Source organism: Salmo trutta, chromosome 29 (genome assembly GCF_901001165.1).
Source record: "Salmo trutta chromosome 29, fSalTru1.1, whole genome shotgun sequence".
NCBI lineage: Eukaryota > Metazoa > Chordata > Actinopteri > Salmoniformes > Salmonidae > Salmo > Salmo trutta.
The window spans coordinates 6,060,413-6,176,693 of NC_042985.1; the positions used below are offsets into that span (position 1 = coordinate 6,060,413).

At 44.5% G+C, this 116,281-nt stretch overlaps 2 protein-coding genes across 3 annotated transcripts; one reads left to right on the forward strand and one right to left on the reverse strand.

Moving 5' to 3' along the window:
- Window positions 1-2,476: 2,476 nt before the first annotated feature.
- Window positions 2,477-4,723, reverse strand: LOC115166813 (sentrin-specific protease 8-like). 2 transcript variants are annotated; one of them, XM_029720657.1, is made up of 2 exons: window positions 4,622-4,723; window positions 2,477-4,116 (listed from the first exon to the last, which is right to left on the reverse strand). In XM_029720657.1, the coding sequence occupies exon 2, from the start codon at window positions 4,070-4,072 to the stop codon at window positions 3,434-3,436; it is 639 nt and encodes a 212-aa protein (XP_029576517.1). In that variant the 5' UTR covers window positions 4,073-4,116; window positions 4,622-4,723; the 3' UTR covers window positions 2,477-3,433. The 2 variants fall into 2 exon arrangements, with proteins under 2 accessions (XP_029576517.1, XP_029576516.1); XM_029720656.1 differs by having other exon boundaries at window positions 4,617-4,720.
- Window positions 4,724-4,788: 65 nt separating this feature from the next.
- LOC115167443 (unconventional myosin-IXAa) lies at window positions 4,789-108,283 on the forward strand. The gene is made up of 10 exons (XM_029721857.1): window positions 4,789-5,205; window positions 21,691-21,932; window positions 36,679-37,658; window positions 95,108-95,202; window positions 95,651-95,713; window positions 97,481-97,580; window positions 99,563-99,616; window positions 105,374-105,471; window positions 105,834-105,960; window positions 108,056-108,283. Exons 3-10 carry the CDS (start codon window positions 36,765-36,767, stop codon window positions 108,281-108,283), a joined length of 1,659 nt encoding a protein of 552 aa, XP_029577717.1. The 5' UTR covers window positions 4,789-5,205; window positions 21,691-21,932; window positions 36,679-36,764.
- Window positions 108,284-116,281: the final 7,998 nt, after the last annotated feature.

A 116,281-nucleotide genomic window follows, 5' to 3' on the forward strand; every position in this document is an offset into this window, starting at 1 on the left:
GCTGTTTTTTACCCTACCAATAGGTGCTCTTCTTTGTGAGTCATTGGAAAACCTCCCTTGTCTTTGTGGTTGAATCTGTGTTTGAAATTCACTGCTCGAATGAGGGACCTTACAGATAATTGTATGTGTGGGATCCAGAGATGAGGTAGTCATTAAAAAAATAATGTTAAGCACTATTATTGCACACAGAGTGAGTCCATGCAACTTATGTGACTTGTTAAGCAAATGTTTATTTCTGAATTGATTTAGGCTTGCCATAACAAAGGGGGTTGAATACTTATTGACATTTCAGCTTTTCATGTTGTATTCATTTGTAACAATTGTGTTAAACATCATTCCACTTTGACATTATGGGGTATTGTGTGTAGGCCAATACCCCATAACACATCTCAAGGAGTGTGAATAATTTCTGAAAGCACTGTATATGGTACTGCATAACGGCATAGCTGTGACGACCGTGATCTATGTGACGACCGTGATCTAGAGCCTTCATAGGTTGACTGGAGTATTACGACGTATTATGACGTGTGAGGTGTCTGTGGAATGTCATGTGCACTCCACCACAATCCTGCAGTGGATCATCTCTGGGCTATCTGCATCATGGCCATCCCCGCTGACAAGCTAAGCCTGTCTAAAAGTCTAAAACTGATACCACCTATAAATATGGATGGTTCAGATTCTACCGCCGAATGATACATTTGTGGAAAAGAATAGCCCGTTCTTATCCTGACTGTTTCCCATAGCCATGGGCTTTAAAATACAATCTGTGTTGACTGACTGAAGGCTTTCAGATGAGATGGAGGTCAGGAATGATCACTATAGGCACCCATTCTCAACGCTGTAGACTAATTCTGTTATTCTGTTTATGTATTGTATCCCCAGATGGATATAGTCTGAGGAGTTGTGTAATAATACTGTTTATGTATTGTATCCCCAGATGGATATAGTCTGAGGAGTTGTGTAATAATACTGTTTATGTATTGTATCCCCAGATGGATATAGTCTGAGGAGTTGTGTAATAATACTGTTTATGTATTGTATCCCCAGATGGATATAGTCTGAGGAGTTGTGTAATAATACTGTTTATATATTGTATCCCCAGATGGATATAGTCTGAGGAGTTGTGTAATAATACGGTTTGTGATGACTGGCTGCAAGCCTCTGCTGGCCCTTTGGAAGGGAAATCTAGATCTTCCCAGAAACAACCCCCTACTTCAACCTAAGCACCTGTGTAGATCAGAGGGCAAGTTGAAGCATGCGTGTTTATGTTTCTATCTATCCAATTCATTCAGACCTACATGAAGTGTGGAGAGGGTAAGGGGACAGGCTATTTCCAGTCAAAACGTCAAATGTCATGTAACAGTCCTTTAATTACACTACACTACAAACAGTCCTTTAAATTACACTACAATTACACTATACTACAGTAATTTTAACTACACTACTATTACACTACACTACAAACAGTCCTTTAAATTACACTACACTACAGTCATTTTAACTACACTACTATTACACTACACTACAAACAGTCCTTTAAATTACACTACAATTACACTATACTACAGTCATTTTAACTACACTACTATTACACTACACTACAAACAGTCATTTTAATTACACTACTATTAAACTACACTAGAAACAGTCATTTTAATTACACTACTATTACACTACACTAGATACAGTCATTTTAATTACACTACTATTACACTACACTAGAAACAGTCCTTTAAATTACACTACTATTACACTACACTAGAAACAGTCCTTTAAATTACACTACAATTACACTATACTACAGTCATTTTAACTACACTACTATTACACTACACTACAAACAGTCATTTTAATTACACTACTATTACACTACACTAGAAACAGTCCTTTAAATTACACTACAATTACACTACACTAGAAACAGTCATTTTAATTACACTACTATTAAACTACACTACAAACAGTCCTTTTAATTACACTACTATTACACTACACTAGAAACAGTCCTTTTAATTACACTATTACACTACACTAGAAACAGTCATTTTAATTACACTACTATTACACTACACTAGAAACAGTCATTTTAATTACACTATTACACTACACTAGAAACAGTCATTTTAATTACACTACTATTGCCTGACATTTGGCGTTCTGACTGGAAATCGTCTCAAATCGGAAATGACCTTTAAATTTCTGGCTCACAATCTGTAACGCTTCAGCGATACAGACTGAGTAGAGAAGTAAACGGGACTAATAAAGGAATGTAATTACCGGGACCTTGTGATTCATTCCAAGACTAAATGGTTTTCTATTCTTCAGGTGTTCATCATTGCCTCAGCCAGTAATGAATAAATAAATAATTGATATGTCATTAATACATTAGTACTATATTCATTATTCATACACTCTTGTTGATTTTGAATCATGTATTTGACTGCATGTTACTGACACAAAGTGGAACCAAATTGGGTTGCTTATTGATTTCAGATTCATTCCTTTATTATCATCCAAAATACTGTAACAATTTCAACATGAAATTCATTTATCTCATTATATGCATATAATCTCATATATAAGATATGGCACTTTCATGTTCCTTGCTTGGTTTATTGGAAGTGTATCATGGAGATACTGTGTGAATGTTACTGGTTTACTAAGATAAGGACTAGGTTTTATTTGCAGGTTTAGTAAACGGAGAGGATCATAGAACTGGTGCTGCCATACAACCAGCATTTGACCATGATCAACAGGTATAATTGCATCCAAACATTTCTTAATTGTGATGTTATTGTATATTTAACATTCTAAGATACATTCTTCATATCAATTCTAATTCATTTACAGCATACCTGAGCAATAATAAATTGTAAACAATTTCCACATTTTCTTACAAGATCAAATGAAATACAGTGAATAGAAAACGTGTCGTTCTTTTCAAGATGTCCATTTCTCCTGTGTTTTTATTTTTTTATCTGACCTAGTGTTGTTTACCTGCCGTTTGTAAGATCCTATTCTGGACTTTCTATTTCCTACCTCTGATATTGAACTCTGTTGAGGAAACATTTAGCTGGATGGTTTACGCCTGTTGTATTCTGTCATGCGACAAATAAACTTTGAATTGTAACCCGCTCCTTGTGATGAATATGATAAATAGATAATAAATGATATGTATTGTATAGGCATGCAGGTGCAGTGTTTACATGTGTTGTTCTGGCTTTATAAGGTGTAAATATGACAGCAATTGTTGTATGAAGCCTGAAATATTGGAACACGGCTTCAATCTTTTACTATCAAAGGCAATACCTTTGTGATTGTGAATGTAGATCCAGTGCATTCCTTCATTGACCTTAAAACTCCTGGAGGCTCTCCTGTTCTGAGTACATTGAGGACATGCTTAGTGCTGAGGAGGAGAACATAGCTCCCCAGGTCAATCTCTGTCCAGTCTCTGGATCAGTCGGCACCACTCTAGCCTCTTCTGAGTGATGTAGGCCGGGGTGATGGTCTGGACAGGGAGGCGAGGCGAGCCCTCCACTCTGGCCCTCTCACACAAGGCCTCTGCGTTACAGATCACATACATGCCGCAGTCATAGCTGTTCTGCTGCAAAGGACAGGGCTCCTCCACAAAGGGCACTTTCCTCCCCGACCCCAGGAAGGGCTCCAGCTTTGTGGCGATGCGCCGGGCGTGAAGTGAGTTGCCACCACTCTGCGAGTCGTAGTGGGCAAAATGGCCGCCGTCGCGCAAGAACAGCAGCAGGCTCCAGTGAGAGCCGCCGGCAGTCTGGATGGAGTTGTCGTTGACAGCCAGGAAGACCCAGCGCCGGGAAGCTAGCCCCAGCGGCTCCAGAAACAGTGCTAGTTCCTCCGGGCAGGCAGCACACTTGATGAACTGGGTGACCTCGGGGCTGATGAAGATGGCCGCTTCGCCAAGGCCTTTGAAGAGCTCAGTGGCAAAGTACTCGAAGGCAAAGCCGATGACCTGGTCGTTGAGCCAGTTAGGGCCCTCCAGTAAGGCCACATCAGAGCGCCGCAGGAGGCTGTCCTGGTAGCTCAACACAACAGGATCCATTCTCTCCAAGGCTGGGTGGGGGTGGACAGGTAGACAGGGTCAGTCTGGAAAACATGGAGGAACCGGTTTTGGGAAGATTAAGTTAAAGATGAAGCAACACTACTATACACAATCACAAACTGTCATCTTGTCAGATTTTTCAGGAATGAGCGCTAGCTAATTCATTAGTTGAGTGTATGAGCCACAAAAACAATTTTTCTACTAGTTAGCTATAGCCTAGGTGCTGAAAGTACTTTCCAGATACCTAACCTTAGCTATGTTGGCAGGCTGATTAGCTATGAATAAATAAATACAACTTCTACTGGATATAATCTTCAATCTCACAATTAGCACTATAGCTATAAAGACTATATAACAACACACTAAGTTAGCTAGTCATAGCTAAAACCTTTTTTATTTTGGTCAAAGTTGGCATGTTTGCTGGCGCTACATTGCGTTTTGCTATGCTAGCTAGTGTTGACTCCCAATCCAATGGGTTTGGCATGCGCAGTGGGTTTTACGATGTACGAAATTAATAAACAAACAAACATTTTATTTCACATACCTTACCAGACACATTCAGTAAAAATGTCCATCAAAAATGCAACCTTCCTTCCTCGTTGCAGTAAGAAACGTAAACGAGTACGAACTGCTCCACTCCTGTAAACATTTTGCGACAGTACTGCGGGGCAAGTGGGCTTTCCCGAGACATTTGGGACCCGCTGTGTCCATGCGGGTGATTCGCTGAATGAGTCGGTACATCCAATCCCCTCGAACCTCTCTGGGAAACACACCCTCCCTGATTATTTCACCCCGCCTATCAAGTAGCGTGAGCGCGCACTGTTTAGCAAGGGGGAAAAGGCAGCAGAGGTTTCATCGAACGTCACCGGGGATAGGAAGGGCTGCTTTTAATACATTTTAAGAAGAGAAGAAAATAGGACAAATATGCGGCACTGTTCGGGACTGATCTGAATTTTGAGAATTCTTTTCGGGGGAAGTTATTTGGAGAGAAGAACGAAGACGCAGTTGTTTAAGGAAACCCCGGGAATTAAAAATCAGATCTGAGAGTTGCATATGTGTGCTAATTTCCCTGTCCCAAATGAGAAGGCTTCAGCGCACAACAGATTTGGATTAACGTTTATTGAAGCAGTAAGGTAAGAAGTGTTGTTACTGTCCCAAACGGGGCTTTTCATGTGCGTGTAAAAATATATATATGTACCAATCACTGGGGTATGGTACCAATAGGCAACGTTTTGCTATTGACAATATGATTTTTGGAATTCCATTCATAGCGCAATGAACTAACATTACCCTTCCCACTGAACCACAGGGAGTTTATTGCGTGTAGTTACCATTACTTGAAACGCGGTGCTAATTTATTGACTGGATTTATAGCTTGACCACTTTGTGATTGTGCGTGTATTAAAGAAACCGCATCTTTGCATACAACATTTGTTATTTTTACTTTGTCAGTAGTGAGACACCCACTATTACAAAAGTGTATTGCTTTCGAGTAGTAAGTTATTGTCATGAGCTGTTAGATAACTGATGATGTAGTTTGTCAAGGGAACCGAAAGTTTATAACCTACGCACTATAGTTTTTAAACAAAATTATTTCAAGTCAAATCAAGACAGTATCTGTCAACGTCCATGCAGATGCATTGTATCCCATCAAATGTATCAACATTTGAAGATTACAATGTCCCGCCAACTTCAAGTGATCTCAGACCACCCTCTTTTGACACAAAGTAATCGAACAATAATTGAGAGCACTAGCAATAGCAGAGGTGTGTTGTCTATCTCTGTCTGGGGCGGGGAAATATCTGCAGGTATTATTTAGTGGAGGTTAGCCAGAATAATTTATAATGCAGTGGATGCAGTACAGACTGCAAGGCAAGGGAATTGTAGAGGAGGTATAATGGGGTGAAGAAGCTGCTGAATCATGGGGCCTGCCCAGAGCAGCACTCCTTAGCCCATAACATTTGTTCCATAGCTTTATCCACTACTTATCCCTCAAGCTGACCAATCCTCGTACTGAGTTGATTGAGAATGTTTATATGATCTTTGGAGAATGTTATTGTTTAATGCCAGTGTAGAGGCTATAGCCTGTATTCTATACATGTCTTCTGTAGTTTGGATATTGTTTAGCCTGTAGATAATTGTTTATCAATAAGCTTCTCTGGAGTCTGATATGGGTAGAATGGGAAACAATTACCCCATGGTGAGCAACAACAAGACATTTTGAAATTACAAAAATATAACGAATGTTTAGTAACTAACTTTTATTTCTTATTGTTGTTGCATTGTCGAGCCTGCAAGTAACCATTTCGTTGGACTGTGTATACCATGTGTATCCCGTACATACGTCTAATAAAACTCCCAGGTACTACAACTATATTCTCCATAAAGTTTGTTACTTGGACCCATCCTCTGTACAGGTGATCAGAGTGGGTCTGGAGGAATTCATTGGGACTGAGAAGACACAGCTGCCTACTGGGGTAGCACCAGAGAGGCCTGCCATGGGCATGATATTAGAGTCCAGAAACTTGTCCCACTGACATGACTCCCGGCAGGCATCTCCTCTCTCTGACATTTCTGAATGGCAGACCTCTTGGCTGTATCACATCATGGGGTAATAGAACACTTCAGCTCTAGTTAACTCTATGGTTAACATCCAATGAATAGTCATGATATGATGTTCTGGTGATGTCCATGGTTGGCGCTTGTATACCTGAAACGTGTAATAGCCTGGGTCAGGACTAGGCTACAGGATATTTCTGATCTCAACTGGATACATTGTGACGTTTGGGTTCATCTTGTTGAACTAAAGGCCTACAGGATAATATGGAAAGCAAGCCATCAAACAGAGATGAAGGCTTGAGAAAAACCGCGTTGTGCTGATATGAACCTAGAGAGGATCAAAAGTGGGAGTGATTGTCAGCGCAGCAGAGTAGCTACAGCAGCTGTTGTAGCCAGAGATCTAACACCTGATGCAGTAGAAGCAGTGCAGATGCAGTAGAAGCAGTGCAGTGCAGATGCAGTAGAAGCAGTGCAGATGCAGTAGAAGCAGTGCAGATGCAGTAGAAGCAGTGCAGATGCAGTAGAAGCAGTGCAGATGCAGCGTCTGAAGGGAACTATGTCACTCTATCTGCAGTTTGGAAATGCTCAATCGTGAAGTATTCATCTGGGAATAAAAATGTTATGTAGCTTTATTAGGCTATATCACTATCTATGACAGTGGAATATTACTGACTGGGGCTATGGAAATTGTTCATGAATGTTCTTAGGTGGGGTATGCTGTGGTATACTTTAGAAACCAATTATCTTTGAGGTGGATCAGTGAAATCAATGTGAATGGCCATTTGGCTGCACATTATTTAGTCATTGTAGGCTCCTCTGTAGACACTCCAAAGTCTGAGCTGTGGGGTGCTGCTTTGACAAATGGAAACAAGCTTTACAGCAGTAGCAGAGTTCTTCCAAAGTTTTGATGGCTAGCCTCCATGATGGAAAAGACCATTGCAGAAATACAACTATTGCATCACCCTAAAGCTATCGCTCCCTAACCACAGAGACTGTAGCCAACATGTTGACTGTGTCAGTTCTATCCTGATTGTTTTGTTCACTGGTGGACCGAGGCGACAAACCGCTCCTCTGTGACCATGCTGTGCTTTTCCCATATAGGACTACACAATGCCTTTTGAGGATTCTAAAACTCAACATAACCTCAAATGAGTGACCTCATTGCCACATGCTTCTGTGGGGTTAGGTGGGGTGGGGTGGTAGGTCACGTGCTGAGTCACTTGGTCAGCCGCACATGAAAAGTGTTGTGCGGCCGCATGGCCGGATTGTATGGCGTAAGTGATTGGCACGCACATGAAGTGAAGTCATTAAAGTGGAACATGCCTGTTGCCCATGAACAAAGCTCCCCATTCTCTGTGGCCATTACAGAAGGAGGCTACGGGACCTCAAAAGCTTGGCTTCCCCCATGGCTTTGTATTTCCCCTCGTTAACTCCTCATGGTGCTCAGACTGGTCAGAATGAGAGTTTCTAGTTTTAATGTCACATGCACAAGTACAGTGAAATGCCTTTCTTGCATACTCAAAACCTAACAATGCAATGATCAGTAACAATGTATTACTAGAAAAAAAACACAAGAATAAGAAATATAAAATACACAAGTAAGTAAGCATACTAAATATAGGACATTTTTAATAAGTCAGTTCCAATACCATATTTACATGTGCAGGGATACTGTAGTGATGGAGGTAGATATGTACAGGGGTAAGGAGACTAGGCAACAGGATATAAGATAAACAGAGTAGCAGCAGCTTGTATATGAGTGGGTGTGTAGAATCAGTATAAATGTGTGTGCATATTATGTGTGAGTGACCAAATGATGGAGTGACAGTGTGTGTGTGTAGGGCCCTGTGAGTGTGCATAGAGACAGTGCAAAGATTGAAATAAAAGGTAAATTAAAGGTTAACTCAGTCTGTGTAGCTATTTTGTTATTTATCAGTCGTATTGCTTGGGGATAGAAGCTGTTCAAGAGCCTGTTGGTGTCAGACTTGATGCACCGGTACCTCTTGCCGTGCGGCAGCAGAGAAAATAGTCTATGGCTTGAGTGGTAGGGTCAGCGTGGCTGAGGTGATGTTGCCTACCCTCGCCACCCGGGGTCGTACCATCAGGAAGTCCAGGATCCAGTTGCAGAGGGAGGTGTTCATACCCAAAGTCCTAAGCTTGGTGACGAGCTTGGAGGAGACAATGGTGTTGAACGCTGAGCTATAGTCAATGAACATCCTTCTCACATAGGTATTCCTCTTATCACATAGGTATTCCTCTTATGGAAAACAAGGAATAGTTTTTTATTTTCCTAACATTACCAACGGTGTTTTCTGTTTTCACCAAATTGAGTCGGCCTAAATGCAGGTCAGGCCTATTATTTGGCTACTTGTTACTTGGTCACTAGCCTACTTGTTACTTGGTCACCAGCTACTTGTTACTTGGTCACCAGCTACTTGTTACTCGGTCACTAGCTACTTGTTACTCGGTCACCAGCCTACTTGTTACTTGGTCACCAGCTACTTGTTACTCGGTCACCAGCTACTTGTTACTCGGTCACTAGCTACTTGTTACTCGGTCACCAGCCTACTTGTTACTTGGTCACTAGCTACTTGTTACTCGGTCACCAGCCTACTTGTTACTTGGTCACCAGCTACTTGTTACTCGGTCACCAGCTACTTGTTACTCGGTCACTAGCTACTTGTTACTCGGTCACTAGCTACTTGTTACTTGGTCACTAGCTACTTGTTACTCGGTCACCAGCTACTTGTTACTCGGTCACCAGCTACTTGTTACTCGGTCACCAGCTACTTGTTACTCGGTCACCAGCTACTTGTTACTCGGTCACCAGCCTACTTGTTACTTGGTCACTAGCCTACTTGTTACTCGGTCACTAGCCTACTTGTTACTCGGTCACCAGCTACTTGTTACTCGGTCACTAGCTACTTGTTACTCGGTCACCAGACTACTTGTTACTCGGTCACCAGCTACTTGTTACTCGGTCACCAGCTACTTGTTACTCGGTCACTAGCCTACTTGTTACTTGGTCACCAGCTACTTGTTACTCGGTCACCACCCTACTCGGTACTTGGTTACTAGCCTACTTGTTACTAGCCTTGGTCACTAGCCTACTCATTACTTGGTTATTAGTGTCCCTTTAAAAGTACGGAGTTCGCTCCTACAGTAGTTCTCCCCTAAAAAGGAGTGTCTGTTGTGGAAAGAGGACGAGGCCAAATCTTTGTTTAATTCCTCTCTATTGAGAAACTCCTGTTGAGATGCTAGAACAATCACCGGAAACTCAAAGGGCATGTAGCGAAAGTTGCTTCTGGAAGAAAGCCCTTGAGTTAATTTAACCTACTGCTTCATCGCTCTTAGCAAATGAGGTCGAGGGTATTTCATAATTTAAGCACTAGATTTTATTTAGTTTAAATGGTTACGTCAATAAAATGATTAGGCCAAGATGGAATTACCGTTTACCCTCACTTCTTGGACATACCAGAGCCTTAGATATGCAGTTTTAGAAACTGTTCTTTGTCCTGTAAGCCTTACATGGCAATGCAGGAATTTTGATAGCGCACAGGGCTGCAGGCCAGAAGGTTGTGGGTTCACAGACCACCATGGACAAGAGTAGTGGAAATATCTCCTTTATAGTAAAAGCATTTCATGAATCTATCATCATATTTACAGACCCAAGAAAATATAGCCTTTTATGAACATTTCATTAAATTCTACATCATTTTAAACATTAGCAGAATATTTTTTTAATACCACACAAATTACCAAAATTATAGGATAAGAATGGACACCGACGGGCCTCCCGAGTGGCGTAGTGGTCTAAGCCACTGCATTGCACTAGAGATCCTGGTTCGAGTCCAGGCTCTGTCGCAGCCGGCCGCGGCTGGGAGACCGATGAGGCGGCGCACAATTGGCCTAGCGTCCTCCGGGTTAGGGGAGGGTTTGGCCGGCAGGGATGTTCTTGTCCCATCGTGCACTAGCGACTCCTGTGGCGGGCGCAATGCACGCTGACACGGTCGCCAGGTGTACGGTGTTTCCTCTGACACATTGGCGCGGCTGGCTTCCGGGTTAAGCGGGCATTGTGTCAAGAAGCAGTGCAGCTTGGCTGGGTTGGTGTTTCGGAGGACGCACGGCTCTCGACCTTCGCCTCTCCCGAGTCCGTACGGGAGTTGCAGCGATGAGACAAAACTGTAACTACCCAATTGGATACCACAAAATTGGGGAGAAAAAGGGGTAAAATAATATAAAATAAAATGGACACCGAGATATGTGTTCATCTTATCATATTTCTCCAAAAATGTTACATTTAACTTCTGGCTATTCTTCCGTGGCTTATCCCAATGAGAGAAGGTCAAGTGTTTTGCTAAAAGCTGTCTGAGGTTAAACATCTTCTATTGAACAGAAAGTGAATAGCTTAATCAAAGGATAGTGAAATAATTAGATTACTTCCCAAGCAAAGTGTATTTTTTGTCTCCTCTGCTATAGAAGGTTGTAGCTCAGCCTCTGAATGTGAAATAAATGAAACCATGATTTCCCCGTATGTGCCGGAGTCACGTCTTTCCCGGGCTTCTACACCTGCATTGCTTGCTGTTTGGGGTTTTAGGCTGGGTTTCTGTACAGCACTTTGTGACATCAGCTGATGTAAGAAGGGCTTTATAAATAAATAAGATATTTTACATCTTGTTTTTAGCATAAAGCATCGCGGACCATAGCGCTGTTATAGATCACTTTATATACGTTTACATTTTTACATTTGAGTCATTTAGCAGATGCTCTTATCCAGAGCGACTTACAGTAGTGAATGCATACATTTCATACATTTTTCCCCCGTACTGGTCCCCCGTAGGAATCGAACCCACAACCCTGGCGTTGCAAACACCATCCTCTACCAACTGAGCCACACGGGACCACATAATATAATCAGATCCGTTTTATTTTCTTTCAAATAAGCTTAACTGGCCACTTTCACTCCAATATGGAACTTCTATGGGTTTATGACATAGTCCCTCTAGTAATTGAATTCATTGGTTGCATGTTGCGTGACAATATTTTTTGTTTGTTTTAGGACTGATGCCCAACTGAGCATTCTGCTCAATACATCCTTATTGGGTGCTGATGAATATTTGTTCTAAAGTGCATTACTGTGGCATGAAAACACAATGACATTTCTTAAGAAGGCAAATCATTATTAGGAAAACCTTTTTATTATTTTGATGTCACCAGATTGACTTTAGATGCAGTATTACTTTAACTAGGTAGCTAAGATTGAGGGGAGACCTCCAGATTTTAGCTAGCTAACGTTAGCATTGCTAGCTATTTTTGACGAACTTTTCAAGCTAATGTCATTGCCATCTGTCTAAAGTAAATTTGACAACATGATGTTGATGATGGCAAAGTTATTTCCTACTATTTTATGAAATAAGCCCAAATCCTAAAAACATTATACCAACCTATTGAGTTTACAATTGCATTGAACATCCCCCCTCTGCACTCCCTTACTATATAATTTCTTTGTCTACCCATTGTTTTTAGAATGCATGGTGTTTGTTAGTTCCCCCATTGAACTCCCTGACCTCCCCTCTCAGTGTACGATAACGCTATGTTGTTTAATATACTTCATCAGACACGCGGTCTGCTAAAGCCATTAGCTCCGTTAGCGTCGTCAGTGTTCACCTCAGACAAAGCGCCTGTCTTGTCCTCCTTTGACTGACTGATCTGCCAAACTGTTATGGTTTCTTCCCATGTCCTGTCCGAGGTCCTGTGATTCACACCCTAGATCAAGGCTTCAAGTACTATTTGAGGAGTTCCGGTAACACACATTTCCTAGGTGGCAAAGGTCCCGAATGCATATTGTCATTTATCGGCGTAGTAACAAACCCCAACCTAGCAACCCAATGTGACCCCCAAACTGTTCACACCCCTCTTGTTGGCAAAGAGAGAATTTTGCAGTTTTCAAAGCTTATTTCCTGCAATTCTACACATTTTGCAATGTCTTATGTGTGTTCATATTATACACAGGGTTGAAGTCCGACTGAGCTAAAACATTTACATTTTAAAATATATTTGATTTGGTTTTATTTTTTATTAGTCGGGACCCTTGGTCTGTATTGACCCCGTTCTGGGTCCAGATTCACTCTGTGGTCTGCCTATTGAGTATGGGGGCCCGAGATATTAACCTTCATCTGCCAGCAATATGCTACTGGCTAATGTTACAGAAAAAATATGAACATTTCCCACAGCTGGATCTTGTTTTCTTGAATATAAGGATGACTTTTGGGGGGGTGGGGTGTAAACAACATGCACTCTTTGATATTCTATCACAATAGATATACATTTGATGGTTATTTAGAACTTTCTCAAAATTGTCTTATTGTCAGTTTATCCTGGCTGTAGGAGCAAAAGCTAGGCCTATTTTCTGCTAACTTTCCAGTCAGACCTTGTGTGGTGTTCCATGGTCTTTTTCACCTCTCATTCCTTTGTTCACTCACTGCGCACCCATTTAGCACGGAAAATGCTTCCCCTGGTCATGTCACACAACTTGAGGCGAGCTGTGAAAGTTACAGGCACTGAGGCTAACATTTGCTCCAAGTGTTTCCGGAGGGGGGCCAATGTAAATCTGGGAAAATGGACTCTCAATAGGAGCACTGGACCGCTGTGACCCTCTTATTCAAGGCAGCACGCTATTGTTCAGAGAAAAAAACCCACCTGAGCTGTCCCTATTTTGGACGATAAGTCCCTTTTTGAAGACGTATTAGATCCCTTCCTGACACAAGTTCCTGGCAAATTGGTCAAGTTGCTAGCTGAATTAATCAATGTGAAGTTGGCTGAGCTTCGATTCAGTATAATAGTGACTTATGGACCGATTTTTACACTAAATCTACACTTTGCTTTGGGGGGAAAAAAACGTATTTGGGTAACATTACAAAGGTAATGTTTGATGTGGACTCTGTAATACCTAGAACTGCCACAAGAGTTGTGAAGCTCAAAAGTTCTCAAGTTTCTTTGCATACGTTCATCTCAAACAAAGCATGGATCAATGTGGCCACTGTTTCAGATTTCTTCTGCCTCCCTCCATCCACTGCCGCTCCGACTGCACCATTCGTCTCATATTTCAAAGAGCATCGTCTGGCTGCAGACTGACTGCGATCAGTCAGCCCAGTCGTCATGTTGAAGAGTCTGAGAGAGCCCTCTGAACACTGACCTATAGTTAGAGGTCATGTTGTTTCTAATGCGCTAAGCAGATGTGCTTAACATTCAGCCCTGCAGTTAATGTCATAGCCTGCCCATTGTACTGTATATGATGAATATTGCATTAGTGCCATCATGGCTGCCAATGCATAAGCTATACCGTTTTGTTATACATGGGAAACCCAATGGTCATCCCAAAACATGCTTTTGGGTTGTGCTTTCAAATCTCTGATAACCTTTGCTGGAATTAGAGGCGTTGACGGTTGTAACAGTGCAGCAAACAAACCAAATGAATTGTTGGTTTGAATGATAAAAAGCATTTTCTGCTTTGCTCATGTTCAGTTCATAGAAAATGCATCATAAAGTCATTAGTGTGGATCCACTACCTAGCACATGTTACACTTGGCATTATTTCATCGCTAAAGTACCCAAGCTAGCTTGTCAAAGCCAGTCAGGCCAAGTGAATTTCCTTTGTCATCGGTTAGGCTGGTATAGAAATGCCTTTGAAAGGGAATAACAAGCCTGGAAGGATTGGTTTGGTGTCTGGAACCTCATACAGCAGTATGTACTGGTATGTTAGCTAGCTACCTAACGTCATGTTAGTTGGCTACGAATACATAGCATATAGTTAATATACTGGCATGTTCTATCTAACCACCCAACGTTTTTTGACATGATTATTCACGTCATTCTTAGCTTAGCTAAGTGGTATAGTCTTTGTGGGGCGGCAGGTAGCCTAGTGGTTAGAGCATTGGACTAGTAACCAAAAGGTTGCAAGTTCGAATCCCCGAGCTGACAAGGTATGTGTGTGTGTGTGTGTGTGTGTGTGTGTGTGTGTGTGTGTGTGTGTGTGTGAACCTCTGGGGGAAAAAAAAAAAAAATCATAATTCAATTGTTGCCAGCAGTACAATTACAGTTTGGGTGCTTGACTGCCGCTCTGATCAACCCTACTCTTCCGCCAGACTGTCCACTCTGTACGATCGAAGAGCAAAACACTCTGAATTTACCAACTGACAATACTCTGAATTGACAAATGCGCATGCTGACACTCCAGATTGAATTTACAAACACATTCTACTGTATTTTAGTTAATGCCACTCTGACATTGCGCTTCCTTATATTTATATTTCTTAATTCCATTATTTTATTTTAGATTTGTGTGTATTGTTGTGAATTGTTAGATACTATTGCACCTGTACATAGCCCACCTATAATTTAGCCCAAACTACTACCTCTTCCCCTACTGTATTTATTTATTTTATTTATTTTGCTCCTTTGCACCATATTATTTAGATTTGAACTTTGAACTTTCTTCAAACTACAAATCTACCATTCCAGTGTTTTTCTTGCTATACTTTATTTACTTTGCCACCATGGCATTTTTTTGCCTTTACCTCCCTTATCTCACATCATTTGCTCACATTGTATATAGTCTTATTTTTTTCTACTGTATTATTGACTGTATGTTGTTTACTCCATGTGTAACTCTGTGTTGTTGTATGTTGTCGAACTGCTTTGCTTTATCTTGGCCAGGTCGCAATTGTAAATGAGAACTTGTTCTCAACTTGCCTACCTGGTTAAATAAAGGTGAAATAAAATAAAAATAAATAAAAAATTGCACTGTTGGAGCTAGGAACACAAGCATTTTGCTACACCCGCAATAACATCTGCTAAATATGTGTATGTGACCCAATACAATTTGTTTGATGCCTAGCTAGTCATTTGTTATGCTAACAGGCTAGCAAGAGGTTGCATAGCAACAGCATCAACTTCCTGTAGACAGGCAAAGCGCTAGTATGCTCAACTGAAAGGATACCGTTAGTTTACAAACAGTATACTAAAAGGGAACGAATAGTATGTTGTGTATATATATTCATTAAGTATGTAGTATACAGTATGTTAGTATGGGTATTCGAACACAGCTATGGATTCTGTTATGGAGTGTGTGTTCTATAGGACTGCCAACGACTCCAGTTGATTGAATTGAACCGGATTCGTTTATGATGGAACTCAGGATTACCTTGCACAGCATGATATCATATGGCTGGGTTGTATCTTTGAGGTTTCAGTCTAAACGTATTTTTATTATACTAAAAGTTGTACGCCCTCCAGTGTGGATTAGGGGTGTGAACGTTAGAAAAGTCCCTGACGGGAAAAATTGTTATTTTGTTTTTTCTCCCCACTAAATTAAAATAACACTGCTGCTGGCTCCCTTGCTCTTCGCTAATGATATGTGTTCAGTCTTCGGTCTATTGCTTGTAGAATATCCTAACCTATTAATTGATGATAGGCCCTGCTTTACTGAAGTTGCAAGACATTGCAAGCCAAGAAATTGCGAAATACAGCATTCCATTGCAAGATACAGCTTTTGATTGCTGATAGATAGGCCTAGTGCCTTCTAACTCCTGTCTGCCTGGTGGCCAACGTGCCTGGTCATGTCTACATCGTTTGTCAAATTTGTTGTAAAAAGTATATATTTTTTGGCATTTCAGCTAACCCCCCTAACCTTTATCAAATGATCCTAACCTGCTACGTTAATTCTCCTAACCTGCTGCATAAGTTTTCCTAAACCTAACCTAAATTACATTTTGACCAAAGTGTATGCCTTCTAGACAAAACCAACCTGCCTGTAATGTGCTCCTCTACTCTCTCTGTCCCTCGCTAGCTCTATATGAAAGATGCGAGTGTTCATGGAAGTATTGGAAACTAAATCAGTCTACTTCGTTCCAAAATCTTAAGAGTCGCTTCCTAGCAAATGTCTTATTTCTACTAAATGTTTTGATTTAAATCACAGTATTTAAATAAACAGGCAGGCTGCGCGCAGGTAGTTTGAGATTATTTGATTGACAGTTCTGGTTGCCTAGTGATGGACGTTAGTCACACTTCAGAAGCTGCATTCCTTTACAGACAAGTAAAATACCCGTTCAGTGGCGTTTCGAAACTATCTCCAGAGAAGGTTTCGTGACCGCATTTAAAAAGCCTTAGTGTAACTTTACAGACAGACAAACAAACATGCCGTAGCTGGGTGCTTTCAAGGGGTATATGACAGTGGTACAGAACTTCATTGCCTGGCCCTAGCGGTCATATAATGCGACCATTATTCTGCATTGTGAATTGACGTCGAATTTGATGATTTTTCTTATTGTTTTTAATGGAAAACTGATTTTTTTTAAATGCTGTTTTTAAACGTTTTACTTTAGATGTGTGTAGCCTTTCTTTTTTAACATAAGAAAAATCATACAATTCCACGTCAATTCACAATGCAGAATGGTCGTATTATATGACCGCAAGAGCCAGGCAATGAAGTTCTGTACCCTTGAAATCACCCAGCTACGGCATGTTTGTTTGTCTGTAAGGTACACGAAGTATTTTTTAAACGTTAAGCAAAATTGTCCTTTTGTAATTTGTCCATAGTATGGGATACAGTTATGAATCAAGACATCAGAAGTGACAACTGCAGTGTGGTTATGTAATTAATGCCTCACAAAGGAATCATCCTGCAGCTAATTCGATCAACATCAACACAGTTAATTGACTGTGATGGTTAGTTTGATTCAGATCTTCATACCCTGCAGGTCTAAAGACTGTTTGTTCAGTTGGTTGCATGACCGCATCATTCCAAAGACTAACGGGGCATCTTGAGCAGGAAACAGACCATTTATCAGTTTAGATCTGTTGGCACTGAATATTCAAGGCAGGTTGTATCTCTGGCACTGTAATGGGAGCAGAAGTCCTCAGCAGACAGCTCTCAAACAGGACATGAGTCCTGGTGTTTGCTCCCTGTCTTCTGTCTGTGTCTCTCGAACTTGCATTGTTCATATCTTGCATTACTCATCTCATATGTGTGTATATAGTATTCTATACTATTCTACTGTTTCTTAGTCTGTTCTGCTCTGACATCACTCGTCCGTATGTATATAGTCTTAATTCATTCCTACTTAGATTTCTGTGTATTGGGTATATGTTGTGTAATTTGTTAGAAATTACTCCACTGTCGGCGCTAGAAACACAAGCATTTCACTACACCCGCAATAACATCTGCTAAACACGTGTATGTGACCAATAAAATTTGATTTCAATTTGTATGCGCTTGCATGTTATTAAGAACGGTTACATGCACACAATAATGCGATTTAATTGTAATTTTTTGTGGCTAATCCGATTAATATAATGATGATTATTGATTAAAACATTTACAGTGGCTTGCTAAAGTATTCACCCCCTTGGCATTTTTCCTATTTTGTTGCCTTACAACCTGGAATTAAAATATATTTTTTTTGGGGGGGGGGTTGTATCATTTGATTCATACAACATGCCTGCCACTTTGAAGATGCAAAATATTTTTTATTGTGAAACAAACAAGAAATAAGACAAAAAAACAGAAACTTGAGCATGCATAACTATTCACCCCCAAAAGTCAATACTTTGTAGAGCCACCTTTTGCAGAAATTACAGCTGCAAGTCTCGTGAGGTATATCTCTATAAGCTTGGCACATCTAGTCACTGGGATTTTTGCCCAATCAAGGAAAAACTGCTCTTGCTCCTTCAAGTTGGATGGGTTCCGCTGGTGTATAGCAATCTTTAAGTCATACCACAGATTCTCAATCGGATTGAGGTCTGGGCTTTGACGAGGCCATTCCAAGACATTTTAAATGTTTCCCCTTAAACCACTCGAGTGTTGCTTTAGCAGTATGCTTAGGGTCATTGTCCTGCTGGAAGGTGAACCTCTGTCCCAGTTTCAAATCTCTTGAATACTGAAACAGCTTTTCCTCAAGAATTTCCCTGCGTTTACCGCCATCCATCATTCCTTCAATTCTGACCAGTTTCCCAGTCCCTGCTGATGAAAAACATACCCACAGCATGATGCTGCCACCACCATGCTTCACTAAGGGGATGTTGTTCTCAGAGTTATGAGGTGTTGTGTTTGCACCAGACATAGCGTTTGCCTTGATGGCCAAAAAGCTCAGTTTTAGTCTCATCTAACCAGAGTACCTTCTTCCATATGTTTGGTGAGTCTACCATATGCCTTTTGGCAAACACCAAATGTGTTTGCTTATTTTTTTCTTTAATCAGTAGCTTTTTTTCTGGCCACTCTTCTGTAAAGCCCAGCTCTGTGGAGTGTACAGCTAAAAGTGGTCCTATGGACAGATACGCCAATCTCCGCTATGGAGCTTTGCAGCTCCTTCAGGGTTATCTTTGGTCTCTTTGTTGCCTCTGATTAATGCCCTCCTTGCCTGGTCCGTGAGTTTTGGTGGGCGGCCCTCTCTTGGCAGGTTTGTTGTGGTGCCATATTCTTTCCATTTTGTAATAATGGATTTAATGGTGCTCTGTGGGATGTTCAAAGTTTCTGAAAAATTTTTAATAACCCAACCCTGATCTGTACTTCTCCACAATTTTGTCACTGCCCTGTTTGGAGAGCTCCTTGGTCTTCATGGTGCCACTTGCTTGGTGGTGTTACAGATGCTGGGGCCTTTCAGAACAGGTGTGTGTATATATATTGAGATCATGTGACACTTAAATAAAGTCCACCTGTGTGCAATCTAACTAATTATGTGACTTCTGAAGGTAATTGGTTGTACCAGATCTTAATTAGGGGCTTCATAGCAAAGGGAGTGAATACATACAGTGAGGGGAAAAAATTATTTGATCCCCTGCTGATTTTGTACGTTTGCCCACTGACAAAGAAATGATCAGTCTATAATTTTAATGGTAGGTTTATTTCAACAGTGAGAGACAGAATAACAACAAAAAAATCCAGAAAAACGCATGTCAAAAATGTTATGAATTGATTTGCATTTTAATGAGGGAAATAAGTATTTGACCCCCTCTCAATCAGAAAGATTTCTGGCTCCCAGGTGTCATTTATCACTGTATGCACGCACCACTTTTCCAATTTTTATTTTATTTTTTTGAATAAAGTAATTTTTTTCACTTCACCAATTTGGACTATTTTGTGTATGTCCATTACATGAAATCCAAATAAAAATTTATTTTTAAATTACAGGTTGTAATGCAACAAAATAGGAAAAATCCCATGGGGGATGAATACTTTTGCAAGGCACTGTACATGCTTTGTAAGAAGAACGATTTCCCTCATAATAATCCTGTTTCCATGGAGCCATCTGGAATCAGGCTACCTGATGGCACTCTGAAAAATGCTGAAAATCACCAATCAAAATAAATGTTCTACCACAGCGACTGTTATTTTTGGGAAGCAGATTTGATTATGAGTTCAAACATATGTTTGTATGTGAACTATTTCTAAGAGGCATACATTCAGTTGTTCCAAACTCACTTCACTCACACTAAAGAGGGTGCTTCACTCGCACCTGGCTGGTGCTAGCACATGCACAGATCAAATACACATTTGGAATGCAGATTTTAGGTGTTTACATGTCCTAATAATTAGAAAGATTTCTCAGAAAACCAGGTGTTTTTTAATCGCAGAGTAAGGTGTTTACATGACTATTGCATAATCTGTCTACTGGCATAATCAGTTTAATATCAAATTATTACTGTGCGTATAAACGTACTCGGTGTGAGCGTGTTTATTTACCAGCCAGTGTGTCTGGAGGAGTCCACCCGCTGGTGCCCAGCTCCTCCTCCTCTTGTCCTTGAAGCTGCCTTGCCCCAGGCCAGGACCTGCTCAGCTGAACCAGGCCGTGGCCTAATGGCTACCATTCTTATGGGGAAATGAAGTGTGTGTAATCCAAGTCACTGATACCTCCTACAGTAGCCTCCCTGTGTCTTCTTCTTCACCCTCATCTCCACTCCCTCTCTGCTGCTTTTTTTCCCTCTGACCAACCCCAGCTGCTTGCTTTCAGCACCGGCAGAGTGGATGTTCTGACATCGCCCCACTCACTCATCTAGAGTCGAGTGGTTCCCAACGTTCCCAGTAGAGGCTGTTGGCATCAGGGTTGGGGTCAATTTCAATTCAAGAAGTACACTGAAGTTCTCTTTTAGAGTACATTTTCCTCATTGAAGAGAATTGGAATTGGGTTTACTTTCTGAATTGAAATGGAATTGACCCCAACCCTGCTTGGCATCATACAGTCATTTGCCATGCAGCTCACCACCAGACAGATTTGTGCTTGAGGTGATACCTTTCTAGTGGTTAGACTTTGGCAAACTTCTAAAGAGGTGTACAAGCCAGCTACACATGAGCTCCAGGGTGTTCTTTATTCAGTAGCTGTGGGCTTCCTGCCACACACACTGAACTTCTTTCCAGTATGAATTGATGAGCGGCTTTACCAGGAAATGTTTTTAAATAAATCTGTGTGATGACTATATATTCCATGCCAGCAAGTTCCCCCATGTCTTTATTTTTTATAAAACGAGTTGGCAAAGAAATCCACAACTATCTGGAGATTAGAGAATGGCCAATGTTGACAGATTTCTCTTTCCTGAGAAAGGAACATCCTACTCCTCCCCTATACTAATGTTTAAGTAAGTTAATACCCCACTGTAGCAGATTCATGCTGTTAATGATTAAGTTCCATTTGTAACACGGATGTTGTTTTTGCCAAGTCTTCATCCAGATGATACTGATATCTCTAATACCATGGCTGCGTTTACACAGGCAGCCCAATTCTGCAATTCACTAATTGGTCTTTTGACCAATCAGATCAGCTCTGAAAAATATCTGATGTGAAAAGATCTGATGTGATTGGTCAAAATATCAGAATTGGACTCCCCGTGTAAACGCAGCCCATTTGGATCAGGCTACCTCATACTTATTTGGTTGTATGGTATGATTGGCATCCTTTTAATGGTTTACTGTTGGAATGCCCTCTATCATCTCTTACTGTGTCTAGTTCTGAATGATTTCACATGGACACTATCATTATTGAACTAACTATAGAACTCTCACCTTTCAGCTGTGACAGAGACACAATCAGAGGGGGAGATGGAGATAGAAGGGGGAACGGAGTGAGAGACTGAGTGGGAGACGGATGGTGTGGGAGAGAGCGACTGGACGACAGTGAGAACCAGCCAGAGAGGTTTGGAAAGGGCCAGATCTCTGTGTGTTATTCTCCCAGGTTCCTGACAGGTGTCTGTAGCCCTATCTACATCCTACGCCGGTGCTCTGTCTGCAGCCAGTCAGAGGAGCGTGGGAATGGTGAGAGTCCTCCAGAAAAAGCTCACATGCTGTCTGACCCACGGACCTGTTTGGCAGTCTGTCCATCCGTACTGTTTTCTAGGTAGTGTCTGTTGACAGGAAGCTCTGGCAGTCTCCTCACAGTTGGCTGTCTGCTGTGAGAATCCCTCTCAGATTGGGATGTCCTGTTTGATCATGTTCCTGTCTGTTGTAGTTCAGAGGCAGACATCAATGTTTTATTTCCTCTTTTGTCATAGTATTTTGTGTAATCTTCTCTTTTCTGACTTAAAGGGCAGGGAATTTAAGAGCCCCTGTTGGCTACGATTTTGTAGCTAGATGTTAAAAGTTGACATACGGCATCAATTTCACCCCCAAAGAGTTAAAGTTCCTCAAACTGGAAACATTGTAGCATCAAACAGGAGACTTAAAAGTTCATAATGAGGTTCACGCTTTGCTATCAGTAGAAAGTGTAAAGGGAGCCGTCACAGTGTTGTTGTTGTGGAGAAGCCCCCTGAACCACGCTTCCTGCTTCGCCCATGCTGGGGTCATTGTCCTGGGAGTGGATGAAGGAAGTAGGCCTCACCATTGCGACCACTCAGGGGTGGTCCTGTTTACTCTCCCTGTCTCCAGCGCTCTTTTCCATGTAAACCCCTTCAGTGGTATTAATAGCAGTTCCTTTCAGGAACCTGCCTTTGAGTTCACTGGCATGACAAAGTCTGTTGGATTGTTGGGCCCAGAGTGACTAGTATTTTCTGAAAGGCCTATGAACCATCCCCTTACTGTATGTAGAGAGGGGACAGCATAGCCCATTGAAGGCTGGCCATGTTGATAGAAATGGAAGTCCTGCGACCTACCTCGAGTTACAAAGATTTGCTCAATAGAGAACGCTATTATGGCGGCCATCTTTGATTTAGGTTAAGTTGCCTTATTCTTCAAAGTTGGAATCTTTGTTGACCAGTGCACTACTAGGTTACATTGACATTTAACTGCTGAAATGAAATGGTGTCCTTTCATTATAAAGTCAACATTAAGAAATCAATGAACATGGCTATACACATGGCTACGGGTGTAGTAATTCTTGGCTAAGTAGTGACATGCTCTTCCCGCTACGGACTCAGTTTGTCCTGGCTTGTCACTGGCCAGGCCTGGATGTCTCTCTTGAAGAGTTGCAAGTTTTACAAGGCTATAAAAAGGCCATTTAGGCTTGACTCTGTGGTGGGATTGCTCTCCCATTTCTTTCCACCTTTACATTTAACGATAGGCCGTTTATTTATATACATATTTTATTGTAATCTCATAATTCTGTTTTCTTCTTTGAATGTGGCATTAGAGCAATTGTGAACAGGATCAGCACAGTCTAGCATCCGATCATTCCTAGTACATCTTCCCCCTTTGTCTAGCGAGCGAGCACTCCTTGTTCTGTGACCACACACTGTGCTAACTGGGCTCTGTACTAATAATAGCACCAGCATGGCCAATCTCGGCTCTTATTTTAGCAGTGGCACATGGCACTGTCACCCTGACCCACCAAACAAGATCCTCCGGGCCTCCTCAGCGAGACAACTTCATATTTGTGTACGAGTGCAAATCCACGGTTGTGCCACCACCACACACCTGTCAGCGTTTAGCGTAAGGCAAGCATGTTCCTATTATAGCAGACGTGGAGGGAGTTAGCATGGCAGTTGTATTTCATTTAGAATACCCATTATTATCTCTGTGCTGTGTTGTGCACACAGGCCCAGGGAGCCTTTGGTCGGCTGTAAATTACAGTGAGAACGGTGAAGTTTGGAAGGGATGTGTCAGTTGGGTTAGCCACATGCTAGCATGCTACCCTGCTAGGTTAACAGGTTAGCGTTATTGCACTTTGTGTAAGCCCAAACTCTGCTTGACTTTATTTCTCAATGCCTAGGCATGTCTCTTTTAGACATTGTGATTGAATTACTAAGGTATTTGTGATATCTTATCTATGAAGTTGTAAACAGAGCACCAACATTTAGTGAGGAAGGAACTTCAAGTAGGCATAGGTGAAGGTGTGACATACAGGCAACAATCTCATCTCATCCTGTTTCCCCTTCATCAAAGAGTTAACCTCTTGGCCAAGTCGGGGAGGCTGAAGGATCTCTGTTCCCACTCAGAGGAGAAGCCAGTGACGGCGCGGCCCTTTAAGTGACTTGGCACAGTGGCAGTGTTTCTGTTGGCTTTGAAGGCGTGGGTCAGCCATGTTTCCTCTCCTCTCGCTGACCCTGGCCTACTGACTCAGGTGTCTCCTTCCAGCTCACAGTTCATACGCTGTACACAAATAGTTTATGACAAACCCTGTGTTAAGGTCCTGGCAGTGAATCAGAGAGACTGCATCAAAGTAGAGCTACTGTAACTGTTTCATCTCTCTTTGGCTCTTCTCACTGGAAGAGGCAATATCTTTCTAGCCCACCAAATATGCTACATTTTCAACCTTTAACATTGTAAAATGGATTATGTGGCAGTAAACAATGACATACACATCTTAAAACAAGGTCAAGGACATGGAACAAAAAAACATTTAGCTACAAGCAATAATGACTCAAGGTCTTTGCGTGTTTCTCTTCCCGTATTTAATTGGTTAGCCGTGAGTTTCACCTCAGAGAGCTGTGTTTTTAGAGCACGCTATTGGATTTACTAAGGCTGTTTTAGAAGAGTTGCCAGTGCACCACATCAGAAGTGTACTACTAGCAGGACGTCTGTTCTCCCCTTGAGACCCTCTCTTTACTCAAATCTGCTTGGATTCACTAATGAGCTACTAGCAGTTGTCTGTTCACGTAGTTTACTTTGATCCTGTACATCTTGTAGGTCAAACACTTTACAGCTTAAACTTGACGATTTCAACTTCAATTGCAGTAATGGTTCTGGCAATGCGTTTAGACTATGTTACAAACATTGAAAGACTTGTGTTTGTGTGACATTGATTGAAGTATGGAGCACAAGGTTGAGTGAAAATGGCCACATATAAAGGGTTGGCCTACTTTTAGCTAGGGAGCAAGAGACGGAGCTAGGCAGAGACAGTGCTTGAATTAGACGTGGTGTGGAGATTCAGGAGCCTCATGTCTTGGTTGTGGGGATATTATCCCACAAAAGCACCCACTACTGGTCTCACTGTGCCTACCACCACAGAGGACTATTTGCTATGCAAACAGAACATCTACCTGATCTGCTAGCCAAAAGGAACACCTATGTGAGAATGCTATTCATTGACTACAGCACAGCGTTGAACACCATAGTACCCTCAAAGCTCATCACTAAGCTAAGGATCCTGGGACTAAACACCTCCCTCTGCAACTGGATCCTGGACTTCCTGACGGGCCATCCCCAGGTGGTGAGGGTAGGTAGCAACACATCTGCCACGCTGATCCTCGACACTGGAGCCCCTCAGGGGTGCGTGCTCAGTCCCCTCCTGTACTCCCTGTTCACCCACGACTGCGTGGCCAGGTACGACTCCAACACATCATTAAGTTTGCAGACACAACAGTGGTAGGCCTGATCACCGACAACGACGAGACAGCCTATAGGGAGGAGGTCAGAGACCTGGCCGGGTGGTGCCAGAATAACAACCTATCCCTCAACGTAACCAAGACTAAAGAGATAATTGTGGACTACAGGAAAAGGAGGACCGAGCACGCCCCCATTCTCATCGACTGGGCTGTAGTGGAGCAGGTTGAGAGCTTCAAGTTCCTTGGTGTCCACATCAACAACAAACTAGAATGGTCCAAACACACCAAGACAGTCGTGAAGAGGGCACGACAAAGCCTATTCCCCCTCAGGAAACTAAAAACATTTGGCAATGGTCCTCAGATCCTAAAAAGGTTCTACAGCTGCAACGTTGAGAGCACCCTGACTGGTTGCATCACTGCCTGGTATGGCAACTGCGCGGCCACTGACCGCAAGGCTCTATGGAGGGTAGTGCGTACGGCCCAGTACATCACTGGGGCTAACCTGCCTGCCATCCAGGACCTCTACACCAGGCGGTGTCAGAGGAAGGCCCTAGTCATAGATTGTCCTCTCTGCTATTGCATGGCAAGCGGTACCAGAGTACCAAGTCTAGGACCAAAAGGCTGAACAGGTAATCAAATCAAATGGCTACCCTGTGCGTGTGTGTGTGTGTGTGTGTGTGTGTGTGTGTGTGTGTGTGTGTGTGTGTGTGTGTGTGTGTGTGTGTGTGTGTGTGTGTGTGTGTGTGTGTGTGTGTGTGTGTGTGTCCCAACCCCTCTTATGCTGCTGCTACTCTGTTTATCATATATGCATAGTCACTTTACCTATACATTCATGTACATACTACCTCAAATAGCCCGACTAACCGGTGCCCCCGCACATTGGCTACCTGGACTATCTGCATTGTGTCCCACCACCCACCAACCCCTCTTTTACGCTACTCTGTTTATCATATATGCATAGACACTTTAACCATACCTACATGTGCAGTTGAAGTCGGTTTCCATACACTTAGGTTGGAGTCATTAAAACTCCACAAATTTCTTGTTAACAAACTATGGTTTTGGCAAGTTGGTTAGGACATCTACTTTGTGCATGACACAGGTCATTTTTCCAACAATTGTTTACAGACAGATTATTTCACTTATAATTCACGGTATCACAATTCCAGTGGGTCACAAGTTTACATACGCTAAGTTGACTTTGCCTTTAAACAGCTTGGAAAATTCCAGAAAATTATGTCATGGCTTTAGAAGCTTCTGATTGACTCAAATTATGTAAATTAGCCTATTGGAGGTGTACCTGTGGATGTATTTTAAGGCCTACCTTCAAACTCACTGCCTCTTTGCTTGACATCATGGGAAAATCAAAAGAAATCAGCCAAGACCTCAGAAAAACAATTGTAGACCTCCACAAGTCTGGTTCATCCTTGGGAGCAATTTCAAAACGCCTGAAGGTACCACGTTCATCTGTGCAAACGATAGTACGCAAGTATAAACACCATGGGACCACGCAGCCGTCATACCGCTCAGGAAGGAGACACATTCTGTCTCCTTGAGATGAACGTACTTAGGTGCCAAAAGTGCAAATCAATCCCAGAACAACAGCAAAGGACCTTCTGAAGTTGATGGAGGAAACGGGTACAAAAGTATCTATATCGACATAACCTGAAAGGTCGCTCAGCAAGGAAGAAGCCACTGCTCCAAAACCGCCATAAAGAAGCCAGACTACGGTTTGCAACTGCACATGGGGACGAAGATCGTACTTTTTGGAGAAAAGTACGCACCCTCCTTGCTGCTTTGCTGCAGGAGGGACTGGTGCACTTCATAAAGTAGATGGCATCGTAAGGGAGGAAAATGATGTGGATATATTGAAGCAACATCTCCAGACATCAGTCAGGAAGTTAAAGCTTGGTCGCAAATGGGTCTTCCAAATGGACAATGACCCCAAGCGTACTTCCAAAGTTGTGGCAAAATGTCTTAAGGACAACAAAGTCAAGGTATTGGAGTGGCCATCACAAAGCCCTGACCTCAATCCTATAGAAAATTTGTGGGCCGTACTGAAAAAGTGTTTGCGAGCCAATAGGCCTACAAACCTGACTCAGTTACACCAGCTCTGTCAGGAGGAATGGGCCAAAATTACCCCAACTTATTGTGGGAAGCTTGTGGAAGGCTACCTGAAACATTTGACCCAAATTAAACAATTTAAAGGCAATGCTACCAAATACTAATTGAGTGTATGTAAACTTCTGACCCACTGGGAATGTGATGAAAGAAATTCATCACATTATTAACTACTAATCTACTATTATTCTGACATTTCACATTCTTAAAATAAAGTGGTGATTCTAACTGACCTAAGACAGGGAATTTTTACTAGAATTAAATGTCAGGAATTGTGAAAAACGGAGTTTAAATGTATTTGGCTAAGGTGTATGTAAACTTCCGAATTCAACTGTACATACTACCTGAATTAGCCCAACTAACCGGTGCCTGTATATAGCCTCGCTACTGTTATTATTCACTGTCTTTTTGCTGTTGTTTTTTTATTTCCTTACTTCTATTGTTCACCTAATACCTATTTTTTACTTAAAAATTGCACTGTTGGTTAGGGCCTGTAAGTAAGCGTTTCACTGTAAGGTCTACACCTGTTGTATTCAGCGCACGTGACAAACTTTGATTTGATTTGAGCTCTCATTTCAGTGGAAGAAAGAGAAGAGGGCAAAGGGAAAAAAACTAGTAAAGGATTGGATTGAAGACGAGCTGAGAGGATATAGACCGGCAAGGACAAAGAATAGAGAGTAGACGAGAGGGCGAAGGAGAGCACATGCTTACTTTCCACTGTATAGGGCTGTTGTGCGTTTTGACAGGCCGCTGACAGACTATGGGCAGGTTCTGTAATCTCTCCCATCTCTCCGTCTCTCTTTCTCATACACACACTTCCTTGTCACGAGGCGAAAATAAGGGCTGTGTGAGAGAGAGGTGGGGGGAGACTGTCACAACGCATACACGCAACACACATATGGTCAGTGTGACTCAACGTTTGTGGCACACTCAGTCCTTCCCGGTATGGAATTTCTGGAGGTGTGAGTGCACTGCTGCACTTGTTGAGATCTGCTAGCCAGCTGAAGCACTACTCTACTCTTCACTACAGAGACACACTCAACGTACTGGAAGAATGGTTGTACCCCAACTCTCTGTTTAAAGACCTGAAAGAGCTACACTTAGTTAGCAACAACATAACTGCTTAGACTGATGTCTTAAAACCAGACTTTTCTTCTTTTACTTTGAGGGACTCAGTGGCTTAATGCCAGCTTCTCATAACATTGAAGATGTCTGGTATGTGTACTGCATATTGGTTGGGTTGAGAGACACCTCAGTTTGCTTCAGGAGTTGGGGCATACGTCCATGCTTGCTTTTCCTCTTCAAGTCAAAAGATGAGGGAATTTGAATGTTCGTTATGTCCTTGAAACTCTGGGGAGAAGGCGTTTAAGTGCAATGCTGTAGCCTATACTGGGATTTGTGCTGTGAACTTTAACTTCTAAGTCCCACCTCAGTGTTTTGTTCTGGATCTGGAATGAACAATGTATGAAAATAAATATTTGAAATGTCGACCTTTTGAGGGAACATTCTACATGTTGGCACACTGTTGCTTATGTTTTGTTTATAAATATTTGCATAATAAGTCTAACTACCGGTGAGATTAGACTGTAGGAGTTGGAGACTGAAGAGGAGGTTGCACGGCTGATTTGCAATTCAAATAGTTTTACCGCTCTGAGCTGACTTGTAACAGAATCATTGGCTGCGGTGCCAGCAGCTGCAGATCTTCTTTCCCGTCAGGTCAAGCAAGACAGAAGGGAAAACATCCCCCTGATGACTATGCAGTCAACCAATTGGTTAGAAACTAGTGGTTGAATTAAGTCACTATTGTATTTTGGCAAAGTTTTGCTTTGCAATGTCCCAGGCCTACAAGACGGGCCCTCCTGCAGAAGTGGCCTACAAGATGGGCCCTCCTGCAGAAGTGGCCTACAAGACAAGATGGGCCCTCCCTCTACAAGATGGGCCCTCCCTCTACAAGATGGGCCCTCCCTCTACAAGATGGGCCCTCCCTCTACAAGATGGGCCCTCCCTCTACAAGATGGGCCCTCCCTCTACAAGATGGGCCCTCCCTCTACAAGATGGGCCCTCCCTCTACAAGATGGGCCCTCCCTCTTGTAGAAGTGGCTTAAAAAAGATGCTCAAATCCAGTAGTCTTTGACTCAATGCTTGGCTCGATAACACTGCTTCACTAACACTCTCTTAACAGTGTAAATGTGAAGTCATTGACTTCATGCTGAATTGTAGCATCCCTGTTGACAAGGTCATAACTAGTGCCGCTGAGTCACAATGGTGCCGCTGAGTCACAAGAGAAAAGGTTTTGGGGCCCCTTGCGCGCACACACACACACACACACACAGCAGTCCTGTGTTATGTCACTCCTCTTCAACTGTCTTTTCCCACCAAACACCAGACTCATTATTGTGCTCTTGTGACCAGATCTTGCCCTGCTTACTGTACCCCCTCTCACTCAGCAAGATATCCCATGATCCTCTCTGCCTCCGCTGGTTGAATGCCCAGGGCTGCCAGTGATAGAACCCCCCCCCCCCTTAATTTTGGAATTTAATTGAGTCGTTTGGCTGATTTAAGACTTCTCCCCTCTGTATTCTATCAGAATCCATAATGCCAAACATAAGGAGCTTTAATTTAAGGCTTGCTATTGGCTGCTCAGAGTTTTTGCCAGTTATGACAAACCAAAGCACTTAGCACATTGAGCTTTGAGCTTAGTCGACTGTTCTGTTCTGTGTTTCATGCCTGTTTTTCACAAGCCATGTTCTCTGCATTTTTCTTTATGGCTGTATGAATGTACTGTTGTAATGTGTTTTGTGTCCAAAGTGCAATTTCCTTTCTCTGACTTGCTAAGTGTTTGGTGGCTTTTTCCCCACATCTCTGGAGCCCTTGTAGAGGAAGAGGGACATGACCAGTATAGATATTATGGAGGAGTCTGGCTCTCCACGGCCCATTAGGTTCTAATGCAGTACTATAGGTGATGCATGGTCCAGAACATATATGCTATGCCATGTAAATGCATACATACACACATTCTTCATAAAGTGGTACAGGAGATCTAACAATGCCGTTGTCTGACATGGTCAGCTGTCGGTGTGTTTGCGGTTGATGACACACAGCTTCTCAAAACCATGACGTAATAACTTCAACCGGCCCAACTCCATCCTCTACTTCTCTCACAACGACAGCCATTTAATCAGTCAGCACTAATACATTCTACCCTCGTCTGAGTGGGTGACCCTTTCCCATTGTTTCCCTGTTAGTGAGTCAGTTTCTTTACTGGCTGAAATGTAGAGGGAACTTGGAAAGTGACACACACACACTGCGGGACGTTTTTGTCCCTGTGTGTTCAGTGTGCTGTGTCACACTGAACCCACCAATAGAAAAGGTCCACCACGGGACCTCTATTAGTCCCCACAAACAGCAGCGCTCACTGTCCTCAGGCACCATTACATCATGGCTTAGACATTCTCTCTCTGTCTATGTCCCTCTGTCTCTCGGGTCTTTCTCTGTCTCTCTGTCTTTGCAGGGCCTTGTCTATCTTTATATCTCTTCTCTCCTCTCTCTCTTCTCTCTGTCTCAGGACATTTGCTTCAGGAAATGGCAAGATTGTTCAGTTTTTGTTTGCCAGTCAAATGGATAATACACTGCTCAAAAAAATAAAGGGAACACTTAAACAACACAATGTAACTCCAAGTCAATCACACTTCTGTGAAATCAAACTGTCCACTTAGGAAGCAACACTGATTGACAATAAATTTCACATGCTGTTGTGCAAATGGAATAGACAACAGGTGGATATTATAGGCAATTAGCAAGACACCCCCAATAAAGGAGTGGTTCTGCAGGTGGGGACCACAGACCACTTCTCAGTTCCTATGCTTCCTGGCTGATGTTTTGGTCACTTTTGAATTCTGGCGGTGCTTTCACTCTAGTGGTAGCATGAGACGGAGTCTACAACCCACACAAGTGGCTCAGGTAGTGCAGCTCATCCAGGATGGCACATCAATGCGAGCTGTGGCAAGAAGGTTTGCTGTGTCTGTCAGCGTAGTGTCCAGAGCATGGAGGCGCTACCAGGAGACAGGCCAGTACATCAGGAGACGTGGAGGAGGCCGTAGGAGGGCAACAACCCAGCAGCAGGACCGCTACCACCGCCTTTGTGCAAGGAGGAGCAGGAGAAGCACTGCCAGAGCCCTGCAAAATGACCTCCAGCAGGCCACAAATGTGCATGTGTCTGCTCAAACGGTCAGAAACAGATTCCATGAGGGTGGTATGAGGGCCCAACGTCCACAGGTGGAGGTTGTGCTTACAGCCCAACACCGTGCAGGACGTTTGGCATTTGCCAGAGAACACCAAGATTGGCAAATTCGCCACTGAGCACATGTGACAGACGTGACAGAGTCTGGAGACGCCGTGGAGAACGTTCTGCTGCCTGCAACATCCTCCAGCATGACCGGTTTGGCGGTGGGTCAGTCATGGTGTGGGGTGGCATTTCTTTGGGGGGCCGCACAGCCCTCCATGTGCTCGCCAGAGGTAGCCTGACTGCCATTAGGTACCGAGATGAGATCCTCAGACCCCTTGTGAGACCATATGCTGGTGCGGTTGGCCCTGGGTTCTTCCTAATGCAAGACAGTGCTAGACCTCATGTGCCTGGAGTGTGTCAGCAGTTCCTGCAAGAGGAAGGCATTGATGCTATGGACTGGCCCGCCCGTTCCCCAGACCTGAATCCAATTGTCTCGCTCCATCCACCAACGTCACGTTGCACCACAGACTGTCCAGGAGTTGGCGGATGCTTTAGTCCAGGTCTGGGAGGAGATCCCTCAGGAGACCATCCGCCACCTCATCAGGAGCATGCCCAGGCATTGTAGGGAGGTCATACAGGCACGTGGAGGCCACACACACTACTGAGTCTCATTTTGACTTGTTTTAAGGACATTACATCAAAGTTGGATCAGCCTGTAGTGTGGTTTTCCACTTTAATTTTGAGTGTGACTCCAAATCCAGACCTCCATGGGTTGATGATAAATTGGATTTCCATTGATTATTTTTGTGTGATTTTGTTGTCAGCACATTCAACTATGTAAACAAAAAAGTATTTAATAAGATTATTTCTTTCATTCAGATCTAGGATGTGTTGTTTAAGTGTTCCCTTTATTTTTTTGAGCAGTATAGTTTCAGAATGCGGCAACAGCAATGTGATATTCTGTCCCTGGCCGTACAGGGTGTGTTCACTGATTTCATATTGACACTGTATCAGTGTGTTGACGGTGTAACGTGTTATGGGGTTACGAGTGTCTAGGCCACTGTTCTTTAGAGTATACTACTATAGCCTAATGCTCCTGCTGGAAGGAATGTGTTGACTTGGGCCTATAGTTGTGTAGTTTTACTGGCAGTTTAAAAACAGATTGCTGGTTGTAATCATCAGTGAGTATGGTCTACTCTACACTGTTTATAACCTGGATACTATGTTTTATTTGATTGAATATACAGTTGTCATGTACGGTACTTCTACTAATCAATACACAGTACTTTAAGAAGTACCACCCACCCTGCAAACATACAATCCTCTAACGTTATGCACTCCACCCCGTAATCAGCTTCAGTCTTGGGCTGACACAAGCTCCCTCTACCTCAGCTGTGAATAAAAGGATTGTGCCTCCAATCCAAACTGGAGATGAGATTCTAGATCCCACCCAGACAGTTGTGGTGATTGCTAAGGGCTGGTGATTCCCTGGAGGAGAGCATTAGTTGATTGTCCTGATGTGGTGAACATGGTTCGGCATGGCCAGCTAGTCAGCCACGGAGGGAGAACAACCCTAAATCTATTAACCCCTATCCTTTAAGCAGTGCACTGTCCATCTGCTCCACCACCTGGCCGACACACACACACACACACACACACCACACACCACACACACACGCACACAGCGAAGTGCACCATTAATACCCCCAGTGTGTGTGTGCCCAGCCTTACACAATCTGGTTAGCAGGGGTGTGTGTGTGTTGGACGCATGCAGGCAAGGGGGGTGGGGGGTGGGGGGGTTGAATGTAGGCCGGCAGGAAATTGGAGAGAAGGGTGCAGCATTGTATTAGGACCCAGCTGGCGATGGCGTGCCACCTATATGCTTCCCTGTTCCATTTCCTGTTTTCATTTTTTTTCTCCCCAAATGCAGGTTTTTATGGGCAGGAACAGTTTTATCCTTAGCAACAGAAATAACACCATATATTGGACTGACAAAGCAGCATTTGTGTATGTTTCTAGCTGATACATTGTGAGAGGAATTGTGGTAAACACAATCATGTTCACATGGCAAATGGTTCTCATTGGCTCTGGTATTGGACATTCAATAATTCTTTGTCTACACCAATTCAGCATCGTTCACACCCTCTAAAGCCTTAGCCCCACCCAGCTCTTTAAGGATTCACATGTGAGGCCATGTACTAAACAACCAAAGGTTTCATGACTAAAGGCTGGTTTATACTACGGGTGTATTCATTTATTCCAGCTACGTCTATCGACAGTTGTCGCAGTGACGTCATGAACATTCTATTGAAATGGTTACTTGCATATGTAGACATGTAGATAGCTAGCTAAACAATGAACCTTAATCCCAACTCATAACATTACTACCCTGCATGAGTCTACAGGTAGCTAACCAACCAGGTTCAATGTTAGCTAGCTAACATTAGGCTATAACTAGCAATGCAAATGGCTCTGAGATATGAATAATATAACTACACAGAGCATACACATAAAATTAGCTAGCGAGACAGCCAGCAAACGCTAGCTAGCTAGCTAGCTAGCAGTACACTTGAAATGAAAATTACTTTCTGACAAAATTAGAAACGTGTAATATCTGAATGTAGCTAGCTACATCCAATCTTACCCATATACGTGGATGGACGCTTCTCCCTCACTGTGTCGGATGCCATGGTTGTCCTTAGTTTGAATATGTAATCCGGCGACGGGTGTTATATACAACAGCCTTCTGTGTGTTCTCTTTTTGACTCTGTCTGCATATTTGCAATCAAACGCCAGAATCTCCTGAGCTATCATACTCTAATTCCAATGATTTCAAAACTCGGCCCTGCAGAAAGTGGAGAGCAACACTTATACAGTCTACTAGATGATATCTTCTTAAAAAAACGGTGTTAGAAAAGATTTCCTACACATACTGACCAGCTCATGTTACAGATATAAGTGTACTTACTACATGGCAGACCAATCCAAACTCCTCTCTCTGCATGTCCAGCTCACTCAGGATCTCAGCCAATCATGACTAGTGGGAAGGTTGCTGGCTTTTTCTGCGGCTAAACCAACTAGGCTCGTAATTGAACAATTTTATTCGTATTTACAGATGGCATACACGTTTGTTATTAAGGCACATGAAAGTTCACATGTTCCAAACGGAATTTCTGCCCAAAAATGCATTTTGATTAACAACAAAAAAGTTTACATTCAAATGCCTCGACATACAGGATGGTGCGACTGTACAATTACATAAAATGTTTGTCACGTGCCGAATACAACAGGTTGTTATCCTGGCACCACCTTACAGTGAAATGCTTACTTACAAGCCCTTAACCAACAATGCATTTTTAAGAAAAGTACAACTTTTTAAATTATTTTTTATTACATGAAAAATGTAAAAATAACAAATAATTAAGAGCAACAAAAAAATAACAGTAGCGAGGCTACATACAGAGTCAATGTGCGGGGCAATGGTTAGTCGAGGTAATATGTAGGTAGAGGTAAAATAGATAATCAACAGAGAGTAGCAGCAGTGTAAAAATGAGTGTGGGGGCAATGCAAATAGTCTTGGTAGCCATTTGATTAGATGTTCAGGAGTCTTATGGCTGTTAAGAAGCCTTTTGGACCTAGACTTGGCACTCCGGTACCGCTTGTCGTGCGGTAGCAGAGAAAACAGTCTATGACTAGGGTTGCTGGAGTCTTTGACAATTTTTTTTTTTTTTAGGCCTTCCTCTGACACCGCCTGGTATAGAGGTCCTGGATGGCAGGAAGCTTGGCCCCAGTGATGTACTGGACCGTACGCACTACCCTCTGTAGTGCCTTGCGGTCGGAGGCTGAGTAGTTGCCATACCAGGCAGTGACACAACCAGTCAGGATGCTCTCGATGGTGCAGCTGTAGAAATTTTTGAGGATCTGAGGACCCATGCCAAATCTTTTCAGTCACTTGAGGGGAATAGGCGTTGTCGTGCCCTCTTCACGACTGTCTTGGTGTGTTTGGACCATGATAGTTTGTTGGTGATGTGGATACCAAGGAACTTGAAGCTCTCAACCTGCTCCACTACAGCCCCGTCGATGAGAATGGGGGCGTGCTTGGTCCTCCTTTTCCTGTAGTCCACAATCATCTCTTTAGTCTTGGTCACGTTGAGGGAGAGGTTGTTATCCTGGCACCACCCGGCCAGGTCTCTGACAACCTCCCTGTAGGCTGTCTCATTATTGGCCTATGCAAAACAAATTACACAACACTAGTGAATACCTGAATATCTATGCTACCTTTGTAGTTGTGTACACTCTGTGTGAGGTATTGTGGATGGTTTCTGTTTCAGTATAGTCTCCAGGGGAATGAGCTGTATACAGGAGAGAGGAGCCCAGACAATAGAGGGCTTAGTAGTTTGTACGTACGCACACACACACAGAGAGACTGACTAATGCTACGTTTATACAGATTTTTAGGCCATTTATATTGTCCATCTTTCAATCAAATGTATTTTATAAAGCCTTTTTACATAAGTAGTTGTCACAAAGTGTTGATGAGTTTAGGACAGTCCAGTTGGACAGATGTTTTGTCTCTGACTGTCTCATAATGCTCTTCTCTTCTCTTTGTGGACACCAGTCACCCCATCAGGACCTTTGGGTGTATATTAAGGTTTTGAATGGTGTTATTGTGTGTTCAGTGGAGAAGCTGGCAGCTGCTAGTCTTGGCATGGGGATGGACTGCTGCTGCTGCTGTGCAGTGTAATCTAGTCGGCCCAGATGCTGTTATCCCTGAATGTTCCAGTCTCTTTATGTTGGCCGTCCAGCTATAAACTCATTTGGACATTTTTCATAGATTACATAATAACATGAAATGCAATTTTTTGGGGGTGGATTCAGTGACGAATGATTTACGGTGTTAACCTCTGTGTGTTGTCTTGTCATCTCTAACCCTCCTCTATTTCTCTGTCTCCTCCAGCGGTGATGTCTTGAGGCAGTCTCCCATCCGGCCTAGTGAAGGACGTGCGAGGTCAAGTGACTGCTGATGGGAACCCCTGTGACACCATGAGCGCTCGTGATGGCGGCCACGGCGGCGGGATCGGCGGCGTGGGCACGCTGGGCAGGCGAGGACGCTACGAGGACTCGGAGTTCACCCTGCGCATCTATCCGGGCTCCCTGGCCGAGGGCACCATCTACTGCCCCGTCAGCGCCCGCAAAAGCACCACGGCCGCCGAGGCCATTGAGCGCTGCCTGGAGCGCCTGCGTCTGGACCGCGACCGCTGCTATGTGCTAGCCGAGGTCAAGGAATTTGGTGGGGAAGAATGGATCCTGAACCCCAGCGACTGCCCAGTCCAGCGGATGATGCTGTGGCCCCGCGGGGCTCTGGAGCAGCGCTCTGGCTCAGGCAGCGGGGAGGACTACCGCTTCCTGCTGCGGCAGAAGAATCTGGATGGCTCCATCCACTACGGCGGCAGCCTGCAGATGTGGCTGCGTGTGACTGAGGAGCGCCGGCGCATGACGGAGCGTGGCCTGTTGCCACAGGAGGAGGCCAGGGGTGACCACGCCGACTTGTGCTGCCTGCCGGAGCTCACCGAGCGCTCGCTGCTGGACAACCTACGCTCGCGCTTCCGCCAGGAGAGGATTTACACCTACGTAGGCAGCATCCTGATCGTCATTAACCCCTTCCAGTTCCTCCCCATCTATAACCCTAAGTACGTCAAGATGTACGACAATCACGCTCTGGGAGACCTGGAGCCGCACATCTACGCCGTGGCGGATGTGGCCTACCATGCCATGCTGCAGCGGCGGAGGAACCAGTGCATCGTCATCTCTGGGGAGAGCGGCTCGGGAAAGACCCAGAGCACCAACTTCCTGATTCACCACCTGACCGCCCTCAGCCAGAAGGGATTCGCCAGCGGGGTGGAGCAGATCATTCTGGGGGCAGGGCCAGTGTTGGAGGTAAGGACACGCGTGCAATAAAAATCCTTTGGAATTTGTAACATTGATGGTTATTTTGTCGCTGAGTTTTCTGGTGCTGTTTTCCACTCATGGATACAAAATGAGCCAAAATGCTTTTGTTCTGTTTCAGTCAGCCAGTCTACAATGCTGTTTCAGTCATCCAGTCTACAATGCTGTTTCAGTCAGCCAGTCTACAATGCTGTTTCAGTCAGCCAGTCTACAATGCTGTTTCAGTCAGCCAGTCTACAATGCTGTTTGTCAGCCAGTCTACAATGCTGTTTCAGTCAGCCAGTCTACAATGCTGTTTCAGTCAGCCAGTCTAGAATGCTGTTTCAGTCAGCCAGTCTAGAATGCTGTTTCAGTCAGCCAGTCTACAATGCTGTTTCAGTCAGCCAGTCTACAATGCTGTTTCTGTCAGCCAGTCTACAATGCTGTTTCTGTCAGCCAGTCTACAATGCTGTTTCTGTCAGCCAGTCTACAATGCTGTTTCTGTCAGCAATACTGTGTCGTGTTTTTGGCTATGCCGGATTAAGTGATATGACATGCTATTCAATAAAAAGAATTTCTCTGTAATTAATATTACCTGATTACGCTAATCAGGAAGATAATTAACTAGAAAGTCGGGGCACCACGAAATAATGTTTATAGCGCTGTTATCTTCCGAATAAACTCTGAAAGACCTAGTAATATTTTACATCAATAGCACTCAATATTTAATCCTCACCTTATTTCAGTCTCATCTGAAAGTTGTAAATTCTTGGTTATCCTCACGAACCCTGGCTAACAAGTTGAATCAGCAATAAAAACTTTGGTTTAATTATTTATTTACTAAATACCTAAATAATCACACAGAATTACATATACACAGATTGCAAATTATGTCATACAGAAAATGTCCCTGGTGGACGGAGCCGACATGACGGCTGTTTACACAAAGGAAGGGGGTTGGGTTTGAGTGAAAGAGCGGGAAGACTGAGGAACAAAGGGAGAAGCTATGCTATCGTAAATACAGTATCTTATGCATTCTAAATTACCGCCCATTTGGAAAAGGAAAATGCAATAAATATTTACTCTGCGCTGCGCTTCGGTAGGTTGGTCGTAGATGCTGGCCGGGTTGGCCAACAGATCTTCCTGTCCTCGGAAGAATGTCTCTGGTGGTAAACTGGATACGTTGTAGTATCATCGTTGTGTGTTAGACTATATCCGTCGTCCGTCCTTTCCTAGCCCATGTTTACAGTGGCCGCTGCTAACTCAACGGCTAGGAGGTATCACTTCTGTAGTGAATAAGAGTTCAAAGTTCATACCATTCGCAACCAAAGCTCACGCAGAGGTTGGCTTAGTTCTGTAGTTGACATGTTAGTCCTTTTAACGTGGGACCGTCGTCCTCGGAACAGCTTATTATCTGAATCCTTCTGACATCGGACCGTCGCCCTAATGTACCTGGAACAGAAAGTAATATTTTCGTAAGGGCTTATATAGTGGAGGGAGAGAAGGGTGTGTTGCATAGTTTACAACCCATGTCTGTTCACATGGGCGGGCCACTGAGTTGAGCATAGTTCACTCATGAAAACCCAATTCTCTCATTTGGAAGCTAAAATTACATTTCATCTTTTCACAAATAGTTTCATATTTAAACATTTAAATTGCACAACAATTTCATGTGAATCTGATAACTAGAATGTGTAGACTTTCCCAGATACAGTTTATGTCGTCCTATCATTAATAAGAATGTCTCAGATGACAACCGAACTGACATCATATTCATTAAGTACCAACGCATATTTTCAACTGGTTGGATTACCGAAATATGGTTCCTTCCCCCCACCTTTTGATGTTCCCAGACTCTATATGTTTAACAAAGGCTTTTCAAGATTCCTTCTGTAGAGTCAAGAGAGAGGGAAGGGAGAAAGGTATTTATGGGGGGGGGTCATAAACTACCCCCAGGCCAACATCATGACAGCTGTTTGTGTCAGCCAGTCTACAGTGCTGTTTGTGTCAGCCAGTCTACAGTGCTGTTTGTGTCAGCCAGTCTACAGTGCTGTTTGTGTCAGCCAGTCTACAGTGCCTCCTATCAGTCTATGCGTAGTGTAGTAGTACAGCAGCTGTGGTTGATGGTGCAATAAAAACAGTTTCCAGTAATGAAGAAACCGTTGCTCTATGATCAACCTGGTTTGTACCTGATAGACGGGATGAGCTGTGTGTTCAGACTCTGTTGGCTTGTACCTAATAGATGGGATGAGCTGTGTGTTCTTATGCAACAGTGTCTGGCTCCAGCTGTCCCTGTGGCCAGAGTTCTCCTGCTCTATAGAAAGCTTTATTGCAGTTTTCATCCAGCTGTGCAGGGATTATATTGTACACAGAGGAGCTTTTTCCTCTGCCCACAGCAGCTTCTGAATGGCTACAGTTGAGCCTTGTTTCACTGTTTCCCCTTTGTTTTTGGATACCAGACCGGAACCCAAAGCACCAGCCAAGGTTGTCAGTACATAATAGTTCAATCAAATAAATTCTGAATCTGTTGAAATGGGCGGCAACAGAGCTGGGAAGGAAGGACAAACTCAAAATGAGTTGTTTATTACTGAGTCAGAGGCGTAGGTTGTCTGAATAACAAGCCCTGTAGGTTATTTTGGGGCACACTCTATTTCTGAACATTCCAGAGGGATTTACAGGCTACCCCCCCCCCCCCCCACCCACCCCACATCCTCTGTCATTCATCTGTATGTCACACAACAACAACACCTGAACCTTATTTCACCAGAATACCCTGGCAACTACTACATCCACACAGCCTGGCAACTATCCTCTTTTTTCCATCTCGGTGGTTCGCCGTCTGACCACAGTCTGTTTACAGTAGCTTGGGTTTCATTGAACGTGGGAGTGTACACATTCCTTCTGACATTCCTTGAGGAGCACTTCAGAGTGGCACCACACTCGTACTGTGTGACTGAGGACTATATTGTTTTAGGTGGCTTTGGAAAGTGTACAGTTTTAGTGTTCTGAACTAATTGTAAGAACTGGACAAGCAGGTGTTTTGGTCAACCCTGACCCTGATTGGTGTACAGTACTTACTTGCCTCGTTCTATATGAGAACATGAACACCTATACTGTAGGCCTATTACAAGTCAAGTGTTTGAGGGAGAAATATTGCTCTAGATTCATCCAGCCGTACTGTTAAAGCAGTTTCTGATACCAGTCTGAAAGCCAAGTGTTTGAAATGACAAAACGTGACCAAGATCACGGGGTGCTATTTTTTACAGCCTCTGTGTTTTTACAGCTAATGTGTGTGTCTCCACTCTGGACAGCTAATGTGTGTGTCTCCCACTCTGGACAGCTAATGTGTGTGTCTCCCACTCTGGACAGCTAATGTGTGTGTCTCCCACTCTGGACAGCTAATGTGTGTGTCTCCCACTCTGGGACAGCTAATGTGTGTGTCTCCCACTCTGGACAGCTAATGTGTGTGTCTCCCACTCTGGACAAGCTAATGTGTTGTGTCTCCCACTCTGGACAGCTAATGTGTGGTTCTCCCACTCTGGACAGCTAATGTGTGTGTCTCCCACTCTGGACAGCTAATGTGTGTGTCTCCCACTCTGGACAGCTAATGTGTGTGTCTCCCACTCTGGACAGCTAATGTGTGTGTCTCCCACTCTGGACAGCTAATGTGTGTGTCTCCCACTCTGGACAGCTAATGTGTGTGTCTCCCACTCTGGACAGCTAATGTGTGTGTCTCCCACTCTGGACAGCTAATGTGTGTGTCTCCCACTCTGGACAGCTAATGTGTGTGTCTCCCACTCTGGACAGCTAATGTGTGTGTCTCCACTCTGGACAGCTAATGTGTGTGTCTCCCACTCTGGACAGCTAATGTGTGTGTCTCCCACTCTGGACAGCTAATGTGTGTGTCTCCCACTCTGGACAGCTAATGTGTGTGTCTCCCCACTCTGGACAGCTAATGTGTGTGTCTCCCACTCTGGACAGCTAATGTGTGTGTCTCCCACTCTGGACAGCTAATGTGTGTGTCTCCCACTCTGGACAGCTAATGTGTGTGTCTCCCACTCTGGACAGCTAATGTGGGTGTCTCCCACTCTGGACAGCTAATGTGTGTGTCTCCCACTCTGGACAGCTAATGTGTGTGTCTCCCACTCTGGACAGCTAATGTGTGTGTCTCCCACTCTGGACAGCTAATGTGTGTGTCTCCACTCTGGACAGCTAATGTGTAAGCCCTGTGGGTTAATCTCTAACACGCCGGCACAATTGAGTGGTTTTTGAGTGCAGAGGTGCAGCATTTAATTGTTTGCACAGTGAGATTGCGTATCTGCCCTTTACTGATTTAGTAATGCTAAGGCCCAGGAGAGGGGGACTAAGGGAACTAGGAGGGGGACTAAGGGAACTAGGAGGGGGACTAAGGGAACTAGGGCCTAGTCCAGTCCACTCTATAGCTGACTAGTACCAATATTGACATTTTCCTTTCCTCGTCTCCTTTGCTCATGATCACTGACCATGGAACTGGCCCCAACCTTGGAGATGGAACACACCTCACCCAGACAGTCTAACCTTGGAGATGGAACACATCTCACCCCGACAGTCTAACCTTGGAGATGGAACACACCTCACCCCGACAGTCTAACCTTGGAGATGGAACACACCTCACCCCGACAGTCTAACCTTGGAGATGGAACACACCTCACCCCGACAGTCTAACCTTGGAGATGGAACACACCTCACCCAGACAGTCTAACTTTGGAGATGGAACACACCTCACCCAGACAGTCTAACCTTGGAGATGGAACACACCTCACCCAGACAGTCTAACCTTGGAGATGGAACACACCTCACCCAGACAGTCTAACCTTGGAGATGGAACACACCTCACCCAGACAGTCTAACCTTGGAGATGGAACACACCTCACCCAGACAGTCTAACCTTGGAGATGGAACACATCTCACCCAGACAGTCTAACCTTGGATCACTCAAAAAGGGACAGTGGCTTTAAGAGGTATAGGGAAGTAACAGTGTGAACTCGGTTTAAATCAAGAATCTATTCATCCAAGGTGCATTTCTACGAGTTAGTTCTGTGGAACAGAATCCTGCTTCCCTCTAATATTCTTAACAGAGCTTTTAAGACTGCTGTTAAGGTTGAATTAAGACACTGGGAGTGTCTCCATTCCATACTCCTCTCTCCTTGCCTCTTTCTCAAAACCCATTGGAGCAGAAGGTCAGAGGGGAGGGACCTCTGGCTTTCTCATCCAATGGGTTTTAAGAAGGAGGCGAGGAGTATGCAATAGATATCTTCCTGTCTTTTCATTCCTCTCTCCCTCCCTTTGATGGTACATTACCTTGACTTGACTCCCACTCAAACATGGGGGGGGGGGCTGGGTCGGCCACCATTTCACTCCTGAGAGAACAATGTGCTACTGGTCTTTACGCTAATGTCAGAGCCCCCGGACTAGCTAGCTAGCTAACACACATCTAACCTTTGGTCCAGCTGTCAAGCACTATTCAGGCAGCCAGTATGTACATATATCCACTGACATAGCCATTCAGCTGGACCTACAACAGAGACTATAGAGTAGTGTTACCTGTCAAACCACTACCTCAGTTAACTCTAGGCTCAAGGTCAACATTTGCGAACATAGAAATCCATAATTAGAATATAGCAACATACCTGCTAGCATTGTTCTGACAGATGTGATTTATGATGCACATTATTCTCTTGGCTTTAGCCTTGAGATAGTATGAGACACTCCCTTCAAGCACGTAGCTCATGCTCTAAATAAATGCCTACCACAAACAGTAACATTATGAAGGCTGTTTAAGATAATGGCTCATCAGCTCACTGCATTTGCTAATGGCCATAAATGGTTGAAGCGATTCAATACTTTATCATTGAGCTTTGTTAAAGTGGTAGCACTGCTTATTAAACGCAGCGGATAAGGTCGGATAAGGTCGGATAAGGTCGGAGAAGCGTTATGAGTAGGATACCAGGCTGTATCACTAACAGCCGGGATTGGGAGTCCGATAGGGCGGCGCACAATTGGCCCAGCGTCGTTAGGGTTTGACCGGAGTAGGCCGTCATTGTAAATAAGAATTTGTTCTTAACTGACTTGCCTAGTTAAATAAATAAACATATTTCCTTCAGGGGATTTCTATATTATTGTTGCAAAACCAAAGCTGGGCACACAGTCATTTTCCAGTGGCTGTCAGTTGAGAAGCTCACCTCGGGGCTACGGGCACAGACAGCATGTTAACGCTTGACGGAAGATATCACTTACGAGAGGCTTTACTCTGTTAGGAGCTCTGCCAACACCAACAGTTAGCTGTTAGCTCCTGACATGCCCTGTCTCTCAAGTGCTCAAATTAATCAAGCTTTGGATTGATTGAGATGAATAGTGACACTCAAGCTGCCATCAGCCAGGTGCATGTCTCTGGAACTACTGAGTGGTAAGGTCATGTTTCTAGGTCACGTACTGCTGTGAGTAGTGTGTAGGGATCACTGAAGGATGACAATGAATGTGGGATGTAGATGGTTGTATCTTTCTCCTCCTGTCCTCCTCTATCCACTACTACTAATGGTTCCATCTTTCTCCTCCTGTCCTCCTCTATCCACTACTACTAATGGTTCCATCTTTCTCCTCCTGTCCTCCTCTATCCATAATACTAATGGTTTCCATCTTTCTCCTTCCTGTCCTCCTCTACCACTACTAATAATGGTTCCATCTTTCTCCTCCTGTCCTCCTCTATCCACTACTACTAATGGTTCCATCTTCTCCTCCTGTCCTCCTCTATCCACTACTACTAATGGTTCCATCTTTCCCTCCTCCTGTCCTCCTCTATCCACTACTACTAATGGTTCCATCTTTCTCCTCCTGTCCTCCTCTATCCACTACTACTAATGGTTCCATCTTTCTCCTCCTGTCCTCCTCTATCCACTACTACTAATGGTTCCATCTTTCTCCTCCTGTCCTCCTCTATCCACTACTACTAATGGTTCCATCTTTCTCCTCCTGTCCTCCTCTATCCACTACTACTAATGGTTCCATCTTTCTCCTCCTGTCCTCCTCTATCCACTACTACTAATGGTTCCATCTTCTCCTCCTCCTGTCCTCCTCTATCCACTACTACTAATGGTTCCATCTTTCTCCTCCTGTCCTCCTCTACCCACTACTACTAATGGTTCCATCTCTTTCTCCTCCTGTCCTCCTCTACCCACTACTACTAATGGTTCCATCTTTCTCCTCCTGTCCTCCTCTACCCACTACTACTAATGGTTCCATCTTTCTCCTCCTGTCCTCCTCTATCCACTACTACTAATGGTTCCATCTTTCTCCTCCTGTCCTCCTCTATCCACTACTAATGGTTCCATCTTTCTCCTCTGTCCTCCTCTATCCACTACTACTAATGGTTCCATCTTTCTCTCCTCCTCCTCTATCCACTACTACTAATGGTTCCATCTTTCTCCTCCTGTCCTCCTCTATCCACTACTACTAATGGTTCCATCTTTCTCCTCCTGTCCTCCTCTATCCACTACTACTAATGGTTCCATCTTTCTCCTCCTGTCCTCCTCTATCCACTACTACTAATGGTTCCATCTTTCTCCTCCTGTCCTCCTCTATCCACTACTACTAATGGTTCCATCTTTCTCCTCCTGTCCTCCTCTATCCACTACTACTAATGGTTCCATCTTTCTCCTCCTGTCCTCCCTCTATCCACTACTACTAATGGTTCCATCTTTCTCCTCCTGTCCTCCTCTATCCACTACTACTAATGGTTCCATCTTTCTCCTCCTGTCCTCCTCTATCCACTACTACTAATGGTTCCATCTTTCTCCTCCTGTCCTCCTCTATCCACTACTACTAATGGTTCCATCTTTCTCCTCCTGTCCTCCTCTATCCACTACTACTAATGGTTCCATCTTTCTCCTCCTGTCCTCCTCTATCCACTACTACTAATGGTTCCATCTTTCTCCTCCTGTCCTCCTCTATCCACTACTACTAATGGTTCCATCTTTCTCCTCCTGTCCTCCTCTATCCACTACTACTAATGGTTCCATCTTTCTCCTCCTGTCCTCCTCTATCCACTACTACTAATGGTTCCATCTTTCTCCTCCTGTCCTCCTCTATCCCACTACTACTAATGGTTCCATCTTTCTCCTCCTGTCCTCCTCTACCCACTACTACTAATGGTTCCATCTTTCTCCTCCTGTCCTCCTCTATCCACTACTACTAATGGTTCCATCTTTCTCCTCCTGTCCTCCTCTATCCACTACTACTAATGGTTCCATCTTTCTCCTCCTGTCCTCCTCTATCCACTACTACTAATGGTTCCATCTTTCTCCTCCTGTCCTCCTCTATCCACTACTACTAATGGTTCCATCTTTCTCCTCCTGTCCTCCTCTATCCACTACTACTAATGGTTCCATCTTTCTCCTCCTGTCCTCCTCTATCCCACTACTACTAATGGTTCCATCTTTCTCCTCCTGTCCTCCTCTATCCACTACTACTAATGGTTCCATCTTTCTCCTCCTGTCCTCCTCTATCCACTACTACTAATGGTTCCATCTTTCTCCTCCTGTCCTCCTCTATCCACTACTACTAATGGTTCCATCTTTCTCCTCCTGTCCTCCTCTATCCACTACTACTAATGGTTCCATCTTTCTCCTCCTGTCCTCCTCTATCCACTACTACTAATGGTTCCATCTTTCTCCTCCTGTCCTCCTCTACCCACTACTACTAATGGTTCCATCTTTCTCCTCCTGTCCTCCTCTATCCACTACTACTAATGGTTCCATCTTTCCTCCTGTCCTCTCTATCCACTACTACTAATGGTTCCATATTTCTCCTCCTGTCCTCCTCTATCCACTACTACTAATGGTTCCATCTTTCTCCTCCTGTCCTCCTCTATCCACTACTACTAATGGTTCCATCTTTCTCCTCCTGTCCTCCTCTATCCACTACTACTAATGGTTCCATCTTTCTCCTCCTGTCCTCCTCTATCCACTACTACTAATGGTTTCCATCTTTCTCCTCCTGTCCTCCTCTATCCACTACTACTAATGGTTCCATCTTTCTCCTCCTGTCCTCCTCTATCCACTACTACTAATGGTTCCATCTTTCTCCTCCTGTCCTCCTCTATCCACTACTACTAATGGTTCCATCTTTCTCCTCCTGTCCTCCTCTATCCACTACTACTAATGGTTCATCTTCTCCTCCTGTCCTCCTCTATCCACTACTACTAATGGTTCCATCTTTCTCCTCCTGTCCTCCTCTATCCACTACTACTAATGGTTCCATCTTTCTCCTCCTGTCCTCCTCTACTCCACTACTACTAATGGTTCCATCTTTCTCCTCCTGTCCTCCTCTATCCACTACTACTAATGGTTCCATCTTTCTCCTCCTGTCCTCCTCTATCCACTACTACTAATGGTTCCATCTTTCTCCTCCTGTCCTCCTCTATCCACTACTACTAATGGTTCCATCTTCTCCTCCTGTCCTCCTCTATCCACTACTACTAATGGTTCCATCTTTCTCCTCCTGTCCTCCTCTATCCACTACTACTAATGGTTCCATCTTTCTCCTCCTGTCCTCCTCTATCCACTACTACTAATGGTTCCATCTTTCTCCTCCTGTCCTCCTCTATCCACTACTACTAATGGTTCCATCTTTCTCCTCCTGTCCTCCTCTACCCACTACTACTAATGGTTCCATCGTTCTCCTCCTGTCCTCCTCTACCCACTACTACTAATGGTTCCATCGTTCTCCTCCTGTCCTCCTCTACCCACTACTACTAATGGTTCCATCTTTCTCCTCCTGTCCTCCTCTACCCACTACTACTAATGGTTCCATCTTTCTCCTCCTGTCCTCCTCTATCCACTACTACTAATGGTTCCATCTTTCTCCTCCTGTCCTCCTCTATCCACTACTACTAATGGTTCCATCTTTCTCCTCCTGTCCTCCTCTATCCACTACTACTAATGGTTCCATCTTTCTCCTCCTGTCCTCATCTATCCACTACTACTAATGGTTCCATCTTTCTCCTCCTGTCCTCCTCTATCCACTACTACTAATGGTTCCATCTTTCTCCTCCTGTCCTCCTCTATCCCACTACTACTAATGGTTCCATCTTTCTCCTCCTGTCCTCCTCTATCCACTACTACTAATGGTTCCATCTTTCTCCTCCTGTCCTCCTCTATCCACTACTACTAATGGTTCCATCTTTCTCCTCCTGTCCTCCTCTATCCACTACTACTAATGGTTCCATCTTTCTCCTCCTGTCCTCCTCTATCCACTACTACTAATGGTTCCATCTTTCTCCTCCTGTCCTCCTCTATCCACTACTACTAATGGTTCCATCTTTCTCCTCCTGTCCTCCTCTATCCACTACTACTAATGGTTCCATCTTTCTCCTCCTGTCCTCCTCTATCCACTACTACTAATGGTTCCATCTTTCTCCTCCTGTCCTCCTCTATCCACTACTACTAATGGTTCCATCTTTCTCCCTCCTGTCCTCCTCTACCACTACTACTAATGGTTCCATCTTTCTCCTCCTGTCCTCCTCTACCCACTACTACTAATGGTTCCATCTTTCTCCTCCTGTCCTCCTCTATCCACTACTACTAATGGTTCCATCTTTCTCCTCCTGTCCTCCTCTATCCACTACTACTAATGGTTCCATCTTTCTCCTCTGTCCTCCTCTACCCACTACTACTAATGGTTCCATCTTTCTCCTCCTGTCCTCCTCTATCCACTACTACTAATGGTTCCATCTTTCTCCTCCTGTCCTCCTCTATCCACTACTACTAATGGTTCCATCTTTCTCCTCCTGTCCTCCTCTATCCACTACTACTAATGGTTCCATCTCTATCCACTACTACTAATGGTTCCATCTTTCTCCTCCTGTCCTCCTCTATCCACTACTACTAATGGTTCCATCGTTCTCCTCCTGTCCTCCTCTATCCACTACTACTAATGGTTCCATCGTTCTCCTCCTGTCCTCCTCTATCCACTACTACTAATGGTTCCATCTTTCTCCTCCTGTCCTCCTCTGTCCACTACTACTAATGGTTCCATCTTTCTCCTCCTGTCCTCCTCTATCCACTACTCTAATGGTTCCATCTTTCCCCTCCTGTCCTCCTCTATCCACTACTACTGGTTCCATCTTTCTCCTCCTGTCCTCCTCTATCCACTACTACTAATGGTTCCACTCTTTCTCCTCCTGTCCTCCTCTATCCACACTACTACTAAGGTTCATCTTTCTCCTCATGTCCTCCTCACTATCCATACTACTAATGGTTCCATCTTTCTCCTCTGTCCTCCTCTATCCACTACTACTAATGGTCCATCTTTCTCCTCCTGTCCTCCTCTATCCACTACTACTAATGGTTCCATCTTTCTCCTCCTGTCCTCCTCTATCCACTACTACTAATGGTTCCATCTTTCTCCTCCTGTCCTCCTCTATCCACTACTACTATGGTTCCATCTTTCTCCTCCTGTCCTCCTCTATCCACTACTACTAATGGTTCCATCTTTCTCCTCCTGTCCTCCTCTATCCACTACTACTAATGGTTCCATCTTGTCCTCCTCTATCCACTACTACTAATGGTTCCATCTTTCTCCTCCTGTCCTCCTCTATCCACTACTACTAATGGTTCCATCTTTCTCCTCCTGTCCTCCTCTATCCACTACTACTAATGGTTCCATCTTTCTCCTCCTGTCCTCCTCTATCCACTACTACTAATGGTTCCATCTTTCTCCTCCTGTCCTCCTCTATCCACTACTACTAATGGTTCCATCTTTCCCCTCTAGCCATTTGGCACCTAGCCGATGTCCATAATTTCCTAACATTGTTTACATTTCTTTCCTAGATACAGCAGAACCCTATGTGGACAAGATGTTTAGCATTGGGAACTTGAGCTACGTTGGGATCCACCTCAGAAAAACCAAGCTGTTCCACTACCTCAATACAACCCAATTGAAAGCAATTGTTCAGTTTCAGAGTTGCTCTTGCCTCTAACTGTTCTGTTTGTTCCATACTGCTCATCAGTAATCATAGGCCAGCTCAGGAAACCAGTGTATCGTCTTGGAGATAACTGACATGTTTGTCAAATGCTCAACGTAGTGGTTTGCCTCACACACACTATTGTCAACGCGACATGTACAAGCAGAGTGCAAACAGTCTTGACAGATTGATGGGTCAGCTCATGCTCCCGGCCCTGTGCTCTGGGAGGAAAAGGGTGGGCAGATTGCAGAGATAAGGGCCAGATAGGATAGCCCGTTGACTTGTTCAGCTCTAGCCTGTAGCTACCACTCCAATCCAGATGGATTGTCTGTTAAAGACCCCCCCCCCCACTTTGAAGATATGTTAGACCCATGGATGTGGGTATGTTGGCTTAGAGATGGTTTACCTAATAGGTTTAATACCATGATTAGGTTCATTAATAGTTAGCCAGGTTTAGTATTAGTTAGCCAGGTTTAGTATTAATCAGATGTCATTATAAACTAAGCTGCAACAACAATGATACATTGTGATCATTTACAATTTGTTTTACAACATTTTCACCAACAGAATACTTTCTCTACCTGTCCAAGACAATTGGCCTGCGGTCAAGATTAGTTTTTATCCCGCAGTTAAAAAGCCATCATAATAAAAGACAGCTGTGGGAACATGTCAACAATTTGAGATAAACAAGAAAGCTAATATGTAATTTCAGTGAAGGGTAGGGAGTATAGATTCATTAAGGATGACACGTAACAAGACATCATTTTTCTAGCACTTCAAAACAACAATCTCTCTGAGGAGAAAGACTAGTTCTGTGCTACCTGTAGGTGTGGGTGGAGACAGCTGGCTTCCCTGGGAGCGAGTCTGGAGCAGGCAGTCCGTGGTGACTTACGCTGCTCTTTCTGTGCTTGCATCATCATTTTCTGCCTTTGAAGAATAAGGAGCCGTCACAGGGCCTTAGTGTGGGAGCAGCTGGGGGATGCACTGGAGCCCGATTCAAGGCTCCTGGCACTGCTGTTAGTGTGTGTGCATAGCTTCCTCTAATTTGCACACACACGTGCATGCACACACACACATATCAACTCTATGAGGGCTCCCGAGTGGCGCAGCGGTCTAAGGCACAGCATCTCAGTGCTAGAGGCGTCACTACGGACACTGGTTCGATTCCAGGCTGTATCACAACTGGCCGTGATTGGGAGTCCCATTGGCCCTGCGTCTTCCGAGATTGGCCCGGGTAGGCCGTCATTGTAAATAAGAACTTGTTCTTAACTGACTTGCCTAGTTAAATAAAGTAAAAAATAATAAAACTCCTTCCGCATGGCTTAGTGATGTAACAAAACCGTTAATTAGACTTAAAGATGTTTTATAGTCTGGTTGCCTTTTAGCTTCTTCTCTCTATCAGTGCTGAGCCTGCAGTGTGAGCTAGTGGTTGGAGAATAGGATGGTGACCAGGAGATATATGGTTTGAAGTCCAGGTCGGACACAGTTAGTAAGTAGACTCACCGCTGAGGAATCGGGATCATGCAACTTGCTTTGATTGAAATGTAGCCTACTTTGCAGACTGTTCCCCCTAAAACATGGATTCAAGAAAATAATCTCTGTAGAAGACCTCCGGCTAGTTACTGTCTGTGGATGGAGCTGCTGTAAGGAGTCTGGAGGGTCAGGCTAGTTACTGTCTGTGGATGGAGCTGCTGTAAGGAGTCTGGAGGGTCAGGCTAGTTACTGTCTGTGGATGGAGCTGCTGTAAGGAGTCTGGAGGGTCAGGCTAGTTACTGTCTGTGGATGGAGCTGCTGTAAGGAGTCTGGAGGGTCAGGCTAGTTACTGTCTGTGGATGGAGCTGCTGTAAGGAGTCTGGAGGGTCAGGCTAGTTACTGTCTGTGGATGGAGCTGCTGTAAGGAGTCTGGAGGGTCAGGCTAGTTACTGTCTGTGGATGGAGCTGCTGTAAGGAGTCTGGAGGGTCAGGCTAGTTACTGTCTGTGGATGGAGCTGCCGTAAGGAGTCTGGCGCGTCAGGCTCGTTACTGTCTGTGGATGGAGCTGCTGTAATGATTATTTGGCCCAAGGCAACATGCTACTATTGTACTCCCACTACGACATGTACGGCCAACAGAAACACTCCCTGAGTGAGTCAGCCCAGGTCAGCAGCTTCTCCTCTCTGCTCTATCCCTCATCACTACCCTGCTCTCTCTCTCTCTCTCTCTCTCTCTCTCTCTCTCTCTCTCTCTCTCTCTCTCTCTCTCTCTCTCTCTCTCTCTCTCTCTCTCACACTCACACACTCACACACTCACACACTCACACACACACAGCACATGTAATACCAACCCCCCCAACCAGCCCTGTAATGCTCAGCAGGATTAGGGCTGTACTGTATGTCTCCCTCCACACAGGGCGGGGTCAGCAGCAGACATGGAGGGGGGGGGGCTTTACTCCCTCCACACAGGGTGGGGTCAGCAGCAGACATGGAGGGGGGGGGGCTTTACTCCCTCCACACAGGGCGGGGTCAGCAGCAGACATGGAGGGGGGGGGGGGCTTTACTCCCTCCACACAGGGCGGGGTCAGCAGCAGACATGGAGTGGGGGGGGGGGCTTTACTCCCTCCACACAGGGCGGGGTCAGCAGCAGACATGGAGGGGGGGGCTTTACTCCCTCCACACAGGGCGGGGTCAGCAGCAGACATGGAGGGGGGGGCTTTACTCCCTCCACACAGGGCGGGGTCAGCAGCAGACTTGGAGTGGGGGGGGGCTTTACTCCCTCCACACAGGGCGGGGTCAGCAGCAGACATGGAGTGGGGGGGGGGGGCTTTACTCCCTCCACACAGGGCGGGGTCAGCAGCAGAGATGGAGGGGGGGGCTTTACTCCCTCCACACAGGGCGGGGTCAGCAGCAGACATGGAGTGGGGGGGGGGGCTTTACTCCCTCCACACAGGGCGGGGTCAGCAGCAGAGATGGAGGGGGGGGGGCTTTACTCCCTCCACACAGGGCGGGGTCAGCAGCAGAGATGGGGGGGGGGCTTTACTCCCTCCACACAGGGCGGGGTCAGCAGCAGAGATGGAGGGGGGGGGGCTTTACTCCCTCCACACAGGGTGGGGTCAGCAGCAGACATGGAGGGGGGGGGCTTTACTCCCTCCACACAGGGTGGGGTCAGCAGCAGACATGGAGTGGGGGGGCTTTACTGTCCACTGGAAGGGGTTGTTTTTCATTCCCCTTGGCAACAGAAAGACCAGACAGATTGGGATCCGTTGAGCTCTCGGCTTTCTGGTGTAGAATCTGGTGTGTCCATTTTGTTTGTGTGAAACCAAATCACCCTGTGTGTGTGTCTATTGAGAGGGTGTGTGTTGAGGCCCTGGGGTGAGGTGTGTGTGTGTGTGTGTGTGTGTGTGTGTGTGTGTGTGTGTGTGTGTGTGTGTGTGTGTGTGTGTGTGTGTGTGTGTGTGTGTGTGTGTGTGTGCGCTCGTGCGAGGTTACACAAGGTATTGTAACTGTAGTCCTACGGTATCGACTGGTTGACTAAACAGTCAGCAGATCCAGGCTCAGTTCCAGTTCCTCCTAACATCGTATAGATGACAGAAAAGGCTAAAGGTGGGATTATACTCCTTCTCACCTGTTATTCTCTCACCCCATTAGGCTGCTGGTGTGACTGCTTCTGGGTCAGACTTTCTAGTAGATCTAGTTGTCTGCCTCATTAAGATCATATACATGTCAGAGATGATCCACTTCAGGAAATAAACGAGCTAAATGGATTCAATCCCTGTGGTTGTAATTAGTGCTGTCTCAAAAAAAGAGAAAAAAAATGAAACTTCTGTTTTTTCAACCAATCGATTGGTAGAAATGTTAAAACGTGTATTTTTCCATATATAGACACATTATACAGTGCATTTGGAAAGTATTCAGACCCCTTGACTTTTTCCACATTTTGTTATGTTACAGCCTTATTCTAAAATGTATTCAATTACAGTTTTTCCTAATCAATCTACACACAATACCCCATAATGCCAAAGTGAAAAAAAAACAGGTTTTTAGAAAATTTTGCAAATGTATAAAAATAAATATATACCGATCTGCATGCCAGATATGGCTTTCATATGTACATTTTCATTACATTTATAACAACGTCTTCGTATCTCAAAATCATTGTCATGTGGTTAATCAAAAATCAATCTAAGTGACAATGATAAACCTTAAAAGCATATGAAGCCAACAAATAATAACATTGCAGCCTACAGGTAGAAAATATCCTGATTTTAAAATATATATACTTTTGACTAGTTTTGTGTGTCTTATATATATCTCATTGCTTAAATGTATGCATAAATAAGACCTTATAGATGCCCAGTCTTGGTCATCATATGATATATATATATATATATATATATATATATATATATATATATATATAAAAAAAAGCATAACTCACATTGGCTACATATGGCCGGTCTGCAACAAACTTTAAACATTTGTTCTAACTATTAACTTGAGTCTGGCTGGAGGCTCTTGCTAGCAAACTTGTGGCATTGTGTAAAATATTCTGGGCCCTCCGTTTCCAGCGGGACAGACACAGCTATAGGCTATTTGCATAAGGGATAATAAGTAATCATGTAGGCCTATTTTATGAAGTTTCCACTGGATTAGAGCATGACATTTTTGCACTTTCATGCTAAGTAGTTATCGAAACGAAGCGAGCTGGAATACATTGAGGAACTATTGTCATTCTCAGTTGATGTAAAAACATATTATGTTTGCTTGCTGTTTGAGGTGAAGAAAACATGACTTTGAGAAGCTCCTCAGCTCATTAGTGGTGGTGGTGGTGCATTAAGCCAATCAGAAATACTATCAGATCCCCCAATGGGTGCATTCATATGCAGTGGTGTAAAAATACTTGAAAGTACTACTTAAGTAGTTTTTTTGGGTATCTGTACTTTACTTTACTTACTTATATTTTTTACTACTTTTACTTCACTACATTCCTTAAGAAAATATTGTAATTTTTACTCCATACATTTTACAAGACACCCAAAAGTAAATTTTGAATGCTTAGCAGGACAGGAAAATAGTCAAATTCTCACACACTTATCAACCGAACATCCCTGGCCTCTGATCTGGCCACTCACTAAACACAAATGCTTTGTTTGTAAATGATGTCTGAGTGTGCCCCTGGCTTTCAGTAAATAAAAATAAACAAGAAAATGGTGCCGTCTGGTTTGCTTAATATAAGCAATTTGAAATGATTTATACTTTTACTTTTGCTACTTAAATATATTTTAAACCAAATACTTTTAGACTTTTACTCAATTAGTATTTTACTGGGTGACTTACTTTTACTTGAGCCATTTTCTCTTAAGATATCTTTACTTTTACTCAAGTATTGTATGACTGTTGGGTACTTTTTCCACCACTGTTTATATTCCTACTTTTGCGCCCAGGCCAGGTAGTCTATAGGCCTACTTCTATGAGTAATCAGGTGTGCGTCCTTACTCCACATTGATAGGAGTGCTCCAAACAAAAGACAATGACTAAACTCGTAAAATGGAATGAAATAAACCAAAACTTGTTTCTCACAAGGGTAGCATAGGTTGTGTGCTCGGCAAACAACGTGTCCACTGACAACGAAAACGGTAGAAGACTGAAATAATAATATATTAAATGCATGAACAGAAATTACCGTAACCAAACAAACATTGTAGATTAGAAAATATAGGAATTAATGGTAAATGTACAACTGGTGATATGTGTAATGGGGAAATGAAAGGAAATTATGAAACAATGAATGTGCAGAAATTGGCGGGAGAGAGCGCATTCTGGAGCGAGATGTGCATTTTAGCCCACTCCCCTTCTTCCTGGACTGAGCCATCCCCACGGCCTCCGCAATGGATTATATATATATATATATCTATCTATCATTGGCTAGTCGACTAATTGGGTCAGCCCTACTTGTAATGTAAAGATAATGACGAAATGAGATGATAAACTGCTAAATTATAGTGGGCTGCAAACCGCTGTGCTTACTGTGATGGTGTTCGTCATTAAAATAGGCTCCAATCCGAGAACACTGAGTTATGTGAAAACGTCATATGCTTCTGTACCGTGCATGTTTTAAACAGGGAACGTCCTGATTTGGCTCTCGTGAAAGGAAGACGTATACATACCAGGAAGTGTTTTCAACAGGAGGCTGTGTGTTGGGCCTCCCATTTTGAATAAGTGTAGTAGTAACTTTGTGTTTTCTGTCAATGGTTTTTACAGTTTCAATCCTTTTCCATCACCTTGATATGGGGTGGTTAGGGGCAGCCCCCTTGCCACAGTAACTACAGTTAATGTTATGATATATAAGGTTGGTAACTATAATCCTTGTTAACTGTGAAAGTTGACCAGAGTCCTGTGAGCTGTAGAATAGATGCAGTACAGGATATGGTAGTATCCTGTTAAGAACACATGTATCTCTTCCCCTGCTGGAATGCTGTTTACATGGACTAGCCTCATTAGAACGGCTGTGGTAAGCTGACCTCCTCTCCGTCTGAGCTCCACACACCTCCTCTGTCCTCCCTTTCACACACCTCCTCTGTCCTCCCTTTCACACAGGCTGCATTCTCCTCGTATACGTGTGCATTGTACCAGCCTCAACTCCTAAATAAGCTTCATTCCAACCATGCACACACACACACTCTCTATTTTTGGGGGACTCTGATATTACTAGTCATCTTCTAAAGTGTTCTCAAAAGTCTTATTACTATACATGTAGTGTATAAGTGGTGTTGGAGGGGCAATAGGAGGCACTCTTTCCTCTGGTCTAAAAAATATCCCAATGCCCCAGGGCAGTGATTGGGAACACTGCCCTGTGTAGGGTGCTGTCTTTCGGATGGGACGTTAAACGGGTGTCCTGACTCTCTGTGGTCAGTAAAGATCACATGGCACTTATCGTAAGAGTAGGGGTGTTAACCCTGGTGTCCTGGCTAAATTCCCAATCTGGCACTCATACCATCACGGCTGTCTAATCATCCCCAGCTTACAATTGGCTCATTCATCCCCCTCCTCTCCCCTGAAACTATTCCCCAGGTTGTTGCTGTAAATGAGAATGTGTTCTCAGTGAACTGACCTGGTAAAATAAGGGTAAATAAAATAATAAATAAACATGCCAGTGCACTAACCGCTATTCCCCCCCCCCCCCCAAATAGACTGAGCTGTCGTGAATTTTAACGATTTGCTTCAACCAATTGGCGTCTAGGTAGAGGAATGCTGACCAACTTCCCTCTGCTTCTTCTCAACACTCCTTATCTCCCCCAGGCAGAGCCAGAGCCAAGCACAGTTTCTCTCATAGACAGTGTAGGGTTGTAATGGAAGACTGGCCTGATGCAGCGCTAGCTAGCTGAGGAGGGACGGTTCGCTACAGTACATGTTGTAACATCCTGGTCCTACTTTGTCAACCTGACTCAACATTCATGTGTTTGAATGTATTGCAGTCCTGTGTGATTTTTATGTGCTTGTACTGTATTTGACACCACAAATAAAGTTCCCCCAGAAGTTCCCTCTGAAAAAATAAGCATTCATAGTGGATCGACGCTCACTGCTGCTTCTCCCATTGGATCAAAGGGCTGCAGCCAGGTCAAAGTGCAGTTAGACATTTTGTCTCTGCATCGGATCCAAGTATCGACAGGGCCAGAGTGAATACTTTGATGGTTGTGAGCGGTGAGTCCACTCCTCTTACTAAATCAAAGGAAGGGATGCTCCAACTGGACTTGAGCTCATCTGCTGCCAGACCCTTCCAAAACATCTCCATGTCAACATCCTGTCGGTGTGACTGGGGGCGTATTGTATTTGGTGTACACAGTGCAGGTGGTGGAGTTTCTTACGAGAAGACAGACTAATAACATCTGTATTAGTCTGGAGAGAAACAATGCATTGTCCTTGATCTGCTCTAGTTACTCACATCTTCCTGCAACTATTACTAATTGACATCAAGTCAAGATGATGCACAATCATTTGCTCAGGGGACCTTTTCTGGAGACAAAGACCACTCAAACAATACCATATCTGTTATAGCATTCACTGTGCAGAAACGTATTAGTGAACTGCAGTAGCCCAATCTCCGAACAGGCATGGCATTCACTTGCTCAGAAGTCTGTGCAGAAACGTGTTAGTGAACTGCAGAACAGTAGCCCAATCTCCGAACAGGCATGGCATTCACTTGCTCAGAAGTCTTTGCAGAAACGTATCCTAATCTCTGAACAGGCGTAGCATTAGCTGCCCAGGCTGATGCTAGTGTGCCGGGGTCTGGCTCCTGTCACAGTACTAAAGGCTACCAGTTGGCTCGGCAGTGGCAGATGCTGTGTTCAGTCAGTGGCAGCCCAACAATGTGCTTGTGTTTGTGCTGCCTCAAAAAACCTCTTTATTTAAGGCGAGGCTGGTGAGAGTCCTCAGATGCCACGTCAGCAACACAGTGTAGCCAGCACCTGCTGTCGGCATTCACTAGCTGCCCCGGCCCGCTGCCCCGGCCCGCTGCCCCAGCCCGCTGCCCCGGCCTGCTGCCTGTACTACACCTGGGCCTTTGTCAGTGTGGCTTGAGAGATAGATGTATGGAATAGTCTTGATAGATGTATGGAATAGTCTTGATAGATGAATGAAATAGTCTTGATAGATAAATGGAATAGTCTTGATAGATATATGGGAGAATAGATGTTTGGAATAGTCTTAATAGATGTATGGAATAGTCTTGATAGATGTATGGAATAGTCTTGATAGATATATGGAATAGTCTTGATAGATGTATGGAATAGTCTTGATAGATGTATGGGAGAATAGATGTATGGAATAGTCTTAATAGATGTATGGAATAGTCTTGATAGATGTATGGAATAGTCTTGATAGATATATGGAATAGTCTTAATAGATGTATGGAATAGTCTTGATAGATGTATGGAATAGTCTTGATAGATGTATGGGAGAATAGATGTATGGAATAGTCTTGATAGATGTATGGAATAGTCTTGATAGATGTATGGAATAGTCTTGATAGATGTATGGAATAGTCTTGATGGATGTATGGGAGAATAGATGTATGGAATAGTCTTGATAGATGTATAGAATAGTCTTGATAGATATATGGAATAGTCTTGATGGATGTATGGGAGAATAGATGTATGGAATAGTCTTGATAGATGTATGGAATAGTCTTGATAGATGTATGGAATAGTCTTGATAGATGTATGGAATAGTCTTGATAGATATATGGAATAGTCTTGATAGATGTATGGAATAGTCTTGATAGATATATAGAATAGTCTTGATAGATGTATGGGAGAATAGATGTATGGAATAGTCTTAATAGATGTATGGAATAGTCTTGATAGATATATGGAATAGTCTTGATAGATGTATGGAATAGTCTTGATAGATGTATGGTATAGTCTTGATAGATGTATGGGAGAATAGATGTATGGAATAGTCTTGATAGATGTATGGAATAGTCTTGATAGATGTATGGGAGAATAGATGTATGGAATAGTCTTGATAGATATATGGAATAGTCTTGATGGATGTATGGGAGAATAGATGTATGGAATAGTCTTGATAGATGTATGGAATAGTCTTGATAGATGTATGGGAGAATAGATGTATGGAATAGTCTTAATAGATGTATGGAATAGTCTTGATAGATATATAAAATAGTCTTGATAGATGTATGGAATAGTCTTGATAGATGTATAGTCTTGATAGATGTATGGAATAGTCTTGATGGATGTATGGAATAGTCTTGATAGATGTATGGGAGAATAGATGTTTGGAATAGTCTTGATAGATGTATAGAATAGTCTTGATAGATGTATGGGAGAATAGATGTTTGGAATAGTCTTGATAGATGTATAGAATAGTCTTGATAGATGTATGGGAGAATAGATGTTTGGAATAGACTTAATAGATATATGGAATAGTCTTGTTAGATATATGGAATAGACTTGATAGATATATGGAATAGTCTTGATAGATATATAGGAGAGTAGATGTTTGGAATAGACTTGATAGATATATAGGAGAATAGATGTTTGTAATAGATGTTTGCGTATAGAATTAATAGATATATAGGAGAATAGATGTTTGTGTATAGAATTAATAGATATATAGGAGAATAGATCTTTGTGTATAGACTTGATAGATATATGGGAGAATAGATGTTTGTAATAGATGTTTGCGTATAGAATTAATAGATATATAGGAGAATAGATGTTTGTGTATAGACTTGATAGATATATGGGAGAATAGATGTTTGCGTATAGACTTGATAGATATATGGGAGAATAGATGTTTGCGTATAGAATTAATAGATATATAGGAGAATAGATGTTTGTGTATAGACTTGATAGATATATGGGAGAATAGATGTTTGTGTATAGACTTGATAGATATATGGGAGAATAGATGTTTGTGTATAGTCTTGATAGATATATAGGAGAATAGATGTTTGTGTATAGACTTGATAGATATATGGGAGAATAGATGTTTGTGTATAGACTTGATAGATATATGGGAGAATAGATGTTTGCGTATAGACTTGATAGATATATAGGAGAATAGATGTTTGTGTATAGACTTGATAGATATATGGGAGAATAGATGTTTGTAATAGATGTTTACGTATAGACTTGATAGATATATGGGAGAATAGATGTTTGCGTATAGTCTTGATAGATATATAGGAGAATAGATGTTTGTGTATAGACTTGATAGATATATGGGAGAATAGATGTTTGCGTATAGACTTGATAGATATATAGGAGAATAGATGTTTACTTATAGAATTAATAGATATATAGGAGAATAGATGTTTGTGTATAGACTTGATAGGTAAATGGCAGAATAGATGTTTGCGTATAGACTTGATAGATAAATGGCAGAATAGATGTATGGAATAGTCTGGAACAGAAAAGTGTGTCAGATTTCTATCTGTAGAAATAGTCACTGTTCTCTAATTATCCTTAATCATAATAGTCGTCTACCAGGATTTCTGGAAAACCACGGTCATTTATTGAAAGTTCCAGGAATTTTGCAACCCTTCCCATCACCCATAAATGAGCTTAAAGTTGTCAGTGTTTTAGCAACATGAAATCTTATTAAAATCTGTTCCTATAAACCCCCAGGAAGAATATGACAGCTTTATATTTGTGTGTGTATATTTATTTATTTATATATATATATATATATATAATTTTTTTTTATTATTTATAAATTTTTTTCGAGTGCGCACCTAAATATGGCCATTTTCACGTTTTCATACTTTCAGACTGTTTGGGAATGACGTACATTAAGGCTATTGAACATTCTATAGCAATATAAAGTGGGAACGCACACTGCACTAAATAAAACCTAATAAAAACATCTGTCTTGTCCAGGACCATACAGACCGGTGTGCCTTAGCCAATCAGAAGTACAGCAGGCCTATATGCAAATAAGCAATTTTCCCCACGGGCCTGCCATCATTCACTTTGAACTGGACTGTGTGTTTACAGGCAGTAGGACCTGCCATCATTCACTTTGAACTGGACTGTGTGTTTACAGGCAGTAGGACCTGCCATCATTCACTATGAACTAGACTGTGTGTTTACAGGCAGTAGAACCTGCCATCATTCACTATGAACTGGACTGTGTGTTTACAGGCAGTAGGACCTGCCATCATTCACTTTGAACTGGACTGTGTGTTTACAGGCAGTAGGACCTGCCATCATTCACTTTGAACTAGACTGTGTGTTTACAGGCAGTAGGACCTGCCATCATTCACTTTGAACTAGACTGTGTGTTTACAGGCAGTAGGACCTGCCATCATTCACTTTGAACTGGATTGTGTGTTTACAGGCAGTAGGACCTGTCATCATTCACTATGAACTGGACTGTGTGTTTACAGGCAGTAGGACCTGCCATCATTCACTTTGAACTAGACTGTGTGTTTACAGGCAGTAGCAACAACGCAACATTAGATCATTATAAAGCATATGGCAAAATACACCTGAATGGATTTCTGCAAGTATGTAAATTCCACGGGAGTCCTCTAATATTTGAGAACTTTACAGTCATGTTGATCAAATAGCCTACTTGTTCATGGTTGTCTTTTGAATCAAATAGAACCTATTTTTAAAACCTCTTATAAAGTTGGTATTGTAGCATAAACAAGGAATTTGATATATTTTTCTGATATTATGATTATGTTTGTTTCATATCTGCAAAGTAGTTAAAATGTTGTCAGTTCCACTTTAATGTTTCATCCTAATGAATAGGCTGTTTATCTTCTCAACAGCTTTAACTAATGTACACAATGTGTCTCTCTGTTATTCATAGACACGCACTCACTGTCTGTACACGTTATGGGAGTGGAAAATAGACATTCTGGATTTCCATTTGTTATGGCTTGGTTTCATTCTTTCCAGTTGAAACTACATGGTTCAATAATTTCCGTTCAAATGCACTCAGTACCCCGAAGAGTTGTTCGCTTCCTTCGTTGTAGAGACACATCGTAGTGTACAAAAATACCAACATGAACAGGAACGATCATTCACACATCACTAATACACATCATCTCTCTCTTTGCTCTTGCTCTCTTTTTCCTACACTCCCCCATTCACACACCATCCATTCCTCCTTTCCTGTGTGGCCTTGACTGTGTCCATCTGCAGCTGGCTGTGTTATCCTGCTGCTCCCTCCTCTGCAGCTGGCTGTGTTATCCTGCTGCTCCCTCCTCTACAGCTGGCTGAGTTATCCTGCTGCACCCTCCTCTGCAGCTGGCTGAGTTATCCTGCTGCTCCCTCCTCTACAGCTGGCTGAGTTATCCTGCTGCTCCCTCCTCTGCAGCTGGCTGTGTTATCCTGCTGCTCCCTCCTCTGCAGCTGGCTGTGTTATCCTGCTGCTCCCTCCTCTGCAGCTGGCTGTGTTATCCTGCTGCTCCCTCCTCTGCAGCTGGCTGTGTTATCCTGCTGCTCCCTCCTCTGCAGCTGGCTGTGTTATCCTGCTGCTCCCTCCTCTGCAGCTGGCTGTGTTATCCTGCTGCTCCCTCCTCTGCAGCTGGCTGTGTTATCCTGCTGCTCCCTCCTCTGCAGCTGGCTGTGTTATCCTGCTGCTCCCTCCTCTGCAGCTGGCTGTGTTATCCTGCTGCTCCCTCCTCTGCAGCTGGCTGTGTTATCCTGCTGCTCCCTCCTCTGCAGCTGGCTGTGTTATCCTGCTGCTCCCTCCTCTGCAGCTGGCTGTGTTATCCTGCTGCTCCCTCCTCTACAGCTGGCTGTGTTATCCTGCTGCTCCCTCCTCTGCAGTTGGCTGTGTTATCCTGCTGCTCCCTCCTCTGCAGCTGGCTGTGTTATCCTGCTGCTCCCTCCTCTGCAGCTGGCTGTGTTATCCTGCTGCTCCCTCCTCTGCAGCCCTCTACACTCCTCTTCTGTCCTGTACATGTAAAGGAGTGGATGTCAGTTGGTTTTTAAGTTAAAAGTCTCATTTTCTGCCTCTGTAACCTCTTTCTCCTCCTCGTCTTTCCCTTTCCTTCCCCTTCCGTAAGAGGAGTGGGAGGACTCTTTGGGGGGGCTTAGTAATAATAATAGTAATAATGAATACCATGGGGGACCAGTATGAAAAAGTATGAAAATATATGCACTCACTACTGTAAGTAGTTCTGGATAACAGCGTCTGCTAAATTACTTAAATGTAAATGTCTAGTTAGTCTATCTGGGTGTATAAAGTCAGTGTCTCTAGTTAGTCTATCTGGGTGTATAAAGTCAGTGTCTTTATGTTAATGTCTGAAGTTAGTCTATCCATGTAGATCACAAAGTAGACTCCCATGTGCACCACTTCCCCACCTGTCTCTCTCCTGTACTGAACTGTAAAGGTGAGCATTAGAATGTGTAGTCCAACATTCCTTCACCCTAACTCTTATCATGTCCGCACAGCTAAACTACACTTATATCCCCTCCCACTAGCTCATTGGTCAGTTGGGTCCTTTCCCGGGATTTATTTGAACAGGGACCATTAACATTTTACCCATGGTCATAGATGTTGTTAAGGAGCCTTTTGGTCCTAGACTTGGCGCTCCGGTACCGCTTGCTCTGCGGTAGCAGAGAGAACAGTCTATGACTCGGGTGACAGGAGTCTTTGACCATTGGGCTTTCCTCTGACACCACCTAGTATATAGGTCTTGGATGGCAGGAAGCTTGGCCCCAGTGATGTACTGATAGCAGCTAAATTGCATCATGTTAAAGGGATATTTTGGATTTTTGGCCCTTTATTACTTCCCCAGAGTCAGATGAACAAGTGGATACCATTTTTATGTCTCTGTGGCCAGTATGAAGGAAGTTAAAGGTAGCATTGTATGATGCAACTAACTAGCGTTAGTGCAATGTAAATGGTATCCACAAGTTCATTTGACTCTGGGGAAGTACACTGAACAAAAATATAAACTCAACATGTAAAGTGTTGGTTCCGTGTTTCATGAGCTGAAACAAAAGGACCCAGGAATTTTCCATACGCACAAAAGGCTTATATCTCTCAAATGTTGTGCTAAAATGTATATCCCTATTAGTGAGCATTTCTCCTTTGCCAAGATAATCCATCCACCTGACAGGTGTGGCATATCAAGAGCTGATTAAACAACATGATCATTACACAGGTGCACCTTGTGCTGGGGACAATACAAGGCCACTCTAAAATGTGCAGTTTTGTCACACAACACAATGCCATAGATGTCTCATGGTTTGAGGGAGCGTGCAATTGGCATGCTGACTGCAGGAATGTCCACCAGAGCTGTTCCCAGTGATTAGGGCCTAATTCATTTATTTCAATTGAGTGATTTCCTTGAACTGTAACTCTTCTGTTCTCCGTTTATATTTTGTTCAGTGTACATCAATCTACAGAGGTGACTGTAGTGGTGCGGTTCACATCTGGCGATGGCCGTCGTAGTGGCCCGGTACTCTTAGTCCAGATGTGCTTCGTAGCGGCCCGGTACTCTTAGTCCAGATGGGCTTCGTAGCAGCCCGGTACTCTTAGTCCAGATGGGCTTCGTAGCGGCCCGGTACTCTTAGTCCAGATGGGCTTCGTAGCGGCCCGGTACTCTTAGTCCAGATGGGCTTCGTAGCGGCCCGGTACTCTTAGTCCAGATGGGCTTCGTAGCGGCCCGGTACTCTTAGTCCAAATGGGCTTCGTAGCGGCCCGGTACTCTTAGTCCAGATGGGCTTCGTAGCGGCCCGGTACTCTTAGTCCAGATGGGCTTCGTAGCGGCCCGGTACTCTTAGTCCAGATGTGCTTCGTAGCGGCCCGGTACTCTTAGTCCAGATGGGCTTCGTAGCGGCCCGGTACTCTTAGTCCAGATGTGCTTCGTAGCGGCCCGGTACTCTTAGTCCAGATGGGCTTCGTAGCGGCCCGGTACTCTTAGTCCAGATGGGCTTCGTAGCGGCCCGGTACTCTTAGTCCAGATGGGCTTCGTAGCGGCCCGGTACTCTTAGTCCAGATGTGCTTCGTAGCGGCCCGGTACTCTTAGTCCAAATGGGCTTCGTAGCGGCCCGGTACTCTTAGTCCAGATGGGCTTCGTAGCGGCCCGGTACTCTTAGTCCAGATGTGCTTCGTAGCGGCCCGGTACTCTTAGTCCAGATGTGCTTCGTAGCGGCCCGGTACTCTTAGTCCAGATGGGCTTCGTAGCGGCCCGGTACTCTTAGTCCAGATGTGCTTCGTAGCGGCCCGGTACTCTTAGTCCAGATGGGCTTCGTAGCGGCCCGGTACTCTTAGTCCAGATGGGCTTCGTAGCGGCCCGGTACTCTTAGTCCAGATGTGCTTCGTAGCGGCCCGGTACTCTTAGTCCAGATGTGCTTCGTAGCGGCCCGGTACTCTTAGTCCAGATGGGCTTCGTAGCGGCCCGGTACTCTTAGTCCAGATGGGCTTCGTAGCGGCCCGGTACTCTTAGTCCAGATGGGCTTCGTAGCGACCCGGTACTCTTAGTCCAGATGGGCATCGTAGCGGCCCGGTACTCTTAGTCCAGATGGGCATCGTAGCGGCCCGGTACTCTTAGTCCAGATGGGCTTCGTAGCGGCCCGGTACTCTTAGTCCAGATGGGCTTCGTAGCGGCCCGGTACTCTTAGTCCAGATGGGCTTCGTAGCGGCCCGGTACTCTTAGTCCAGATGGGCATCGTAGCGACCCGGTACTCTTAGTCCAGATGGGCTTCGTAGCGGCCCAGTACTCTGGGCTTCGTAGCGGCCCGGTACTCTTAGTCCAGATGGGCTTCGTAGTGGCCCAGTACTCTTAGTCCAGATGGGCATCGTACCGGCCCGGTACTCTTAGTCCAGATGGGCTTCCTCACACTAAAGCACAGACATCTGGAAAACAGCAGGGTTTCTTACTAGTGAACAACACGAGGGACATCACCCCGCAGTAGGTCAGTCGTGGAAACAACATCACGGGCTGTGGACTGTGCTCTTCCTGTAACCGTCCCCTAGTGTGGTTTAGGTGCATGCTGTGTTTGACTCCAGGTAGGTTTGGAGAGTTTGTGTCCTCTTCGCCATACTTTTTGGTCAAAGAGCGTAGTGCGCTCTGAAGTATGTCTACAGCAAGGTTGAGGTCAGTTCTGTTTACATTTAATTGAGTTAATTTAGTGAATGCATCAACAATTAAATAAAAAAAAAAATAATGTAATCAAGTTTGTTGGACAGTGACTCACAGCCATGTAGCGTTGAGGCCAAAGATCGACAATAAATTAATTGTTGAAGGAAAGCTTAAACTGTCAGTCCCTTCTCACCTTCTCCCCCTCGCTCCCTCACTCCACCCCTCCTTCTCTGGTTGTCTGGTCATTCTAACTGCACTCGACTCACAACCCAAGCCCTGTAAGATGATACGTGTCACCACCATGCTAAGAATAAAGCGCTTGTCCACCTGGAATGTAGCCTGTGGTATAGAAATGACTTAACTGTCCACAACAATGACTACAGTTCCCTCCCAATGTAAAGCCTTTAACAGCCTCTATCTCCATTGTATCTGGACTTCACTGTTTCCTTCTGAGTAAGCCGTGGCCTTAACAACGTCCTGTTGATGTGTAACAGAACGTTGTTACAGTAAATGCGTCAGAACATGGTTCTCTAGTGAATGTTTCGGGTACAATAGGCTACATTCTTTTTGTGTTTGTTTAGCTCATATAGAATTTAGCATATCATACTCCCGAGTGGCGCTGCGGTCTAAGGCACTGCATCTCAGAGCAAGAGGTGTCACTACAGTCCCTGGTTTGAATCCAGGCTGTATCACATTCGGCCGTGATTGGAGTCCCATAGGGCGACGCACAATTAGCCCAGCGTCGTCCGGGTTTGTCCAGGGTAGGCCGTCGTTGTAAATAAGAATTTGTTCTTAAGTGATTTGCCTTGTTAAATAAATACAAAAATTAAAGAAAAATACTCCCAGCCTACAACTGTTTCTAGACAGGCCGCAGTAGTATACCCCTGAGAATTTTCCCAGGATTGGAAGAAGTGTCTCTGAGATCTAACTAATGGGATTGACCTCCTTTCTGCTGTGTCCATGTGGGTTAGCGTTAGCCTCATTGTGCTAAGTCACTCCCTTCACTCCATCTATAGTTAGCCCTAGTCTAGCCTTAACCAGCTAATGCTTGACATGTGACCCATGTTGTGGGTTTGTTGCTGGCTGATGAGGCCAGCTGTTCTGGCTTTACCTCAACATGTCTGGTTTAACAGGAAGAGCTCTAGAAACACCCAGAGCATTACATGTGCAGAACCTCCCCCTTCCTCTGCCTCCTCCTCCTCTTCTCACACTTCAAGCTAGCTTAGAATCTGAAGTTTGACACTTCATTTATATATTTTTTAACCCTTTTTTTCTCCCCAATTTCGTGGTATCCAATTGGTAGTTACAGTCTTGTCTCATCGCTGCAACTCCCGTACGGACTCTGGAGAGGCGAAGGTCGAGAGCCGTGCTTCCTCCGAAACGCAACCCAATGCAATCCGCACTGCTTCTTGACACAATGCCCACTTAACCTGGAAGCCAGCCACACCAATGTGTCGGAGGAAACACCGTACACCTGGCGACCGTGTCAGCGTACACTGCACCCGGACCGCCACAGCAGTCGCTAGTGCGCGATGGGACAAGGACATCCCTGCCGGCCAAACCCTCCACTAACCCGGACGACATTATGCCGATTGTGCGCCTCCTCATGGGTCTCCCGGTTGCGGCCGGCTGCGTCAGAGCCTGGACTCGAACCCAGAATCTTTAGTGGCACAGCTACAGTGCCTTAGACCACTGCGACACTCGGGAGGCAATATAACTGCAAAATGCAACAATTTCAAATATTTGTCTGAGTTACAGATCATATGAGGAAATCTGTCAATTGAAATAAATTCATAAGGCCCTAATCTATGGATTTCACATGACTGGGAATACAGATATGCATCTGTTGGTCACAGATACCTTTTTAAAAAAAAAATGGGCCTCACAATGGGCCTTAGGATCTCATCACGGTATCTCCGTACATTTAAATTGCCATCAATTTAAAATGCAGTTGTGTTAGTTGTCCGTAGCTTATGCCTGCCCTTACCATAACCCCACCGCCACCATGGGGCATTCTGTTCACAATATTTACATCAGCAAACCGCTCACCCACACGACGCTCACACGAGGCTGGTTGGACGTACTGCCAAATACTCTAAAACGACTTGAGGCGGTTTATGGTAGAGAAATGAACATTCAATTATCTGGCAACTGCTCTGGTGGACCATTTCCTGCAGTCAGCATGCCAATTGCATTCTCCCTCAAAACTTGACACATCTGTGGCATTGTTGTGGGACAACTTTACATTTTAGAGTGGCCTTTTATTACCCCCCAGCACAAGGTGCACCTGTGTAATGATCATGCTGTTTGTTCAGCTTCTTATTATGCCACACCTGACAGGTGGATGGATTATCTTGGCAAAGGAGAAATGCTTACTAACAGAGATGTAAACAAATTTGTGTACAACATTTGAGAGAAATAAGCTTTTTCTGCATATTGAACTTTTCTGGGATCTTTTATTTCAGCTCTTGAAAGTGTTTATATTTTTGGTCAGTGTAGTTATTGTTACCTCACTTCGACAGAGTTTAGTCAATTGATTTAAATAATCTTTGTTGTAGTCAAGCAAGATAGCAATGGAAGCTGTACGTGACCCACTACATAGGAGCTGAAATCATCAGTGGTGTGGCGTTTAGTGAAGGGTGTTTGCTGGGTAAATACTGGGCTTGGATTAGGGAATGGAAGCTCTCCAAAGTAAACAATGTTCATGTATGGAGGAGTTAAGGGAGAAACTTTTCATGGCGAGACCGAGGGAGAGAGTTAGGGAGATAAAGGGCAGAAAGCCAAGCTGTCTTTCTCCACCACCTCCAATCAAAAGCCTAGCAATCACAGCACTGATAAAAGCCATATGAACACAATGATAAAGTACTGGTTTCATACATTGCTTCTGGTGAATCCACATGGATTTCCTTGCAGTTTCGTAAGTGATTTCCTGCATGGTTAAATATTTCCTGGCTAGTAGAATAGATGAAGTCATAGCTGAGGCTTGAGGAGCAGCTGCAGTCCTGTAGAGCAGAGGTTCCTAAACTGTTTCAGTTAGACACCCAAATGAGAAATTGACCATCGTCCCGTGACCTAAATCATTCTTCAACGAGCAAAATTAAGTAGAAATAATGTGTGGTTTATACACTGCGTGCACAATTATTAGGCAAGTGAGTAGTCTGATCTTATCATTGTTTGTATTCACATTTTCCAACTCCAAACCGTATAAACTTGAATGCTTATTGGATTTAATCATTTTCAGGTGATATGTATTTGTGTAATGAGGGAGGGTGTGGCAAAAGTGAATAACACCTTATATCAAGGTGTGCATAATTATTAGGCAGCCTCATTAGCTCAGGTAAAATGGGCCAAAAAAAGAGATTTAACTGACACTGAAAAGCAAAAATGTAAAATGCCTTTCAGACGGATGCGACACTCTTTAAATAGCTAAACTATTGAGGTGTGACCACCGGACATTCAAACGTTTTGTTGCGAATAGTCAACTGGGGCGCAAAAAACGCATGGGGAAGAAAAGGTGCAAATTAACTGCAAAAGACTTGAGAAGAATTAAACGTCAAACTACCAGGAACCCATTATCCTCCAGCGCCACCGTATTCCAGAACTACAACCTACCTGGAGTGTTCAGAAGTACAAGGTGTCAAGTGCTCAGAGACATGGCCAAGGTCAAGAAGACTGAAACAAGACCACCACTGAATAAGATTCACAAGTTGAAGCATCAACTTGTGAATCGACAACTATACCAGTTGTCGATGTCCTCTCATTTTTGCCACAGGCTATGAGCCGGCCTGTGACAAGTGGGAGCTCATCCGGGATGTTGTGACAAGTGGGGGCTCATCCGGGATGTTGTGACAAGTGGGGGCTCATCCGCAAGTTGTGACAAGTGGGGGCTCATCCATAAGTTGTGACAATTGGGCAAAGAAATACCTGAAGACAGATTTTTCAAAGGTTTTATGGACAGATGAAATGAAAGTGACTCTTGATGGACCAAATGGATGGGCCCGTGGCTGGATCAGTAATGGGCACCACTGAGTCAGGTGCCAGCAAGGTGAAGGAGGGGTACTGGTATGGGCTGCTATCATTGAGGATGAGGTAGTTGGACCTTTTCGGGATGAAGATGGACTGACACTCAACTCCCAAACCTACTGCCAGTTTCTGGAAGATTCTTTCGTCAAACAGTGGTACAGGAAGAAGTCCTCAGCATTCTAGAAGGCCATGATCTTTATGCAGGACAATGCTCCATCACATGCATCCAAGTACTCCACTGCTTGGCTAGCCAGCAAGGGCCTCAAAGATGCCTGAATAATGACCTGGCCCCCTTCCTCAACCTGACTTAAATCCAATTGAGAACTTGTGGGCCCTTCTCAAACGTGAGATTTACAGTGATGGAAGACAATACACCTTTTGAACAGCATTTGGGAGGCTGTGGTTGCTGCTTCAGTAAAAATGGATCGTGAACAGATCAAGAAACTGACAGACTCCATGGATTGAAGGCTCATGGCAGTTATTGAAAATAAGGGTGGCTATATTGGTCACTGAATATTTTTGAAAGGCCAAAAATGTTATATAATTGTCATTTTGTGTTACTTATCTGTTACACTTACTCTAAACATTGAGAATAAACAAGTGAGTTGAGAGAAATTATTTTTGTAATTTAGTTGCCCAATAATTCTGCACACTAATAGTTGCCTAATAATTGTGCACACTTATATATTTCCCTGAGAAAGACAAAACTCACTTTTCCTTTGTTAAACATTCAGGTTTGAGGTTCAATAACATTTTGGATTGACTGAGAGCATTGTGTTTGTTCAACAATAAAATTAATCCTGAGGAATACAATTTGCCTAATAATTGTGCACGCAGTGTATATCAATCAATGTATTTATAAAGCCCTTTTTACATCAGCTGATGTCACAAAGTGCTATACAGAAACCCAGCCTAAAACCCCAAACAGCATGTATTCTCATATCTCACGACCCACCTCTCACATGCCCAGGGCCCTGACCCCTATTTTAAGAAACCTTGCAGTAGAGTGTTGAGTACCGTTTGACTTATTGTGGGCCAACTGGTTCCTGTCTGAAGTGGGTTATTGACATCTGGCCAGAAAGCAGTGCTGTTTTCCTTCCATTCTGAGGCTCAGACGCAATCACATGAATGTCCTCATGCTAACCTCAATAAATATAAAGTAGACTTGTATTTGGTGAAGTTGGATACCTAACCTAAAGCTACCAGAAGTACATCTTCAGGAGTCATTTATTTTATGGAACATTTCGCTGATATCTTTAAAGCCGTGAGGTAAGGTTTAAAAAAACATCCACAAGAACCAAGAATCTACCTTGCACAAAATGGCTGTTCATCTGTTTAACAGATTCTTCTCTCCCTGGAGTTGATTTGGAACGCTCCTACAGTATTGGCAGGGAACACAATAGTAGTTCTTGTTCTACTGTTGCAGTGGGATGCCCAAAAGCGCACTGTAGGTCTGCTATTGTCACTTTTGTCCTGGTTTCCTTTGACCGTGGCTCAGTCGGTAGAACATGGCGCTTGCAACTCAAGGGTTGTGGGTTCGATTCCAGCTGGAACCACCCATACGTAAAATATATGCACGCATGGCTATAAGTTGCTTTGGCTAAAAGTGTCTGTTAAATGGCATATTATGTGATTTGTTACTACTGCATCTCTGTCCCCTTCTCTTTTTGTGATTCAGTGTGTTTGAGAACGACTTTCCTTCAGCCACCTTTTACCACACTAGACCTTTTACCTTCCGCCGTCTCCAGTAACTCCATCCCTGTACACACAGTTAGCTAAGGCAGTACTCTGGGAAAGCAGAAGTCCTAGCCCAGCCTCCGGCCAACACTGACTGATCTACAATACCAATTAGCAATAGCATCGCTCTGTTAGCACAAGGAGATTCTTGGCCTTACAAATACATGAGGAGAGTTGGGTTGCTGCTGCTTAGGAATCCCACTCCATACTCAACCTCCCCATAACTGTTTTCACAGCGCTGCTCCTTCATGCTTCACACAAACAACAGTTTTTCCACCCAACATTTAATCTTTGAGTAATGAGGTTCTTGGTGAAGGGATGTGGAGATCGCGTTACAATTCATCATCACTGTGTGAGAAAGGAAAACAATGCCATACTGGCTAATCAGACTTTGGTAACACTTTACTGTAAGTGTCCTTATTCATAAAGCCTTTATAACAGATATAACACTTTACAACTTTTGTCATAAGCAACATTTCTCTGTCTCTCTCTTTCCATCTGTCTCCCTCCCCCTCTCTGCTACATTCCTTCCCCCTCTATAGTAGCCAGATTTGGGAAGATTCTCTCCCCGCCACCCGCATTTCCTCTGCTTCCGCTCGCGTCTGGCTTCTCCTTCCTTTTCCCGCCATGGCAAGGCCAAAGCCTGGCGGGCCCCCTCCTTTTAAGCCATCCTCATTTTACTGTACCTAACAAGCCAAGTGGAGGACAAAGGGCCTGAGTGGTAGAGAGGGATGGCTGGGTGATACTAGAGTAATCCACTGGACCGAGTGCATCTTGTGTTTTGGTATGAACACACACATTCCTCTATGGTGGAGCTGTATGTTCTCTTGTCTAGAGGATCTCCCATGGTGGAGCTGTATGTTCTCTTCTCTAGAGGGTCCTCTATGGTGGAGCTGTATGTTCTCTTGTCTAGAGGATCTCCCATGGTGGAGCTGTATGTTCTCTTCTCTAGAGGATCTCCCATGGTGGAGCTGTATGTTCTCTTGTCTAGAGGGGTCCTCTGGTGGAGCTGTATGTTCTCTTGTCTAGAGGGGTCCTCTGGTGGAGCTGTATGTTCTCTTGTCTAGAGGGGTCCTCTGGTGGAGCTGTATGTTCTCTTGTCTAGAGGGGTCCTCTGGTGGAGCTGTATGTTCTCTTGTCTAGAGGGGTCCTCTATGGTGGAGCTGTATGTTCTCTTGTCTAGAGGGTCCTCTATGGTGGAGCTTTATATTCTCTTGTCTAGAGGGGTCCTCTGGTGGAGATGTATGTCCTCTATGTTGGAGCTGTATGTTCTCTTGTCTAGAGGGGTCCTCTATGGTGGAGCTGTATGTTCTCTTGTCTAGAGGGTCCTCTATGGTGGAGCTCTATGTTCTCTTGTCTAGAGGGGTCCTCTATGGTGGAGCTGTATGTTCTCTTGTCTAGAGGATCTCCCATGGTGGCGCTGTATGTTCTCTTGTCTAGAGGGGTCCTCTGGTGGAGCTGTATATTCTCTTGTCTAGAGGGTCCTCTATGGTGGAGCTGTATGTTCTCTTGTCTAGAGGGTCCTCTATGGTGGAGCTGTATGTTCTCTTGTCTAGAGGATCTCCCATGGTGGAGCTGTATGTTCTCTTGTCTAGAGGATCTCCCATGGTGGAGCTGTATGTTCTCTTGTCTAGAGGATCTCCCATGGTGGAGCTGTATGTTCTCTTGTCTAGAGGATCTCCCATGGTGGAGCTGTATGTTCTCTTGTCTAGAGGATCTCCCATGGTGGAGCTGTATGTTCTCTTGTCTAGAGGGTCCTCTATGGTGGAACTGTATGTTCTCTTGTCTAGAGGGTCCTCTATGGTGGAGCTGTACGTTCTCTTGTCTAGAGGATCTCCCAGTGGAATCGTCAGTACATCTCAGTTTTCCTGTGTGGAATACATTAAAAGTGAACTTTCTTGTTGGTCATATGGGTATTTGTCAAATAAGGTGCAGCACCATTTAGACCAATTTGTGTAAACATTTCATTGAAGATATTGTATTTTCATGAGAGATGGAACATCCGCTCAGTAGATGGGTATTCAATGTATAGTCTTTACTTTTTGCCATAAAATCTTGAGTTCACTGGAAAAAGGTGTTTCCTTTCAATAAAAGACCTGCTATTCCCATTCATGTTGGTGGGTGTCCTGAAGTCAAATCAAAGTTTATTTGTCACATGCGCCGAGAGGTTGTTATCCTGGCACCACACTGCCAGTTCTCTGACCTCCTCCCTATAGGCCATCTCATCGTTGTCGGTGATTAGGCCTACCACTGTTGTGTCATCAGCATTTGGCCTGAGTCGTGTTTGGCCGCGCAGTCGTTGGTGAACAGGGAATACAGGAGGGGACTAAGTGCACACCCCTGACGGGCCCCAGTGTTAAGGATCAGCGTGGCAGATGTGTTGTTGCCTGCTCTTACCACCTTGGGGCGGCCCGTCAGGAAGGTTGCACGTGATGCTGGTAAAAAATTTGGTAAAACTGATTTAAGTTTGCCTGCATTAAAGTCCCTGGCCACTAGGGGTGCGCTTCTGGGTGAGCATTTTCTTCTTTGCTTATGGCCTTATAGAGTTGGTTGAGAGCGGTTTAAGTGCCAGCTTAGTTCTGTGGTGGTAAATAGACGGCTACGAGTAATATAGATGAGAACTCTCTTGGTAGATAGTGTGGTCTACAGCTTATCTTAAGGTACTCCACCTCAGGCGAGCCTCTTTAATATTAGACATCGCGCACCAGCTGTTATTGAGAAATAGACACACACCCTCACCCCTCGTCTTACCAGAGGTAGCGTCTCTGTTTTGCCGGTGCATGCAAAATCCCGCTAGCTCTATATTGTCCGTAACGTCGTTCAGCCATGTCTTGTGAAACATAAGACGTTACAGTTTTCAATGTCCCGTTGGTAGGATAATCTTAATCGTAGGTCATCAATTTAATTTTCCAATGATTACACGTTAGCAAGAAGAACGGATGGCAGTGGGAGTTTACTCGCTTGGCTACGGATTCTCAGAAGGCTGCCCGATCTGCAGCCCCTTTTCCTGCGTCTTTTCTTTAAGCAAATGACGAGGATCTGGGCCTGTTCCAGTGAAAGCAGTATGTCCTTCTCATCAGACTCGTTAAAGGAAAACGTTTCTTCCAGTCCTCAGAGAGTAATCACTTTTCTGATGTCCAGAAGTTATTTTCGGTCATAAGAGACAGTAGCAGCAACATTATGTACACAATAAGTTTAAAAAGTTACACAAAACACAAAAAAACGAACAAAATAGCACAATTGGTTGGGAGAATGTAAAACGTCAGGCATGTTCTTCGGGTGTGTGACCCTCACTCTCCTAAATCAGCTATTTTAAACCTTTGCTTTTTTACGAAATCCAGTGTCTTTCACAAGAGACCTAAGTCGATAGGGGAACAAAACCTCAGCAGGCTGACAAGAAGATGGTTGGAGTTGTTGAGAAATCCCATGTTGACACAGTCCTTGAGAGTGAGTGGGTTTTATTGTTTGCGCTAGAAGATGGGGCCTGTTCAGAAATAGCAGAGCACATTTACTTAGCTAATGTCAAACACATCACTGTGGATGTGTGTGCATGTGATGTGATGTGCATGTATCTCTGTCTGTATGTGTGGAAGTCTGCTCTGCGTGGGTGTGTGTATGTGTGTGCTTTGGCTGTTTTCCACACACTCCTGCGTCTCACGTTCCACTGAAAGTGACAGATCAGCATTAAGTCCAGTGGGTTTGGGTTGCAGATGTAATTCACTCTGAGTCAGGTCAGTCCAGGGACTTGGCTCTAGACTAGAGGACTGTTTGTTATCTTGTGGATCCACTGTGCCATCATTGGCTTGACATAGAGAAGGCTAAAAAGGTGTGTCCAGATGTCTTTTGCAAAAGTCTTGGCCCAACCTATAGTTTGTACTTTTTTTGAGATTTCGGACCATTCTTTTTCACAGTTCTGGTCATTGTGACATATTACCTAAGTGCCATCATTGAGCCTAATCCCAGCAGCCCTATGGTGGCCTGAAGAGATCTAGACTAGACATAGGCCTTATTGTCCAATTGGAACCTCCTCTAGCCTTGAACCAAGAACAGCATGTCCCATCGCTACACCAGACAGACCTAACGACTCTCCTCCCAGAATGTTTTCACTAATCGGATAGATCCATCAGGCCGGATGGTTTGGAGTGGGGGCCGGATGGTTTGGAGTGGGGGCCGGATGGTTTGGAGTGGGGGCCGGATGGTTTGGAGTGGGGGCCGGATGGTTTGGAGTGGGGGCCGGATGGTTTGGAGTGGGGCCGGATGGTTTGGAGTGGGGGCCGGATGGTTTGGAGCCAAGCTAGGTGGTGTTGGAGTGGGAGCCAGGCTAGGTGGTTTTGGTGTGGGAACCAGGCTAGGTGGTTTTGGTGTGGGAACCAGGCTAGGTGGTGTTGGAGTGGGGGCCAGGCTAGGTGGTTTTGGAGTGGGAGCCAGGCTAGGTGGTTTTGGAGTGGGGGCCAGGCTAGGTGGTTTTGGAGTGGGGGCCAGGCTAGGTGGTTTTGGAGTGGGGGCCAGGCTGCCTGCTGTCTGTCTCTTTAGGCTCTGTAGTCTTTAGTGGCGCTGACACTCTGCCCCAGAGACATCATAGGGACACACTTTACATAATATGGTCTCTGTCTCTCTGTCTCTCTGTGGGCGTGTCTTAAGCTGGAAAAGCAATCAGCTTTGTAGCTACTGCCAATACAGCCCCCATATGCGCATAGACACTCCCCATCCTGCATCACTCCCCATCCTGCATCATTCCCCATCCTGCATCACTCCCCATCCTGCATCACTCCCCATCCTGCATCAGTTGCTTTGACTCCTCTCTGCTGCTGCTCTCCTGTTTTGTATCTGTGTGCCCCGGTGTGCTCCATCTCTCTTTCTCTCCCTGGTTTCCCTGTGTTTTTTTCTCGAACAGCTGTGGCTCTTGTGGAGGACAAAGGGCTCTGTTCGGCCCCGTGTGTGTGTGTGTGTGTGTGTGTGTGTGTGTGTGTGTGTGTGTGTGTGTGTGTGTGTGTGTGTGTGTGTAGAGGTTAGGGGGTTCAGTTGGCCCTGGTACACTCCTCTACTTCACAGCCTGCCTATGACTGCAGTCCACCACTAACAGATGCCAACACCAGTGTGTCACACACATGCATGCACACACACTCACATGCCTACACACACACTCACAGGCCTGCAGGTCTTTCGTTCACCCTCTGCTGCGTTGTACTGCAGTTGAAGGTCAGGCGCTGAAGGGTTAAAGCCTCAGGAACACTGCTGGCTGGACAGGCGCTAAGGATTTGTCTGATGTCTTCACCTAAGGCAGTTTGTGATGAATCAATGTCACCTCAAAAGAAATTGCTGTTTGGAACCTCAATGCTTCAAATGTACTTTGATAGGTGTTTAATGCATCCTCAGAGTCCTACAGATGTAGACAGTGGCAAAAATACACTTTTGCACAGGGATGTGCATTTACACAGTACGTCTCTACACAGTGAGATGAATATGAGACGTAAGATGATAGAAATAACCTATTCAACCATTATCTTCACTAACACATGCTAATACTCACACCACTCTGGACTTCGCCATAGAGGTCAGTCAGTCCTGCCCATCTCTGCCTTGCTGCAGTGGCCTGGCACAGACCCAGGCTGGCTGGGCGGTCCAGACTGGTCAGTTAGGATCAATATGAGTGATATCGGATGCCCACAGCGGCGCTTAGTGATTCACATGGGTCAGTTCTGCCCAGTGGCAAGGTTAGTCTGTCACTATATGTAGTCAGTCAGTACTGAGACTGAATCAGCTCTGTGTCAGTGGACTTCTGCATTAGCCTGATATTCCCAGACCTACTGAGAGACTGAATCAGCTCTGTGTCAGTGGACTTCTGCATTAGCCTGATATTCCCAGACCTACTGAGAGACTGAATCAGCTCTGTGTCAGTGGACTTCTGCATTAGCCTGATATTCCCAGACCTACTGAGAGACTGAATCAGCTCTGTGTCAGTGGACTTCTGCATTAGCCTGATATTCCCAGACCTACTGAGAGACTGAATCAGCTCTGTGTCAGTGGACTTCTGCATTAGCCTGATATTCCCAGACCTACTGAGAGACTGAATCAGCTCTGTATCAGTGGACTTCTGCATTAGCCTGATATTCCCAGACCTACTGAGAGACTGAATCAGCTCTGTGTCAGTGGACTTCTGCATTAGCCTGATATTCCCAGACCTACTGAGAGACTGAATCAGCTCTGTGTCAGTGGGCTTCTGCATTAGCCTGATATTCCCAGAAAACTAACCTGCTTTAGTGGTGCTATGTTATGGTAATGTGAAGTCAGGTGTTGTAAGATTACATCAGTTCTGTATTGTAATGGCTCTTCTGTTGTCCGTTATGTAATGGTTCTGATAGTGTTATCAAGTCCTTGTGATGGAGGGTTAAAGCGTTGCAAGTCCTTCCTCAGGACTGAGGGACTAGGGAGTTATACTCCTGGGTTGTGTCCAGGAGGCTGCAAAGCACTGAACGTTGTCGATAGAAATGCTATGAATAGAACAAATATGATTCCTTATTCTACACCTCAGAGAGGCACAGGGAGGCATGTCTGTTCTACACAAGTGATTTCTATCTGAACGACCCACAGTGGTTCGTAATGGCTGTATGGACACTAGAGGTCAACCGATTATGATTTTTCAACGCCGATACCGATTATTGTAGGACCCAAAAAAAGCCGATACCGGTTAATCGTCCGATTTCTTTATTTATTTGTAATAATGACAATTACAACAATACTGAATGAACACTTATTTTAACTTAATATAGTACATAAATACTATCAATTTAGCCTCATAAATAATGAAACATGTTCAATTTTGTTTAAATAATGCAAAAACAAAGTGTTGGAGAAGAAAGTAAAAGTGCAATATGTGCCATGTAAGAAAGCTAACGTTTAAGTTCCTTGCTCAGAACATGGGAACATATGAAAGCTAGTGGTTCCTTTTAACATGAGTCTTCAATATTCCCAGGTAAGAAGTTTTAGGTTGTAGTTATTATAGGAATTATAGGACTATTTCTCTCTATACGATTTGTATTTCATATACCTTTTACTATTGGATGTTCTTATAGGCACTTTAGTATTGCCAGTGTAACAGTGTAGCATCCGTCCCTCTCCTCGCTCCTACCTGGGCTCGAACCAGGAACACATCGACAACAGCCACCCTCGAAGCAGCGTTACCCATGCAGAGCAAGGGGAACATCTACTCCAAGTCTCAGAGCGAGTGACGTTTGAAACGCTATTAGCGCGCACCCGCTAACTAGCTAGCCATTTCACATCGGTTACACCAGCCTAATCTTGGGAGTTGACAGGCTTGAAGTCATAAACAGCAATGCATGAAGAATTGCTAAGAGCTGCTGGCAAACACAAGATGCTGTTTGAATGAATGCTTATGAGCCTGCTGCTGCCTACTATCGCTCAGTCAGACTGCTCTATCAAATATCAAATCATAGACTTGATTATAATATAATAACACACAGAAATACGAGCCTTTGGTCATTAATATGGTCGAATCCGGAAGCTATCATCTCGAAAAAAAAACGTCTTTTTTTTTCAGTGAAATACGGAACCGTTCCGTATTTTATCTAACGAGTGGCATCCCTAAATCTAAATATTCTTGTTACATTGCACAACCTTCAATGTTATGTCATAATTACGTAAAATTCTGGCAAATTAGTTCGCAACGAGCCAGGCGGCCCAAACTGTTGCATATACCCTGACTCTGCGTGCAATGAACGCAAGAGCAGTGACACAATTTCATGTTAGCAGGCAATATTAACTAAATATGCAGGTTTAAAAATATATACTTGTGTATTGATTTTAAAGAAAGGCATTGATGTTTATCATTAGGTACATTGGTGCAACGACAGTGCTTTTTTCGCAAATGCGCTTGTTAAATCAACACCCGTTTGTCGAAGTAGGCTGCGATTCGATGACAAATTAACAGGCACCGCATCGATTATATGCAACGCAGGACACGTTAGATAAACTAGTAATATCATCAACCATGTGTAGTTAACTAGTGATTATGTTAAGATTGCTAGTTTTTTATAAGATAAGTTTAATGCTAGCTAGCAACTTACCTTGGCTTCTTGCTGCCCTCGCGTAACAGGTAGTCAGCCTGCCATGCATGCTCCTCGTGGAGTGCAATGTAAGGCAGGTGGTTAGAGTGTTGGACTAGTAACCGGAAGGTTGCAAAAACGAATCCCCGAATCCCCCCTGAACAAGACAGTTAACCCCCGTTCCTAGGCCGTCATTGAAAATAAGAATGTGTTCTTAATCTGGCTTGCCTAGTTAAATAAAGGTGTTAAATAAATAAATAAATAAAAAGAAAGGCAAATCGGTGGCCAAAAATACCGATTACCGATTGTTATGAAAACTTGAAATCGGCCCTAATTAATTGGCCATTCCGATTAATCGGTCGACCTCTAATGGACACAGCTCAGGAGAACTGGAGTGCTGCTACCCAGGGTGCCTCGACATCAGCAGGCTGCTACACAGGCCTATCCCTGCAGGGCACCCTGCCAAGTCTTTCCATCCCTACACCACACACACACACACACACTCAGCATCTCCACTCTGCGCAGTGCTGACACACTCTGTATGCAGTGCTGTGGGGATCTCTAGGGCAGGGCAGAAGAGACTGCTGGCTAGGGTAACAGTTTCAGCTTCCTGCAACAGAGTAGTCTGGCTCTATCCTGGGCGTATGAGTGAGTGAGTGGATGGGTGCTGCTATCTTTCTTAATATCCAGCGCTATCGATAGTCAGCTTTCTGGCTTCTGAGAAATCCGTTGTGTAACATGGGATTTACGGAGGAATTTGTATGGATTTAGAGTCAACCAGGAAGTGCTTTATGCAGTACTACCAGTGGGGGTAACTGAGGGAGAGAGAGTGTTCCCCTTTCTGTGTACTCTGACACATTAGTCAGTTCTCTAACCTCCAAGCTACCAGACTCGTCGATCAATGGCTTTGTTTATTTCTGGAACAATAGAACATTAGCTTGTTCTCTGATCAGTATGAACCGTTTGAACCGTCAGGCTTTTGCCAAGGTTGGGTTGTCTTGTCCAAGTAAGCATCACTGAGAACTTTTTATTAAATGTTTTATTTTAGCCTTATTTTACCAGGTCAGTTGACTGAGAACACATTCTCATTTACAGGAACGACCTGGGGAATAGTTTCAGGGGAGAGGAGGGGGGGATGAATGAGCCAATTCGAAGCTAGGGATGATTAGGTGGCCATGATGGTATGAGGGCCAGATTGGGAATTTAGCCAGGACACCAGGGTTAACACCCCTACTCTTACGATAAGTGCCATGTGATCTTTAGTGACCACAGAGAGTCAGGACACCCGTTTAACGTCCCATCCGAAAGACAGCACCCTACACAGGGCAATGTCCCCAATCACTGCCCTGAGGCATTGGGATATTTTATTTTAGAACAGAGGAAAGAGTGCCTCATACTGGCCCTCCAACACCACTTCCAACAGCATCTTGGTATCCCATCCAGGGACCTACTTGGGGCAACATGTTTAGCTTCAGAGGCAAGCCAGCAGTGGGATTCAGGGTGGTATGCTGCTGGCAAAGCTGCTATCTGAGAAAGATCAGTTGGCTGGACAGTATGGTCCTTTGTGGATAGTTGGGTGGGTGACTCAGAGTCCAGAGCTAAGGCTGTGGGTGAATGGAAGGAATGGTCTCATCATGTGACTCTGACACCAGTGTTTCCCTTCAATTTAGGTTTTTAAGGCATTTTCATGGTAAATAATAAACATATAGGCCTGGAACAGTAGGGTTTCCATGGCAACCCACCCTCCTCAGGCTATAGCCTAACTATAAACCAATGGAGGCTTAAAGGCTCTGCATGGTCAATCCGGCATTTGAAGTGGCCATACAGCATTTACTGCGATCTTGCGCTTAGTGGAGCAGAGCTATTGTGGAGGAAGTTTTCAAGGAAGTGACTTTGTGTTTATACAGGGTGTACCGCCCCTACCTACCAATCATGCTCTATGGATCCCTCCACATTGTTAAAACAATTGAGAGGCACCCGGCGCTGCAGTATGGAGCTTGATTTGTCATCTGCATGCCTCCGGAGGCTCCACATTTTTGGATCAAGCATAAATTGGCTTTTAGCTGCTAGGCTAAAAGCTAGGCTAAAAGCTAAGCTAAGGTTGCATGCTATTTGTGTAGTTTCATGTTAGTGAGGTCTTAGGGAGGTGTTAGCTTTCTTTCACTACCTCGTTATGCTGGCCGTGGCTAGCTGCTAAACACCAGGTAGCTTCCACTACCCCCGTATGCACACAACTAATTTGTCATCGCCCTGCTGCTCTGTGTGAAACCGCTGTCAATAGAGGGAGGCATTAGCAGAATGCATCGTTTACCATGACTGGATAGCGCTAGCGCTAATCTCCTTAACTGCTTTGTGCCTGTGATAACTGGCTACGTTGGGCTGGGTTGTCATGTGCATTCGAGGATCACTCTGCAGCCTCTTCTCTTAAAGTAGATAGGACATCGTGTTTGTCCTTTTTGGAGTGTTACAATTTTATACGAGCTACACAATATTAGTCTAGATTCTGTGGTGAGAATGATATGTTAGAGTACCGTATTGGTGTAACAACTGTGTGAAGTTGCCCTTATACACCGCTCTAATGTCAGTTTTGAAGTTTGTTAGTTAGGCCTTGTTAGTTAGGATTCAGGGAGGGAAAGCTGGTCCTAGATCTGTGACTTGGTCAACTTCTACCAGGGATTGCCTGCTCCAAGATGCCTCAGAGGTTGCTCAAAACAAGAACCCTTCAACCGTTTGAAGTTTTTCTCTCTCTCTCTCTCTCTCGCTCGCTGCACTTTCACTGAACACTGCACTATTGTTTATCTTGGAATGTCCTGGGAAAGTTTGTATCCAAAGAAGGAGCTTCTGCTCTCAGCTGACCTCCATCATTGTTTGGGGCAGAATTCATGTTCCACCATGCTTCTTTGCTCCACATTTGTTTTCTGTTTGTCGTAGATGACACTCTGGATCAAGGAGGGATAATTAATCACAAGCTCGGAGAGGAACTGCGTTTGAATGTGTCAACCTTGAGTAGAGGGGACGCATACCTCTCATTTCTCACACTTAAAGAACCAAACACACAAAGGGTCAAAAGTTCAACGGGTGAAGAAACATGGCATATTTTTTATTCTTATCACGTGCCTCATCTAGAGAGAAAAAAAACAAGGAACCTGTAGTTGAGGAACAGGAATGATAATGGCGTGAATGTTTGGCCAGGATATGACTTTAAAGAACAGGGAGCCCACTGTATGCGCTGTAAAAAATGACATCACATCTCTGGCATCTTAGCAGTGTTGAAAATCAAACCAGTGTGACAGCAATGCCCTAGGCGCCGACGACGCAGAAGCTGATTATGGCAGCCCCCCCGCACCTCTCTGATGAAGAGGGGTTGGGTTAAATGCGGGAGACACATTTCAGTTGAAGGCATTCAGTTGTACAACTGACTAGGTATCCCCCTTTCCCTAGAGGCTGAAAGGGGGCCTCAGGAGTGACCATGTGAGTCACTTTAGATCAGGGATGGGCAACATTAATGGGGGGTGGGGTCCACAAAAAATCTGAACTCATCATGAGGGGCTGCAGTTGCTCGCGAGTCTGCGTACTCACACGTGTATTTTATTGATCCGAGGGCCGCCAGTTGCCCATCCCTGCTCTAAGAGTTGAACAAAGTGAGTAGAATCTTACTCAAAATAATTCACAGCTGTAATGGCTGCCTAATATCAAAATAAGCAGCTAGGTCTAGAATGGTCCCATGTGTAGATGGGCAACTTTGCTGGGGGTGGGGGCCTTCAAAAGGTTGCCCATCCCTGCTTTAGACCAAAGCAGAGTAGAATGTGACAGTTAGTTGTCCAGTTATTTATTATCTCCTTGTATTAGCAGACGTACCGTTCTGCATGTGTGTATATTGAGAACTGATAGGGGTAAATCTCAAGGCGTTCCTCATATCCTCTGTCCTCCACCCTATCCCCGCTTCCTTCGTAAAATGTAAGAGGGAAGCGAGTTCCCTCCCTCAATCCTAACCTTACCATCATGGAGAAAACACAACAGCTAAACTCCTCAATCCTAACCTTACCATCATGGAGAAAACATAACAGCTAAACTCCTCAATCCTAACCTTACCATTATGGAGAAAACATAACAGCTGATCCTAGACCAGCGTCTGAAGGCATCATCATCACTCTCCTGTGTCTCCGCAAATCAAAGAGCCCAGGTCTGTGATTGACAGCTATAGGAGGTCCCGCCCATCACTGTTTTAAAGCCTTGTCCTCTCACCACCTCTTTATTGGACGCTTCCAGACGTGTTGACACATTGCCTCCCATTCCATGCCCGTGGCCACACATAGCCAGGCCCAGTCATCAGCACCCCTACATTTTAGCATTGTTGTGTACACACACACACACACACACACACACACACACACACACACACACCTAAGCATCTGGTGCCGAGTTTGTGTACAGTTTGTACAGAAAACATCCCCTGCTTTCAATGAGGAGCGCTCGCGAGGGAATTCTACCCCAGTGGGGAACTTCAAAACAAAGACGGCTAACCTTCAATTTAGGAGTCCTCGCATCCACTACGCCACCTGCTTCGAAGGAATTCAGCCATTTCAGTTAAACAAGCTCACGGGTGGTAGTGAAAGCTACAATAATGCATAATTAAATGGATGTCTTTTGTGATGAAGACCTTTCAAAACTATCTTTCTGTTGTTGCTCTTTAGAACATGCATCCAAGCATGTACCCTGAACTAGGTAGTTAGCACTATTTGTAGCCCATTGCTATATGAGAACATTCTATCTGGATAATATCAGCTAGGTAATAGATGATTTAACTACTGGATAATACAGCAGGTGATGTGGGTGGCTGTAGATGACATGGCAATGCTGGGTCCTATTTACTATTTACTACACTGCCTCATCCATATACTTATATGTACATACGGTGGGGGGAAAAAAGTATTTGATCCCCTGCTGATTTTGTACGTTTGCCCACTTACAAAGAAATGATTTGTTTATAATTTTAATGGTAGGTTTATTTGAACAGTGAGAGACAGAATAACAACAAAAAAATCCAGAAAAACGCATATCAAAAATGTTATAAAATGATTTGCATTTTAATGAGGGAAATAAGTATTTGACCCCTCTGCAAAACATAACTAAGTACTTGGTGGCAAAACCCTTGGTGGCAATCAGAGGTCAGACGTTTCTTGTAGTTGGCCACCAGGTTTGCACACATCTCAGGAGGGATTTTGTCCCACTCCTCTTTCTCCAAGTCATTAAGGTTTCGAGGCTGACGTTTGGCAACTCGAACCTTCAGCTCCCTCCACAGATTTTCTATGGGATTAAGGTCTGGAGACTGGCTAGGCCACTCCAGGACCTTAATGTGCTTCTTCTTGAGCCACTCCTTTGTTGCCTTGGCCGTGTGTTTTGGGTCATTGTCATGCTGGAATATCCATCCACGACCCATTTTCAATGCCCTGGCTGAGGGAAGGAGGTTCTCACCCAAGATTTGACGGTACATGGCCCCGTCTATCGTCCCTTTGATGCGGTGAAGTTGTCCTCTCCCCTTAGCAGAAAAACACCCCCAAAACATAATGTTTCCACCACTATGTTTGACGGTGGTGATGGTGTTCTTGGGGTCATAGGCAGAATTCCTCCTCCTCCAAACACGGCGAGTTGAGTTGATGCCAAAGAGCTCCATTTTGGTCTCATCTGACCACAACACTTTTACCAGTTGTCCTCTGAATCATTCAGATGTTCATTGGCAAACTTCAGACGGGCATGTATATCTATTCTTGAGCAGGGGGACCTTGTGGGCGCTGCAGGATTTCAGTCCTTCACGGCGTAGTGTGTTACCAATTGTTTTCTTGGTGACTATGGTCCCAGCTGCCTTGAGATCATTGACAAGATCCTCCCGTGTAGTTCTGGGCTGATTCCTCACCGTTCTCATGATCATTGCAACTCCACCAGGTGAGATCTTGCATGGAGCCCCAGGCCGAGGGATATTGACAGTTCTTTTGTGTTTCTTCCATTTGCGAATAATCGCACCAAATGTTGTCACCTTCTCACCAAGCTGCTTGGCGATGGTTTTGTAGCCCATTCCAGCCTTGTGTAGGTCTACAATCTTGTCCCTGACATCCTTGGAGAGCTCTTTGGTCTTGGCCATGGTGGAGAGTTTGGAATCTGATTGATTGATTGCTTCTGTGGACAGGTGTCTTTTCTACAGGTAACAAACTGTGGTTAGGAGCACTCCCTTTAAGACTGTGCTCCTAACCTCAGCTCGTTACCTGTATAAAAAACACCTGGGAGCCAGAAATCTTTCTGATTGAGAGGGGGTCAAATACTTATTTCCCTGCTTAAAATGCAAATCAATTTATAACATTTTTGACATGCGTTTTTCTGGATATTTTTGTTGTTATTCTGTCTCTCACTGTTGAAATAAACCTACCATTAAAATTATAGACTGATCATTTCTTTGTCAGTGGGCAAACGTACAAAATCAGCAGGGGATCAAATACTTTACCCCCCACTATATTCTCATTCACCCCTTTAGATTTGTGTGTATGAGGTAGTTGTTGGGGAATTGCTAGATTACTTGTTAGATATTACTGCACTGTCGGGACTTGAAGCACAAGCATTTCGCTACACTCTCATTAACATCTGCTAACCATGTGTATGTGACCAATAAAACTTGATTTGATTAATCCTTAGTGAGTGGTACTAGATTAGGGGAGTTGGATTAATCCTTTAGTACAGTAGCAGGAGATTAGGGGGAGTTGGAATAATCCTTTAGTACAGTAGCAGGAGATTAGGGGGAGTTGGATTAGTACTGTAGCAGGAGATTAGGGGGAGTTGGATTAATCCTGTAGTACTGTAGCAGGAGATTAGGGGGAGTTGGATTAATCCTGTAGTACTGTAGCAGGAGATTAGGGGGAGTTGGATTAATCCTGTAGTACTGTAGCAGGAGATTAGGGGGAGTTGGATTAATCCTTTAGTCAGTGGTATTGCTGTGACTATAGAAGCAGGATGGACGGTTTACATCACCGTGCTACGCCTCATTACACATGAAGCGATATTGACAGAAGCAGGAAATGGTGCGTGTGCATGTCTGCGTGTGCATGTCTGCGTGTGCATGTCTGCGTGTGCATGTGTGACAGTCAGAGAGAGAGAATGTGAGATTCCACAGGAATCAGATGCCTGACATGGGCAGTCAGAGGAAGCTCACAACTCTGCCCTACTCCAGTTAAGGGATGGAGGGCTGAATCATTTTGCTGACTCACTGGAGAAAGTCAGTCAGGTCCCTCTCCTAGTGTGTGGCCAGGGAAACCAACACCGATTGTAGGGCTGCCACTGCCCCATCTTCCACGCCACTGAAACAGGAAAGGGACACTTCCAGATCCCTATCAGTATCACTTACCGATAAAGGCCAGATTACATACTTCATCCATGTGGCTTCCTTTTAGGCTTTAGACAGTGAGGTAATCCTCATCTCTCCCCGCTCTCACTTTTCTCACAAATGGTGGGGCGGTGCAGGGATGTGTGACTGTGTGTGTGTGAAATGCTAAGTACTCTGGCAGCGGTGGTGGTAAAAGCTGTGTCACCCTCTGGAATGCCTAGCCTCATGTGGCTAGTCTAACTAGCTAGCTGAGAGGGTTGTTGTTTGCTGCCTGAATGATGTGGAAGTTGGTTGGGATGGTGTAGTGTTGTCAGCAATGTGGAGGTTGGTTGGGATGGTGTAGTGTTGTCAGCAATGTGGAGGTTGGTTGGGATGGTGTAGTGTTGTCAGCAATGTGGAGGTTGGTTAGGATGGTGTAGTGTTGTCAGCAATGTGGAGGTTGGTTAGGATGGTGTAGTGTTGTCAGCAATGTGGAGGTTGGTTGGGATGGTGTAGTGTTGTCAGCAATGTGGAGGTTGGTTGGGATGGTGTAGTGTTGTCAACAATGTGGAGGTTGGTTGGGATGGTGTAGTGTTGTCAGCAATGTGGAGGTTGGTTAGGATGGTGTAGTGTTGTCAGCAATGTGGAGGTTGGTTAGGATGGTGTAGTGTTGTCAGCAATGTGGAGGTTGGTTAGGATGGTGTAGTGTTGTCAGCAATGTGGAGGTTGGTTAGGATGGTGTAGTGTTGTCAGCAATGTGGAGGTTGGTTAGGATGGTGTAGTGTTGTCAGCAATGTGGAGGTTGGTTAGGATGGTGTAGTGTTGTCAGCAATGTGGAGGTTGGTTAGGATGGTGTAGTGTTGTCAGCAATGTGGAGGTTGGTTAGGATGGTGTAGTGTTGTCATTATGGAGAGAGTTGTACAGTATCTGATCTGTTTCCTGCTAGTAAATCTGGCTGATTGAAATGAACTGAACAAAAGTTTTTTTTCTCTACGTGTATTCAAATTGCAAGGGACTCTTAACTAGGCAGCCATTTTTGGCTTTGTCTTCAGAGGGGCTTACGTTGAATGAAAGGTGTCTCAGATGGTGCATCCAGGAGACAAACAAGCGTGCTGATTGTTGTGATGAGGAGAGACTTTCATCTCAACTACGCCCACTCATTTCCATAATGTCCCACAACTAACTCGTAATGTCCCACAACTAACTCGTAATGTCCCACGACTAACTCGTAATGTCCCACGACTAACTCATTATGTCCCACAACTAACTCATTATGTCCCACAACTAACTCATTATGTCCCACAACTAACTCATAATGAGCTACTGGCATTATGGGGAATAGGTCAGTCTTTCTCTCACTCTCTCGCTCCCTCTATTTTTTTTCTCTTTACTGTCTCAGTTTCTCTCTCTGACCCATTGGGCCAGTAACCGAAAAATGTACGCTTATTCTAATACCCGAGCCGACAAGGTGAAAAATCTGCTCATGTGCCCTCATGTGCGCTGTACTATTATGACTGACCCTGTAAGCAACACATTTCACTGCACCTATCTGGTGTATGTGACAATAAAAACTGTTTTACTTGTTCTCTCTCTCTTTCTGTCTCTATTTTTGTATTGCACCCTCCATCTGTCTCTCTCTTGCACTTATTTTATTCTGCCTCACGCCCTGCTTCACGCCCTGCATGTTGCCCATATCTGTGTTGAGTCATCAGGTTGCGTCTACCTGTTGTGGTTCACTATGAGAGAGTTTGTCAGACAAACTCTTCAGATGTTTCAGTTTCAAACCCAGTGTCCAGCACACCAATTCAGTGTCTCAGATCTTCTAGAATTCTTACCAAGGTATTATACCAAGGTAAACACCACCACTTAAACGGAATGGAGAAAGTCATGGTTGAAGGTTCTCAAATCTTTTGTCGGTTTCAAAGCAAGAACTTAGTATGGGACAGAGTATGGGGTTTGCCCCTTATCTTGCATCCCTCATTTATCAAATCAAATTTTATTTGTCAAATGCACCGAATACAACAGGTGTAGATCTAACCATTAAATACTTACTTAATGCTTACCTTAATGCAGTTCAAGAAATAGAGTTAAGAAAATATTGACTTTACAAACTAAAGAAAAAAATTATATAAAAAGTAACACAATAAAATAGGCTATATACAGGGGGTACCGGTACCGAGTCAATGTGGAGGCTATATACAGGGGGTAGCGGTACCGAGTCAATGTGGAGGCTATATACAGGAGTACCGGTACAGAGTCAATGTGGAGGCTATATACAGGGGGTACCGGTACTGAGTCAATGTGGAGGCTATATACAGGGGGTACCGGTACTGAGTCAATGTGTGGCGGTACAGGTTAGTCCAGGTCATTTTTACGTGTAGGTAGGGGTAAAGTCTGACTTAAGTTCCAAGGCATGGTGGTTATAGGGGGTAGGGAGAGGGTGTTGTGGGGGGTAGGGAGAGGGTGTTGTGGGGGGTAGGGAGAGGGTGTTGTGGGGGGTAGGGAGAGGGTGTTGTGGGGGGTAGGGAGAAGGTGTTGTGGGGGGTAGGGAGAGGGTGTTGTGGGGGGTAGGGAGAGGGTGGGTGGTCGGCAGTCTTCATAGAACTGCACATGTGGAAGACCTCTAACAATGGCATCTTTATGTGCTTTGTTTGAAGAGCTTGATTGTTCAAACGGACCTTTGGACTCGACCAACGCTCGTGTCAACGCCGGTGCCTCTGCATACTTGAATAACGCAGAAACTATTATTAACATGTCGAAGTCAAGTCACAATTTCCTGCGTTGGCCAGGGTCAGTAGATGACTAATTTGAGCGCAGAGTCATTTTGCATGCAGAGAGATCCTCATAAGGAGTTAGTTTGTTCCAGTGTAAGATCCTGTGACACTTGTAGCTTTGGGTGGACATGTTTAATTGCATCCGGAGGTTGCAGCTTGACTTTCAGCGTTTCTCTTAAATTACCACAGTCCATGCTAGCGTTAGTGTTGCTGCTAATTCCCTTAGGCCCACAACTTAAATTCTTCTCCTTTCCTCCTGCTGGGTTTGAACTGATTGAACACAAAGAAGCACAGAGCAAGATTCATTGTGGGGAATTTCCGTTGGAGAGATTTCAACCGTTATTTTCTAGATAAGGGGTCAATAGTATTTTGTTTCGAGGGGGTTTTGGGATCACGTTGTGGTTTTTCAATACATCTCTTTAGTTGAATCACTCAGTTTTATTTAGTTAACCAACTCAACCAGATCACCTCCAGCATGGCTAACATTCCCTATTTGAAGATCCAAATGATGTTCACTTTTAATGAAGTAACACCTGGTAAAGTAATGCTCTAACTAGTCTTAACAACATTGGCTTAAAATGATGTTATGTAGTGTGTTAGTTGGCCTAATTGCTTTGTAATTGCATAATAATGGAGATTAGCATATTTTGTTTGTCGCAGAAGAGCACCTAAATGTAGTGTTAAGAAATGTTGTCAATGTTCACAGTTTTTTAAGCAGGACCTGTAATCCCTCAGTCTGTCACCTTAAAATGCTATATGAAGGAATCACACTGGAAATCTGGCATGGAGCTCTAGGACCTTGTCTTTGAGCAACTGCTACCTTTAAAACCCATTGCATTCTTGTCTCTCCCTTTAAACAGTCTGGGGGAAACATGACTCAATATAACCCCATGATTAACCAAACCACGTTGACCACAATAACTTTAGCCAGAATGACCTAAGAAGGTGTGGGATTACAGGGGAAACAGTTAGCAATTAGCCTGGGTTAAACAGTATCTGCGAAGAGTGATTGGTGTGCTCAACTTAAAGTTTTTGCAGTAGAAAAAGGTATTTGGGTGCTGGGTTCAAAAGGCAAACATTTGAAAAAAGGAAGAACCTGAACTCACTGGAATATTCTTTTGAGTATTTTTTTAGCAGCAGAGGTCAGAGCAAACGGACGTGTTTCGGCGACAGGCTTCGTCAGCGGTTATTTTTTAAACGTATCTGCCCACACGCGCTGTGGCATAAAACTGGATCTGCCCACACACACACACACACACACACACACCCAGTGGCATAATTGTGATACAGGCTGTGTCTAGTCATCATTCACTGTTTTTGATCTTATTGTGAAAGTTGTTGAACCCTCAGATTGCATTAGGCGAGTCGTAGACACACCATTGTGGATAATGATAGGATGTGTTCAGGGAAGCTGTGTGAGTCAGTGAGCAGAAGTGAGATCTTGCATGTCTACAGACTCAATGGCTGTGTTTACACAGGCAGCTCAATTCTGAGATTTTTTTTTTCTCCACTAATTGCTATTTTGACCAATCAGATCAGCTCTGAAAAAGATCTGATGTGAAAAGATCTGATGTGATTGGTCAAAAGAACAATTAGTGACCAATTAGTGTAAACGCAGCCAAAGACGAGACATGGAGGAAATGGACGTGAGCAACATGTAGTGAAGTACAGTAAGTAGCCTTTTTACTGTAACACTTGGTGACCTGTCCTATACAAGACAGCCATATGTTAGGTATGAGCCTACATCACTTGAAGCAGTATTGGGCCTGAAAATGCACATAAACTATGTATAGTCCATGTATAGGGATGTTGTTGCTGTGTTCACTTATCAGCATCACATGGGGCCAGGAGACTCCCAATACAACCCAGCATGGAACATGAGCTTATAGCTGCAACCCATCAGAGCAGTCGCTCCACTGTCTGTCAACTCAGCCTCTCTTTTGTTCTCTTCTCTGAGGGCCCAATGTGACCCTAATGGCGCCTTTAAAAATTCACACATACTCAACGGCTCTGTTCTTCAGAAGGAGTCACTAATTAACTCATCCTATATGATAACGGTCTGTGTCTCCGCTCATCGCTGCGTGACCCAGTGCCCACATTGTAGTGTCCCCGACATAGAAAGCTCTTATTATCCACCACAGATGGGAGGCACTAATGGAATTCCTTCAGAATGTTGCACATGTGTAAGATCTGACTGGAAATGTAATTATTTACCCTGCTGTTGAAAAGGAAGAGGATCTATCATGAAGTCAATGTGACTCAGTGTGGCTAATCTGTCCATGTGCTCTTCTACTTTGTAGATAGTTCTATTTTTAATTAGGAGGACTTCTTTACTGTGCCCTTGCACTTATCAGCATGTTGCCTTTTTAATGAACCCTGCCTCCAAAGTGTATTGATGAATGTCACGTTAGCTCGGTGCTAGGTTACTCATAACCACAGCTTTTCTAATGTATTCTATGGAAAGTAGATCTGTGCATCTGGATTACAACAAGAACAGGGCTATGACTCTGTCTCTGTTCTCCACTCACTCTCTGATCCCATGCCCAGTTGCAGTCCATGACATCACACAGCAGTTGCTGTAGTCAGGGGTCGCGTGTCCCTATCAGTGGCAGGACACTTAAGCAATAAGGCCAGAGGGAGTGTGGTATATGGCCAATATACCACGGCTAAGGGCTGTTCTTATGCATGACACAATGCGGAGTGCCTGGATACAGCCCTTAGCCGTGGTATATTCGCCATATACCACACTCCCTCTGGCCTTATTGCTATTATGAACTGGTTACCAACGTAATTAGAGCAGTAAAAATAAATGTTTTGTCATACCTGTGGTATACGGTCTGATATACCACGGCTGTCAGCCAATCAGCATCCAGGGCTCGAACCACCCAGTTTATAATAACCTTTATAGCACAGCAGCACAAGACAAGGGCCCCTCGGGAGCTATCCCAGCCCACCCTTCCTGCACGCTCTCTACTCTGGCTCCACTCCACTGAAGCTTAATAGTCCCTCGTGTTTCCTATCGAAAAAAGCTATGAAGCGCGTATTTCTGCTCTGATATAATACAGTTTGGCAGTGCTGTTTTTGTTTCTGACCACACCCCTGTTGTAGTTGTCATAGACTGCTACCTGTGAACCAATGGAATTGTAGGTTCGCTCCTTTGATCACTTCTCCAGCTGCTTCTTAAAGGACCAGGACCAAGTCTCTCTTGTTGCATGCTGGATGCTAGCCATGGTCCTGCTCATCCCAATATTATCTGAGGAAGATTTACTGTGGCAGATATGGAGCTAGCCAAGCCTGCGGAACAATACATATGTTGTCTGCCGTAAATATGTCCGCTCTAACTAGGGATGGTTTTACACAGACCAGGTGGATGTACACACGGTACACCCAAGTAAATCATTCAGACTTTTTAATGTTCCCACTCCAGTCTCATGTATAACGTGGAATTTTCAGCATTGAAGAATACCTGGAATGTTCCACGGTCTGCTGTTTGACCCTAGTTTGCTTCCTTCACCTTGAATAATGTGTCAGATTCATGCGTGGGTTCCAAGATGCATTTCTTCCTCGATAGAGCAGGAAGTGAAGTAGGGATACTGGTTGCTGGTTGGCTGTCTCGTCTGACCTGTACTTTTTGGATGGGGCAGGTTAGCTAGGTCATGGCTAGAAGGGGTACAGCTTTTGTCAAGTTAAAGTAAAAATGAAATTGCATTTTAGCTAACCCTATTCCTAACGTAATTCTCCTAACCTGCTACGTTAAGTCTTTGATGATTGTCTTAAAGCTCCCTGGAGCATATCTCATTCACAGCCTGTCATCTAGCCTTTCAACATTTCACCCTGACTGGTTTCCACATCATCAACTCCTATCCAGTACTCCAATAGTATTGACTTGGCACTCTAATGCAGTTTCACCTCAATATGCTCAATATGGGAACATTGTGTGTTAACTTTTCCTCTGTGTCTGCCTGTGGACAGTTTGTCTGGCGGGCGAGTCACAAATAGAGCTGTGAGGTCACTGATGCGGGCTGCGATCCGGACGTGTTCGTGTGGCCCAGCCCTACCAGTAGCAAAGCGTCCTGGGTTCTGCCGCCAGTGGAGCGTCCTCCAGTGAAGTGTGAATAAGAGCAGGGAGGTGTGCTCCTGCGGTCTCCGGCCCATTGACTCGGACACTCTGCCCATCAGGCTGCGGTGGCTCAACCCGTCCTGGCGCGCCTCCGCCTTGCGTTAGCACGCTAACCACCCGTTTTAATAGCGCGCGTGTTAGCAGGCACCGAGCTGAAGTGAACGGCGGTCGCGATGCTAGGCTAAGGGAGTGGACCGAGCGGCCCGGTGGTTTTCTACCCATTCCAGCTCAAAAAGTGATTCACGGAGGAATTTGTTTACTTGCGGCAGAGGCTACAAATAACTGCAGGGTTTATAAAGGGTGAATAAGGACTTCCCCTCCAGGCAGCTGTACAACACAAACAGAGCCAGAAGGGAATTACTGGACTCTTATTAAAGCACACCACTAAACATGTTACAGCAGGTCCACATGGATTGCATTACCCAATGGACCCCCCCCCCCCCCTTTCAGGGTTTCTTGCTGCAGCTCCATCATTTTGGGGCCATTTGTCTGACTTTAAACTGAAGAGCTTGGAGCATTCTGAGGACATGTTGGTTTCTGTGCTGCTCCCAGCCTGTTGTGTGTGTGTGTGTGTGTGTGTGTGTGTGGTGAGGCTCCTGTGTCAGCAAAATGATACATTTCCTGTATAATGCATGAATAAAGATCTATTCCATGTTATTAGACTGAATGAAATATGGCCCTGAGGTGTACTTGATCAAAGAAATGTCTTGAGGTTGGCTCACGGTGGTCGTTATCCCAGATTGGTTGACCCACAAACATGCCGACCCCTACCAGTCTTTTCCGACATGGACATATAACCTTGTGTCGCCTGCATGGATTTGCTCTCATCCCCTCTCTTCTCTGTCCTCTGCAGGCATTTGGGAATGCAAAAACTGCCCACAACAACAACTCGAGTCGCTTCGGCAAGTTCATCCAAGTGAATTACCAGGAGAGTGGCACTGTCCGAGGGTGAGAAAGACCCATTCAGATATTACATTTCAAGTCATTGTTTACCTTGTTTTACCTACAGCTCCTACATCCTAGTTGACTGGCTATGTCCCCTGGCTCCTCATCTATATTAATCTATATTCAGGCACCGATGACGTGGACGTTGATTAAGGCAGCCCTCTCTGATTCAGAGAGGTTCGGGGGCTGCCTTAATCAGCGTAAATGTGGAAGACACATTTCGGTTGAATGCATTCAGTTGCGCAACTGGCTAGGTGTCCCCATCCCGTCTTATTCTATGTCCCCTGCTAACACATCTATAGTCCTACCAGTCTATAGTCCCTCAGTTCTACATCTATACTCATCCTTGTTACAGTTCTACATAGCCTCCATAGTGAATTTGGTGGCAGCTCAGAGTCCCGATATTCCCCCCATGTTGTGACTGACGCCAGGTCTGTGCTGTTTGTTCCAGAGCCTATGTGGAGAAGTACCTTCTGGAGAAATCAAGACTGGTCTACCAGGAGCACAATGAACGGTAAGCATTCACACTGAATCATCCTACTGCCAGACACACCATCATCATACACTATTGGACTGTAGTATCATATTAGTGCAGAACGCCAAGGACATAACGTTGTATTCACATAGAATCAGACATTGATCATTTCCATAATCGTGTTGTAGACTGAGTACATGTTGTGGTGTTGGAACACTTACACAGTAAACCACACTGGGTAAACAAATACACAATGAATGACTAGTTGGAGAATCATTTATTTTCACCAGTGTTAAAAAAGTGAAGGTCTCTGAATTCGCAGTGTCTATATAGAGACAATTTGATAAGCTAGAATCTAGAATTGAGTAGCTCTCACAAACTAGGCCAGATCCTTCCACTGAGGTTGTCTTTGCTGCGAGAACTTCAACTCAGTGTGAATAAGAACTCCATTCTATATAAAAGGGATCATGTGGGAATGATTGCGCCACATGAAATTGAGTGTCTCTCGAACAACACACACATACACTCTCAGAACAGAGGGTGAACTCAATCATGTTTGGATCCCACTGCTGCCACCAACCACCAATGCGTTTAGACGTTGACACTTTCTTCGAGGAATCCAATTGTCCATTCATGCTAGAAAGTCCTTTCCTACATTAGGTGTGAGTTTCAGTTGGTCACAGCAGGGTCAGTGACAGAAATGTGGTGCCAAATTGATCCTGACACAAGTGTGGACCTGGACTGGAGCCTCCTGCAGTTCATGTTCCAATACTGTAGTATTTAATTATTATTATTATTATTATTATTATTATTATTTATTTTTTTACCTTTATTTAACTAGGCAAGTCGGTTAAGAACAAATTCTTATTTACAATGACGGCCTAACCCGGCCAAACCCGGAAGACGCTGGACCAATTGTGCGCCCCCCTTGGGACTCCCAATCATGGCCGGATGTGATACAGCCTGGAATCGAACCAGGGACTGTAGTGACACCTCTTGCACTAAGATGCAGTGCCTAAGACCGCTGTGCCACTCGGGAGCAAAGTAGCTGTCTCACAATTCACCATATCCTGAAAACTCTTAACAAATATGGACTTTTCCACTGTAATTATGTGGTCCTTCACAGTTTATGATTGTGTCCTAAAGGAAGTTAACGCCAAGTATCAAGTACAGTTTGACATCAACAAGTGTTCAACAGAATCAGTTTAGATGATGGTGTATTACCCAGCCAAGCTCAGGCTGTGTGAAGCATTTCTCAGCAGCCCTAAGTGGGGTTGACAGTAATGTGCTGTGCAGGCTGGATGGTGTCGCGAAGGTTAACCTCACTCTGGGGGGGCTAAAATGGCCCCCCTGTGGGTCGGGGGAGGGGCTCTTATTGAGATAGATGTCTGACTCCAGGCTCCCACTACAGCTGCAGCACGGTTCTGCCCTATAACCTCAACGCTACACACTCAGTCTTGTACAGCTAACCTTGTGGGGACACACAATTCAGTCCCATTCAAAATCCTATTTTCCCTAACACTTAACCCTAACCCTAGCTCCTAACACTAATTCTAACCTTAACCCTAAACCCCCTAGAAATAGCATTTGACCTTGTGGGGACAAACAAAATGTCCCCAGTTGGTCAAAGTTTTGTTTGTTTACTATTCTTGAGTGGACTTCTGGTCCCCACAAGAATAGTTAAACACGTCCATACACACTCAATGAGACAACTTGTCCCTATTGGACAATCCAGTGTTTGTTTGTCTTGTTAGTAAAAACCAATGATGTAAAGTGTTAATGTTTTCTGACCTGCTTGCCTTTCAGGAACTACCATGTGTTTTACTACCTGCTGGCAGGAGCAAGTGAGGAGGAGAGGAGCGCCTTTCACCTCAAAAAGCCTGAAGAATATCATTACCTCAACCAGGTGAGAGATCCAGTAGGACTTCAACACTGTAGCCAAGACAGATCTGTAGCCCCTTCTCACGGACTGGTGATTGGACAAGATGTATCTGACTGTCTGACTGTGTCTGTCTGTCTGTGCATGACACATTGTTGTCTCTGGGTTTTGTCTCTGTGTCTGTACCAAAAGATTTGTCTATATGGTCTTTCTGACTGACTAGTTGTTTCTGGGTTTTGTCTGTGTGAATCACGCAGCTGCCTGTTCCCAGAGGCCCACAGTGGATGTCGACCAGACCTATTTCTCTCCCTCTCTCTCCCTCTTACTCTCTCTCTCTGCAAACAGGAAGCAGAGGAAAGCAAAGAGCAGAGGAAACATTACATTGTTGGTTCCTTTCAGCAGCTCCTATAGTCTCTCTCACACACAGAGGCTTTAACAGAGCCTAATCCCTCAGCCCACCAGAGAGAGACACAAGGCACTGGGCCCTCTCATTACCATGACACTGCCTTGTGGCCCAGTTCATCTGCTGGCTTTTGGCGTGTGGATGTTGGTTGGTCTGTGGAGTCTATGTACATGTGGGTTTGCATATCTACATGTGGATGTCTTTTTGTGTGTGTGTGTGTGTGGAACCCGCAGCACGACAGGGTCCCTCTCCGTGTCTCTCAAAACACTCTGCCATCTCTGTTATCCCCACTCCTCTAATCCCAAGGGGATCCAACCAAGTCTAACCAATCACAAAAGAACACACACACTTAGAAACATGCAGAATGAAAAGCTGACTGGCTGGTCTACCCCTCTGTGTCATGCCAAGCTGCCAAACCCATTACAAACTGATACACATGCAGATATATATACATACATACATACATACATACATACATACATACATACATACATACATACATACATACATACATACATACATACATACATACATACATACATAACAAGCTGATACACACACACACAGAAACCCATTACAAGCGGGGTGCAAAGTGTGGAATGTTGATGTTGTTCAAAACTTGTTGCACCTCTGCCAGCTCCCCTCCCCCCCCTCCCCAACTCTGACAACCTGACGCCCATTCTGAGAAGGGTGGGAATTCCTTCCATTTCTCCGGTGTGTGGTCTCTCTCTCTCTCTCTCTCTCTCTCTCTCTCTCTCTCTCTCTCTCCTCTCTCTCTCTCCTCTCTCTCCTCTCTCTCTCTCTCTCTCTGTCTCTGTCTCTCTCTCTCTCTGTCTCTCTCTCTCTCTCTCTCTCTGTCTCTCTCTCTCTGTCTCTCTCTCTCTGTCTCTCTCTCTCTGTCTCTCTCTCTCTGTCTCTCTCTCTTTGTCTCTCTCTTTTCCAAAGTGTATATTGTAACCCAGTCACTCAGAACAGCTTACAGTATTTCACAACTTCACATTCTAAGGGGTTCAGAAAATCTGTTTACAGGCAAAATAAGCCATTTTGAAACAGCAATTTGCAGAGCAATTTGTTCTCATAGCTGTAGCATAGCTCTCTATCCATATTTTTTTGCCCTTATTCTTCATAATGCAGTCACCACACATTAGAATAATCCTATGGCTAATTTCAGTGGTTCTATTAACTTACCATACTGTATGTATGGTGTCAGAATTAAAGCATGTTTCATCCCCATCGGTTTCTCACCATGTGTTCTATGTCCCATGCTTCTGTCTGTGTGTTTGTGTGCATTGAGAGAGTGTGTCTGTGTGCTTTAAGAGTGTGTTTTTGTGTGCATTGAGAGAGTGTGTCTGTGTGGGTTTGTGTGCATTGAGAGAGAGTGTGTGTGTGTGTGTTTTTGTGTGCATTTGAGAGAGTGTGTGTGTGTTGACACTGAGTGTGTGTTTGTAGGACAGGCCCCAACGCGAGGTCTAAATATGACTTCATTCCCTCTACTAACTGCATGTCCCTTCCAGTTCCATGTGTATAGTGTGTGTGTGTGTGTGTATGGAATGCTGTGCTGCCTAACCCTAACCCCCATCTACTCTACCTTTTTAACCCTCTCCAGATGACAAAGAAAGTCCTGAGACTGCACTGGGAGAATTACTATGAGAGCGAAGCGGTCAGTATACATCTCTCTGGACGAGACTGTGTTGCGTGTTCACCAATCACCTGTAGGAGTTTTGGTTATCAAAACTAATAATCACTGGCTTCTCCCTCACAACTACATTGTCCTCACAAGCTCGTGTTCCCCTGTCACATTCTGTGCACTACCACACGCCTTTCTCCTTGCTTTTCCCTTTTGTTGTTGTTATTCCTGGTTTGGGTTGTGTCCACTTCCTCAGTTGTGTGTAGCCTGTCCCAGTCTCTTTTCCTTCAATCTCTGTTCTGATCTTCTGGTTGGCTTATTTGGTCGTTGACTAGATTGATTCGATGGAAACATATTCTGATTGGCTTATTTGGTTGTTGACTAGATTGATTGATTAGATGGAAAGATCTTGTGGTTGGCTTATTTGGTCATTGACTAGATGGAAGGATAGTCTTTAAGGGAGTTTACATACTGCACTGTATGTGGATATATACTGTAAACCAGGGGCCTCCAACCTCAGTCCTGGAGAGAACCTGGGTATGCAGGCTTTTGCTCTAGACCAGCTCTAACACACCTGACTCAGCAAGACGTGGTTCAGATGGAAGACCAGCTCTAACACACCTGACTCAGCAAGACGTGGTTCAGATGGAAGACCAGCTCTAACACACCTGACTCAGCAAGACGTGGTTCAGATGGAAGATTAGCTCTAACTCACCTGACTCAGCAAGACGTGGTTCAGATGGAAGACCAGCTCTAACACACCTGACTCAGCAAGACGTGGTTCAGATGGAAGACCAGCTCTAACACACCTGACTCAGCAAGACGTGGTTCAGATGGAAGACCAGCTCTAACACACCTGACTCTGCAAGACGTGGTTCAGATGGAAGACCATGAATAGTTCATGATTTAAAACAGGTGTCTTGGTGCTGGGCTGGACAGTCAGTATCTCCTGTACTGGGAGATGGAAACCCCTTATCTGTGCCTACTGTACCCACCTTAGTGAGGACGCTACTAGTACAGTATGTCTACAACACACCACACACACACACACACACACACCACAAACACACCACACACACACACTGGTACCCTGGGTCACCACTCACTCAGCCATGAGCTAGTGTTAATATTAATACAGCGAACCTGAAGTATCCTGGTCAGAATCTGCCAACAAACACTTTGGGCAGATTGAATAAGAGCATGGCGATAAGCAGCCGTCCAAACATTCCCCTGTTTGGCCCGGTACTTGTTGACATAGCCTCCCAGTAGCTGACCCGTGAACCCCCCCCCCATGTGTGTGTCACAGGCGGCCGGTGGCACCTTAATTAGGGAGGAGTGGCTCATGGTGATGGCTGGAATGGAGTAAATGGAATGTTATCGAACACATCACACACCTGGTTTCCATTTATTCCAGACATTATGAGCCCGTACTCCCCTCAGCAGCCTCCTATTCTCTCTGTGTGTGTGTGTGTGTGTGTGTGTGTGTGTGTGTGTGTGTGTGTGTGTGTGTGTGTGTGTGTGTGTGTGTGTGTGTCGTGCATCCAGGGAGCAGGCTCACACGGACAGTCGTTTGTTCAGAGCTTTCCTGCTCTTGACCACCATAGGATTGATGACTTGTGAACTGTTGACCCTTTGACACTAATCAGAAGGCAGTGGAACATGGAGGGGGAGCTCTATTCAAATGACTGTCAGTGTGTGGCCTACTACCTGGGCACAGACACACACTGACTCTCAACCACACACACACTGACTCTCAACCACTCACACACAGACTCTCAACCACAACCTTCTGTGGGGCTATATCAACAAGTTTCCATTTTGAGCCAACAAGCCTCTCATGTTAGCAGATGGATAAATAGTCATCCTGAGCAGTCGATGACCAATACAGCCTGGCTACAGGTGTCTGAGTTGGGGTGTGCTGATACAGCCTGGCTACAGGTGTCTGAGTTGGGGTGTGCTGATACAGCCTGGCTACAGGTGTCTGAGTTGGGGTGTGCTGATTGATGTAGTGATGGGTGTTCTGGTTGTCTGTGAATGGCATGCTCACCATATACATATTCCATAGCCTTGAATCAGTGTAGTGCTTCACCAATCATCTCATCGATCACAATACATGCAAAGACATTTCCCCCAATGTCTCCAGGTATGTGTTTGTGTTTTTGTGTTGATGTGCACATCTGCAACATGGGGACAGGCAAGGCTACTACTTTGTTACAGGAAAATGGCTCTGGGGGATGTTGAACACTGAATTATTATCTACTATCTTGTCATTAAAGAAAGGGAAGTCAAATAATGTACAAGATGCCACTGAAAGAATTTGTACTTCTGCAGTATTGGAATATTACGGCTCTATATACATAGTAGTACATTATGATCATTGTCTAATGATAGTTCTATTGTATTAGTATTGTAATATACTGTGTATCAAAGACACAGTCGTTCATTGTTTTCCTACCCTTCACTGACATTGTGGAATTCTAGAGGAGTGTGAGCTATGCAATGCATGAAGTGTCTGTAAAACAGACTTGCCAATCTGGAAATATACCTTTAATTTCCCCCGTAGCGTGTGCGTGTGCGTGTGCGTGTGTGTGTGCGTGTGTGTGTGTGTGTGCGTGTGTGATAAACAGCTGTGTAGCGTGTGTTTCTATTCCTCTGGAGAGGAGAGGTGTGTCTTCCTCTGGAGGGGATGCCATTTCCTTACCACCTTACCATTTCCTTACATTCTGCCCTCCTGGTGTTGTAAACAGTGATACCATCTGATTCAAACTCTCATCCACCAAGGGTCACCTCAAAGCCAAAGTTATTCAGATGTTTTCACTCCTCAAAGTACTCTAACTGTATGTTCCATGATGAGTCCAAAAATACCATCTGTTGTGTACAGTAGATCCCACTATAACTCAAGCCCTGATGACAGGGAAGGATAGGTACCATCTTATGTAATCATTTCAGTTGCTGCTTATCTTTCTCATTTCACTATCACCTTAAAGCAGGGGTGGGAACTCCAGTCCTCCACGGCCTGATTGGTGTCACTCTTCTTCTCCATCCCTGGCAAACACAGCTGATTAATCACATGGCATTCTAAACTGAAGATCATGATTAGGTGATTATTGGAGTCAGGTGTGTTAGCTGGGGCAAAACTGTGACACCAATCAGGCCCTCGAGGACTGGAATTGCCCACCCCTGTCTTAAAGGGATACTTGGGGATTTTGGCAATGAGGCTCTTTATCTATACTGAACAAAATATAAACGCAACATGCAACAATTTCAAAGATTTGACTGAGTTACAGTTAATATAAGGAAATTGGTCAATTTAAATAATTTCATTAGGCCCTAATCTATGGATTTTACATGACTGGGAATACAGATATGCATCTGTTGGTCACAGATACCTTAAAAAAAGATAGTGGCGTGGATCAGAAAACCAGTCAGTATCTGGTGTGACCACCATTTGCCTCATGCAGCATGACACATCTCCTTCTTATAGAGTTGATCAGGCTGTTGATTGTGGCCTGTGGAATGTTGTCCCAGTCCTTTTCAATGGCTGTGCGAAGTTGCTGGATATTGGCGGGACTTGGAACACGCTGTTGTACACGTCGATCCAGGGCATCCCAAATGTGCTCAATGGGTGACATGTCTAGTGAGTATGCAGGCCATGGAAGAACTGGGTCATTTTCAGCTTCCAGGAATTGTGTACAGATCCTTGCGACATGGGACCTTGCATTATCACGCTGAAACATAAGGTGATGGTGGCGGATGAATGGCACGACAATGGGCCTCAGGATCTCGTCACGGTATCTGTCTTTTCAAATTGCCATAGATAAAATGCAATTGTGTTCGTTGTCCGTAGCTCATGCCTGCCCATACCATAACCCCACCGCCACCATGGGGCACTCTGTTCATAGCGTTGACGTCAGCAAAACACTTACATGTGGTCTGTGGTTGTGAGGCCGATTGGCCATACTGCCAAATTCTCTAAAACAACGTTTGAGGTGGCTTATGGTGGAGAAATGAACGTTAAAGTCTCTGGAAACAGCTCTGGTAGGACTTTCCTGCAGTCAGCATGCAAATTGCATGCTTCCGCAGATTAACTTGTGGATACCATTTAAAATGTTTTGCTAGCATGCTAGCAGAACTTTTTGAGACCCTTTTATTTCTCTGCTAGCATTGCACTATCACTAGATAGCATCATCTCGTGCAACTACCTTTAACTTCCTTCATACTGGACACAGAGACATAAAAATGGTATCCACTTGTTCATCTGACTCTGGGGAAGTAGATAAAGGGCCTCATTGCCAAAACCCCGAAGTATCCCTTTACCATGCTGCAATTTAGCTGCTATCATAACTCTTCTGTATGTTGGCCAATGGACAAACAAATGAATGACACAGCTACATGTAGCTTTATACTGTACAACCTTATTCAATCATGCCCATTTTACAATACAGTGCACCATGTCTCAGTATTTAATACCAATCATAGTTCAGTCAGGACAGATTCTATAGTCTTGAGAACAGGTTGTCATTACTGTCCTTTGAATGTAATCATGGAGTTGGATGCCCTAGTTGATGTAACTCTGGGACTGAAGCCAGGTGAATTAAACCTGTTAAAGAGAACATACTGCCTTCAGGGCTACACACCACAGGTGTGTGTGTGTGTGTGTGTGTGTGTGTGTGTGTGTGTGTGTGTGTGTGTGCGCACCTCATTAGAAGCCTCATTGTATCCCTCATTGTACCTGGATACCCAAACTCTCCTCTTCCATATTGTTTTCTCTCCACAGCCTTCTTTTCAGCACTTACCCCTGCAGACCCTGTAAAGGCACTTACCCCTGCAGACCCTGTAAAGGCACTTACCCCTGCAGACCCTGTAAAGGCACTTACCCCTGCAGACCCTGTAAAGGCACTTACCCCTGCAGACCCTGTAAAGGCACTTACCCCTGCAGACCCTGTAAAGGCACTTACCCCTGCAGACCCTGTAAAGGCACTTACCCCTGCAGACCCTGTAAAGGCACTTACCCCTGCAGACCCTGTAAAGGCACTTACCCCTGCAGACCCTGTAAAGGCACTTTCCCCTGCAGACCCTGTAAAGGCACTTTCCCCTGCAGACCCTGTAAAGGCACTTACCCCTGCAGACCCTGTAAAGGCACTTACCCCTGCAGACCCTGTAAAGGCACTTACCCCTGCAGACCCTGTAAAGGCACTTTCCCCTGCAGACCCTGTAAAGGCACTTTCCCCTGCAGACCCTGTAAAGGTGGTCATACATTGCTACTCCTCTTATTGCCTTGCCAGCATGCCAAATTTCCCCTGAAAGTTTAGCAGAAAAAGCCAGCTGAATTTTCCACTGCATGAGCAGAACATGCATATGCTGTCGTTCACCAGCCCCCTAAAATCTGACCAGAAATGTATCTCTGTCTCTGGTTTGTTAGACCAAACTTCCTTATGACATGTTCTTATAAGTCACTCAGCTTGTCTCTGTGTCATGCCACTGATCTGTCTTAGGAGAAGCCTGTCACAAAAAGTAATCTTCACTTCTTGGGTGGACATTTTCTCTTACGTTAGTCGCTGGTACAGTATGTAGTGTTGGTGATGGCACAGTACTGGCTAGTACAGCACCTACTGTATCAGCTCTGCTGAGCACACTGGGCTGACTTACTGTCGCACTGATTTTGTGCTACAGTTGCAGTGTTATTTGAGCCAAAATGGCTACCATGTGGCTGGCCATTATGTAGTAAAGCCAAAATGGCTGCCATATGGACACTGATAACACCTGGTCTCCTGTCATTGGCCCATGCAGGACTGCTTCACAGTGGAAGGGGAGGACCTGAAGCACGACTTTGAGAGACTGCAGCTGGCCATGGAGATGGTTGGATTCCTGCCTGCCACACGCAAACAGTGAGTGTACACACACTAAATCTCACCGCTCGTACGCACACTGAAATTACAAACACAGGCAAAGGAATCATAGTCACAGGTAAATTACCAGGATACGCTGTCCAAAAGCTCTAACCAGTTTCTGTGTTGAAACGAGCCATGTTTCTGTGTTGAAACGAGCCATGTTTCTGTGTTGAAACGAGCCATGTTTCTGTGTTGAAACGAGCCATGTTTCTGTGTTGAAACGAGCCAGGTTTCTGTGTTGAAATGAGCCAGGTTTCTGTGTTGAAACGAGCCAGGTTTCTGTGTTGAAATGAGACAGGTTTCTGTGGTGAAACGAGACAGGTTTCTGTGGTGAAACATGCCTTGTTTCTGTCCCATAGGATCTTTTCTCTGTTGTCGGCCATTCTTCACCTGGGGAACATCCGCTACAAGAAGAAGACCTACCGAGATGACTCCATTGACATCTGCAATCCAGAAGTCCTACCTACTGTCTCAGAACTGTTAGAGGTGAGCCTGTTACTGTCTCAGAACTGTTAGAGGTAAGCCTGTTACTGTCTCAGAACTGGTAGAGGTAAGCCTGTTACTGTCTCAGGACTGGTAGAGGTAAGCCTGTTACTGTCTCAGGACTGGTAGAGGTAAGCCTGTTACTGTCTCAGGACTGGTAGAGGTAAGCCTGTTACTGTCTCAGGACTGGTAGAGGTAAGCCTGTTACTGTCTCAGGACTGGTAGAGGTAAGCCTGTTACTGTCTCAGGACTGGTAGAGGTAAGCCTGTTACTGTCTCAGGACTGGTAGAGGTAAGCCTGTTACTGTCTCAGGACTGGTAGAGGTAAGCCTGTTACTGTCTCAGAACTGTTAGAGGTAAGCCTGTTACTGTCTCAGAACTGTTAGAGGTAACCCTGTTACTGTCTCAGAACTGTTAGAGGTAACCCTGTTACTGTCTCAGGACTGTTAGAGGTAAGCCTGTTACTGTCTCAGGACTGGTAGAGGTAAGCCTGTTACTGTCTCAGGACTGGTAGAGGTAAGCCTGTTACTGTCTCAGGACTGGTAGAGGTAAGCCTGTTACTGTCTCAGAACTGTTAGAGGTAAGCCTGTTACTGTCTCAGGACTGGTAGAGGTAAGCCTGTTACTGTCTCAGAACTGTTAGAGGTAAGCCTGTTACTGTCTCAGAACTGTTAGAGGTAAGCCTGTTACTGTTGAAATGATTCCTTATTATGTTTACATTTGACATGTTAGTCATTTAGCAGATGCTCTTATCCAGATCCACTTACAGTTAATGCATTCATGTTAAGATGGCTAGGTGAGACAACCACATATCACAGCCATAGACCATTTCTTCTCAATAAAGGAGCTATCAACCAAGTCAGTGCTAGTAAGAAAATACACGTGTGAGTTTAAGTTCAAGAAAGGCGAGGCTTTATATCATTTTATTTTTAATTTTCTTGTTTTATAATGGATACAACAGAAGTTGATTGAATGAGACCTACATAGTATGGAAATCTATTCCTCAAATGTGTTCCCATCCACACAAGCACTTTGTTTCTCAGAGTCAGGATGTTTTAAGATGCATTTGCAGTGACATACTGTACTGTGCGCAAGGCTTTTCAGTACCCAGCCACTCGATGGAAAATGCAATTCCTCGGTCAGGAATTTGGTTTGCATGCAGCGTGTAATTACATAATTTCTAATTCTGTCATCCGTCTACAAATATTCTGTAGACACAACACTTTCTCTCTCTCTGCCTCAGTTTATGAATGATCGTTTTTCCAGTGAACATGTGATGTGAAGGGACAGAAGTCAGGACTTATAAGGGCAGATGTATTTTCAGAATCCTGATCCAACCATCGTTGAGGTTTGCAGGAAAGCAACAGGAGCAGCTAGTGGCTAAGGAACATGGCTTGTGCTCATGTGAAAGAACATATGTTCCCCAAATGGGTTGGGTCAGAGTCAGTCAAGCATCTAACAGATAAATGGAAATCCATTTAAAAATTATGTTAAAATTAGATAAATGAGATGTGTAATGATTTATACAGCTTACTTGTGATTTAAAATATGAGATGGTTTGTAATCAGTATTTAAGTACCTTCAGATAAAGTGTTGCTGTGATTCCTTCACTAGGGTTGCACAATTCCTGGAACTTTCAGTAAGTTCCCTGGCTTTCCCGATATCCCGTTTTGGAAGATAACCGGGAATGAGGAGGGAATAAAGCAGGAAATCCAGAATCCTACAACCAGGGAATTTATTGAACGTTCCAGGAATTGTGCAACCCTAGTTGGGACATAGTCTAAATCCAAGAGAAGTGCACTGTGCTGGGACATGGCCTACACTCTGCCTCTTCTCCCCTCTAGTTACAGGATGTTAATTGGATAGTGCCGGCTGCTGGCCTTCTTGTGTCAATAACTAGGAATAAGTATTTCTCATGACCGTGAGTGCCCGCCCCACTAAACATAGCAGGGCACATATCCACCCTCCTTACCTAAACATTTGGCTGAATGAAAGCTGTTGTAGGGCTTGATGTGTGTACAGAAGAAGAATGGGCTTTGTGTTTCTGAAACAGAAATTGCTTTCAACTGTGAAATTAATTGTGGTCTCTTTTTTGTACAGGTCAAGGAGGAGATGCTATTTGAAGCCCTGACGACGAGGAAGACCATGACAGTGGGAGAGAGGCTGATCGTGCCCTACAAACTGGCTGAGGTGAGACCAAGTCAACAGCACAAACCTGAAACTCATCCCAAACATTCTGAACCCTTAGTGCAACGAAGAGGCACGGTCAAATACTCCACCTTACCTCAAGACGTACCATTCCTCAACCCAATCCCAAAGTATTCTTGACAATTTGATCATCAAGACATTGCATTATTCTGCATGGGTAAATGCTAAGGAATAGTAGGCACCCTGCCTATCTAAATAACGATATAGGGGAAACACTGGGTCCCAGTCCCAGGGCAGCCTGTGAAGGAGCTGGAGTCAGAGCTGGTCTGTTTCAGTCTCTGTCGTCTGTCAGTCTGGTTGAGTCTGTCAGTCGGTCTGTCTGGTTGGGTGTGGATAGTTGAGGGATCAGATTGATGTCTACAGTGGGGTAGGCCATAGCGGATGTCAGGGCCGTTAAAAGGGGTCTGCTCTGCAGGGCCAGCGGAACTCACAGCTACACACACATGCACGCGTACCCCCCGTCTATAATTTTGACCTTGGAAACACTGAGTGGGAAGTGGCTGTACGTAGAGCTGTTAGTTCCACTGGCCCTACCGAGCAGACCCCCTTTAATGGGAGTGTGCTTGTAGCCATGCAAACACCTAGATATGGTTTTAAGTTCACCAAAAAAGTATCCTTGAAATGTGCATCTGCATTGCAAGTCAGCCTTACACCAAGCTACTGAAAAAAATTAACTTTTGAGAAAGACTGCCACAGCTCTCATTCCAATGGCATAAGTTCCCTTTCCTCAACGCTAGTCCACAAAGGCTGCAGCATCAGAGAGCTTCTTAGTTTGTTTACAGAAACCAGAGAGGGATTCTCTGAAAACAAACACACGCCACGGCCATGTAATGCAGACAAGCCTCAGCTGAAGACTGACCAACAAGCTCACAAAGTGGAAATCAAAGGCCTATTCTTTGAAGTGTAATTCTAAAGTATAATTATTATTTTTAGTATAATTGCATATTATTTTTTGTTATTTACACCTACAGTATGTCCACATGTTGGATGGGTATTTTATCTAAATCTTTTCCACAAAGTCGATCCTTTTCTACCTCCCCAACTAGCATGTGGCTATGCCATATCACAGCATACAACAAACTTCCTCACTACACAAAACTTTTATAAACCACAACACCTCCACTTTATCAACCGTATTATCCAAAACACAGCTATGCCCTCATTCCAGCTGTTTAGGAGCCCTTTTATATGAACAAACAGTGCTGATTGTTCTGGCAGCTCTTTGGGTGGTCTGTTCTGTAAACATTGTTGTAACGGTTGCAACAGTGAACTTTTACTCGTTCACCCTATAGTCTCAACTGTTATATTACTACTTGGAAACTCAAGTACCATGGATTTTTTTTTCTCTCTAATTGTGACTCACCACCTGGATTCGGTCTTATGGAGCAACATTTGAAATTGTGTTTTTTACATTAGATAAAAGTACTCAGAGCTACAAAATGGTATATCATAAACTGCATTTGAGGAACAATGGGAAAGTAATTCTGCTTTGAAAGTTGATGAACTTTCGTCGCAGAGCATCGTTCACACGCTCTTAAGCTTTTGCCCCACCCATCTCGTTTTATTCTCGGAGCGCATACTTGACGCTCTGGCCGATGATTTGTTTACCTATGGATACCATGAAAACAGCCTAACCAGCTCTGCTGGCAACAATTTCATTATGCTTTTTTGCAGACGTTTACTGACACCGGCCATATTCAACGGATGTTGTCCACACGTCACGCAACGTTAGCTAACGAGTCAGTCAGCTAACGTTAGCTAGTTAAACCACAGTGAACAGTGCCAACAATACCACAGTGCTGGGACCTAACCAACCAGGTTCAATGTTAGCTAGCTAACATTAGGCTCTAACTAGAAAAGCAAATGGCTCTGGGATACGGATAATAACGTCAGCTAGGAATCCAGCCAGCTAGCTAACAGTAGCTTGAAATGAAACCACTTTCTGTCAAAATTAGAAATGTGTAAAATCTGAAAATGTAGCTAGCTATCTTACCTGTATACATCATCATGCATGATGGATGCGTCTCCCTGTCAGGATTGCCATGCCACGGTTGCCCTTAGTTTGAAGATGTAATCCGGAGACATGTTTTCTCCATCTCTTTAGCTATCATAATTCCATTGATTTCAAAACTTGATCCTCCAGGAGGTGGAGAGAAACACTTATGCAGCTCCACTACACATTACATTTTAAAAAAGCCGCGTTCAACGGGATTACCAACACAGAATGGCGAGCTCAAATAGACAGAAGCCTTCTATATGGCAGACCAATCCGAACTTATCTCTTGGCATTTCCAGCCTACTCATTATCTCAGCCAATTATTTCAACTTCTGTGGTTTAACCAACAAGGCTCGTGGTTTAACAATTGTATTCGTATTTACAGATGGCATACAAGTGTGTTATTAAGGCACATGAAAGTTCACATGTTCGAGAAGGCATTTCTGCCAAAAAATTCATTTTGAAAAAAATGTATTTACGTTCAAGCGGCTCTCCTGTGAAGTCGTGACTTGCGACATACACCTCGTTTCCTGGATCGGGTCTTATCCATTTTGTTATTGAGATATTTAAAAGATTGATGCTCACCGGAATGTTCTGAATACAACTTCCTTTAAATAATGAAAAGGCCTCTCACTTTTGAAGACTCTTGCAAGCAATATAAATAGCATTTGTATGATCTTTGGGAGTTGCTAGGCAGATCTTTTTGTAGTCGCTAAAAATAAAGTAGTAAATTATGTAAAAGACAGTCATTTCAACTTTTGCTGGACCGTTGTATAATGGCATGTTTTGAGCAACAGTAGACATCTGAAGCTCTGCAGGCACTTATACTGGAAATGTACTATACTAACTTCCCACACAATTGGGCCACATTTTTGTGTGTGGTAAATCTATCTCACCTTGTTGATTAATGGACATTCAGGCATGGCAACAGAAAATGACAAACAGCCCTCCACTGTCTGTAATGGTATGAATTAATGACTCCTAATAATTATTATTATTTATTACATTTGTAAAACACTTTTTTCATTATATAGAATAATCTTGAAGTGCATAAAATAATAAATAAAAACCAAATACGAAAAAATTTGTCACAACAAGACAGGATAACTGACACAAGGAACCCAGCTGACACTACAAGGGACAAGGAACCCAGCTGACACTACAAGGGACAAGGAACCCAGCTGACACTACAAGGGACAAGGAACCCAGCTGACACTACAAGGGACAAGGAACCCAGCTGACACTACAAGGGACGAGGAACCCAGCTGACACTACAAGGGACAAGGAACCCAGCCGACACTACAAGGGACAAGGAACCCAGCCGACACTACAAGGGACAAGGAACCCAGCCGACACTACAAGGGACAAGGAACCCAGCCGACACTACAAGGGACAAGGAACCCAGCCGACACTACAAGGGACAAGGAACCCAGCTGACACTACAAGGGACAAGGAACCCAGCTGACACTACAAGGGACAAGGAACCCAGCTGACACTACAAGGGACAAGGAACCCAGCTGACACTACAAGGGACAAGGAACCCAGCTGACACTACAAGGGACAAGGAACCCAGCTGACACTACAAGGGACAAGGAACCCAGCTGACACTACAAGGGACAAGGAACCCAGCTGACACTACAAGGGACAAGGAACCCAGCTGACACTACAAGGGACAAGGAACCCAGCTGACACTACAAGGGACAAGGAACCCAGCTGACACTACAAGGGACAAGGAACCCAGCCGACACTACAAGGGACAAGGAACCCAGCTGACACTACAAGGGACAAGAGAACCCAGCTGACACTACAAGGGGACAAGGAACCCAGCTGACACTACAAGGGACAAGGAACCCAGATGACACTACAAGGGACAAGGAACCCAGATGACACTACAAGGGACAAGGAACCCAGCTGACACTACAAGGGACAAGGAACCCAGCTGACACTACAAGGGACAAGGAACCCAGCTGACACTACAAGGGACAAGGAACCCAGCTGACACTACAAGGGACAAGGAACCCAGCTGACACTACAAGGGACAAGGAACCCAGCTGACACTACAAGGGACAAGGAACCCAGATGACACTACAAGGGACAAGGAACAAAGCTGACACTACAAGGAACCCAGCTGACACTACAAGGGACAAGGAACCCAGATGACACTACAAGGGACAAGGAACAAAGCTGACACTACAAGGAACCCAGCTGACACTACAAGGGACAAGGAACCCAGCTGACACTACAAGGGACAAGGAACCCAGCTGACACTACAAGGGACAAGGAACCCAGCTGACACTACAAGGGACAAGGAACACAGCTGACACTACAAGGGACAAGGAACCCAGCTGACACTACAAGGGACAAGGAACCCAGCTGACACTACAAGGGACAAGGAACCCAGATGACACTACAAGGGACAAGGAACCCAGCCGACACTACAAGGGACAAGGAACCCAGATGACACTACAAGGGACAAGGAACAAAGCTGACACTACAAGGAACCCAGCTGACACTACAAGGGACAAGGAACCCAGATGACACTACAAGGGACAAGGAACCCAGCTGACACTACAAGGGACAAGGAACCGAGCTGACACTACAAGGGACAAGGAACCCAGATGACACTACAAGGGACAAGGAACCCAGCCGACACTACAAGGGACAAGGAACCCAGCCGACACTACAAGGGACAAGGAACCCAGCCGACACTACAAGGGACAAGGAACCCAGCCGACACTACAAGGGACAAGGAACCCAGATGACACTACAAGGGACAGGGAACCCAGCTGACACTACAAGGGACAGGGAACCCAGCTGACACTACAAGGGACAGGGAACCCAGGACAAAAGGGACAGGGAACCCAGCTGACACTACAAGGGACAAGGGACCCAGCTGACACTACAAGGGACAAGGAACCCAGCTGACACTACAAGGGACAAGGAACCCAGCTGAACCTACAAGGGACAAGGAACCCAGCTGACACTACAAGGGACAAGGAACCCAGCTGACACTACAAGGGACAAGGAACCCAGCTGACACTACAAGGGACAAGGAACCCAGCTGACACTACAAGGGACAAGGAACCCAGCTGACACTACAAGGGACAAGGAACCCAGCTGACACTACAAGGGACAAGGACACCAAGGAACCCAGCTATCAACAGAAAGCCTTCCTAAAGAGAAACTTGGTTATGTTATTAAAACTTATGTTGCATGTTTCGTGTCTATAGTCGATATACTGTAGTCAATTGTGAAATTGCCTGTTTTCCACATCGTACTTAGATCAGAAATACTTTTGTGTGAAAACGTCCTTTAGTACTTTGCTATTACACCATCTCTCTCACTCTATTTCCATTTCCTTGTAAAATAAATTGTCTCATTCCTTGACACCTCTATGCTATCAGCTGCCTATTTTCAAAGGGGTAATGTTTTCATTGGTGTCTGTTCTACAGTAGATTGGATTGGTATTGCCTCTGTCACTCTGATGGTCATTAGGCAGACTGTCATTAATCATGACCAGGAGAGGTGCTGCTGGGACGTAATACAGGGTGCCGGCCCAGGACTCGCCTCCTGTGGCCACTTGCTGAAGCCCCATTGCCACGCCATGAGTCACAATGCTGTGCTTGAAAGATATTAACCAGACTAGGAGCGCTGATCTAGGATCAGGTCCCCCCTGTCCATGTAATCATATTCATTCTGATCAAAACGGCAACACTGATCCTAGACCAGCACTCCAACTCTAAGACACTTTATGAATATGGCCCTGCTCACGGGTCTCCTGGGTCATGTTCTTTAGGCACGTGAAATGGGGAGGGCACTACCTGAGTGTATCTAATAAGAACTTTTGTGTTTTCATTTCGGAGTTGGACATAAGAGGACTGACGGGATGTGACGGGGACAGAGGACTGACGTGATGTGATGTGACGGGGACAGAGGACTGACGTGATGTGATGTGATGTGACGGGGACAGAGGACTGGGAACACGACTCTAGTCTTTGTCATATGTCTAATATTCATCCATGTTACTAAACTCAGCAAAAAAAGAAACATCCTCTCACTGTCAACTGCATTTATTTTCAGCAAACGTAACGTGTAAATATTTGTATGAACATAACAAGATTCTAATGGAATAGTGTTTCCCTGAACAAAGGGGGAGTCAAAATCAAAAGTAACAGTCAGTATCTGGTGTGGCCACCAGCTGCATTAAGTACTGCAGTGCATCTCCTCCTCATGGACTATACCAGATTTGCCAGTTCTTACTGTGAGATGTTACCCCACTCTTCCACCAAGGCACCTGCAAGTTCCCAGACATTTCTGGGGGGAATGGCCCTAGCCCTCACCCTCCGATCCAACAGGTCCCAGACGTGCTCAATGGGATTGAGATCCGGGCTCTTCGCTGGCCATGGCAGAACACTGACATTCCTGTCTTGCAGGAAATCACGCACAAAACGAGCAGTATGGCTGGTCATGTCAGGATGAGCCTGCAGGAAGGGTACCACATGAGGGAGGAGGATGTCTTCCCTGTTCCGCACAGCGTTGAGATTGCCTGCAATGACAACAAGCTCAGTCCGATGATGCTGTGACACACCGCCCCAGACCATGACGGACCCTCCACCTCCAAATCGATTCCGCTCCAGAGTACAGGCCTTGGTGTAACGCTCATTCCTTTGACGATAAACGCGAATCCGACCATCACCCCTGATGAGACAAAACCGCGACTCGTCAGTGAAGAGCACTTTTTGCCAGTCCTGTCTGGTCCAGCGACGGTGGGTTTGTGCCCATAGGCGACGTTGTTGCTGGTGATGTCTGGTGAGGACCTACCTTACAACAGGCCTACAAGCCCTCTCTCTCAGCCTATTGCGGACAGTCTGAACACTGATGGAGGGATGGTGCGTTCCTGGTGTAATTCGGGCAGTTGTTGTTGCCATCCTGTACCTGTCCTGCAATTGTGATGTTCGGATGTACCGATCCTGTGCAGGTGTTGTTACACATGGTCTGCCACTGCGAGGACGATCAGCTCTCCGTCCTGTCTCTCTGCAGTGCTGTCTTAGGCGTCTCACAGTACAGACATTGCAATTTATTGCCCTGGCCACATCTGCAGTCCTCATGCCTCCTTGCAGCATGCCTAAGGCACGTTCACGCAGATGAGCAGGGACCCTGGGCATCTTTCTTTTGGTGTTTTTCAGAGTCAGTAGAAAGGCCTCTTTAGTGTCCTAAGTTTTCATAACTGTGACCTTAATTGCCTACCGACTGTTCCACAGGTGCATGTTCATGAATTGTTTATGGTTCATTGAACAAGCATGGGAAACAGTGTTTAAACCCTTTACAATTTGAAAGACAGGGTCCTGGAGAAAGGGACATTTCTTTTTTTGCTGAATTTACTTCCATCAGACTCTTCCATCAGACAATGGAATCAACTTCACTTGTGTGGATTTCCTGCTTTATTTATACAATGTTCCAAACATCTGGTCCCCATCGGGTTTGGCTTCAAACAAATAACTAATAAACATCTAGAAATCAAGATGGATTTGTTGCTTGTTTTTCTACCTTGCAATCAAGGCTAAATCTCTTCCAAAAATATAAAACCAAAATATAAAATGCCACATGCAACAATTTTCAAGGAAATCGGCCACCTCCAACGTCATTTTTAGAGAATTTGGCAGTACCATATGTAACCACGCCAGCCCAGGACCTCCACATCCGGCTTCTTCACCTGCGGGATCTTCTGAGACCAGCCACCTAGACAGCTGATGAAACCAAGGAGTATTTTGGTCTGTAATAAAGCCCTTTTGTCGGGAAATGCCTATTCTGATCGGCGGGGTCTGGCTCCCCCAGTGGGTGGGCCTTGCTCCCAAGTGGGTGGGCCTAATCCATAGATTAGGGCCTAATGAATTTATTTCACTTGATCTGATTTCTTTACAGTGAACTGTAACTCAGTAAAATCGTTGTAATTGTTGCATGTGCAGTTTTATATTTTTGTTCAGTATATATTGGAAGAGATTTAGCCTTGTTTGATTGCAAGGTAGAAAAACAAGCAGCAAATCCATCTTGATTTCTAGATGTTTATTAGTTATTTGTTTGAAGCCAAACCCGATGGGGCCCAGATGTTTGGAACATTGTAT

What these genes read in the sequence shown, in the direction of transcription:
- LOC115166813 (XM_029720657.1), bottom strand. Translation starts at nt 4,072, where the DNA reads ATGGATCCTGTTGTGTTGAGCTACCAGGACAGCCTCCTGCGGCGCTCT.
- LOC115167443 (XM_029721857.1), top strand. Translation starts at nt 36,765, where the DNA reads ATGAGCGCTCGTGATGGCGGCCACGGCGGCGGGATCGGCGGCGTGGGC. An exon ending in GAGAGTGGCACTGTCCGAGG is followed by an intron (nt 95,203 to 95,650) that starts GTGAGAAAGACC and finishes TGTTTGTTCCAG; the next exon opens with AGCCTATGTGGAGAAGTACC. An exon ending in AATATCATTACCTCAACCAG is followed by an intron (nt 97,581 to 99,562) that starts GTGAGAGATCCA and finishes AACCCTCTCCAG; the next exon opens with ATGACAAAGAAAGTCCTGAG.